Genomic DNA, 144,179 nt, shown 5'->3' on the forward strand with positions numbered 1-144,179 from the left:
AATGAATTTTTTATTAGGATGCAGCCTCCTCCAGAGCAGGCGGCCCAGACCTCTTCTTCACAGAACTTTATCTCAAACCCAATCTTGCGGATCCCTGGAGTACCTAGGGGCTTCTTTACACTGGACATTCTTAATCTTAGCCGTTTGACATTTAAACTGATCCTAATAAGGGTTCGACTTGCTCACTTCAGTACCAAGAGCTGCTGCTGAGTTACCATACAAGGGAAGAGCCTCAGAAGGAGCAGGAGGGAGCAGGCTCCAGCCGAGAGGTTATATAACCACCCGGGGAATGCTGCAAAGCAAAAGGCTCCCTGCCTCCCTTATGAAACTCTAAGAATGTCTAAAAGACACCTAACCCGCGCATCTGAACTGCTTGAGTTAGTAGCTTAAATATAATTGGACCCAGAAATATCCATTCAATCTGATGCGCTTATGTGGCTGTTACTTTAAATAACTTTAGATACTAGGTGTCCTGAGAAACAGCTATGAAAACACACGTGCAGCATGTTTCAGTAATAGCAAAATAAATGTCATTTCCCCTTTCAGTGACAATGAGTTATGAATGTTGACCTACACGCTGTCCCCAGACAAGCTGCATTCCAGTGGTTCATTTCTAAGTCAGTTGTTGGAACATAATTTCCCATAGAAACACTTTTAGACCTGGTTTGGATTTCCAGATGGGGCAAAAGAAGCCCATTTACCCAGTGGAGATATTCTGAAGCCCCTAACCACCAGGCACAAGGATGCTTTTTTTTAAAATAAGGAAATGTTTCCTGACTTCCAAATTGGGATTCTTGTAACTTGCCTTCTTGTCCTGGACGGAGTAGAGGATGGCCTGAGTGTGAGGCTGCCTGGAAGGGGTGCTGAAGGGAGGGAGGGGCTGGAGGGGTTCCTTGGACCAGTGGATTGTTGTGTCCATGGCCCATGACTTGCCACTGTAAGTGACCGAGGACAGTGTCCCTGAATTACAAAATACTGAGCTCGTCTGCTTTGCTGGAGCACAGCTTCATGTTTCACTTAATTCTTCAAACAAACTCAGCTGGGGGGACAGGTCATTGTAAGATGATTGCATCAAAGAAAGAGGACATGGAAGCTTAGGGAAATTAAGAAATCTGCTGAAGTTCACAGTGAGAGCCAGCTTCTGAATGCAAGCCTGCTTGACTCCAGATCCATGATTCCAGTTTTCCAGGGATTTAAGAGACAATCCCAATCACTTGTTTAGTTCTCTTTTTAATGGTCTTAATTAAGACAGTAATTATCCTCAGTGAAGGCACTAGATTAATCAATTCAAGAAATATTAAGTGCCATCTATGTGGATGATGCAAGAAGGAAAATGCTGGAAATCTAGGGGATATGACAAGAGGTATCCAAACATGAACACTCAGGTAACCCTACCAAGCAACAGGTGACCGTGCCACGTGGATGGACGTACCACATCACATAGGGCGGTCATCCCAGAACAGCGCGGTCATCCCAGATCAGGGCAGTCATCCCAGAAGGCCTCACGACAGACGCTGAACTTGAGCAGGGCCTTGAAGAAATGAGTTAGGTTAGAAAGCATGCCTGGTAAAGAGCTCAGAGGAACAAAATTTCATGCTGATAATTCCTTAATTAAGAGACAAAACTGGCTTGATTTGTCTCACATGGAAGAAGTAGAAAATGGCCATAAGGTACACAGACCTCCAGGATTTATGTTATAAACTCTGAACAAGTGAGACAAACAAAAAATACAATTTATGAAAAGGAACAGAAGAAAGCCCCCTCCCCACCTCCTCACACGGGTAACCTCTATTAATAAGCTTCCTACACATTCTTTCAGGTGTTTTTTGAGCACACACAGCAACAATAAACAAGCATATAGATGGGGAATACTTATTTTCTCCCTTTATTTATTAAAACATAACACCTGACCTATTGAAATGTTGAACAGCAATATTTTTTTTTTCAAAGATTGATTTTTATTTATTTATTTGTTTGTTTATACATACAAGCACTGGGTACAGTCAGAAGTGCAGGAGGGTGAGAGAATTCACCAGAGCCAGAGCGGGGAGCAGAGCAGGCAGAAGGACCGAAGTACACTGCTGAGGGGAGCAGCGGGCGGCAGGAGAGGTCTGCGCGCCTTGTGGGACCCTCCTCCGGTGGCCGGGGAGCAGCCGGGGATCGAACCGGCGTCGCAGAGGCTGCCGGCAGCTTCGCAACCCAGCGCTCAACCGCTGCGTCACCGGGGAGGCCCTGAACAGCAATAATTTTTACATATACATTTTACTATTTATATTAACTGTATTAACAGTAATAATGAAAGTACAATGGCATTTTACCATGTAGATGAAAGAAAATTAAAAAACTGGGATCCAGAATAGACAGTAAGTTCGAGGTGAACTCACTCACCTTTGGGTTGGTGAGGGGGTATGTTTGTCTGCAGCGCTACTTAACACCTGTCCACACCTCACCTTGACGTTCTTCAGTTCTTTAATTGCTCATTTCTGTGTCTGCCCCACTCACTTGATTGGAATTCTTTGAGACCAGGACTAGAGAACTCTTTCATCCTTTCCAGGGGACTGGAGGGGGCGGCCTGGAGCTGGGAGGCAGCCCTGGGGCAGCGGGACCACCATCTTGTCCTGGGTGGGGTGTGGCCCCAGCAGGAAGCTGGTGCCAGCTCTGAGGTCTCCAGCTCCAAGAGGACAGCCTCCCTGACCTGCCCTATGATGGTGGCGTCCTGGAGCGGCACGCTCACACCCAGGTCACGCAGCCCCACCAAGGCAAGCACCACCCAGATCCACTGAGAGTGGCATTGAGGCAGGTAGCTTTCTGCCTGCACAAAGTTCCCTGGTGGAGGTCAAACAATCACACCACTTTTTGGACAACCTGAGACCTAAAGGAGGTAGAGAAGCCAAATGGCTGGAAGTCATCAAACGGGATTTTGACTCCTTCGAAAATTCAAGAAGTTGATCTCTGTAACTGTGTGTGACCAAGGCTCAGGTTGGGGTTGGCTTGGTTTCAGAACAGGGCCGCTTACAGACGCTGCCTGTCCTAGCCAGGATCCTTGCAAGGAGCCACAGGTTTTAGTCCACGCGGGGGCTGATGTGGGGAGCATGTCTGTTACCTGCAGAGAGGACATGTCAGACCTGACTATCTGAAAGCCATTTGCAATGTAATCCACTAGGATGATGTGACTGAGATACAAGGTTTACAGAAGGTAAAACACTGCCACACTGAGAACAATAGGCTTCTTAGGACAAATGGAGACATTTGTGTAGAATACTGCAGTGCACCAGTAAGCTATTCCACTGGATTACTTTTTTTCTTAAAGATTTATTTATTTATGCATACAAAAGCTGGGGCACAGGCCAGAGGTGTGGGGGGTGAGAGGATTCACCAGAGACAGAGTGGGGAACAGAACAGGCAGATTGACTGAAGTACACTGCTGAGGGGAGCAGCAGGCGAGCCAGGAGAGGTCTGCCGTGCCATGTGGGTTGCTCCCTGGCCGGCAGGGGATCGAACTCGTGCTTCAGAGGCTGTGGACAGCTTCATAGGTTGTGTCTTAACCCTTTGCACCACCAGGGAGGCCCTGGATTACTTCTTAATGTGGCTAATCTAATATTTGATAAATATCATTTATAATACTATGTGTAACTTGGACTAAAATTTTGTTATTGGGCAAAAAAGAACTCATTTCTTTTTGTGTCAGTATTTCATGCAGCTGAAAAATCTGAAGTTAAGTGAATGTTCAGATGATAAATAAAGAGTATTTTCACTGTAACATTTTCAAGGATCATTGAACAGTTTAGGGGATCCCCAGAGTATCAAATAGAAGGGGAAGGAATGGTGTTTGATTGTGACTGTCAACATAGTTCTGTGCAACACTGTGGAGCTGTGTTAAGAAAGATGAGGCAGCAGGGAGGAAGAGTGAAGACAACAGGGGAAGGAAGAAGAGAAAAATGAGGCAAGGCCTTGGAGCAATCAAGAGGGAGGTGGGTCCCCAGCAGTGGCGGTGAGGTTGGCCTGCACCGGAAGCACTGGTGTGAGCATCAGCATGTGCAGGATGATTAGGAAGTGAGATTATGCTTAAAGTGCTCATAAAAACTTTTTTTTTTTTTCCCCCGGGCAGCTCTTCTGCCCACTTGTGACTGTACAGGTGCCTTTTTCTTTCTCCTTTTCCTAATGAATCTGTCCTTTTAAGATGTAAAAAAAAGCCTTCTTGGTGGAGGGGTTATGTCTCACCACGATCACCACGACTACAACCTGAATTTGAATCCCAGCCAGGGAGCTGACCCATATGGCACAGCAGACCTCTCCTGTCTCCCCAGCAGTGTATTTCAGTAGATCTGCCTATTTTGCTCCCCACTCGGTCTCTGGTGAATCCTCTCACCTCCCCCTCCTACACCTCTGGCCTACATCCCAGTTCTTCCATGCAAAAATAAATTTAAAAAAATTTAAAAACAAACAAACAAACAAAATTTAAAAACAATAAAATGTAAAAATAAAAAATAAAAAATAATTAGAGAAAATTGAGAAAAGTTGGGTTGAATAGAGAGGCCTGCACGGCAAATGTTTGAAATAGTTGTAGGGACTGAGAGGAAAAGCTGATTGAAAGCAACAGCTGTCTTACAGACTTTCTGGAATAAGGCCAATTACAACTTTAAGTAAAAGTTTTGATAAGAAATGTTGAGACTGTTTTATGCAGGAGATGATGAAGGTGTAATTCTTTTGTGTCAAATATTGTGTACAGTGGAAAAATCAGTGTCCCCTTAAGGCACTTTTTGTCTAATAAGGGGGTCATTTGAGTCTTCAAAATATATTTAATTCCAATATTTCACCTTATTCATAAAATCCTTTTTTAAAGATTTATTTTTATTTATTTTTATTTATACTGTACAGTCAGAGGCATGGGGGATGACAGAATTCACCAGAGACAAAGCAGGGAGCAGAACAGTTAGATGGAACAAAAACACTGCTGAGGGGAGCAGCATGGGAGACAGGAGAGGTCTGCCACACCATGTGGGTTTCTCCCTGGCCAGCTGGGAATTGAACCTGCAGCTGCAGAGGCTACAGACAGTGTCACAGTGTGGCGCTCAACCCACTGCACCACTGGGGAGGCCCTATTCCTAAAATCCTATAACATAGTTAAGGGCCTCCCCTTAACTATGGTGGTGCGGCGGTTGAGCGCTGGGCTGCGAAGCTGCCCGCAGCCTCTGCAGTGCGAGTTTGATCCCTGGCAGCCAGCGAGGGTCCTACATGGCGCGCAGACCTCTCCTGCCGTGCCCACTGCTCCCCTCAGCAGTGTGTTTCGTCAGTCTGCCTGTTCTGTTCCCAGCTCTGGCTCTGGTGAATTCTCTCACCCTCCGTGCTTCTGACTATACCCAGTGCTTATATAAATAAATCTTTAAAAAAAAAAAAAACATAGTTAACACTGTGATACAATGCAGCTTTTGTGCTACTAAACATCCTGCCCAGGTATGAGAAAAGTGAAGCAACCTCTGAAACATCATGCAAAATAATTTTGATATCTAGGGACTTTAGTCCCTAAAGTGGTACTTTGTCAAATGTTGACACCAGTCCAAAAAAGAAGTTCTTTTTCTGTATCCACTCAGGAAATTGTTATAGACAGTATATTTTTATTTGTTAAGGACAATCCCTGGAGTCACAACAGATTTTAATAGGGTACTTAAAGCAAAATGTTTGTTTCAGTTGACCTAAGAGTCAAATCAAATCTCTTTGGTTGGAAACTTCCTAAGTTAGCTGTACCAGTCAGGTGTGGGTCCCCAGAGTCCACGTGACCAAGGAAGCATCTAGAAGCAAGAAGGACCCAAACATGGGAAAAACTACAACTGGACAGGAAAAAATTATACATCTGTTCAACTTAAATGTGTAAAAAGTTCCCATAGTTACTTTTCAAAATGTTATGAGAAACATGAAGCCTTCCAAGTTCAGGCTTCTTGCCAAATACCTCACCCTTTCTGTATCGAATCCCATCTCCAAATCGGAAAGGTATATTTTAGAGAGGTTTTCCAGAAACCATTTGAGCTTTAATTTTTGAAAGCTAATCTTTAACCTAAAGACACATGAACGTTAATTACAAATTGTCTTTATCATTAATAAATTCTAACTTAGGCAGTGTTTTTTTTACAAATCTGTTTTGATAAGATTCTCACTTTATAATAAATCTTTTTAATAAAAAATAACTTAGAATTCATTTCTGAAAACCCACGGAAAAGGTAATTTAAAAATCCTTGGGGAGAAGGGAAAAAAAGAATCATCTGTCATTACTGTTCTACAAAATTCAGTTCTGTCTTATATTTCCATGTTCTTCTCAGAGGATCAGTTCTTCAGAGCAACTCCTTTTGGGTAGCGATACATCCTCAGAACTCCCACAAATGTGCAAACAGGTAAATCTGAAAATGTCCTTTGAAAATATCGTCTAAAATAGCATGAAAGTGAAAACAAACAAAAATGTCCATCAATCTTGGTCAAATAAACTATGGTATGTCTTTAAGACAGCCAAGTAAAACAAACATTTTGAACAAAACAAACTTTTCAAACTTTAAAATAAAAGACGAAAGTGCTGATCCATGTGAACGGAATCATTTTTGTTGGTTTAGAGTTAAGTTGCTCTAGAGACCAGGGAGTCCCAATGTTACGTAACTGAATGAGTGGAAGGGAAACTTCTGTGTCTTTTTCAAAAGGCAAGTATTAACAATAAAATCCAAATCTGTAAAGAGAGGACATAAAATAAAAATAGACCAATACCACTTGTGAATATTAATGCAAAAATTCTAAACAAAATACTGGTAAAAAGACTACTATTACATGAAAAAAATAATTCACCACGACCATGTAGGTTTTGTGCCCAGAATGTGTAGGTGGTTGAGATTAGGAAACATATTAAATAAATATATTCACCTTATTAGTAGATTTAAATAGAAAGATCACATGCTTATCTTCATAGATGGGGAAAAAACCTTTGACAATTTTTTATTCTTTTTTTAAGATTTATTTTATTTATACAAGAACAGGGGTACAGGCCAGATGCGCAGGTGGGTGAGAGGATTCACCAGAGACAGAGTGGGGAACAGAACAGGCAGACTGACTGAAATACACTGCTGAGGGGAGCAGCAGGCGAGGCAGGAGAGGTCTGCTGAGCCATATGGGTAGCTGGCCGGGGATGGAACTCAGGGCACAGTGGCTGGCCATAGCTTCATAGTGCTGAGACTTTAACCCCTGCGCCACCGGGAAGGCCCCACCTTTGACACTAGATGAATACTTCTTTGACATTAGAAATTATATAAGAACCAGGGGCCTCCCCGGTAGCGCAGCGGTTGAGCACTGGGTTGCAAAGCTGCCTGCAGCCTCTGCAGCGCTGGTTTGATCCTCGGCCGCCAGCGAGGGTCCCACATGGTGCGACAGACCTCTCCTGCTGCACCCGCTGCTCCCCTCAGCAGTGTATTTCAGTCAGTCTGCCTGTTCTGTTCCCCGCTCTGGCTCTGGTGAATTCTCTCACCCTCCTGTGCTTCTGACCGTACCCAGTGCTTGTATAAATAAATAAATAAATCTTTAAAAAAAAAAAAAGAAATTATATAAGAACCAGCATATTATATAACATGGAAATACTGCAGGCATTCCTATGGAGGCCAGAGACAAGGCAAGGATGCTGTGTCCATTACTGTTTTATTGGTGGCATTAGCCAAAGTAATTAGATAAAACAAGTAGAAGCCTAAGATTTAGAAAAGAATTAAAACTCTCTATTTGAAGATGATTTGATAGGAGACCTGGAAAACTTCAGAGAACTAATGATGAAACAAACTCAAAGAATTTAGCAAGATAGCAGGATGTGAAATTAAGATGCACAACCAATAACCTTCAGCTACATAGATAAATGCCAGATAGAAAAGGCAATGGAAGAGAAACCCCCTTTACCAGTGGAACATAAAAAAAAAAATACTTAAGAATACACTGATGAAATGTAGAAAACCTATGTAAAGAAAATCATAAAAATAGGAAAAACAAATACATGTGTGAGCCAATGGAGCGCCATTCCCGACTCCTGACTGAAATGCTTCATCATCATTAAGATGTCGATTCTCCCCAAGTTACTTTATATATTTAATATAGTCTCAGTTAAAAAATAGGGCCAAGGGCCTCCCCGGTGGCGCAGCGGTTGAGCGCTGGGTTGCGAAGCTGCCTGCAGCCTCTGCAGCCGGTTCGATCCCCGGCTGCTCCCCGGCCACTGGAGGAGGGTCCCACATGGCGGGCAGACCTCTCCTGCCGCCCGCTGCTCCCCTCAGCAGTGTACTTCGGTCCTTCTGCCTGCTCTGCTCCCCGCTCTGGCTCTGGTGAATTCTCTCACCCTCCCACGCTTCTGACTGTACCCAGTGCTTGTGTAAATAAATAAATAAAAATTTAAAAAATTATTTTTTAAAACATAAAAAGGCATGCTTAGCTCAATGCCCGATAAAAAAACAGGCCTTGCATTGGCTCTCAGGGTGGTAGCTAGTCAGTCTTGGTTAACAAATTATTAGAAATTTGTAACAAATCATTAGAGATCATTTGAGATTTAATGAGCATTTTTAATGATAGCCACAAGACCTGGTCTCCTCTCACACAAATAATTAAAAAAAAAGTCAAACTGGGATAAGTATGAAATATGTAAATTCACCATAATGAACCATTTCAAAACACAGTATATTTTCCTAATGACATGAGCAATAATCAGGAAGCACATCCTGAAATGGAGTTTATACATAATTTTAAGACACTTTCTACCATCGGTCACATTTTAACTGCTTTTACAAATGATGTTAATATTAGGGCCTCCCTGGTTGCAAAAGCACAAGTTCAATCTCCTGCCAGGGAGCTATCCACATGGCACAGCAGACCTCTCCTGTCTCGCCTGCTGCTCCTCTCAGCAGTGTATTTTTCTTTTTTAAGATTTTATTTTTTATTTATTTATACAAGCACTAGGTACAGTCAGAAGTGCGGGAGAGTGAGAGAATTTACCAGAGCCAGAGCGGAGAGCAGAACAGGTAGACTGACAAAGTACACTGCTGAGGGCAGCAGCGGGTGGCAGGAGAGGTCTGTGCGCCATGTGGGACCCTCACCCGGTGGCCGGGGATCGAACCGGTGTTGCAGAAGTTGCAAGCAGCTTCGCAACTCAGCGCTCAACCACTGCGCCACTGGGGAGGCCCTCAGCAGTGCATTTCAATACATCTGCCTGTTCCGCTCCCCACTCTGTCTCTGGTGAATCTTCTCACCCCCACACCTCTGGCCTGTACCCCAGTTCCTGTATGCATAAATCAATCAATTTTTAAAAACAAAGACAAATGATGCCGTATTAGTTGAAAAATGTTTTCTATTTTACTCCAGTCATGTTCTCAAAAACCCCAGCATTATCATATTATTCAGATTTTTCTGCTCAAGAGTTATCAGGGTGGTTCTTGCTTCTTGGCTGCCAGCTACACTCATATCCTTTCCTAATCCCTTAAAGAGAATCATGCTTGAAAATGCTAAGGATAATAGCATCTATTTCTGAGACTGGCCAAGAACTCTGTAATCCCTTTAGACAAATGACGTGGCAAACATCACAGGAAAAATCACATCCAATTCATCCTTGTGGATACTCTGGTCACAGCCCAACCGCAGAAGGGACATTGGAGGGGCTTGATCCAAACAACTGTGAAACTTATTAGAAGACTGTACAATCTTCCTCCTAGAACTCTCTAAAAACAGGATGGTGAGATTTAAAAAATTACTACCTGTGGAGAAATGCCTTTCATACTTTAAAATTCATCAAAAAAGATACTGGGAGTATCAATTATAGCATTATTTGCTGAATGGAATTTGATCTGGATCACATGTAATTTGACTCTGTCTATATAAGCTTTACTGTGCTAGGCTCAGTAACAAAACCAATCCAGGACTTAGGATTACCAGAGCTCAGTTGGGCCAAGTTCCTGTGGTTCTTAATCAGTGTCTTTAATTTTAGACAAGAGCAAATTCAAATGTAGCTCTTAAAGGTTCAGAGCAGTGATGTGCTAGAGTAGGTGAGCCTCGAGCTGTTTGGTAGGGAGCCCAGTGGACACAGCCATCATTAAAGATTAAATAAACTCTGACAGTACTGTATAAAAACAAAGTTGTAAAAACTCAAAACTCATCACTCCCCAATTATTTTACATTTTATCATTATCTCTGCTCTTGAGATTATTTACTTAGTCTGTTTTCTGTGGTGGAAAAACCAAGTGATGGCATGCTGTGCGCCTATCCGCAGCTCTGCGTTGTCATTAAGGTGCTAATCTGAAATAGGTTTAGCGTATTTGCACCTGAAGAGGCAATTACTATAACCAGGCCCTGCACCCACTTCCTGAGTCCATGTAGACATTTAACCAGCACACTTCTGGCTACGGAGGGCACTACCAGCTCTTGCTAGATCAGTCATTCTCATAGCTCTGCAAAAAATTTTCAAAGTTGCCTACATACCTAAAAAACCCAGAATTTTCTAGGGATCATTAGAAATGGCTTCCTTTCTGAGTACATATACTACTTCTTTCTAAACAAGGAAGCACTTTTTTTCCTTGACTAACAGCAAAGTCTGAGAAATTTTGGAATTCCCACAATTAATGTTTAAGAGAAAGGCTTCAGATGAATTATTTTTATTATTTGTCCTTTGTCTCTGACATCAAATACTTCTCCAGTAGAAGAGCTGCTGCCTACCCTAAGGCAATATAAACTGGCCCCAAGAACAAAGATGGACCAATTTGCTCCCCGCCCACCTCCAGGAAGTGATTAAGTAGGACCCGGGGCCACACCTCCTGCAATACAAAGGCCAGATTCACTAACAAATGGTTTGGATGCCATTTGGGTCATTCCAGATACATGGACTATCTCATTCAAGTTACTTAAAAGAATATAAATATTGGACAGTGTGGGGAAAAAAACCAAAGGCATGTATGGAAAAAGCATCCCACACCTTTGTTTTGGTTTTCTTTACGTTTGTCTTGGAGGGCTTGCAAATATTCTAAATGCCTAAGCTGAACTGGAAAGAGAAATACACACTGGATATGAGCTATTTTTAACCTACTCTTTATTTTTTAGGTGGTTGAAAAGAAACCCCTGGCCTCTGGTGGGCAGTGTGGCCTTCTACCGCCAGGGGCCACCTTATGGAAGCGCAGATGTCAGGACAAAGGGGCCGGGGCTTGTTCTCTGGAAAGGCATCAGTTCATCATAAATAGTCCTGTCTGAGGAATGCCCATGCCATACTCTAAATTTGAGAAAGCCTCTTTTAGTATTTTTCTGTGGGAAATTTGCAAACATGATGTAGAACATTGCACTAAGTCCTGACATTATAGGAAAGCAGCCATTAGGGCATTAAAGGTTATTTCCAAGCATTTATGTGCAGGTTTACATGTAGAATGGGGTCTCCCAGCACACCCTTAGCGCTTAACATTTGATGTCTGGATGCAACGGAAATGTGCTATGATGGCGCTGGCCTCTGGGACTCCCACAGACCTCACTCATGGGTGCCTCCGCTCGCACTGTCCTGCCTGTGGGTGCTGTGAGAAAAGCCAACTTCCTTCTTGTGAACCAGCAAACAAGTCTAAAACATCTACACTTTATACTTTACTAAAGATAAACAAAATGATCAACACAGTTACAGGTCAATGTGAAAGCAGTGAAAAGTAGAAAAGTGCATATTTCAGCAGACAGCTCCATCACCAACACGGAATAGTTCAGTCTATGTAGTCAAAGTCTTCTGGAATTCCAAAATTTTTATCAATTTTATTTTCTTCAAATCCAAATTTTCTTTTCGCCCAAGATTTTATTGCAAATATGTTATCTATAAAGAAAATCAAGAAATAATTTTTTAAGTTTACAATCAGAAAACATTTCAAATGTAATTAGACTGTCTCTTTTTACTTTTCTGTATTACTGTCAGAAGCCTCGCGATAAGAGCATTTTGAATCAATAAATCTCATATTAAAAATCCAGCAAAATGGTTGCCACTAGAGAATACGTGACTTGAGAACAGTCCAAAGTCAGGCAAGGTTAGCGGTGCTGCTTCTGGTTGTCCAGAGGGGTGGGGGTGGGGGGAAGCAGCGCGTGCGCGCGCGTGTGTGTGTGTGTGTGTGTGTGTGTGTGTGTGTCAGGACTGTGACCTGACCTCGAGAATCAGAGCTGCTCTTTTCCTAGACGGAGCACATTCCCCGCAGCCTCTTCTTCCTCCCTGCAGAGAGTAATGACTTCCAGACAATCTGGTCAGTGTGAGGGAGAAGGGGTGAGGCGGGAAGGGGAAGGGGGTTCTCCTATCTTAAGACCAAGATAGGAACAGATGCAGCCTCAGTGCCCTCTCGGAGGAATTTAAAATGCATTTCACCACTGAAAATAAGTGTTATCTACTTAAAGGAAATGAACCCAATGAAATAAAAGCACTTGTTTATAAAGATTTATAGTCAAAGATCTTCACACGGTGTAATGAAAGAAAAAGCCCTCTTGTGTCTAATGGCCTGGAAGTGCCTCCATGAACAGGCAGTGAGGGAAGCGGGGCAGTGCCAGCAAGCTCCCAGTGGCTGCTCTTGGGGCAAGAGAATGACATTCTCTTTTTAAAATATCTTAGACATTTGTCTTAATATACATATACAGCCTTTGTAATAAAAAATGTGTTACAGGGCCTCCCCGGTTGGCGCAGCGGTTGAGCACTGGGTTGCGAAGCTGCCCGCGGCCTCTGCGGCGCCGGTTCAATCCCCGGCTGCTCCCCGGCCACCGGAGGAGGGTCCCACATGGCGCGCAGACCTCTCCTGCCGCCCGCTGCTCCCCTCAGCAGTGTACTTCGGTCCTTCTGCCTGCTCTGCTCCCCGCTCTGGCTCTGGTGAATTCTCTCACCCTCCCGTGCTTCTGACTGTACCCACTGCATGTATAAACAAAACAAATAAATAAATAAATAAATAAATAAAACATGCCTCTATTAAAAAAAAAAAATGTGTTACAAACAGAAAAATGGTAGGTTTTTCTGGTTCAGATGTTTCTATACAATGTGAACTACCAGATTAGTGGTGGTGATGAAATAAAGGGTTAAAAGAGGTTCTTTAGGACTGCTGTTAGTTATCTCTACCCCCCCCCATTCATCTGCTGTAGTCCTAACTCACAGTACCTAAGTAAGAATGAGACTATATTTTTTGAGATTTTGAAGTGACTAAGGTAAAATGAGGCCATTTAGGGTGGGCCTTCATCCAGTCTGACTGATGTCTTTTTTAGAAAAAGAAAAGCAGGGCATTCTGAGATGCCAGGGTGCCCAGGAAAGACCCTGTGAGGACACCCTGAGGAAGCAGTCACCTTAAATCAAGGAGAGAGGAGAGAGGCCTACAAAGGAACCAAACCTGCCGCTCCTTAGACCTCGGATTGCCAGCCTCAGAATTAGAAGAATATAAATTTGGGTTGTTTAAGTCCCCCAGTATGAAGTATTTTGTTATGACATCCTTGGCAAGTTAAAAACATTGTTCCAGGAAATTTAATTTGAATTATCAAATAATAATTAAATGCTGGAAATGATGTTCACTTCTAAGGTGACTACTGCATCAAATGGAGTAATGTTAACAAAATATCCTCATTTCATTCAATTCAAGATGTACTCTCAAAGATATTAAAATGAATCTTTGAGGGCCTCCTTAGGCGGTCAAGGGTTAAGATGCAACCTAACCCCTCAACCAAGGGGTTAAGATGCAACCTATGAAGCTGTCCTCAGCCTCTGTAGCACGAGTTCGATCCCTGGCCAGCCAGGGAGCTACCCACATGGCACAGCAGACCTCTCCTGACTCGCCCGCTGCTCCCCCTTAGCAGTGTATTTTGGTCAATCTGCCTGTTCTGTTCCCCACTCTGTCTCTGGTGAATCCTCTCACTCCCCACACCTCTGGGCTGTACCCCAGTTCTTGAACGCATAAATAAATACATCTTTAAAAAGTGCTGTTTTTAAAAAAAATTTAAAAAATGAATTTTTGGATAACAATCTGAAACAAATTTTTACTTTTATAAGGACCTAGAAGAGGATACTAATAGTATGAAAAACTCCAGAATGATGTTTGATTTACTCAAAACCCACAGACATTCACAACAATTGTAGACAAATATATTTAGAGGGCCCACTGCTACCTAAGATAAGCATTAAGTTTATTATAAGTATTCTAAAATGTAGAGATTAATGCCTTCAAGCCAACAGAAGGGCAGAGAAAGACAAGTCAATAATTTATTACTAGTCAATAATTTATTACTAAATATTACTAAATATTCCAAAGTGATATGTCTGTCAGAGAGAAAAGATCAAGAATTATGGGCAGATCTTCCAGAACAGTCTCCATGAGCACAGAAAAATCCCAGGAAATGCGAGAACAGATACTACACTGTAGGAACCTTGGAGGTGATCGACTCCAACCTGGATCAGGGAGAAGAGGGTGCACCCCCAGGAGGCAGCCTGTGCAGGAAAGAGTTTCCAGTCCACACATCCTCATTTTATTATTTTACAAACCTTTCAATTTTATGAAAAACTTTCAATGATTAAAAACAAAAGGACAGAAGCTCCTCCACAACAACGCTTAATGAATCAATTAAGGAAGAATAAAATTTCCCTGGGCTATTGGATGTTGCCTCCAAGATAAGTTTCCTAACAACCATGGCAGTTTGTTGATTCCTGTCAAATAATTTTGCTACTATATGGACACTGCTGTAAGTAAAAAAAAAATTTTTTTTTTTTTAAATAAACCGCCTCAAGACTAGAAGAATGTCAGTTAATTTATATGATGGTGGACCCAAGATGCATATATAGGGAGAGGATGGGCAATGTCACATGGCCTCAGACGTCTGAGGCCATGTGAGGACCCCTACTGGCATCAAATAGATGATTATATTACATAATTATGTGTGCTTAATATATTTTGTAATTATTTTAAATAACAATAAGATACATGTTTTAAAATATATAAAAGCAGTTATATATTATATGCCTATTAAGCAAGGTTTTATATCACATTCAAAGTGATTTGTTAAATCACATTCAAAGTATATTTAATGTCACAAAACACTTATATGTGATATTTATAGTTATATTTACACCCTGAGGTAATCTCTCATTCCATAAAACTAAAATACTGAATTACTGAACAATAAATAGTCTAATTGCAGATAGAATTTAGGGTGCTTTTTTTTAAGTAAAAAGAAACCAAATTACATTAATAATAACGACACAATAAATCTTTAGTTACAATTATTACTGATGCTTTCTTTCTGTTTGCTTTGAAGGGAGGTTTTCTGAGGTATAGTTTGTTTTATCTACACAATCTTTTCATAACACTCATGTTGGAAGGGGTTAGTTGTAACATCAGATGGAAATATGGTTCTTAACAGCTTTTCTTCCTACCTGAATTTAAGTTTCAGTTTCTTTTTTTTTTTTAACATGATTTTTTTTTCTTTTTTTTTTTTTTTTATAGAGGCATGCTTTATTTATTTGTTTGCTGGTTTGTTTGTTTGTTTTGTTTATACATGCACTGGGTACAGTCAGAAGCGCGGGAGGGTGAGAGAATTCACCAGAGCCAGAGCGGGGAGCAGAGCAGGCAGAAGGACCGAAGGACACTGCTGAGGGGAGCAGCGGGCGGCAGGAGAGGTCTGCACGCCATGTGGGACCCTCCTCTGGTGGCCGGGGAGCAGCCGGGGATCGAACCGGCGCCGCAGAGGCCGCGCGCAGTTTCGCAACCCAGCGCTCAACCGCTGCGCCACCGGGGAGGCCCTAAGTTTCAGTTTCTTACTCACCTAATACCATAAGGAAAAAGGTTTTTCAAATTTTTTTAAAACTGTAACTTTGGAAGCTTATGATCAACTAGAAAAACAAAGGATTTTTAAGAGAAAACTGAAAGGGGAGTGCTTGATTATCGATGTGCCTAACAGATAAAAAGCTTACAAAACTATCTTACTGAACTCTCCCCAACATGAGGTAGGTCATGTACACTGAATGGTGAGATGCAGCTCACCAGGTCACAAGGCTAATCACAGCTCAGTCTAGATGCCTTTCAAAGTCACACACACACACACACACACACACACACACACACACACACCCTACCTTTGCTGAGCTGCTTTGCTGAGACTGCTGGGGGAAATCTCTTTGTGACTCTTATTTTTAAAATAAATATCCACTTGCTGGGCCTCCCAGGTGGCGCAATAGGTTGAGCGCAGCACTGTGAAGCTGTCCACAGCCTCTGCAGTGCAGGTTCAATTCCCAGACGGCCAGGGAGATGCCCACATGGCAGGGCAGACCTCTCCTGTCTCGCCCGCTGCTCCCCTCAGCAGTGCTCTCAGTCCATCTGCCTGTTCTGCTCCCCGCTCTATCTATGGTGAATCCTCTCATTCTCCCGCGCCTCTGGCCTGTACCCCAGCTCTTATATAAATAAAAAATAAAATCTTTTAAAAAATAAATAAAATAAAATAAATATCCACTTGCTTTTGCGTCCTACTAAAAATTTTGCATCTCTTAAGCCCATACAGTATCACTTTATTTATATGTTGTCAGACACATTTCACTCTCTTTAATGTTAGTTTGTTCTTTTTAATCCTCCTGTTCTTATCACTAAGGCATATTTTAAAGAAATAACATTGTAATAAATGATTATACTTGTATAAGGCACCAAAGGCCAATGATACCGATTTCATCAATCTACTGAATTCTAAAACAAACAAGGAAAAATGATTAACCTTTTGGTGAAATACAGAGGCCTGGACATGGAGCTAGGAAAACCTGGCCCAAATCTGTTTTTCTGCTGACTAATCACCTTTGACTTTAGACGGCTCTCTGCATCAATGCAGTCTCTTCATGCTCTCCCACGGAAACAAAATGAGGATGAGTAATACATGTAAAGACATTATAAATACTTACCAAAAGTTCAACTACTATTATTTTATAATTAAATACTGGAAAAACATGAGTATAATTTTGAGACAGGTTTTAACAATACTAATCACACATACATGTAATTCATAGCAACCATTACTAACTTTTGTATAAACTTTAAGACACACATACAGTGCTTTATTAATTCCCTTTTTTGAATATCTGAGTTGGCCAGAGCATGTATCCATTGGCAACGAATGAATAAGGCATTAACATGAAAGCAGGAAGACAGACAGAAAAGATAGCATCATATAGCAGCAAAGAATTTGGAATCTGAAATCAGAAAAGTTGGATTCTAATTCTTTTATCTGCCTGGGACCTAGCTGATCATGTGCTACTGATGGACTCAGTTACATCTTTCAAGGTATGACTAATCCTGTCTGCCTCACAAGACTGTAGGGATAAAAGGAGAATGCATCAGGGCCTCCCCTGGTGGCGCAGTGGTTGAGTGCTCCTAGCCTCTGTGGCGCCGGTTCGTTCCCCGTTCACCGGGGAGGTTCCCACAAAAAAAAAAAAAAAAAAAGGAGAATGCACCACAGATACCCTTTACCATACTGGGCATGAGGTCAGTCCTCAAAAGCTGTCAGCTATCAGTACCACTAACAAGAAGATGAATCTTTAGGAGTCCATGGAACTCTTAAATTTTGTCTTTTAGTACTATATATGAAGGTTAACTGATTAGTTCAAGTGTCTAATTTGAGAAAAGTCGCACAAAATTAAACAGGAAGCAATCATTCATTTTACAAAAATAATCTTATACAGCTGACCCTTGAACAATATGGGTATAAACTAAGCAGGCGAACTTAAACATGGACATTTCTCAGGAAATATAAATGCATGAATCATTATACTGCAGATATATGATTTTCTTTTTCACATTATCTCCTCATCTTTGATGTCTAGTGTTATACATAAAACATTTACAGTGTTTCGTATCATGTAAGAAAATACTGATATAGGTGTACTGCCAGACAATTCATCTTATAAACAGCTGATGTAAACTTAAGGTATCAGTAAACACAGTATAATGTTATAAATGTATATTCTCATATGATTTTCTTAAATAACATTTATTTTCTCTACTGTATATATTACCTACAACACAAAATATATGTTACTTGACTGTTTACATTGTTGGTAAGGAAACAGTATAAAAGAAGAAATAAGAAGATGTACTGTATACACAAAATGGGATACTACTCAATTATGAAAAAGATGAAGCTTGCCATTTGGAACAACACGGATAGAACTGAAGGGGGCTATACTAAGTGAACTAAGTCAGAAGGAGAAAGACAAATACCAAGTGATTTCATTTATATGTGCACTATAAAGAAACAAAACAAAGGAACAGACAAAACTAATCAAAACCACCATTGGAATGTGACTGCAGAACTGAGGTGACCATAGGTAAAGGAGGGTAGGGGCGAGCAAGTGGTGGAGGGGAGGGGGGCCTGAAGAGGATCATTGGTGCTTTGGGTGGTAACATACACGTGAACAGGTGTGAACCTGTATGTACACACAGTTGCGTAAATCAATGTTGTATCAATAAAATTATTTTTCTTTTCTTTTCTTTCTTAAAGCCTTTACTTTGAGACATGATGGAAGAAAACAGTGTTATCAAAATTATTTTTAAAAGTATCAACAAGCTTAAAAGAAGTTTTACACCATTTTTTGATCATAAGGGGCAGCTGGTACCCCAAAACCCTGTGATGTTCAAGGGTCAAATATATATTACAAAATGAATTATAAGATTTGAAAATTAACCCTAGGTAACTGAAATAATGTATAAAAACTTCATCAATACATATATTTTCAGAAATGTCTTTTCCTGAACAAATCCAGGCACCAGGCACTGAGATTTTATATCCTAGTGAGTGTGGGAGAAGTGTAACCACAGCTTACCAGTGCCATTATAATACCTACCAGTCCATCTGTTAGCTGCTTCTTTGGCTACTTTATTTGCTTGACCTTAACAAAAAAAAAGAGAAAAAAAATACATATATAGAAACACACATACATATATACATAATTATCTTCAGCTATCTATAGATTTTTTATGTGAACAAAAGATTAAATAAAATATGGAAAAAAAGCTCAAATAGGGACATAATATTGTATAACACAAACCAGCTCAACTTTCCAAGGAAATTTTAGAGAGTTGCAATTATACTAGTCTTGGGAGCCTTTCCCCACCCCACAGATACCAAATTTCATTTTTTATATTGTGTGCCCTACATCATAGGCTTCTCATTATTTTTTATGCCACTTATTGTGAATGACATAGGAGAACAAGTAGGGCACAAACAAAAATGCTCGAACACTAATCTCTAGGCTTACCTACGTAGAAACTTTTACAAGTGTATTTTATTTCTTCATATTAATCAAATTACTAGCTAAAGTCCTTTCTTCAACGGGAAGGACTCCCCCCCTTTTTTAGGGCAGGTCTGCTAGTGACAAACTCTCCATTGTTTACATGGGAATCTTATTTTATCCTTTATTTTGAAGGAAAATATTTCTAGATGAAGAAGTTTTGGTTACTGAAGATCACTTATATATGATGAATTGTTTCTTTCTTGTAGCTTTAGGGTTTTCTGCTCTTTTTTGATAGATTAGGTTATTTCAATCAAAATATCTTACTATATTCAAGCTTATGGATTCCTTCTGCCTGCTCAAATCTGCTGTTAGTCCCACTAGAGAATTTTTTATTTTAGTTATTGCAGTTTTCAACTGTAGAATAACTGTTTGGTTCTTTTTTTTCCCCCCAGTAATTTCTATCTCCTTATTGATATTCTCTATTTGGTAAGATATTACTCTCAGATTTTCCTTCAGTTCCATAGGCATGCTTTTCTTTAGCTTAAAAAAAAAAAGATTTATTTATTTATGCATACAAAAGCTGGGGTGTAAGCCAGAGGCATGATGGGTGAGAGGATTTGCCAGAGACAGAGTGGGGAACAGAACAGGCAGACTGACTGAAATACACTGCTGAGGGGAGCAGCGGGCAAGACAGGAGAGGTCTACTGTGCCATGTGGGTAGCTCCTTGGCCAGGGGTGGAATTCGTGCTGCAGTGGCTGCTGACAAAGTCTGCATGTTTTGGTGCATGAGTCATATCTGCTTCTTTGCATGTCTAGCAAATCTTTTGGTGCAAAATGAACACTTTAAAGTAATGTAATCTGGCCATTCTGGAAATCAGATCTTTCCTTCCTTTCCAGCGTGATGGTTGTTACTCATTGTAGTTTTGTTGTTTGCTTAATGATTATCCTGTAAAGTATATATTCTTCGCTATGTGTAGCCAATGAAGCCTCTAGTCTTCAGTTTGGTTATTGTTCAGTTAATGACTGAACACAAATTTCCTTAGCCACCTGGACAAAATCACTAAATCTCCAAGTCCTTGCTAAGGGTGTGTGTGTGTGGTGTGTGTGTGTGTAAGTGCATGTTTTAACACTCAGCTAGGAAGTTTACAACTCTACTTTGTCTTCACTTCCTGCTTGCACTGAATGTCAAGGTCAGCTGGATGGAGAGCAGGACCGTCGCAGTTCCTTCCTAAGAATGTACACAGCCATTTGCATGCATGTGGCTTCTAGATTTCCAGGAATATGTTGCTTTTCAAGGCACCTATGAACATCATTTTTAAGTTTCTCCTTTTAATTTGTTCGATTAGTCTACTTACTGCTTGCCTAAAACAGATGTGAAGTTACAACTCTTGCCTGTAATTATCTTAGACAAATGCTCCCTAAGGAGAGGCTTCTGGCACTGGGCATACACCAAGCCAGGTAAAACAAGACAATCCTTTCTAGTGGTGTCTTTCAGGAAATACTCAAAATATCAAATAATGAGAATTCTTTAGGAATGAGGGTCCTAAGGCATTGGAACTCCATGCTATCTCCTCTCCTCTGAAAGCAGTAACGCGGGGCAGCTATTTTTCAAGGTTACTACTGAGCCAGAAAGAGTAGAAGTCAAAACACTACAAAGCTTGCTGTTCCCACTGAGATTCAGTCATTTTTCTTGAAAAGGCTCGGTAAGCCTTTGCTAAGTTACTAATTGTGGAAAAGCTGTGACAATTTTTGCAAGCTTTCACAGAAGAGTGTATTTTCAGAGGTCTTTACTATTTTCACTGTCATCCTGGCATTGTTTCTAATTTCTTTCTTTTTTTTTTAAGATTTGTCTTATTTTATTTATACATATAAGAACTGGGATGTAAGCCAGAGATGCAGTGTGTGCATGTGTATGTGTGTGTGTGTGTGTGTGTGAGAGAGAGAGAGAGAGAGAGAGAGAGAGAGAGGGTTCACCAGAGATAAGTGGGGAGCAGAGCAGAACAGGTGGATCCACTGAAATACATTGCTGAGGGAAGCAGCAGGTGAGATAGGAGAGGTCTGCTGCACCACGTGGGTGGGGCTGGGAATCGAACTCGTGCTGCAGTGGCAGCTGAAAGCTTCATAGTGCTGAGACTTAACCCCTTGGGCCATCAGGGAGGCCCATATTTCTTTTTTTTATTTTTTAAAGATTTATTTTTATTTATTTATTTATACAAGCACTGGGTACAGTCAGAAGCACGGGAGGGTGAGAGAATTCACCAGAGCCTGAGCAGAACAGTCAGACTGATGAAGTACACTGCTGAGGGAAGTAGCGGGTGGCAGGAGAGGTCTGAACACCATGTGGGACCCTCGCCGGAGGCCGGGTATCGAACTGGTGCTACAGAGGCTGCGGGCAGCTTCGCAGCCCAGTGCTCAACCACTGTGCCACCAGGGAGGTCCAGAGGCCCATATTTCTAAGAAAATTTCTTAAGTAGTTCTACGACTTCCTTTTAAGTATTTCTATGGAAATTTAACTTATACCACAGCTTATTTTATCACTTTTTACTTAAGTAATGATTAGAGTACATAAAATTACAATCTTAATAACTTATGCTTTTGCTTCTCACTTATGGGAACTTTGCATGCAATCTTGCTAATACTTAATGATATCAATAACTAAACTGGCATGATGGAACACAAATATTTCCTGCAGGAATTATTGAGCAATAAGAGATAATACACAGCCAAGTCCACATGAACATAAAGGTTACAGCTATTATTGGCAGAAAAACTGCTTTAAAATAAACCATGACAGACTTAGAGATAAGCTGATTGTCCTAAAGTGTGCTATAGTCAAGCTATCAAGAATTAAATCCTATTAAAATTAATTTTTGGCATTTATAATCCTTTAATCCAGTATAATCTATACTTCAATACTATGATAGCTGAAATCCAATGAGATCCCTCACTATCAAAGGGAACATTTTAAAAACAGTAATTTTATTGGGGAAGGAGGTTGGGGTGAGGAGAGGTTAAAGTTTAAACTTATGTGGCCTCCCTGGTGGCGCAGCGGTTGAGCGCTGGGTTGCAAAGCTGCCCGCGTCCTCTGCAGCGCCGGTTCGATCCCCGTCTGCTCCCCGGCCACCAGAGGAGGGTCCCACATGGTGAGCAGACCTCTCCTGCCGCCCGCTGCTCCCCTCAGCAGTGTACTTCGGTCCTTCTGCCTGCTCTGCTCCCCGCTCTGGCTCTGGTGAATTCTCTCACCCTCCTGCGCTTCTGACTGTACCCCGTGCTTGTATAAATAAATAAATAAATAAATAAATCTTTAAAAAAAAAAAAGTTTAAACTTACGTTCCCTACACTTAGTGATAAGGAGATCACTCCCATGTGCTACTTAAATATTTAAATTTCTTGGCTTTACAAATTATAATTTTCATTAATTTGGAAAAAAATTTAGACTTTCTTCAAACATTTTTCTGGCCTAGATAACCCCCCTCTTCCTCTCAACACACATTTCTCTTGGCACTCTAATCACACGTGTATTAGGTTGCTGGAAGTTGTCCTAGGTCTCAAAAAAGCTATTTTCATATTAAAATGTTTTTATTTCTCTTTGAGTTTCACCTTGGAGAGTTTCAATTGCTAGGTCTTCAAACACACTAATCCTTTCTTCTGCAAGTTTTGGTCCACTGTTAATCCAAGCAAATGTACTTTTCATCCCAGACACTGCAGGTTTCTAGGGCTTAGCGGGAGCGGGGAGGAAGGGATGGTCAAAGGGGTATAATGGATGGTGATGGGAAAAAATAAAAATGAAATGGCTAATTTAAAGGGGGAAAAAGCTATTTAAAATGACCAAACTGGGGAAATTTTAGTGGAGGGATCATTCTTTTCATTATCAAAACAGCAAATATCTGTGCTTTTCCTAGTCTGTCTTGTGATCAACCTGGCCTCCTCCACCACTGGTCTTTGCTATGAACACCAAGAAGTCATGTCCTTATAAGACAGACAAACAGAAAAACAGTTTGTTTCCTTTTCAAGATGAGTCGTGAGCAGGCCTTGCTTCCTACAGTACCCCCTACCCCACGCCTTGACTCCTTTGATGTGCTCATCTTTAGCGCTTCATTGGCAATAATTAAAACTTAAAGATAGGTTAAAATGGTTATTTTTAAGCAGTAGATGTGGTTCTTGCTTTCTTCTGGAGGATGTAAATGAAATGAATCTGTGGGCAGTGTGAAAGATCTAACACATCTTTCCAAGTACTTAATTCGCGGGAAATGACCAGCTCAAAGGATCCTTTTGCCTCCTGAAAATCAGCCTGGGTGACCAGCTCAATGGCTGCATGTTACCTGCATGAGAGCAGTCCCTCCCATCATTTGCAAGGGGGGACCTGTCTGTACAATTAAGTTTAACCTCAGATTTACACTAACTGAACTGTTAAAAATTGAAGAAAGTTATGCATCTGAGAGCAATTAAGTGTAATGTCTTTCTAATAGTCTTTAATTTCTTCAACTCTTCAAATGTATATCTTTATACAAATATATAAAATTATGCAAAATGAAGCTTTGGGAACTCTGGTTTAAAAGTAGGTAAAACATCATTGGTATATTCAAAAGGCAAGTCAATAGTCAGAATGATTTTCTGCAATTTGCAAACACTTGTATTTTTGGAATCAGTTTTCCTAGAAGATAATGGTGGATGGATTTCTTTCTAGAGTTAAGGTACATGGGGCCAACTTAGATCCATATCCAGCTCCTCAGCTTCCTAAGATTTTATGTCTTTACCCTTTCACCTACCTTCCTTACTCTTTAAATGCTTAAAATGTCAAAGCTGTCATGCTTTGTGATGCTTTAACATTAAGATTCCTTAATGGAAATATTAATGCAACATTAATACTATTAAAGGTTTTATTTTCTCAGATGCACACAGAATGGTTACCAGACAACTACGAGCATAAAGTCTCTCTCACTAAAAATTTTAGCAAAGGTGTGATCAAAAAAAATGTTTAGCAAAGATGTGACAAAACTTACGTATTTCTTCCACAACCTGTGGGTCACATTCTTTATATTTTTCTACTTCTGCCTTTAGCTGCTCCCTTTGGTCTCGCAGTGAAGAAAGCTCCTTTGTAAGCATGGCTCGCTCTTCCTGCATCCAAAAAAAGTTATGTAACATTGTAACAAATCAAATGACTATTGTTCTCATAAATAATGTACATTAGGCTTTTGATATCAATATATATAACACATAGTTACAGTATAAGAACAAACTCACCTTTCTTTGAAATCTCAAGCATCTTTTATACAGACTGAATAACTAAGTGGAATTTATATGTAGAATGGATTACTCATAAATAAAGGAAAGATTACCAATTACATATGGATCAACCCAAAAACAACGTCATTATAAGTTGGAAAAAAATGCTACTGGGTAGTTTTATAAGATTATGTCTGTTGTGACCTCTCCTGACTTGCCGGCTGCTCCCTTCAGCAGTGTATTTCATTCAGTCCGCCTGTTCTGTTCCCCACTCTGGCTCTGGTAAAACCTCTCACCCCCCCGCACCTCTGGCCTATACCCCAGCTCTTGTGTGCATAAATAAATAAATATTAAAAAAAATGTCTATTGTGTATATATATATCTTATGGCAGTGTTTTAGACAATTTTCAACTTTTAAGGATGACTCATCTTTAAAATAGTAAAGATAATCAGAAACTAGAAAGTAAATGGACTTTAAAAACACCCTAACATAGAAAACACTGCACCTTTTAAAATAAAATAAGCCACTATACATTTAACTAATTTAGAACTATTATAAGGCCACAATATCACTATACTGCTAGTTTTCGATTTGCTTTGTGGCAACACTTTCAAAAACACAACACTAAAAATTTACATGTTTATATACAGGGCTTACCTTTGGCCAGGTTCTCTTCTAAGTACTGTGCAAATATCAGCTAACTTAATCCACACAATAAACCAATGAGGTAGATTTTATTATTCCCCATTGTACAACTAAGAAAACTAAGGACGAATTGTTTAGGAGACTCAGAAACCCAGCAGGGCGGCTCTAGGGTTTGTGTCTCAGCTATGCTGCCATAAGAATACCACAATAATTTAAAAACTAATCACAATTAGTGAGTCCCACCAGGCACCACCTCCCAGCCCTCTCCTGTGTGGCTGGCAGCAGAGCAGTCTCCTCATAGAAAGCTCCAGAGTCCTCGCTTTTCAGTCAGCTCTGACTCCATTGCAGACTCAGACTTACCGTTTCCTGTCGGCCAATCTTAGCTTTCTCAATGCTTTTCTGTAGGGTTGCATGCTTTTGGTTTCCCTCAGATAACTAAAGAATTAAAAAAACAAGCAAAATGGCCTGGTAAGAGAAACTTGCTATGAAGTTTATAAGAAGACAAAATGAAATTTGCTTTTGGCCAAGTCAATGTAACAAACAAACACAAAAATCAAAAATTACTGAAACTAATGTCTCCAATGTGAAGAAAACCAAGTACCGGGAATCATTAGTGCAGACTAAAAAAAGTTTAACAATTATTTCTTCTCCTGTACAGGAAATTAATACATGCTTTCAATCCTTCCTACACAGTCTTCATTTATTATGTTCCCCACCTTCTCTCAAATAACTTGAGGTGCAAGATTCGGTCAAAAATTGAATTGAAAATTTAAAAACATCTGTTTTTTATATATTTTCCCTTCAAATTACATTTCACTTTTGACTAGTCTTTTCAACACACCTATACTGTCCCCAGACCAGCAGTATCGCGAGCTGCTTCACTAACAGTCAAAAGTGAACGCACCACTTCTTATCCTTGAAGTATTTTATGAGGAACTGCAATGCTTTATATACTAAGTCTGCAGAAAAGAAAAAAATCTATTAGTCTGTTGAATTTATCCATGTTTAGGAACCTTAAGTTGATCAGTATAATCATTTTATTAAGCTTTAACATATGTTATAAGGAGATGGATAAAATAATTAACAGCATAAAGAGATTACAGATGTAGAATATTCACTAGAGGGGGCCCCACATCAAAAAAAGATTGGTTCATTCCAGAACACTGCCTTTGTTCTGTCTCAATTTTACTAATCTTACCTGGGGCCATAACTAAATAATCAGAGCAAATTCCCAGAATTCAATTCTCCAGCACATCTTTTGCTATAAATTAGTTAGAAATTTCAGACTCATCTGACTGGGTAAGGAACTTACTTAAAATGTATTCCACTCCATCCTCACTCTTGAATTATAAATGTTTAGGAAATAATAATTGGATGAATTCTCTGTTTTGGTTGTGATAAGACACTGACCTTTTACAATATGACCTATTATATGCAGAGAGTGAATAATATTTAGACACCCTTTTTTGCTTAAAAATCACAGTGTCTTTTGAAAGTTGGTAGCTTTACTGGGTCTTTTGTAAATCTTCCTCTCCTCAGTACGCATAAAGGAGCACTGTAAGCACTCTTTCAATGCTTCCCAAGTCATTATTCTAATCCTGTGCGAACAAGATCCATCTGTGATGCCAATGAGACACCACCACCACCAAGTCATACCTCTTCTGGAGAGTAATTATCTTTTGTTAAAAACCAAAAATCTGCTGCAAACTTATGAGCCAAAATAAGCTTAAAAGTCCTAAATTTAGCAAGGAGATCAAGTTCTTTAAAACAAGGGTTCCCATTTATAAAATAATGCCATGTTTAGAAAGTTAAAACTCCACCCTGAAGGAACCACCTGAAATAATTAATAAATGCATACAACATTAAATTCAGGAGATTTTCCAATGAGAAAATACATATTAATGAATAGTTTTTAAAAAAATAACCAGACAGTTAAGTGTTATCCAAAAAGTTAATACTTACATAGAAATAAGCCAAAAATTTATGGATACATCTTAACCATGTTAATGATGGTCTTCTAGAATGTTAAATAAGTTACAGGTCTAGATGTAATTATTCACAACTTAAAAGCATTGGAAGGAGAGCTAGTTTAGGAATTCCTTAACTCTGCAAATAATCTGTATTTTAAATGTGATTTCATAATTTGTCATTTTAAGTGAGGGAGGCATCATCTGAATGATATCATCACTGAGAAGCTTCTGTTAAGTACTGAAACAACTTGGCTCAGCTCAATAGTGAAGGATTCTGTTTTCTGTTTAGATCTTAAAATTGCAACCAGTGGAAACAATGAGAGCAACTCTTGTTAAGCAGGTCTTTCTTTTTTTAATCAATTTTTTACTCTCTCTCTCTATTTTAGAAGCAATAGTGCCATAGATCCTATATATGCTTAAAGAAGCCAAGTCCAGGCCTTAGTCACAGAGATGAGCTGTAGAGCCAGGCATAGACATTACCTACAGCAGCAGTTCACAAACTTGAGCGGACATCAGAGGCAGTGAAGAGCCTGGTGGCACACAGACTGCTGGGTCCCCAACTCCCCATTTCTAAAAAGTGGGTCTGGGGGTGGAACCTAAGAATTTCCATTTCCACATGCTGCCTGGTGATGGTGATGCTTGTGGTTTGGGGCACCACACTTTTGGGAAGTACTGAGACAAATAAAAGCCTGTTTTCTCACAATTAAAATACATAAGATATGGGCCTCCTCTGGTGGCGCAGGCAGTTGAGCGCCGCACTGTGAAGCTGTCCTCAGCCTCTGCAGTGCTGGTTTGATGCCGGCTGGCCGGGCGAGGGTCCCACATGTCAAAGCAGACCTCTGCTTTGTCGCGCCCGCTGCTCCCCTCAGCAGTGTATTTCGTCAGACTGCCTATTCTGTTTCCCGCTCTGTCTCTGGTGAATCTTCTCACCCTCCCACACATCTGGCCTATACCCTGGTTCTTGTATAAATAAATAAATAAATCTTAAAAAAAAAAATACACAAAATATTAATAAGGAAGAGTATTGCCTAGTCCATCAGTAAAAACAAATTACTGTTGAATACTGTAGTCTGAACTAGAAACATGGTATTTTAAATTTTCTGTCATAAAAAAACAAAGTTTTACATATTATCAACAAAAAAAGGAGTAATAACTATATTCTCAGTAAAGGTATTCACCATAGGATTCCTTTAAAAAGCAAAAGCTGATACATTTCTGTAGTAGAACTGTAATACTTTTACAAACCCATTTCTGAATTTCGATAAAGCAAATAATTTTTAAAAACCCAGTAATGCAGACCAAAACAATAGCAGCAGTCACAACAAAACTGCCTATAATTGGTAAGAACAGGATTTCATCTTTAGATTTGAGAGCTGACACAATGCATCTCTTCAATGCATTCCAGCCCACCTATACAGACACTCAAGGCTGAGAACCAGAATGCAAATGTTTTCTAAAGGGCTAATTTAATACCTAGAGGAACTGCCTATTTGTGAGAAACAGAAAGATTGATTCAAGCTGCCTACACTGGAATTCTGATTTTCTCCTTTTCAGAAATAAAAAAAATTGAAAGCATTATGGAAGGAATATAAACAGAGGTTTTCACAGATGGGAAAGGATTTTAAGGAATAGTGATTGGGGAGCAACAAAATTAGTCCACTGTTTCATCAAAATTCACATAAAATATGTTATGGGCAAGAACATTTTGTCTTGTTTTTTGCTTTTCCTTTAAAAAATCATTTACTTAAAAATTTTATATATTTAAAGTCTTGTTAGTGTATCCATAACTTAAAAAATTATCTTTTAAGGTGATAGGAATTGATTAGGAATTGATCACAGGGAAACAATGAACACTATAAAGATATATATAAAGACAGGAGTCACATAATTATCTTTAACATAGAGAAATGTTAAATATTTCACAATTATGCAGCCAAAAGAAATGTTTTAGGAGACTTTTTAATGACACTAATATAGAGAATATAATTGTAAAAAATTAGGAACAAAACTGTCATTACATTTGAAAGCCTATGTGTGACCAAAAAAATAGCAAGAAAATGCATAAAATTCAAATAATGGTTATCTTTGTATTGCTGTACCTCCTTTAACTTTCTAGAAAATGAATATATATAACAATTATTTAAAAAATTATTTCCGGGGCCTCCCTGGTGGAACAAGGGGTTAAAATGCAGCACTATGGAGCTATCAGCAACCACTGTAGCATGAGTTCGATCCCCAGCCAGGGAGGTGATCCACATGGCACAGCAGACCTCTCCTGACTTGCCCACTGCTCCCCTCAGCCGTGTATTTCAGTTAGTCCACCTGTTCTGTTCCCCGCTCTGTCTCTGGTGAATCCTCTCTGTACCCTGGCCTGTACCCCAGTTCTTGTATGCATAAATACATCTTTAAAAAAATTATTTGCATTATAAGCAATATATGAACACATTCAATATATGAGAATTAAATGAGATTAAAGAGTATTAAAATGAATACTGAAAGTCCCTTTTGGCCTCTCTACCTTTGTACCACCATCTCCTCCCCAGAGGTGACCCCTGTAAAGTCTAAAGGACATCCCCATCCCACTCCTTTGCTTTAGATTTTAATAAATGGATATAGAGAACATCATGAAACACTCATGGGATGATTCTCTAAGTAATGCTCCACAACTTGCATTTCCAGAGAAATATCCAGTGACAAAACACACGGGCATAGCTACTTCGTTTTTTAAAGAATAGACTTTAATTTTTAGAACAGCTTTAGGTGCACAGCAAAATTGAATGGAAAGTACAGAGATGTCCCCTTTAACCTCTGCCTCCTCTCCCGCCACCCAGCTCCCCTTACTATCTGCCCCAGATCGGTACACTTGTTACAACAGATCAGCCTACATTCACAAATCATCATCACCCGAGGCCCACAGTTTATATTAGGGCTTACTCTCAGGGCTGTCTATTTCATGGGCTGTGACGAACATAGAACGATATGCACCCAGCATTATGGTATCTCGGAGTATTCATGCCCAGACATCCTCTGCGCTCTGCCTAGTCATCTCCCCCAATCTGTGGAGACCACTAATCCCTGCATTGCTTTATAGTTTTGTCTTTTCAAGAAAGTCATATAGCTGGGCTCATGTATCTTGTAACCTTTTACCATCCCCTTTGATCAAGTCAGAACCATACTTTGAACAATAACACAAAAGTACCCAACAATGGGGCTATCTTTGTGAAACTCTAAATGCATAAAGTAGTCAGTGACATTATGAATACTGAAATATTAAAATGCATAATTTTGATATTCTTTCTGAGGGCAAAACAGGCCAAAAAGTGAAATTGGGTTATTCCAGGAAACCAAGGACACACATGGCTTTGAAACTGTCACCACCTGTGGCAAGGACATCAAAATTGTAGATTCAGCTTTTCGTGAAGCAAATCTTTTCCCAGCTGGTTGATTTGGGAAGAAAATAGTTAAGAAGAATGGCCATCACAAACCCTGAACTCATGTGAAGCACAGAAGAGTGTTTTGGGGATGTACTGGGAATTCTACAGTTCTAGAGTCAGGCTTTTCAAACACACCCAGCAAGAGGCTCCAACAGCAAAATAGAGTAACTCCTGTGGGGAGGTTTAGAAGTCTGGTGCAAAGCTACCTACAAAAGCAAAATGAACAAATTTAAAAAATAAATCTCTAAAACCTTAGGCCTTATAGTAAAAATTCATACAAATTTCACTATTGCAATATTAACTACCATGAGTCACCCAATCTCAACAAATATATATTTAATTCCTGATTCTCTGAGATGCAGAGAATAAGAATATTCAATAAAAGGAAACTCAATTCAAGGAATGCATACAGATAAAAGTCTGTATGCATCAGGTGCCTCTCCCAAGCTTTCCTTCCCCTTCCGTTCTGATTTGGGTGGCAAGGTGTTCAGAGAGAAAGGGTGCCTTCCCAGCCTAGGGGAAGAACACGACAGGGTAGATGCTTCCAGTGTAACCATGAAGCTCACCTGGCCAATGAGACAGAAAAAGAAGCCCACTTGGAAAGAGGGTCTTCAGGCATTTTCCTTTCAGATAAAAAGGAAGAGACAGAGAAGAAAGTCCATTTTTCTTCCTGTTTTGGACACTGTCATGGGGAGACAAAGTAGCTATAGTAGCTAGTGTGGAAAAGGAAATAAAAAGTTTCAAACTAAAAAAAAAAAGTCAGGGACACCATTTCAGATCTCAGCTATTAAGGGGGTGACCACACTGTGACATCAGTGTAGTATTTCCCGCAAAGAGGTATCAAAGTGGTAAGATGAACTGATCATGACAAAGTCCATCCCAAACCTCTTACATAAATTAACAAACATCTCTTATTTAAGCCAATTTAGATCTACTTTTCTGACATTTGAGACTGCAAATATCCTGATGCATACATATAAAAACTATATGCATCAAAATGTCAATAGCAATTACCTTTGAATTGATAGAATTACAATTTAATTTTCTTTTTTTCTACAATGAATAAATTTATTATAGAAAAACATGAATGTCAGTATTTTAAAAAGCCAGACTATGTAGGGTTGTGGCTTTCAAAGTTCTTACTTGCTAGAAATAACAATTCAAAGTATGCTAAATGGGTGGAGAGAACAGATGTATATTCCACAACACAGACTGGCGCACATGCTAATAGGGAGCTGACTACTCTCCCTAAGTGCCTGGTATGGGGGAGTTGTTAATGTTAAGGAATTATGGGCCGGGCTCTTTGAGAGACTCCACATGGGTATATTTAATCACGCATATTTAATCAGCACGGCTTTGAACAAGTTAGAATATGTTTTACCAACTGGCAAGATTGTTTCAGGCATCACAGAATACACACCAGCTCTGGGGATAAGAAGGTAGTTAAAAGATAGTAAATAGCCTTATTTACTGAAAGAAGTCTGTAAGCTTGGGCACCATTTCCAAAAGCGTGTTTCATGGAACATGAATCCCTCATAAAAATGGGTCAAGTATGTTGCAATGCATACCAGCCTATGCTCTGAGAACTCAAACTAGACTATCTTTGTTAATCCAGGATCTCTCAATTCCTTTGACCTTCTTTTAAGTAACACCTTTTATATAACCATTTCTCAGAATTAATTTGGGTAAAGCTGAGCTAGTGTCCAGTAAAACATAATTCAGGTAAAGGGGTGGAAAAAGGAAATCAAAGTTTAAAATTTGTCCTTGATTATTCCTATATATTATTCATATACATATATTTATTGCTGAGGCTGAATTTTAAAAAACATTGAGATTACTGTGTCTACTTCTGGAAAACATCTTTACTGTTCTATGTAGTGGGCTGGCCAGCAAGGAAAAGCTATGGGCCAGGGAGGAAGGCTCCTAGACCAAATACACACTAATTGGGACAGAAATTAGGCAATGCCTTTGATTTATGCTTTTATTCAACATTTATTATGTCTCTACGCGTCTCAACAACTACATTCCATGCTGAGGATAAAACATGATTAAGATATTCCTGCCCTCAAGAATGTCTACCATGGAAATCAGGCACATAAAAACTTCACTCTGTAAAAGAAATATACTTAAGATAATCATAGCACGAAGAAGTACTAAACTCTGCTGAGGAGAAGATGCAGTCTTCCCAGAGGAAAAGATTTTTGAGATGCATCTTAATGGCTATTTGTCTCTGGCTAATGGAAGGTTGTAGTTTACTACATAAATAAAGAGAAGCAGCCAGGCATAGTATGTAAAGACACAAAGAAATAAATGTATTCAGGAAGCTATAAACAGTCTGGTATAACTCGTGTGCAAGGTTAGAGAAGGGCCAGCGGCATGAGCTCCATCACAGAGAGTCTTCAAGTCAGGCTGAGGAATTTGCATTTTATTATTCAAGATTGGGAAACCACCTAAAGGGCATTAAAGATAACTACTATAGCCGACAGGAGAAAACAGACTGCACTGGGAGACCGGTGAAGACACTAATTCAGAATTCTGAAGCAGCGATAACGAGCCCAGACGGTGGCAGTGAGGGTGGAGTGGGAGGGAGAGGCCTGCGAGGCAGCAGCGTGTGGACTCAGCAGCCATGTGGAACCAATGGGATGTGGGAAAAGGAGAGAAAAAAGCCCAAAATAACTACCAGGTAGAGACTGAGTGGATAGTAGTTTCAGGATCTGGAAGACACAGAGGCGCAGGTCTGGGTAACTAGCTGAGTTGTGCACATAACAAACACCCGCTGCCTGTGGCCACTCGAGGTGATGTTGAAAGCTGTATGTCCAGGAGCTGAGTCCCTGAGTGTGGAGCTCAGTTCAGAAGTACAGGCGAGAAAGCCGGGGAATCACGAGTGTGCAGGAGCGGCAGGAGCTACACGGGAGATAAAAGATAAGATGGAATGTCCCGGGCAGAATGTGCAGGGCAGGACGGGAAGGGACCGGTCCTAGGGACCCTCATAGGACAAAGGTGGTTGCCTGGGTTTGAGGTATTTTTCTCTACTACAAAAATCTTTACAGAAAAACATACACTTATTTAAAAAAGAACAGGGAAAAGTAATTTAAAATGTAACAAGAATAAAGTCAGAGACATGAATCTAAAACAAGGCCTAGTTAGTATTTTAGAAAAGACCACAGTGAAATAGTGCAAGTTTAGAAAATCTAAGTAAGGATAACTGACAGCAGGGGATGAGTTACATGTACTGGGAACAGAGCTAATGTTCATCTTTCAATGAGAAGATGGTGAACTAAGGAAGTGACAGCGTCAACTTTTTTATTTACTTAGACATATTCAGATCAAGATGGAGATCTGGAAAGCATATAAAATTACTTTGGAGATACAGACCTGTCCCCTCTTCCAGGCCATTCTATAGATGATAAGGGCCTGACCCATCCACTGTGGTGGAGTAGGATCAGTTCCAACTGCAGGAGGAGGAGCTAAGCTACAAAATCCCTAGAAAATCTGAAGGATAGAGGGAGAGAGAAAACTTAGGACTTCACGTCTGGAACCCGGAGAGGAGGCAGCCTTGCAGCTACTGTGCACACCACTGAAAGAGGGGTACAAAGCAGGCCCTTTGACATATCTGAGCACCAGATAGAAGACGGTGTAAATCTCATTAGACCCAGCCCACACAAACACTAACCCCGGGATCCTTGCCAACACCATTCCTGGCTAGCCAGGCTTGAGAGGCTCACCCTGAAGAGAAGGTGGGCCACTGAGGAGGGAGGAATGAAAAACTGGTTGAGTTTACCTTAATTTATCGAGAAATCTCTGAGCGACTGACGTTTTTACTACCAGTGAATGAGCTCAAATTTGAAATTACATTTAATTTTTGCATATGTGAACTTGTGACCTGAGTATCTGTATTGTCTCTGTAAGGATCTTACAAATATGTCAAAGAACATTATCACTTGCATCCATGCTATCCTGACCTTGACCTTCAGACTATAGACTGAAAGCATGTGTCCCATCCACACAGACAGGCAACAAAGAGAAAAATCTCTATTTCAATAAAAATTAGTGTTTAATTTAAAATCTGAGTTTGGTAGAGTCAATGTGTGCACTACCGATGATAACAGACTCTACCTTCTAAACTTCTCCCCAGTCTGTATCTTCTCCAACCCGAGGGCCAGAATCTTAGCTCAGTCTTCACCATCCAGCTGAACAATTTCACAGCACACACTCGAGAATCCTCCACACTGTCAACAGAGCCTCTTCCTAAAACAAGGCTCTGATTGTCTCACGTCCCTACTCAAAATTCTTCAACAGAGGTACATAGAGTCCTTTCTTATCAGCACCTGCTAACAATCAAGTTATAGCCAGCTGTCCCTTGTACAACCGAGTGTTACAAAACAACTAGAATTCTCTCTCACACATTACGTACTTTACACACACTGCTCTCTGCATATAATCCATAGTGCCAAAAGCTAAATTACTCACAATGTACTAGTCACTGGTGTCAGCAGTCATAGGAAACACATTCAATTTCCATAACTATGCTATGCAGTAGGAATATTAAAACCATCTGATAAGAGGTTTCTACTAAATGGGAGAGGTTGGGCTTGAGCCTGGAGCCCACCTGCTGTCCTGCACAGGCATGTGGGGCACTGCACCCAGAGGCCCTTCCATCACAACTCCCTCATGAACTCCCAACCTTTCCAGAACTTGCTTCGCTGTCTCCTTCCTTAACTGTAAAGGCTTCCCTCAGCAGATTTACTCCTTTCAGCCTCTCTGTGCCTGTCTTCGCCAACACTGCGCAGGGAGCATATCACCATGATGCATGGACGCATGTCTCACGGGTCTGTGCCGTCCTTGAGAACAGGAACTACATGATCGATCTCTAAGTTTTCCTCATGAGCCACAAGGCTGCCGCAGCAAGCATTCCTGAGCAGTACGGAACTGAATGAGTTTCAGTAAGGGGAATGTCTATCTTCATTCAGAAACATTTCAAATTGTTCATACAACCCAGTAAGGGGTCTTATTCACGTAGTTTTCATGGTAAAGAACTCAATACACTCATTTCTAAAAACTTGGCAAAAACATAAATTTTTTAACAATCCTAAAAGAATCTATAAGCATCTCCCAAAACTAATCCACTACGTCTAAAAGCCAGCTGTGTGGATTTCAAAGTGTAACGCTTATCATTAGCTGCTAGAAAATCCATCTCCCAAACTACCTTTCACAAGTAAAATGGCCTGCAAACAGAACTTGGATGAAGAACTATGGAAGATCTCAGCAGAACAAGAAAACAAGATAAAGTAATTTCCATAATTCTGACCCTTTCACTAAATAAAAGGCAGTTGAAAACTACTACAGAGATTGGCTAATAAAATTCTCTGAATCAGTGAAAGGCTTCATTAAGACTAGTGACTAAAATCATTATCATACGGGAAAAATCATCAAGTTTCAGCCAAAACTCTTGAAATAGTTATGAAGAAGAAAAAAACCATCTCTTCACCTTCAATGAGTTCTAAACACTCTTCAGGATTTAGAAAAGTGCCATTTCACCTGGGAGATCCCAGAGATAATTTATTTTTAGGTTATATAAAAATTCATGACAAAGACCTATGAGAAAAAGATGTGGACATTTCTGTTCCCTGTTGAGGCAAAATGGCCACTTCTAGTATCCTCCAAATGCCCCAGAGTATTTACATGTATTTCAGAAGAACTAGCAGATTTAAACATGCCCTACCACTTTTATCATCTCCACATAAAGCTTTCTTGCTCATTAAAGTTATTAATTTATGTGAAAAGGCCTCAGGAATGCATCTGTGTCACAACTATTTAGACAAGCTAGTTTAACAACTATTTCTTCTACCCAACCCAAATATTTATTTCAGTCTTGCAGAAATAAGTTACTACACCTTAAATAATTCTCAGCAACATTAACAAGCTCTTAAACAAAGAGAGGGGAGAAAACATTTTTGCTTAATACCAAAATGTAACGATACTATTTAAGTGTATCACCTAATTTTAAAAAAAAACAGTTCACATCAGCAAAAATAATAAAAATGTTCTAAAGGAAAATTTCAACTTCCCCTGCTCGGTGTACATGATGAAATCCAATCAACCACTGACACATCTCAGAATATGGTCTTAATGTAACTTTCAACCTTATTTTCCCATTGCTAGACAACAAAATATTGCATATTCTTTCCAAGCTGGTCATCAACTACCCAATGAATGTAATCTGCTTTAACATCTTGTTTATCTGTGCTTATGAGCAAGGACTATAGAGACAGAATGTCTGGACTTGTATCCCACTTTACCAACATAGTCACCATAGGCAAGTTATTTAACCTCTTGGTGCCTCTGTGTTCTTATATATAAAATGGAGTTAGTAACAATATCTACCCCATGAAGTTGTTAAGAATCAAATGTTAGAAAACATGCAAAAGTGCTGTGGTGGTCTGAATGCTTTTGTCTCTCCAAAATTCATGTTGCAATCCTAACCCCCCAAAGGTAATGGTATTAGCAAGTGGGCCATTTGGGAGGTGCTTAGGTCACGAGGGCAAAGCCCTCAAGAATAGACTCAGGCTCGATAAACGAGACTCCAGAGATGCCAGACCCTTCCACCATGAGAGCAAACAGCAAAAATGGAACCCGGAGAGGCGCCGCCCATCAGTCTCCAGAACTGTGAGAAACAAATATGGTTTCTAATAAGCTCCAAGCTTGTGATATTTTCTAACAGCAGTCCACAAGTTCTTCAAACTGCACCTGATGAAGGCACTCAGTAAGCTCTGGCTGTTATGATCAGTGTCGGTAGCTGCGGCTCCCTCTCTCCCCTTTGGGGATCTCCTCTAAATTCAACAAGATCTGCTCAACTTTCGGCTCAAAGTAAGTGTTTCTAAGAAGTCTTCCTTACAAAAAACTATGAACCAGAGACACTTTTGGGGGGGTGGGGGGCGGAAGGGGAGGGATTGGGATCAAAATGGGGGGGTTGCAATTGTATGGGGAATATAAAAATAAAATTTATTATTTAAAAAAAAAAAGAAGTCTTCCTTAATTGCATAGATTTATAAAAATCTTGCCATCCTCTAAACTCGTGACAATTAGCACCCACAACAAAGACAGTATTTGGTACTGATCTTACATAAATTAAATCTTACATAGCTAACTTTTCATAAAGTTAATTAACTGTGTCTTCTAAAAAAATCAATTAACTGGGCCTCCCTGGTGACACAGTGGGTTGAGCACCATGCTGTGAAGCTGTCCGCAGCCTCTGCAACGCCGGTTCGATTCCCGGCTGGCCAGGGAGATACCCACGTGGCGCGGCAGACCTCTTCTGTCTCACCTGGTGCTCCCCTCAGCAGTGTCTTCTTTGGTCCATCTGCCTGTTCTGCTCCCTGCTCTGTCTCTGGTGAATTCTTTCACCCTCCTGCGCCTCTGACCTGTACCCTGGTTCTTGTATAAATAAATAAATCTTAAAAAAAAAATCAATTAACTGTGTAAGGTATTTATCTTGCCTTAGGAAGGAAAGTGTAAATTATCACTACATGAAACACACATTCTATTAATTTTATACTGCCCAAAGAACTCAGCACGGTGCATGCACAGAGCAGGCACACAGTAAATATCTGCAGAAGCAGTTAATGCAACCCACACACAGTGGATGGCTTGTTTGCTATCTGAGAAAATGTTAAAGAGAAACATAAGTTATAGCCATGAGATCTTTAGACTGTCTTTAATAATGATCAACACATACAACCTAAAGGCAAGGAGTGGGGGAAAAAATGTTTCCTGATTCAATTTTCTGATCTACTATAAGAATGTCCATTCTCAACAGACAAGTACATTCCTGCACCTAATTGGAATCACTGGCAGAACCAAATCAGAACAGAATGATGAACAAAAAAAAGAAAATTAAGTGTTCTCTCTCTCTCGACTCTGGAAGTAATTAACATGAACCTCAAAGGAAGTTAACATTTACTTTGGTAGTATGTTGAATAAACTCATTCCTCAGAGGAATCTTGAAGTTAGAATATGGTTCAAATTCAACACTAGCTGAATGTGTTCTTTCTTCATATAAATCTCTTACAATATCTTTATTCTCCACCATTCATTCAGGCTATTAGCCACTCACACTTTTCTCTCTTCATTTCACTCTTGTGTGTGTGTATCTTAATATTGATGTATGCTTCCAGTTCTTTCCCATGAAGCATGAACCTTGACTTCTCCACTTTCAAACTACCTCCAGTGTCTGATAAATGCACATAGTATTCCCTCAAATATTTGTTCTGACTGAACAAATAAGATTACACTATAGACTCCAGGGTGAATACTAACATGGCTGGGTCCGTGGCTACCATCTGTTGAACACCTATGTGCACCAGGCACTTCACACCAATCACTTAATCTACACCACACCCTGTGAAGTAAGTATAATCTCTCTTAGAAATTAGGAGATTGAGGTTTTAAGGATTAAAAAAAAATTTTTTTTTTGGTCTCCCCCGTGGTGCAGAGGGTTGAGCGCCTTGCTGTGAAGCTGTCTGCAGCCTCTGCAGCATCGGTTCAATTCCCGACCGGCCAGGGAGATTCCCACATGGCACAGCAGACCTCTCCTGTCTCATCCACTGCTCCCCTCAGTAGTGTTCTTCGATCCTTCTGCCTGTTCTGCATTCCGCTCTGTCTCTGGTGAATCCTCTCATCTTCCCACACCTCTGGCCTATACCCCAGTTCTTGTATAAATAAATCTTTAAAAAAAATATTTCCCCAAGATCCTACTGCTAGAAGAAAGTGAAGATGTGATCCCAATCCATGTGTGAGTTCTAACTACTTCTTTTCCCATTAACTCATGTTGCTTCAAATTGTGATGCTCGATGCAGAACCATGGGGAAGAGTATCATGATGACATTGAGATTAAAATTTCAGCAAAAATAAAGCAGGGTTAGATCAGTGAAGTAGCACTAAATTGGCTTTTCTTTCACTTGAATCCCTTGAAGATAATTATCAAGTGCCAAGAGTTAACAACCTTTTATATATGACATATCAAATCTCACTCTTCATTTATTTCTGGGAGAAAGTATTTAGACATTTATCTGACATAGGATGTATATCCAGAACTGTCTAAATTCAACAAAACAATAATCCAATCAAAGGCAAAAGATTATAAAGACACCTCATCAGTGAAGATATATGAGTGATGAGCATATTCAAGGATGTTCATTGTGATTAGTCACTGGGGACATGGAAATGAAAACACAATGAGCTGTCACCCTGTCACTCTATAGTTCTTAGAATGGGCATTGCACCCAGTACTCATGAAGCTGCGGAGGGGCTGGAACCTTCATGAGCCACTGGTGGGAATGTAAAATGGCACAGGCACTTTCAAAAACAGTTTGGTGACCTCTTAAAAAGCCAAAGATATCCTTACCATTGATCCAGCCATCCATTCCTAGGTACTTACCCCATATAAATGAAACCATATGTCCATCCACAGACTCATACACAAATATTCATAGCAGCTTTATTTCTAATAGTCCCAAAATAAAACAAACAAAAAATCCAAATGTCCATCAACAAACGAACTGTCCTATACCCATGCTATGGAATACCACTCAGCAATAAAAACAAAAACAAATGAACACAGACCGAATATGGCTAAATCTTAAAATCATGATGCTAAGAAAAAAAGAAAAAAAGTACATACTGTATGATTTCATTTATATGAAATTCTAGGCAACATGAACTAATATGTAGTGACAGAAATCAGCAGTTGCCTCAGGATGGGGTCAGGGAGCAGAAATGGACAGGAGAGAGACATGAAACACTTTTAGGGTTGAAAGGTATGCTCAAAGTCTTGATTGTAATGATGACTTGATGAATGTATACATGTCAAAACTTATAAAATTATACAGCTTAAAAATGAGCAATTTTTATATGCTAATTATTCCTCAATAAAGTTATTTAAAAATTAATTGAAAAGAAAGAACATAACACAAAAAGTGAAAGGAGTAAAAAATTGTATGTATTGTCTACAAAGGCCCTCATGACCCTATTTCTTGGTACTTACACCCATGCACAATCTCTTCTTGAGTACATGCTGGATTTAATGACTTGTCTCTAGGGAACAAAACGCAGCAGAGGTGATGCAAGAGCACCTCAAAATTAAATTGCAAAATACCCATGGCTTCTGTCTTGGACTCTTCACATATACTTGTTCTGAGGTAAGGCAGCTGCTATATTGTGAGCTGTGGAGAAACCCGTAAGAGAAGGAACAAGGAGGCCTCTTCTAAAAGCTATCAAGGAATTAAGGCCCTGAGTTTGACAGGCTTCAAGGAACTGAAGACCTTAGCCTAGTAGCCTGCAAGGAACTAAATCCAATAATCAAAGGACTTAGTTCAGAAGTAAACCCTCCCCCAGATGAGCCTTCTGATGAGAATGCAGCCCTGATCAGCAGTCTGACTACAACCTCATGTGAGACTGAGCGAGAGGCACCCAAAAAGCCACGCCTAGATCACTGATGCTAGAAACTGTGAGCTGTCAATATTTCTTCTTTAGCCATGACATTTTGGGGTACACAGTTTTGTTATACAGCAATAGACAACTAATGCAAGATCAAACTCACATGTGTATAAAAGAAAGTCTGCAAGGCAATTTTATCTACGCAGAATATATTCAGCTCAAGTGACAGACATCTGACTAAAACTTGATTGAACCGGGACTTTATTTCCTTATGTAATATGAAATCCACAGGTAAGACAGTCCTTTTGAGACCAGAGAGAACCCAGGTCTTCATCATAATGCTTGTTACAGCAGGGCATCATATGTTATGTTCACATCAGAGAAAAGAAGAAGGGGCTTTGTCTCTTAAGAAAGTGAAAACTAGGGGCCTCCCTGGTGGAGTAGGGGTTATATACTCTCATCACAGCCAAGCTATCACCAGCCACTGCAGCCTGACTTCAATCCTTGGCCAGGGAGCTAACCCACATGATGGAGCAGACCTCCCCTGTCTTGCCTGCTGCTCCCCTCAGCAGTGTGTTTCAGTCAGTCTGCCTGTTTGGCTCCCCACTCTGTCTCTGGGGAATCCTCTCACCACTCCCCCATACCTCTGGCCTGCACCCCAGTTCTTGTATGCATAAATAAAAATAAATCTTAAAAAAAAAAGTAAAAACTTTCCCCAAAGCCTTGAAGTCTGTATTTTACTTACATTTCATTCATCAGAACTGTTTCCCTTCACCCTTCTTAGTTGCAAAGGAGTCTGGGAAGAGGAGCATTTTTGAGTAAGACACACTATTCTCTCAACAAAGTGTCTGGTTAGTAAAGAAGGGGGCAATATTTATTTGATACCCAACCAGCAGTATGTGTCAAAGCATTACATTTCTGTTATGGTGAAACCAAAATTATTACAGGAGGTTAAAGAAGGGCAAGAATACAAAAATCTATGGCAGCTTGAGAAGGATGCTTGATGTATTTTGTGGATATCAATCAACCACAGGAGGGAAGGGAGTGCCACTCAGCAGAGAAGCCCCCTTCCTATTTTGAGGACTGCTGGTGCCAAGAGCTGTCTCCCACCATAGAAACTGGATCCCTCAATTATTTACTCCCAGCTTCCCTGGCAACTAGGATGCAGGCTCATGACTCAGCGTTGGCCAATCAAATGCACTCCCAGAATTGTGGCTGGTAGTTGAGACAGAAGTTTTTTGTTTGTCTGTTATTCTTTTTGGTGGCAGCAACATCTGGTTGTTAAGCCAGGGCCAGGAATGTCAGTGGAACCATTTCAGGTCAGCAATGCCAGAGCAGCAGGCAGCCGTGTCCAGGGCCCTGGGCAGCAGTGTCTGCGCCAGCCAGTGTGATTCAGGCTATGGTCTGGCTGCTTCCCACCTTCCCCCAGTTGTTGCCCACTTTTAGAACCAGATGTCTAGCCTTATCAGGGATTTTACAATTCTACTCTATACCTTTCAGTAAATCCCTTTTCGGCTAATGTCAGTCTGTTAGAAGCAAATTACAGTTGCTTGTAATTTAAGAACACTGACTGAAAGAAGCCTCCGTACAAACTTGATCCTTCTTAAACCCATTTAAAAAAGTGCTGTTTGAAGATTTTCTTGTGAAGAGATGCCATCTCACATAACTTCCAAGCAGAAAGAAATTCACTTATTTTACTATTTTTGAGGACCTTTTCCAATTTGTTATCTTCCAGAGAAATTTCCTCCCCGCACCCCAAAACAAGTCCATAGCCCCTTCCCCTGAAGTTCCATTTCCTGCTTATTTGTTAAACTGCATGTGATAATTCACTCTATCAGTCTTACAAAAGGATAAAACATAGTTGATAGACATTTGATGCATATTTCTTGGAAGCAATGAAGATTTTCTTCATAGCTGATTAAGTTAATAAAGAGTGGTGCAACTACAGAATGGAATATGATTCAACAATAAAAATAAATAAGCTATTAAATCACAAAATGACATGGAGGAAACTTAAATGCATATTGTTAAATCAAAGAAGCCAACCTGAAAGTTTGATTCCAACCATAATTCTGGAAAAGGAAAAACGATGGAGACAATAAAAAAGTCAGTAGTAGCCAGAAGCTGGGGGAGAGGGAAGGGGTAAGTGGAGCCCGGGGATGTTTAGGGCAGTCAAGCTACACTGTGTGCCACTGGAATGGTGGACGCAGGACACTGCTGGATTTGTCAAAATCCACAGAATGTACAAAAGAAAGGTGAACCCTCATGTAAACTATGCGGTTTAGTTAATAATAAGTTATCTATATTACTGCATCAATTGTAACAAACCATCCACACTACTACAAGACAAAATAAATAATGGGGAAAATTGTGTTTGTGGAGAAGTATTGCCTTGCGGTATTTCTGCAAGCCTAAAATTAGTGCCCAGAGGAAACAAACATCTATTAATAATATTAAAAAAGGAAATAAAAAACAATATCATGGCATATAGGGAGATGAAAGTGAAAATATTCTAAGGTCCTGGCATTGTTTGGGAGAAGGATAGAGGTGTTGATTATCTTTAGACTTTGAATCAAATAATACATGTTAAAATTTTAACAGAAACCATTAAATGAAAATAGGATTAAGTAAAACACATTTACTTAATCCTAACTGTGGTTGTTTACCTGAGATTCCAGAACTTCCAACTTCCTCTTCCGTGCGTGAAGAGCTTTACTTGGGAAAGCCCAGTAGTAATTGGATGTTCCGATCCTTTCACAGTCCACCATGCTGTCGTCGACCAGGCTCTGGAGGACTTCTTTGACTGACATAGCAGCTAGGAGAGATCATTTTTAAAACTATTAAAACATCATAAATAAACTAAAAGGGGAGTAACTGGGGACACATTTCCAGCTCAAGAGTTAAAAAGTTAATAAACAGTTTTTTAAAAATAATAACCAAGAAAGGACAAATAGTCTGACAGAGAAATAGTAAGTCTACCAACAGCTTCTACAAAATGTGCATGCTCAATAAACAAGATGATATTCAATCCCACAAATAGCTGGAGAAATGCAAAATAAAGCAATGATATATGATTTCTTGACTACGAAATTAAAAGCACTAACAGATATAATAAAGAATTCAGGGAAATGGGTTCTCTCAACATGGGTGGAAAAAAATGGCAACATGTATCTACTACTTTAGATTCATGCATGACTTTTATGTAGAAACTCCACTTTTGTAAATTCAACCAAGGAAAATGATGGGTATGCTTGAGGAGGCTTGTTGTAACATGGCTTTCAATAGCAGACTGAAAAGCAGTGTATGACTGTACTTTTAGAAGAATTTTACTGTGATGGGATATTATACAACTGCTAAATTTGTGTTATAAAATATTTAATGGCATAGATATATGTTCATTCAAAATGGATTATACAGAGTGTGTCATACACAAAAATAAACTATAGTATTCACTAAGAAATGGTGGTTATCTTTGGATGGTAGGTAAAAGGCGATTTTTATCTCCTGTTTTCTGTTCATTTTCCTTTTTTCCAACAATGAGCATGTGTTACCTTTTTTGCTAAGAATAGGTTTAAAACGACTAGGAGAAATTAAACTATAAAGTTAAATGTTATGATTAAGAGTATAATTAAAAATTAGTCAAAAAGTTTTTTATCCCCAGATATAACCTATTGCAAAATTAAAGATTTAATGAAAAAGGAATCTTGACACTAAGTATGCAAAACATTCAACCTAAACTTGTAAAGAAGTACAATCTTTCATGAAAAGTACAATCTTTAATAAAATGTAATTTTAAAAACAAAAATACAGTCCTGAGAAATGAATGTGAGTATAATTTGGTACAGTCTTTTCCAAAGGCAATTTGAGAACACATATAAAGAGCTTAATAACTGCATAGGTCTGTTTTACATTCTACCTCTAGAGACAATTCCTAATGAAGTAATATGAGATGCAGAAGAAAATTCACGAGGGGGTGAGGTAGGAATGACAGGTGGAGTACAGAGGATTTTTTTGGCAGTGAAAATCCTGTCTGATATTGCAGTGATGGGCCCATGTTACTACACACTTGTCTGAGGCTGTAAGAGGAAGCCACAATGTGGACCACGGACTTGGGCAATGATGATGGTGTACCCAGGAGTGTAGGTCACAACCTGTGACAGACATGCACTGGTGCATGGAGATGGGCAAACTGCGCATGTGTGGGGGCAGAGAGCATGGAAGAAATCTGTCATTCCTCTCAACTCTGCTGGGGACCTAAAATTGTTCTAAAAATGAGTCTTTTAGGGAAAAAATTATGAATAGAATGCTAATTATATATTAAATTTAGCAGCAAAATTTAGAAACAAGCTAGCTGTTCAACAATAAGTAATGAGCTAAGCAAATTGTGGTATCGTGGGTGGTCACAGAATTAATCATTAAGAGAGGCAATGTTGCACATCAATTTTTAAAAGCAAATGACATGAGTGAATGTGGAAGATATAATTTTACAAAAAAATACATGAACACAAAACACCGCATGCAACAACAGTTCCTCTCAGAGGGATGAACAGACTGTTAACAGTGGTGCTCTCAGAATACAGGGTTATGCACAACTTTGATTTTCCTTGTATTCTTTATAATTTCCAAATCTGGTAAGAAATTTTCTTGTGTCTCTCTCTCTCTCTCTCTCTCTCTCTCTATATATATATATATATATATATATGTATGTATGTAAATATATATGTATGTATATATATATATGTATGTGTATATATATGTATGTATATATATTTCACAATCAGAAAGAGAGCCCCGAGAACTTGTGAATGTGAGTTTATTTGGAAAAAAAGGCTTATACACTGGTAATCAAGGATCGCACTAGGAAATCATGCTGAATTTAGGGTGGGTCCCAAATCCAATGGTGGGTGTCATTGACAGAGGGGAGAAAACAAAGGGCAGGGCCATGTGGAGACAGAGGCAGACATCAGAATGATGTGTCTACAAGCCAGGCACTGCTGGCCATCACCAGAGGCGAGGAGAAGAGGAAGGAATGGATTTTCCTTTAGAGCCTCTGGAAACAAACAACTCTGCCAACAACTGGATGTCAAACTTTTGGCCACTATGAGAGAATGCATCTCTATTGTGTTAAACCACCAAGTATAAGGTAAATAACTAAAACAATCTTAAAAAACTAATATACTATGTAAAGACACGAGATCATATTTAACAAATACTAGACCAAGCATAAACAGTTTTTACTCCTTTTGATGTAAATTATACTCACAAATAAACTTGGGCACAATGTGTGTGTGTACGTGCGTGTACGCAGATGCATGCATATTCCACTTTAGTTTTTTCAGAGCAGATTCTCCAAACAGAAGAATTGTGTCTGTGACACAAAGAAATTACATAGGGACTGTTGCAACCATTACTCATCTCTAGAAATTTCTGTTTCTCTAAAGTGAGAGGCTGTTACAGGGGAATGTTACAGGCTGTTAATGGTGAATGATTTCCCATTTCCCGAGATATCCCAGCACATCTTTGATACTTACTAATGCCTTTCTCTTTGGGAGCAATCTTCTCTATGTCTTTTAATTGGAATACATCTTTCTGTTTGAAAGGTTAAAAAAAAAGGTATAAGAAACTTGTACTTACTTTCTACTATATATGTATATTACCATAATTAAGATGTTAAAGTATACTAAAAAAACCATGCCTGAAACTAACAATAGGGTCCAGCACATGGAACTAGAGAAACATCACAGTTACCTTGTTCAATACCCTCAATAGAACTTAAAATGGATCAATTTTGCATGAACATTCTATTTTATAGTAATCAGAGAGAATATCTTCCCACTGAAGTATGAAAGCTTGTTTATGATTAATCAATTGTTAACTTGAATTAGTTTCTCTCACGCTCTGATTTCAAGAAAACACAATAGCGCTCTGACACACATTGTATGTCACAGATGGAGGAGTTTGAATTAAAAGTAAAAAAGACAACTGTGGAGATTTGTTTATGTTCAATGTTTCATAGAAGAGTTAAACCTAAACAAAGGAAAAATTACATATTTGTCTTTGTCTATCAATTGCTCATCTAATTGGTACATGTCCACCACATGCAAATCTAAATGGGAAGAAAGACATGGAGAACATTTCATCCTAATTATTGGGGGCAAATTCTGTGCAGAACACTCCTTTCTTTTTGTAGTAAGTCTTGGTTGAAGTGGAGAAAAGAACTTGGATAAAAAAAGTGACGTGAAAATACTGAAGTATTCAGTAAGTAGAACAGAATTATTGTGATTGTTTTAGAAATCTGGGATTTATTTCTCCTAAAATAAACTTGAAAAGTCAACTTCAATAGGATGGAAATTAGACTTCACAAAAATTAAAAACTTCTGCTCATCTAAGGCCCTGGTAAGAAATTGAAATGACAAATACTGACTAGAAGACAGTATTCACAAAACATACCTGACAAAGACGGCTACCCAGATATATAAAGAACTCCTTTGAAGTATACTCTACCCCATCCCCCAAAGATGAACTGACGGAAGAACAAAACAGTGGTAGGTGATACATACACACACACACACACACACACACACACACACACACACACATATATGAAAATATAAATGAATATATATAACGAGTAAAATGCTGAAGTAGAATCTAGGTGTTGGGCATATGGACAGTCACTATAAAATTCTTTCATCTTCCATAATAAAATGTTGGAAAAGTAACTATATCATTACACTTAAGATTTAGTAAATTAGGGGCCTCCCTGGTGGTGCAAGGGGTTAAGATGCAACCTATGAAGCTGTGCACAGCCTCTGCAGCACAAGTTCCACTCCCCGCTGGCCAGGGGCAGAGCAACCCACATGGCGCAGCAGGCCTCTCCTGACTGGTCCGCTGCTCCCCTTCAGTCAATCTGCCTGCTCTGTTCCCCACTCTGTGTCTCTGGTGAATCCTCTCACCGCCCCACACCTCTGGACTGTACTCCCACTCTTGTATGCATAAACAAACAAACAAACAAACAAACAAACAAACAAACAAATAAATAAATATTTTTTAAAGAAAGATTCAGCAAATTAAGTAAAGTACTAAGTCACTGATCTTAGAGTGTGAAAACAATTTTTGTACATGTGGGAATAAACTTTAAAGATAGTATCTTGGGATTGCAGAGACTATGCAATAAATCACTGACTAGAAAAATCAACTAATCAGACCTATTTGCAAGTAGTTTAGATTCCCTGGAAAAAGAACATGAACTTATTGAGACATCATCCTATATGTGGCCACCAAGGAAGTCCCAACACAGTGGCTGCCCCAGCAGGTTTGCTGTGTAAACAAATGAGTTAGCAAAGAACAAAACCTTATAACTAAATTGAGATCATTTAAGTGGACAGAGAAAACAGTAAATATCATTATCCAGGCAATAAACAGTGATAACAAAGGAGATATAAATACAATGGCTTTGACTCTTAAATAACAATGCAAGCTAAGTGTAAGGTCTCCTGGAAGACACAGTCACACAACCAGACAACTTTCAACTGGGCTCTTATGATCTGGGCACTGGAATGTTTTACACGGATTGCCTCATTTAATCCTTACACCAATACTGTGAGCTGGATACAATTATTAGATCAGAAATACATTAGAAAACTGACACTTTGGTCAAGTGACTTGTTTAAGGTTACAGAGCTATTAGATAAAACAGAGGTCAGGTTCACTATCACTGAGCTCCGCTGCTCCCATGTTCTTCCTAGTGTAAAAAGCAAAGAAGTCTATTTCTATTATGTTAGCAACTTTAAATATATATGTGAGTATACAATGAATGAATACATAAACTGAAATCAATCAACTAATTAATACAACCAATTCCTGGCTTTACATGACAGCTCACTAACTACTGAACTTCTTAAAACTGCTAATACTCTTTAGTATTATATTCATTAGTGCCTTCCTGCTATTATCCAAAAGAGGTGGAAAATTTCTAATCAAAAACAGCCAATTTTGATATTTGAGGGAGTTAACAATATCCTAAAGCACAAAATAATCCCCTCCCCCACCACTCTCCCCAGTTTTCCACTGTCTGATAGAAATTATATCTATTTTTCTTGTTCTGAGAACATAGGAAAAATAGTTCAATGAACAGAACAGTAACCACACAAACTTCATCATTCCACCTTCCTAATCTTGTCATCATTACTACTATGATACTCTGCTGAATTGCCAATGACTATCTGTAAGTCACTCTAAGTGAGATTAGGGAGATTAATCAGAGGGCAAACAGTTAACACACAAGTTCCCAGAACATTTCACTTGTCTTACTTAGACTCTGTACTATCAAAATGAAAATCAAATACTACCATTGCTTATCTTATTAATTTCCTATTCCATTTTACCATTTCCCCCCATCTTCTTCACATTTGTATACAATGAAAATAGCTAGTAGATTGGGGCCAAACTAGATTTTGAAGGACCTGTGTACTAATATATAGGAGGTTAATATTTTTTGTAGGTCAAAGGTTTGGACTTTAACTAGGGGGCGAAGAAAAGTCACTGAATAGCAACTTGGTGTAGAAAACAGGCTCAAGAGCCGACAGCCTGGGCTTGAATCCTGGCTCTGCCACTTAGGAGCCAAAACTTGAACATATTCCTGTTAGTGACGGGCACAAATTTCTGGAATAAATTAAGGAGGCCTACGTACTACCAAATATGTCTTATGCACAGACAGATTAAGAATGTCTTCAGACAGAGAGGCAGGATTAAAGCCCTGTCTCTGAAATCAGGTGAGCTGTCCTCCCTGGGTTTGAATCCTAGTATTGTCACTTCTATTTTGTTAGATCCAGAGTTGGTATCTTAGGCTGTGCCTCACATGTTTCATCTGAGAAAAGTGGATGATACTTTGTCAGTATCAAATAAGTGGATGAGCTCTTGTTAGTAAAAAGGACAAAATCAGACAATCCACACCAAGTGCCCAGGGCAGTGACTGGTCCCTGCCAATGATACTGTGAGCCATTATTACTATTTTCAGGCAGAAGGGGGAGCAGTCTAGTATATGCTTCAGAAAGAGGGTGTGTACAATAGTCTGAATGAAGAGATTTCACCAAGTGACAAGTCCTTTCCTATGCCACAGCTCACAAGCACCACAAATGTTTGCAGAATTTTATCCCTTCTCACAAATGGTCAGTATTGATCTCTCACAAAAAGGCGGTTAACACAGACCTAAGGAGACAACTATGCAACATACTAAAAATCTTAGGAAGATGACTTACAGTTTCAAAAAATATTTCCATCATGCGGACTCTCTTTTCCTCTGCACTCAGTCCTTTTTTCTTCGACTAAAGCACAAACACAAAAGTTAAATGGTAAACACTGTGTTTGAAACAAAACACTGCATTGTAAAACAAGCTGATCTAAAACATTATCAGAAATTCTGTGTACGGTTTTGTCTGATAACAACATTTGACAACTCTTAGTGTCAGGCCAGAGGACCCATCATACCTACCCTACCATGCCCTTCCAAGCCTGGGGCGGGGTTGGCCAGCACAGTAAGGATGGTGGGCAAGATGGGCGTCTTGTCATTTTGTAGAAATTCATCATTTATTGAATGAGTTAATGGTAAGGCACTTCACTTGCCTTCAAGACTTACAATCTCCCAAAGAAAATACAGACATAGCTACTATTAAATAAAAAGGTACATGTACAGACAGGACAGAAAGGATTAATTCCACCCTGAGGAAGGAGGAGGTGATCTAGACTAGAGATGAAAAGGATTTTAGGAAGTTGAGAAATGGTGAGACAGGAGACCTGGGCACCCAGGATTGTTCCAGAGAGATAAGCATTCTGAGAGGACTGGAGTATGCAGAGGCAGATGAGGTAAGCAAGGTGGTCTCTGGCCAGATGATGGGAGACAGGAGGAGGAGGTGTGATTTCTACAGCAGGCAGTGACAAATTAGAGTAACCGCGGCGGGCAGGCGAGAGAAAGGGAAAAACCTGTAACGTGGGAAGTGGAAGTCACTTCAGGTTACAGTTTCTCTGCAGACCCCTTAGCCAATGTGAAACTGAGGTCACTCACATGTAATTGAAATGTACGTTAATAATAATTTTTACTATATAATGGCTATAGACTATATAAAAAATTAAAAAAAAAAAGCCACATTTCTTCACTGCAAAGATTCACAGGGAAAAAAAAAACAAACCAACAAAACACCTGTTCAACTCACACGCCCCATTGGAGGAGCAAACAAAGTGACATGTGAGTTTTGAGAACTTCCTTCTGAAAAAAAAAAAAAAGAAGAAAAAGAGAGTTACTCAGGACATTTAGGAAGAACTTTAACACTCACACTACTTAAAAGTAGACATAAATGAAACAAAGATCGTCCCTATCCAACTAAAAACACCAGGACAGGAGCTGAGGACAGCAGGAAAGCGTGCAGCACTTCATCTGACCCACAGAACAGAAACCCACTGCCTGGCTGCACAGCAGTGAGCTCAGTGGCTCCCTGGCGAGCGGCAGGTGTCCACAGTAGTAGGCTGACATTCACGTTCTCCGGCCTCTGCCCCCTCCCACACACTGCAGCTCTAGGTTCTCCATTGAGGTCACCTTTTCTCACCCTGCGACCTCAGATCTTTAAGTCAGCTCCCAGCCCCTTAGTGTGCTCCTGAGCATCCCTGTCCAGTACCTACTTGCCTGCTGGACAGGCCTCAAACTCAGGAGGCCTACGCTGACCTCTGCTCTCCCCACCTATGCCCCAATCTGCTGTTCTGAAGCTCAAGTTCAAGTAGCTACTAGTTTGCTACCCAGGTCAGAGGCCTGGCAGTCACGCGGGGATCCCTTATCTCTTAACATTCAACCTACCACCAACCTGTGGGCTCAGCTGTCTCTGCTCCATCTCTGCTACACACCTCAATTCAGGCCTTGCATGGTCTCTGCAGCACACTGCAGTGCCCAGCCCACACCAGCACAGCCTCCATCCACACTCCACACGCCAAAGAGCAAAGAGAACCAGGCCTCTCTTTTGCTTAAAATCGCAGAGTGGCTCCCAATATGCAGAAGCAGTCAATCACTACAGAATGAGCTACAGGTGCCTCCATCAGCTGCCCCTAATGTACCCCTCTGGGCAGCCCCCCCCCTCAGTTTACCCTAACAACTTGGAGAGCTAAACAAATTGAGCTGTAACACAAGTTACTGACTGCGAGCTTTTCCCCATTTCTGTGCTGTTTTAAAAATGCTCTTATTGGGGCCTCCCCGATGGCGCAGCGGGCTGAGCGCCACGCTGTGAAGCTGTCCACAGCCTCTGCAGCGCCGGTTCGATTCCCGGCCGGCCAGGGAGATTCCCACATGGCGCGCAGACCTCTCCTGCCGCCCGCTGCTACCCTCAGCAGTGCACTTTGGTCCTTCTGCCTGTTCTGCTCCCCGCTCTGGCTCTGGTGAATTCTCTCACCCTCCCGTGCTTCTGGCCTGCACCCCAGTGCTTATATAAATAAATAAAAATCTTATAAAAAAATATAAAAATGCCCTTGCAGGGCCTCCCTGGTGGCAAAAGGGGTTAGGATGCAACCTATGAGGCTGTCTGCAGCCACTGCAGCATGGGTTCTATCCCCAGCCAGCCAGGGAGCAACCCACATGGCGCAGCAGACCTCTCCTCACTCCCCTGCTGCTCCCCTCAGTGGTGTAGTTCAGTCAATCTGCCTGTTCTGGGGACTCCCTGGTGGTGCAAGGGGTTAAGACACAACCTATGAGGCTGTCCACAGCCACTGCAGCATGAGTTTGATCCCTGGCAGGGGAGGTGACCCACATGGCACAGCAGACCTCTGCTGGCTCGCCTGCTGCTCCCCTCAGTAGTGTATTTCAGTCTGTCTGCCTGTTCTGTTCCCCACTCTGTCTCTGGTGAGTCCTTTCACTCCCCACACCTCTGGCCTGTACCCCAGCTCTTGTATACATAAAATAAATAAATCTTTAAAAAAAATGCTCTTGCAAGCTTCTCCTCTACCTTCTATTCGCAACTCCAGTGGAGTCTCCCAAGGCTGAGTTTCACCTTTCTCACTCTAGGAGAACTTTCCGAGCCCCCAGACCAGGTTGAGTCACTGTGGATGTCCCCAGCACACACCACCAACTCACGTAGTACAAATGAAAAGCTGTGCTTGCTGGACTCTCAGGCGATGTACATGAACTGCCTTTGCCTTCCCAGAGCTTAGTGCCAGGTCGGGTGACAAGCCCCCTAGTCCAGAACCCTGTATCTAAAAGCTTGCAACCTTAAAATGCGAGGCTCTTCAGGCTCCCAAACCTCACAATCCCCACTTCACCCCCACAATATGATACCAGGTGAATTAATACTAAGGAATCTGGTGGCAGCCATTTATTGCTTTGCTTGGATAGAGAAATCCCAGATGAGCAAGTGCCAAGAAGCCACGGAGGCCTGGTCACAGAACCTGGGGGCCAGAGGCAGAGTTCAACAATGTTTGACAAGCCTCCCTTTGCACTGGCCTCCAGGGTCTCTCCCACGAATGAAAACTCACACTCAGAAGGTGCCTTCGGCCCATTTCAGTCCTGCGGGTCTCAAACAGACATACCTTAGAATCATCTCAGTTTTAAAAAAATGCTGATGGCCAGGTAGGTCCCTCCAAACCCTCATCACATCTCTGGGAGGGGCCTTCAGCCTTGGCATGAATATTTAAAATGATTCCTCACGGGGTTTAACTGTGCCTCAGGATTGCTTTTTTCAGCCCAGAATCTGGAGGCTGAGTTTCAGGGCACAGTCACAGGGCACTGTGTGGGCCCTGAGAATTCTAAGCTTTAGGTAGGAAAGACTCCTGACATTTTGGTATAAATGCTGGAGAGACCCACGGCCTCCATAAGAAACTGTCACCTGGAGGTAGGCAATAAGGAAAAAAGTGTGTGTGTGTGTGTGTGTGTGTGTGTGTGTGTTACACAGTTTTAGGAAAGCCATGAATCACTCAGTTCAGCAGCTATGACATTTAAGAAACACCATGAGCTGCAGCATCCACTTACATTGCTCTTTTATGGCAGATAAGGCTTATAATCAACCACAGTAGGAGTCTTATGGACAGAAATAAAATAATTAATGCGAAAAGATGCTATGTTAATTCATATTTAGAAATCCACCCCCCCCCAAAATAAATCAGTAAGGGTTCATTTACTGCTTAAGATAGAAGAAAATCTCCTGATAGTATAAAGTTAGAAATACATTCAAGCTTTAAGGGGACTCAAAACTTGACCTGAGGACAAGAGAGTTTTCTGGTTGACCAATATACTTCAAACCACTTAAAAATCATCTACCCAAGTAATGATCTTCAAGTGGGAGTCACAGAATTCCTAAAATCAGGAATTGATTAATTACAATAGCCTTTTGAAAGAGTAAAAGTAGACGCTATCTGCTATCCTCGGAAGAAGGAGACTTCCATTCAATTTCTCCAATTCCAAAAAAGATAACTGGATTATAAATGTCACCCTACAAACTCAACCATAACAAACTATTAATTCCCAATCCTGAAAGAGAACAGTTTGTCTTTGGTTAACAAAACATTAAGCTAACTTCTTGATCCTACATAAACAATAGGAAGCACCGATGTCATAAAAAGTTTTATTCTAACTTGTTTCATCTTTCTTCATTATTATAGGGAAGCATCTGAAGAGTTAATAGCTCATCAGGCCATGTAGTAGCTGAAGGTGATTCAGGTGTAGAGAGAATAGGCAAGAAGACAAAGTTAAAGCATTTGTGTTGCAAAATTCTCACTAGTCAGATTAGCTAAAGAAAAAAACGACACCAGAGCCAGTTAACAGATGCTAACAGATTTAAGTGTAGTCCTGTTTGGCTTCTTCAAATCCTTTCACGCCCAGATGGCTAGGTTGTTAGTTTAACCACAAAAAGCCGTTATCAGCTATAATTATATCTGGACAAGTAGCTTCAAATAAACACCGAACAACCTGGATCCTTGTCCAGCAGAAGCTCGGCAAAATAACGGCCATTAGCTAAATTAAGATATTAAAATCTTAGATCCACTTAATGAATGTTGATTTTCTGCCAAGAGAAGCAGACAAAAATGGCATGAAACTTTGAAGGCTTACGAAAACGACTTGACGAGCAATAAAACATTAAGTTCACAGAGAGACGGTGGGTCATCGTCCCAGACCTAACCCTTTATGGTACGCAGGGAAGTCTCCGCGCCAGTTTCTCTAACGGGTCGACTTCGGGCTCCGAAGTCCCGCATTTCTCGCCCTTTGGGGAAAAGGACTCTGTTTACAGCCATGGTGTAACTGGCATCAAATGAGGCTTGGTTAGGCCGCCTTTGAAATTGTGAGCAGTTCAGGGGCCTCCCCTGGTGGCGCAGGCGGCTGAAGCAGGGCTGTGAAGCTGCCTCTGCAGCGCGGGTTCGAGTCCCGGGCCCCAGTGAGATACCCACATGGCGCGGCAGACCTCTCCTGTCTCCCCTCTGCTCCCCTCAGCAGTGTTTTGCAGTCAGTCTGCCTGTTCTGTTCCCTGCTCTGTCTCTGGTGAACCCTCTCACCCTCCCGCACCTCTGGCCTGTACCCCAGCTCTTGTATGCATGAATAAATCTTAAAAAAAAGAAAAAAAGAAATTGCGAGCAGTTCATAACGTGCTCCACTGTCCCGATTCACAAAACCACCCCGGGTCGGCACTCAGGCCCTGGGGTCTCCGGTCCCGGAGCAGCCCGCAGGGGGTTCCAAATGCCGGGGTGGCCCTGGGGCCGAGCCCCGGGCCTCTGGGCTCAGCTCTCGCCCAGGCGCGTTCCAACAGACCCCGGAGCGCTCGAGAACATTTCGCGGCCCCGCCTCAGCCGCCCGTGGCGGGTGGGAGGGGGGCGGGGGGGGTTGGGGGGCGGGGGGGTTGGGGGGCTGGGGGGGCGGCTCCCTCCCCGGGACTGCCGCGGGGTGCAGGGCGGCGGGGGGGGGGTCGCAACTGCGGGGCTGCCCCCCCGGAAGTGCAGCGGGGGCAGCGCGACCCCTCGGCGTCCCCCTCGGCTCTGCGCCCTCACACCGGGGCACGGGCGCCGGCCGGACCCCAGCTCTTACCATGGCGCGGCCGCGGGTCTTCCGGTGGCGCGGGCGGCGCTCGAGGCGGGGGCGGGGCGCAGAGCGGGTTTGATTTTGGCGCCGACACCGCCCCGGGGGCGGAGCAGCGAGGGGAGGAGGCGGGAGAGAGAGAGGCCGAGCCTCGTCCCCGCGGCGCGCAGCGACCCCTGGCGGCGGCGCCGAGCGGGCGGGCGGCCGGGGCGGGGCCTGCTCGGGGGCGGGGCCTGCTCGGGGGCGGGGCCTGTCCCAGCTGTCAGCGCTGAGTGGCTCCAGGGTCTGCAGTGTCGGGGAACCCCCATGCTTCCTCCACTTTCTCTTCGGGGTAGAATTTAACTCCTTTTTATTTTTTATTTTTTTAATTAATTAATTTATTTATTTATTTACTTATTTATTTATTTATACAAGCACTGGGTACAGTCAGAAGTGCTGGACGGTGAGAGAATTCACCGGAGCCAGAGCGGAGAACAGAACAGGCAGACCTACGAAGTACACTGCTGAGGGGAGCAGCGGGCGGCAGGAGAGGTCTGGGCGCCATGTGGGATCCTCCTCTGGTGGCCGGGGAGCAGCCGGGAATCAAAGCAGCGCTGCAGAGGCTGAGGGCAGCTTCGCAACCCAGCGCTCAACTGCTGCGCCACAGGGGAGGCCCTAGCCCCTTTTTAAAGAAAGTTTTTTTTTTTTTTTTTTTTATAGAGGCATGGTTTTTTATTTATTTATTTATTTGTTTGTTCTGTTTACACATGCACTGGGTACAGTCAGAAGCGCGGGAGGGTGAGAGAATTCACCAGAGCCAGAACAGGGAGCAGAGCAGGCAGAAGGACCGAAGTACACTGCTGAGGGGAGCAGCGGGCGGCAGGAGAGGTCTGCGCGCCATGTGGGACCCTCCTCCGGTGGCCGGGGAGCAGCCGGGGATCGAACCGGCGCCGCAGAGGCCGCGGGCAGCTTCGCAACCCAGCGCTCAACCGCTGCGCCACCGGGGAGGCCCAAGAAAGTTTTTTTTAAAAGATTTTATTTATGCATACAAGAGCTGGGGTACAGGCCAGAGGTGCGGGGTGTGGGGTAGGGGGGATGGGAAGGGTGTGAGGGACGCACCAGAGCCAGAGCGGGGCACAGAACAGGCAGACTGACCAAAGTACACTGCTGAGGGGAGCAGCGGGTGAGGCAGGAGGGGTCTGCCGCACCATGTGGGTAGCTCCCTGGCCGGGGCTCGACCACGTGCTGCAGTGGCTGCAGATAGCTTCATAGGTTTCGTCTTAACCCCTTGCGCCAGAAAGTCTTGAGCTCTTGTGTTTACATTTTCTTAGCGCAGCAGAAATCCAACCTGAGTTTGTCTTGTAAAATAGAGGTTTGGCTGCTGGCGATGAAGACACTACCTCTGTCCATCCGGATTTGCCCAATCTGGGGCGCCCTTTTTTTGTTTTCTCACTTTGCCGCTCATCTCTTCCCCAGTTAGTCACTATTTTTCTAGCTTTAAAAAATCCCCCCCTTGGGCCTCCCCGGTGGCGCAGCGGTTGAGCGCTGGGTTGCGAAGCTGCCCACAGCCTCTGCAGCGCCGGTTCGATCCCCGGCTGCTCCCCGGCCACCAGAGGAGGGTCCCCCGTGGCGCGCAGACCTCTCCTGCCGCCCGCTGCTCCCCTCAGCAGTGTACTTCGGTCCTTCTGCCTGCGCTGCTCCCCGCTCTGGCTCTGGTGAATTCTCTCACCCTCCCGCGCTTCTGACTGTACCCAGTGCTTGTATAAATAAACAAATAAATAAATCTTAAAAAAAAAATCCCCCCTTTTTTTTTGTTTTTATTTTTTAAAAAACAAGGAATGAATTTCAAGTCAAAATGTTCAAAACTACGTTACCACCTGACGACAGTAGATGGTGATTCCAAGCAAAAGTTTGGATCCCTTCGTTTGCAGGTGCTGCAAAATGAAGACTTAATTGTATACACTACTGAAAACATAAAAAGAGCATCTGAAATAGGAATTTGTACCTCCTGTTGCTTGTTAGGGAAGCATAGCATTCCATTGATTTAGTTTCTCCTAGTGTTTTACTCTGCAACATTATTAAACTTATGCCAAAGGTCTCTTTGTTCTGTAGTATGAGGATAGTGATTTTGATCTACTACACCATGTAAATACATGTGCTGTGCATATCCCATGATTTTCCAAATACCTGTTGAAGTTACATCCTAAATGCTAATAGATTATTAGCACGACTAAGAAAATTTTATTAAGCTTCTCATAAGCGTAAACAGTTTGGTTGACGTAATGATCTCTTGCACATATTCTACAACATTCCTTCACTTCCCTTCACTGAAAAAAGAAACAAACATTCACCCTGGAAATGGAGAAAACAAGCTTTATTATAATGATTGGAGATTTTGTGCATGATAAAGATATACACATGAAACTTGTTTCTCCTATGTTTCAAGACAGAATTAATTTAAAGTTTTATTGTAGACTAAAGCATCCAAAATACTGTGGTACGTATGCAGCTATGAACGTACAAACACTTGGATACACAGCGCTCACTCTTTTCTTTAAATAAGCAGTCAGCATTTTGATTCATAAAAGAACAAACCATGAGAAAGTACCAATGTCAGGGCAAGACTTAGTGTTCTATACACAGGAAAAGTATGAAACAGATCTATAAAGATGGAATGTACAAAATTGAAAAAGAAAGGAAGCAAAAAACTTTCATAATCATACGTAGGATTGAAAGGCTATAGACTTGAGGATGATAAAAAGGGTTCTATGATAAGGATACACTCTGTGGATGACAAAACATTCCCATGTCATAAAGCAAAAGCATTGAGTTTAAGGCTGTGCTGCTTTCCAAAGTTAATGGAAGTGCTGTACATTCACTGGAACAACATAGCCAATTAACCTATTTTAGACTATTAATAGCTTTCATACATTCTCCACAAACAGACCACACAATCACTGCCACACAATTCATCTTCAGAAATTTTTTTTTAAAGATTAACATCATGATTTGTAGCTTACTGTCATTTAAAGCAAAAAAAAAATTATTTATTTATACCAAACAAATCTTTAATGGGCACTTAGTTTCCTTTATGGCAATTCTAGATTCCTAGTTATCAAAAATATTAAAATAATTGTAAAGTTTAAAACCCTGCAACATTTATAGAATGCAACAGTATTAGGACTTTCGGTTTTAAGCAAACAGCTTCAATTTTATCCTTCCTGGAAATGTCTTGTTTTCACATGGTTAAACTACAAATACTCCTCCCTTTTCAGAAGCTGGTGAATAGAGAGGATACTATAGAGTCCAAATGTACAAAAAGATTTTTCCCATTTGAAGTCATCTGCCAATTACCTGATATTTGCAATTTCTTCCAATTTAACTCAGTAGGCATTACCAACGTAATGACCTTCACATAAGGACCCATATACACTTGCTCATGTACAGCTATTCCAGTTAACTCCACATTAGGACATACCCTGTATACTTAGCAGAAGCAAGTGTGTTCCAGTTGCATGGACCTGTGACATTTATTTGTCTCAACTCTAGTGAGAGCAAATTGAAATAAGGAAACTTGACTTGTTTAGTTACTGGAGACTAAAGTTAGATCAAGACACTAATTACTATTCAAAACAAAGGATGAACAGTCATAAAGGTTTTTTTATTGATGTGGTTCTGGACGGACCGGTGACTTTTCCACCTCCCGTGTCCAGCAGGGGAGGGCTCCCTGGGAGGGAATGCAGTCACGGACCTTCATGTACTAACTGGCAACATTTTGCCATAAGTGCCCAGGGGAAATTTGAATGAGTAATTTTTCAGTGCTACTTATCATGAAGGTATGACAGGTTCTGTACACTTAACAAAGAGAAATCAAACAATAATGGTAGCCCAGAAAAAAAGTCACTTATTTTAATATCCTTCTCAGTTTACCAGAAACCATTTTCCATAGAATGTGACAAAATTGCATTTAAATCTTGTCTATTCCTCTATTATCAGCAGCACTTTCTTCCCTAAAATATGCTTACCAAGAAATACAGTAAATGCACGTCTGTATTCAAATGTGAAATGTTATGTATACTTTAATCTAGATGATCATATTTTTTTGGGGAAAAAATGGTGATTTCTGGGGTGCCCATAGCAACTGTTTCAGATAGTGGAACAGGTCTGAATCAAAATATCTATTCTTTCATTCCAGTTTGTGCAAATTTGAAATGCAAAATTTTTTGCCTTGTATTCAATCTACTATTAAGATATGGGATGGCTAATCTTTATGGACCTAATATAGTCCCATAATATAGGACCCAACCTAATATGGGATGGCTGATTAAATTTTTCAATTCAAAAATATAATTTAAATGTTGCACCAAAAAAAAAAAAAAACCTTTTCCGTAAACTAAGTCTTAAGATCAATAGCCTGGAAAGGGATCCATCACTTCCTGGCCCTTTGGCTAAATGAAGTGTAGAAAGAGGTCCAAATAGGAAAGCATTTTTACTTGTGAAAATAAATTAAAATGAATTTAACCATTTTAAAAGTTTTCTCTTAAACAGTATAGTAACTATTATCTTTTATGCAGAATGTTAATAAACAGCAGAATGAAATTCCCTCCCTGGGATGTAAACTCCAAGGGGGCTGGGATTCTTGTCTTCACTTTACCCCTGGTGTCTGGCATAGTTTGGGGCACCTCGTGATCACTCATCAAACATGAATGTGTGAATTCAAAGACTTTTCACTGATGTCAGGAAACCATGTCTTAGTTTAATATTCTAAAAATGTTATTGAATTTTACAGACAGGCTCAAGTACTTTGAAAACTCTACCTAACTTAAAAAAATACTAAACCTAGATGTAAATCTCCCTGAAAAAAATTCTTCCAGGTGTTGATTTAGGCATAATAAATTTGACAGACAATTGGAAGTAGCTGGGTTTCCCTTCAAAATTTTAAAAAGTCCTATATAAGAGTGTGATTGCATTATAAATTAATAAGCAGTAAACATCACATTCATATAGTTACACATAAGGGAATTATTTTCTTATGGTACAGTTCTAAGGTGCTTTCAGTGAAAAAGATCCCAAAGTCATTATCGAAAATGCCGAGTTTGGCATCCTATTTGGTAGAACTGAGTAGAAAGTTCAACTGTGGAAATAGACCACATCTTATTTTACAGTTATCAATGACAGATTGGCTAAATTACTCTTAGCATTTCTTAAAACACATTTATACTTAGGTTTGATTTCCTTGGAACTCAAATTCAACTTTTCTTTTGACCTGTTTCTGTTCTCTTTTGTTTGAAAGCATAGAAGGCCATTTTCTGACTCAAGGTCAGTCACCACCACCATTTCTGGAAAGTGGCAAGAATCACGTTTGTTTGAGGGCGTGTTCTCCTGGGGCAGCTTCACTGCGCAATGAAGGGCGTGCTGAAGAAGGCTGGGCAATGCTTTGCTTTTCAGAGTGCTGCCTATTTCAATACACCAAAGGTTCAGCTATATATATATGTATATATATATGATACATTCTACCTTACCCTAATCATGTATACATAGTCCTTTAATGCCTCTACTATTCATTAGACAATGATAAATAACCATAACATGCCCTTACCTGTAAGGTTTTTGAGATAACACAACTTTGGTAACACTTGCTTTCTAAGGGAAAACCATTCATCAATCGCATGCCTTTGGTTGACACCACAGTCCTCCAAAGGGCTACTTATGGCTCTCTGTCCTAGGATACTGGTGTCCTACTACATGTGCTGACGTTTTGCAGGAGGTAAAGCTTTCGCTTTCATGAAGTGGAAGAAGAGAGACATGTGAGAACATGGCACATAAAACATCACTCATTCTTTTCTTGATTACATTCCAGTGCACGAATCTGGAGTGGAAGGGCTGTCTGCCAAAGGTAGCATTACTATTGGAAGATGCTTTGCAAAGCATTGGGTATTTCAGGTTGCCCTGAAAATGTACTTTGTTTTTTGATATAATGAGAGCAGGTGAAAGGAATATATCCAAAGGATCTGTGATCGAATCCAGAATGGATGGGAAATTTGCATTGATTGTTAAGTGCTAAACTCATAGACCTGCTAATCAGACTTGCATGACAGTCTCTTTTTTTTCTCCTAAAGTCATTTCTATGTCACTGTTGATAACCAAAAAAAGTGACCAAAGTAATACCTACTGTAAAAGGTGAGGTTAAAAGATTCCCCAGGTCTTGTGACTGAGGTTAAATAAAGTATATAACTACAATAGATTTTGTTTTTGTTTTGTTTTAATTTTGGAAGCTCTGCGCAAAAGCTATCATTCACAGGATTAACGAATAACCTTTAAATATTCTAGATTTTTTAAATGCTTGTTTGATTTGCAAAATTAGTTCAACTACATAAATCCCTGTCCTACAGGCCATAGTTCACAGGAGTAAAACTTTGCAGTTTTTATAGATTCAGTAGAAGAAATTTCCTTTTTTTAAACCCTAAAGGTGAATTACAGAAATCAGATATGCAGTTTTTAAGGAAACTGTTACATTCAGAAACAACCTTGGAAAGTTCACCAATGATTCCATTTAGCATGAAAAGTCTAGTATAATCTGGTCCCGCGCCGAGAAATTCATTCCAGTTTATAGTGCAAGACCTTTGTAAAAGGGGTGTCCAGCGGCCAACGGTCAAGGTCACTGCAAGTACCGATAGACCTTGAAGCAGTGGTTTCCAGAGTCTGCCACCACTACGTGGCCGTCTGAAGTCAGGGCCAGGCCTTGGGGGCCATAGAGTGGGTCAGCAGATGTATTAATATAGGACAAAAACGATCCACTTCCATCAAACACCTGTCGAAAATATAAAACCAGAGGGTTATACAGGAAAAGATTGAATGGTATGATGAAATAAAAGTGAGAAAGTGCTTGATATGAGTGTTTTTTATATAAAACATGTATACTCCCGAGGTTTGTTTAGGACATTAACATATCTACTCTTTCTCTCTCTCTCCCTTTATTTTATTTTTTCTTCTCTCCCTCTCTCCTTGTCCCAGAGTTACAGACAGTGAACATGCCCTCGGCCAGTATATTCTTAAGGTGGTCATATTTGATGGAAATGGTTTGATAGAGCGTGAAAAATGTGTGACCGGCATCTCTCGCTCAAAGCCTTCACTTTTCCCTTCCAGCTTCACGTCTCTCTTTTATCCCCAATCATTAGAGAGAAAAATGAGCAACTAGACCACAGAAGAACCGTCTTGAGTGATCATGAGAATGAGAAAATAGATTATATTTTCTTTTTTAGAGAAAAGCTACAAGGGTGGTGCAGGGATTAAAGTCTCTGCGCTATCAAGCAATTGCCAGCCACTATGGCATGAGTTTGATCCCCCGCCACGGAGCTACCCACATGGTGCACCAGACCTCTTCTGTCTCGCTCACTGCTCCCCTCAGCAGTGTATATCAGTAGATCTGCCTGTTCTGCTCCCCACTTTGTCTCTGGTGAATCCTCTTATCCCCCGCACTTCTGGCCTACACCCCAGTTCTTATGTGCATAAATAAATAAAAATAAGTCTTTAAGTAAAAAGAAAAGAGTTACAAGAAGTCACTGGGGCAACATGCACTGGATATGAAGTGGTCGTCTTTGGTCTGGAAGCTTCTGCTGTGATGAAATTAAAAAAAAACTTCTTTTCAAGGGCTAAGCTGGTTCCTCTGGACAATTTGTTTGCCCTGTGGAGTGCTTTAAAAGGCAGTGGAAGCTAACAGGTGTATGAGCACAAACAGCTTAGCATCGGTGGTCCCACATGGAAATGCTTTGTGGACTTGGCTCCCTGTCTGGCTTCTGACTTCCCGTCAGATACAGAATGCCTCTTTCAAATGTAGTTGCCTGCTGGGGTAATTAAACAAGATAAATACACTGGAGAAATAAAGGCATTTAGTGTTGTCTCAGTTCTTTATCCGAGACGTAGGTATACACACTGGATACAAAGTTCTGATGGCTGTCCTCACAGAGACCCCTGGGAGCTATGAGATTTAAAGAGCACTGTGGGTGTTCAGGTGCATGGCAGGATGAAGAACCCTGCCTGTTAATGCATGTTTAGATTATGCAGGTGTCTACACAGACAATTGAGAAAATAGAGTGGTCTTCCTTCCTTGGGGATTTGACAGTTTTGTTGTTGACTTATAGAAAAATCAACGTTTTTGTGCTGGGGCCCCTTTGCAAAGACTATAGACTCCACTTCAAAATAGTGTTTCAATGTGCTTTTTCCAGAATGCTACCATTTTTATCATTTTTTAATATGCAGTCAAAATATCAAAATGCCATTTACAATACCATTGTTCCTAAACCACAGATGCATACTCAAATGTATTCTTCTTTCAGATTTGCTTTTGGTAACTTCTGATTTTGAAATAATAACAGATTAATGGGAAGTTGCCATGATAGTGCCCAGAAATCCTGTGTACCCTTCAACCAGTTCCCCCCCAAAGTCTCCATCTTATAAAAGGGATGCTGGGATGTGGATGTGTAGCTGTACATTTTATCCCAAGTGTAGATTCCTGTAACTACCATCACATCAGAATATTCTACAATATCAGAATATTCTATCGAACAGGTCTTCCTGGCTGCCTCTGGGTGGTCATGTCCACCCCCACCCCCAGTTACTCCCATTGTCCCTAACGGATCTGTTTTCTTTCTCAATAATTATTTTTGTTTTGCAAATGGCACATACATGGAATCAAATGGTATATGATCTTTTTGAAGTGCCTCTTTCCACACAGCATGAGTGATGGTTCCAAGTTCATCTGCTCCTTTTCACTCCATAGCATAGGGTATAATAGTAATATGACAAGGTCTGTGATTTCTCTTGGTGGTAATATTACAGGTGTTACTAAAGCTACTGTGATTGCCCCCTCTATTCATAATGAAAGGCGGTGAAACTCTTCAGTTAGAAGTTACTAGAAATAATGGTATAATATATCTGTCATCTTAAATTCAGTGCCAGGCCCTTTGGTAGTATGTGGGTGCATGTGAAGATGCCTTAAGGTTGGGGTGTGGTCTGGTAACATGCTGACGCTTTCTCTACCCCATCTTGCTTAGCTGGGAAGTCTGGTGAAGTCACCTATGGCCTTATGACCTAACCCATGAAGAATGAGAAGCAGGCCATTTTGGAGGACAGTCGCTTCCTCACTACTAACAAAAGCCCAGCACTGAAATGCCCCAGAGTGCGTCTGCCTACCTGGATCCTGCTGTTGCCCCAGTCAGCCACAATGATGTTGCCGTTGGAGTCCACGGCCACGCCTGTCGGGGCATTGAACTGCCCGTTTCCTTCTCCGTTGGAGCCAAACTTCAACATGAATTCTCCTTCTTGATTAAACACCTGCATGAAATATTTTTGAATTACTGTAAATTAAAATAGTTGAGCCAATATCATGGATTTTAAAAATATCTATCTGAGCAGGTTATTTATAGCATAACCTATGCTTTAAGACATTCTTTTTTTTTTTCTTTAAAGATTTATTTATTTAGGCATACAAGAACTGGGGTACAGGTCAGAGGTGCAGGGGATAAGAGGATTCACCAGAGACAGAGTGGGGAACAGAACAGGCAGATTGACTGAAATACTGCTGAGGGGAGTAGTGGGCGAGATAGGAGATGTCTGCTGCGCCATGTGGGTAGCTCCCTGGCCGGGGATTGAACTCGTACCGCAGTGGCTGCAGATAGCTTGATAATGCTGAGACTTAACCCCTTGCACCACCAGGGAGGCCCCTAAACTTGATATTGTTTTTTTTTTTTTGCACTACATTTTTAAAATTTTTTTATTATAAATTTTATTTTTATATTCCCCATACAATTGCTACCCCTTTATTTTGACCCCAATCCCTTCCCTCCCTGCCCCCTACTCCCCATAGAGTGTCTCTGGTTCATAGTTTGTTCTTAAAAAAAGGAAAATGATCACAAACTCAATCTCCCTGTCACCTGTGGGGTGGAGCGCTGCCACGGGGTGGCGACTCTGTGGAAACAAAAGGGCACTGCCAGGGAGCACCCCCTCCCCTCCTCCTGCACCCTCACCACTGTGCTGCACTGTGCTCGTGAACTGATACCCAGGGAAAAAGTGCAAGGTCTCCCCTTTCACTCAGGCGAGAGGTATCTTTAAGGAAACTTCTGAGAGAGCGCTCTTGGTTGTTAAAGTCCCTATCCCTCATCTCTTCCAGGTAAGGGATAGGGATCAACTGATTAGATCAACTGATTCTAGCTTTGGTTTATCCATGGCTGACCCTGTGGAAACTTGAGCTACTGACTTATCACCTGTGTTGCTGCCTTATTAACTTTTCTTTAAAATGCCTCTCTTTAAAAAATTTCCATGAACTTACAAGGAAAACTGCATCACTTCTGAAAGTGCAAACTATTATCACTTAATGGAACAAAAGGCAAATCTAAAATGAAATATGTAACTCTTAAAATAAGGGAAGGGGGTGAGGGTGGCTAGGTTGGGGCAGGTCGTGGTCAGTTTTGCATGGCGAAGGATGGAAACTCGACCTGGAGGCTAATGTGATATAGTGCACATACCGATGCTGATTTAAAGTGCTGGCCACCCGAAATCTATGTAATGGCATAAGCCAATGTACTGCAATTAAAAATTAAAAAAATAAACAAACACATTTCAAGGATTCTCTGTCCCAAACTGTTTTTATGGTGCTAAGCAAGGACTGCGGCCAGAATTCTTGATGAAAATAAAATAAAGTATGTCATTGCCTAAAAAAACAGTAGGTACCAGCACCTGGCCCAGGACTGCAGGCCTTCCTGCAGCCGGACACCAGGTGCTTGCTCTGGGAGGGGACAAACATCTTTTGGCTTCAATATATGAGATATTTGCCTTGAACCACTTATTGTTTTCTAATTTGCTCATAATAAAGTTCACATATTCCCTCTATACCCAGTTGGAAAGATGTAAGGAGGGGGTGGGAGGCTGCATTGTTTTTCAAGAAACACCAAGTGGGTGAAAGTACCCTGAGAAGCATCAGATATGCTACATGAACGTACACTGGGGTGAACCCCCCCATCTACCCCATATCTGTTGTTGCAGCAGAATATTAATTTTTAAGTTTATTTGAAAGGCTTTATGATGCAGAAAATTGAAAAAGCACTCTGTTCAGTTTATTGGATAGACACAAAGTATTAAACTGCTTTCACGAGCTAATTTTTCAAGTCGTCTCTATTTACACCCATTTCAAATTAAAAAACTTATTGTCATATTTTTTTGACTTCTCTGACTCTCCAAGGTCTGTCTGTCCAAATTGATACCTGCATTTTTTTTTTTTAACATTTTAAAAGGGCAGGTTTATCAGGAAGAGGAAAAGGAGGCACCTGCACAGCCAGTCACAGATGGGCAGGAGCCTGTATCTTTAAGGAGAAGCCAAATCTAGTCGTTGAGGTTAACACATTTAGGCCCTGTATTGTTATTTTTCCCCAGACTGATTTCTCAATAAATGCATTTAAAAGTTAACAACAATTGATGTGTTTTTAGTACCTTGACAGAGTGATTATGGAAATCTGTAATGATAATCTCATTATTGCTATTTACAGCTGCAAAATGGGGACCTGCAATAAAGATGGAAAAAATTAGGTGGTGACCACAGCAAACCAAGTGGCAGCAATAACACAGCAGTTACTACCAGACGTAGTACATTAACTTAGTTTACTTCAGCAAGAACAAAGAATTTGAGACTCAGTCCGGGAAAGTTCACCCAACCAGACCTCTGGCTCCAGATAACCTGGCGCCTCTGTCACGCTATGCCTGTCACTATCTACTCTGAATTCTTTCAGCTCAAGCTAAGCGCTCCCGCCGGCCTGGTGAAGCAGAATGAGCAACAGCGGCAGAAGTTATTCTCCGCACCACCGTCTGAAAGTCCCCTCTGCCAGTTCCCTGAGTACATGTGATCATTTCAGGATCCCCAGCTTCCGACTGAGAAAAAACACAGTGATTCTGCACTGGGAAGAAGACTCTGACAGGTCATGCTTTTGAAAAAAAATCGAGCAGAAAACCCACTTTATAATTTGAGTTGACATTCAGAACCTGGCAGAACTGGAGACAAAGCATAAAGAAAGATTAAGCAAATGAATATTCACTGCCCAAAGCATCCTTTCAAAAAGAGAATTTAATAAAAATGTTCATTAAATAAAAATTTAATAAATTCAGCCTCTTGCAGATGTGAAAATCTAAGGAAGCTTGCAATTGCAAGCTCGGTATGGTATACCATAAAAGAGAAGGGAGTCTATCCTTGCTGTACACAGTAAATGTATTGAAATCATGATATCTTACAATTACTAAGGAAGGTAAAAAAAACCTCTCATTCAGAAGATCCATAAAGCTGCAGCTGGGAAACAAGAGTCACTCCCCTGAACATTTTTTTTTTTTTAATGGAAGGATTTTTTTTTAAGATTTTTATTTTTATTTATACAAGAACTGGGGTACAGGCCAGAGGCACGGGAGGGTGAGAGAGTTCACCAGAGACGGAATGGGGACAGAACAGGCAGATGGACAGAAGACACTGCTGAGGGGAGTAAGTAGTGGGCGAGACAGGAGAGGTCTGTCGCACCAGACCTCTGAGGGTATCTCCCTGGCTGGCTGGGAATCGAACTGGTGCTGCAGTGGCTGCGGACAGCTTCACAGCATGGTGCTCACCCCACTGAGCCACCGGGGAGATCCCATTTTTATTTTTTAAATAATTTATTTTAAAATTTTTATTTTACTTAATATTTGAATGTGAGGCTTCTGAGTTATAAACCGCCACTGACAAAGCCCACACATGGACTTCAGATAACCTGACTGCAGCGGAGCAACTGAGCAGCACCCAGCCAAGCTCTGGCTTAGATGCCACCCCCAGTACCTTGCCCCAAGCCAGCAAGCATTGGTGGTGAGGTGCCTCCACATGCTCCGATATCATGCAAGTGTGAGCAGAAGAACATGAAAAAGGGGGTTTACATATTACCATCGAGTGTACCTGCAAACTGCCTGTCCCCATTTCCTCGGCTACCAAACCTGGTGACTATCTTCCCATTGGGCTGGAAGATAAACACGCAGCACGCCTTGTTATCCACCACGATGATGTGGCCGTTGCGGTCCACAGAGACACCTTTGGGCCCCATCAGTTTTCCCGATCCAATTTTTGTCTGTTAGAAACAAGCACAGAAATGAAGTTGAAAGCACCACAGCACCCACAGGATCTGTCTTAGTAAACATTGGCTTGAATGTGCAAATAGGCATGCATTGCTACTCCTCTGTCACAAAAATTGCTACTCTTCTGTCTTAGAAAATTGTTTTTACCACATTTGTTATCTACTGAGATTTCTATGAAACCCTTATTTTTTTAAGATTTATTTATTTATGCATACAAGAGTTGGGGTACAGGCCAGAGATGTGGGAGGGTGAGAGGATTCACCAGAGACAGAGTGGGAAACAGAACAGGCAGACTGACTGAAGTACACTGCTGAGGGGAGCAGCGGGCAAGTCGAGAGGTCTGCTGCGCCATGTTACTCCCTGGCCAGCCGGGGATTGAACTCGTGCTGCAGAGGCTGTGGATTGCTTCATAGTGCGGTGCTTAACCCCTTACGCCACTAGGGAGGTCCAAAACCCTTATTTTTTTTAAGGTTCCTCACCAAGAATCCCCTTAACTGGGATCACGGTTCTCTTCGAAGGAGGCAATGTGGTATATCAAAAGATCCCTGGATTAGGTATAGGATGACTGTCCTGTGTCTGTGATCTGCTTTGGACACAACTGGCATAACACAAATGTATTCGATCTCTTTAAACTGAAGATTCCTCACATATTCATCTTAATTAATAGTTTCCAACATTATTTTAGGATCATATATGCAATGAATAATGCAGGTAAGTGTTTGGAGCATAGCACCTATGAAGCAGTCATTAAAGGGAATCCATCATTGTCATTATTACATGTCATACTTAACACTGCAATTGCCAGGTGTCTGTCACTGAACTTCACTAGACTTAAACTCACTCAGGTGGGAGTCTGAATGTTTTATCCAGTGCCTTTTGCTCAGAGTATCATACACTTCTTAGTGTCTAATAAGTACCCAACAAATATTTGCTGAATAAACGTTATTAAAATCCAGAAACAACGTAATTATGGTCATTAAATGGCTCCAGTTTCCAGTATTTTAAAATGGGAGCAAAGCATCTGATTTCTATCAAGCATATACCATATGCATTTTAAATCTTACTCATTTTTCTGAGTGAACTACAGTGTGCTTATAAAGACCTGTTTGCCACAAGATGTAAGTTTGATATATTTACTTTTATAGCGCCACAGACAATCTACTTCTCCTTTATCATACTCAGCTGATAAATCTTATGCGTGGGATTATCTTCTATCTCAAAAGAGCCAGCAGATGTGTGTAGAGAGTCTGGAGAGAGAGATGGGGACTTTCCCATAGTGGGGGTTCAGCCTTTATATTTTTGTAAATTCATAAATAACTGAGATTCAGACTTGGTCTCGGTAGACAAAGAGGCGCATTCATTTAGGAAGGAAACAATAGCATTCTTGCAGGGAATCTGTTGCATAAATTTGATTCTGGTTCTTCCATGTAGCCCAGAGATCAAAGAGACTAAAACATAATGGCTTATAAAGGAACTATACGTTCTCTCGGGTCTGAATGGAAGATATGTCAGCAGAGATCAAAACGAAGGAAGTGCAAGCTTGATGGCTAATGAATATCATTACTGCCTCACAATGAAAGAACACCAGTTGTTATTTAGAATGACTCAGCCATATAATACCAAGCAGATGATAACTGTGTAGAATACAACAGAAAATAAATCACATAGTGAGAAACAGTGCAGGTCTCAGAGAAAAACCTTAAAAGTTGAACCAAAATCATCTTTACTTCCATTTCCTTTCTTCCAGTTAGGCTGCATTGGACTCTATCAAGGAAAATAAGGGCTACTGCTTTTGCCCTGACAATGTGTCTCTTATCTTAATCAGTATAGAAAGCAAAAAGATTAGAACCTGGCTTGGGAGAGTTAAGTGAAAGTATTCAGCTCAACAAGTAGGGTCTTCGATTGAAAGGGGAAGAGATGAGCTATTTTAGAATGAGGGGTGCCAGGGGCCTCTCTATTGGTTCTGGGGGGGTCACAGAAGATGGAATGGAAGATGTGAGTCTTACAGGGAAGATGGAAAGGAAAGAATCAGAGGAGGCAGAGGGAATGAAAATTAGGGCAAAGAAGCTGGTGAGTAAAAGAAAAAAGAGGTAAGATGTTCTATGTCTGCTACTATTACAAACAAATACAAAAATGAGCCTATATGATAAAAGTTTATCTTTCTGAGTATCTGTTTAACTTTTCTGAATTGCACCAAAGTAGAAAATAAGTACCTCTCTGTGTGTGGTCAGGGACATCACATTTGGATGAGCTCCTATTACATATCACAGTGCTTTTATTTGCATCCTTTTACTCTTGGGTCTTTATCAGCATTGACCTTAAAAAGGGGGGGGGGATTTTGGAACTATCACATATCCATTCCCCGGTCCTCTAGGAGCAGGAGTGTTCTCTAGTGCTTATTCCAATTATTACCAACAATATTCCGCTGTGAGAATTCAGTTCGCCTAAGAAGAGTGCCTACTACACGTAAAATTCTGAAGCACAAGATGAAAAGGCTTAATTTAGGAAACTCACCTCTTTCAGATATATAAACTCCTGTTTCAGTATGTTTTACTATATTAGCTTGAAAATATTTCAATATATTAGACATAAAATATTCCACTATCTTTGATATTAAATTACTGTTTCAATATCTATTTTACGAGTCATTCCTACATTTCAAAAGGCAGGGTATGGTTTTGCTAGAGTGTGAAACAAGAACCAAATGAACTGACCCCAAACTAGATGAATATTTTTAAGAGGTGACTCAATAATTTTCATCCTATTCGTGAGAAAGCTGTCATGGTTAGGCGTGCCTTACCATAAATACAATCACGAAAGCACAAAGAAGGGGAGGAAGTTAGAGGAGAAGCGACTTTGTGTGTATCTGACCATCACATGGAGTCATTAAATTTCAGTGGACCCAAGATATCTAGGGTGACTGGGGAATTGTGTGCATGACTGTGGAATCAAAACCAACAGATTTTCATTCTCCTGGATTGAAATGATGGGTGCTCCATACAAAACAGGCCCTGTTCTGAGGGTTAGTATCATGTCTTCCATGTGTCTCCATAAAAACAAGGTGACTGCAATGATGCAGAGACTTTTAAAAGGAAAATAAAAATCCCTCAAAAAAAAAAAAGACATCGATTAAGGTTTTTCATTCAATTGAGGTAACAGGAAGTTTCTCTCTAAATCTGATGGTATTAAAAAAAAAAAAGTGCCTGAGCAACACAATTGCTTTATAAAATAAAGTCACATTTAAGATACATCTAAGCAGACTTAGGACAATATCATTGTTCCTCTCACTTCATAAAATCAGTAACTTTGCAGCTCAAGAAAAACTAAACAAAACAACTTCCTCTTATGCTTCCTATCCCTTCTCCCTACTGTTTACTGGCCAGCTGGTCTTGTTATTCTTACCTTAAACTTCCCATCTGAAGAGAAAATGCTAACCCACTTATTATCATAATCTGCAATGATTATGTCCCCGCTGGGATGCACAGCCACTCCTGTGGGTCGCTGCAGCTGCCCAGGGGAACGCCCCCGAATGCCAAAGCGGCTTTTGAACTGCCCATCATTGGAGAATATCTGTAAAACAAATGACATTATGTGAACCAGCGCAGAAATGAATTAGGAAGAAACCATCAAAAATCTGGGCTTATGGAAGACAGGTCAGGACATGCAGGCCCATGCTGAGGTCCACAGGGGCACAGCATTAGCTTCCCTCTCCTTCCATATATCTCAAGTCTTAAGTAGGAAAAGATGCAACGGTATCTACCTCATCAATCTATGGGGGCCAAGGGGTACCCTGAGGGTCAATACCTGCACACATTGGTTGTTACTGTCTGCAATCAGTATCTTCCCACTAGTGGATGCAGCTACTCCTTGAAGATTTGTGAATTCTCCTTTATTTCTTCCTTTGGTACCTAAAAATAAATTATAAAAATGTAGAAGATTAGACTTCCAAGTTTCTGTAAGCGAATGATTCAGACATCTGCACTAAACTTGAGAATGCATTGTTTTACAATGATAATTAAATGAGAACACCGTCCTCCCCATGACTAATCCATAGACTACTAAACTTTCCTCCTATATCAATAAAGTCTTTGTAAAATCACATTTTTAGGCAAATGTCAAACTTCTCTTACTAAGTCAAAGCTGCATATTAACATGATTAAAATATACTTAGATTCCACCAGACATCATAATATAAACTAGTATTCTAATCAAGGATATGCAATAGGAGATGGCCTTACTTGAGAGTTTTGTCAAAATCCCAACTCTTAGAAGAAACCTGGGTACCGGGTTTTCACTGGATTAAAAAAAGCATCAGGGCACAAATGTTCTAAAAGTAGCAGATACTGGATTTCCTCCACACTGTGGAGGAAATGAGCCACATCGGATCTCTGAAACAGGCATGCCTCTGGTATGGAGACTTGGCATCTGCTGGCCAGGGGCCAGGGAAGGGGTGGGTGGACTCGGGGGAAGAAGGAACGGGTTTAGCCTTTGGTTCTCCCACTGATGTCTGAGTAACAGCCAGTTAAAAGGCACAGATCAGGAAAAGAAATAATTCTCAAATGCTCAGTTTATAAATTCTTTTTAAAAGGTGATGTGGGGGCTCCCGGGTGGCACAGCAGTTGAGCAATAGATTGCAAAGCTGCCGGCAGCCTCTGCAGTGCTGGTTCGATCCCCGGCCACCGGGGAAGGGTCCCACATGGCGCGCAGACCTCTCCTGCCGTGCCCGCTGCTCCCCTCAGCAATGTATTTCAGTCAATCTGCCTGCTCTGTTCCCCGCTCTGTCTCTGGTGAATTCTCATCCTCCCGCGCTTCTGACTGTACCCAGTGCTTATATAAATGAATAAATAAATACATCATTAAAAAGAGAGAAATATTAAAAAAAAAAAGTGATGGGGGTAAGGCCAAGGTCTCTCAAGAGGAAACTTTAATTCATTGAAAACATTTGATAAACAAAGTGCTGGAAGCGAGCAAGATAAGAAACTGAGGACCGGGCCTCCCAGGTGGCGCAGCGGTTGAGCACTGGGCTGCGAAGCTGCCCTCAGCCTCTGCAGCGCTGGTTCGATCCCCGGCTGCTCCCCGGCCACCGGAGGAGGGTCCCACATGGCGCGCAGACCTCTTCTGCCGCACCTACTGCTCCTGTCAGCAGTGTACTTCGGTCCTTCTGCCTGTTTTGCTCCGCACTCCGGCTCTGGTGAATTCTCTCACCCTCCCGCGCTTCTGACTGTACCCAGTGCTTGTATAAATAAATAAATCTTTAAAAAAAAAAAAAAAAGAAAAGAAAAGAAACTGAGGACCACGTAAAGACACATGCTAAAACAAGAGCCCCACAACTGAGATTGGGACAGAAAAAAAAGATGTGACTCTATAAAGCAAGCCCAGCTGTTCCGGATGGCAGCTTATGTAAAACTAGACGTGCATCTGGGGGCTAGAGGCACACGCGCAGAGGGAGCAGTACTAAAATAGGGAGGAGAATGAGAAGCACCCAGACAGAGTAGCTGAGTACTCAGCTGAGTAGCTGAGTACAGAGTAGCTGAGTACCAGTTGGCTGTCCTTCTGGTCCAGGCAGGGACAAAGACCTGGCGCTGCCTGTTTTTAATCTAACCTCTTGTCCATCTTGCTAAGGACAAAGTCTAATGTATTCAAAAAAGCCTCTGTAGGGAGCAGCACTGATGTTTGAGAGGAAGGAGGAAATGAGAAGAGTGCTTTAGCAGAAGCTAAGGGATGCCTTAGTCCATTCGAGATTGATCCATCTGAAAATCTAGAGGCAATGCTGAAGGAGGGAGAACACAGGAGCAAAGAACCACTAATGCTTTTTATTTTTGCTTTGCAGAACAAAGCACAGTAGAGAGTCAATGGAAGTGAAAAGCAATTGTATTTGGGGGCATCATCTTAAAACTTGGAAGACATATCATTGCCATTCAGACAGGAGAAGAAAAACTCCATGCCCAGGTAAAACCAATGGGAGATGCTCAGAGCCTGCCCTGCTGAGTCAGGAGAGCAAAGAAAGAGGGGGGATTGGGGGGTGGGGGTTGTACAAGCTGGAAATAGGCTCTGCACCTCCACTGAGCTCCAGAGTGATGTGATGGTCCAGTTTTCAGTCTCGGTCTCAAGTTAGCTAGAGCTTAAGTCCATCACCCTACATATAAATTCCAGGGGTGGAGGTACAGCTGTTAGTCCATGATTGTATTTTTGCTTATATGTGTGATACATACACACACACACACACACACACACATATGCAGTTTTGTGTATACATTTTTTTTTATTTTTTATTTTTATTTTTTTAAAGATTTTATTTATTTATACAAGAAATGGGGTACAGGCCAGAGGCACGGGAGGGTGAGAGAATTCACCAGAGACAGAGCAGGCAGCTGAACAGGCAGGCAGACCAAAGACACTGCTGAGGGGAGCAGCGGGCGAGTCAGGAGAAGTCTATCATGCCATGTGGGTTTCTCCCTGGCTGGCCAGGAATCGATCCCACACTGCAGAAGCTGTGGACAGTTTCACAGCGCTGCGCTCAACCTGCTGCGCCACTGGGGAGGCCCTTGTTTTTATATATTTTTAAAGCTCTACATGGGACAGGCACTGGCATTTTAATTTCATAATATTTGTTGATAAAAATAATCTTCACACCACATGGCTCAGTTGCCCATTAGCTGGAGTTGGCATTACTGGAAACACCCCAATTTTCATAAGCGTCTTTTGTCAGAGATAACTGATCATCAGTTTTTTTAAAAAAACTATTTTTTATTTTTAAGTGCAGCAGAATCAGAGTGTTAACTTCTGGAGACTAAAAGAAATCACCACCATATTCTTGAGGGACAACTGATGCTGCCTGGTTTTTATGAGCAGCTAAACTGGAAAAATTTTAATGTTGTGTAATGATACAGAACGACAGCACATTATCACCGGGCTCAACTGTCCACTATCCCAGTGTTTATCAAGTGTCTTGGGACCAAAATAAAATAAATAGAAATTCTAGAAGTTAGAAAGTAATTTGGGATCATATTTTACTCTTGAAGATTGTTAGCCAATTCGACTTGGCCTGTAGAAAAGTCCTCCCCCCAAGTATTCTTTATTTTTTTCTTTAAGCAAGGCAGATTTTTTTTCTAAAGATTTTATTAATTATACAAGCACTGGGATATAGGCCAGAGGCTCGGGAGGGTGAGAGAATTCACCAGAGACAGAGCAGGGAGCAGAACAGGCAGAAGGACCGAAGTACACTGCTGAGGGGAGCAGCAGATGAGGCAGGAGAGGTCTGCCCTGCCATGTGGGAATCTCCCTGGCTGGCCGGGAATCGAACCAGCGCTGCAGAGGCTGCGGACAGCTTCACAGCGCTGCACTCAACCCACTGCGCCACTGGGGAGACCCTCCACAAGTATTCTAAACATACAATGAAAACTAGTTCTGACATAAAAATATAAAAGTGACACAAAAAAGAGTACTTATAAAATATTTTCCTATCTAGTCTGATGTAAAATTTCATTTAATAGCTACATTTTTGACTAGTAAAATCGGCAAGATGGGTTTTTTTTTAATGATGGTCATGGAAATTTTTTAAAGATTTATTTATTTATGCATACAGGAACTGGGGTGCAGGCCAGAGGTGTGGGGTGGGAGGGGGTGGTGAGAGGATTCACCAGAGACAGAGTGGGGAGCAGAACAGGTGGATCTACTGAAATACACAGCTGAGGGGAGCAGAGGGTGAGACAGGCGAGGTCTGCTGGGTCATGTGGGTCAGCTCCCCAGCCAGGGATCAAACTTGTGCCATGATAGCTTGATTGTGCTGAGACTTAGCCCCTGTACCACCAGGGAGGCCCTGAGTTTTAAAAGGAATTATAAACGATTTGGCAACAATTCCGTAAGATAATTACTTGGTTTTCCCAGACGTTAAACTAGTCTATGAAACACCAAAGTATGTAGAAGCCAACAGTTCTCATGGACACTCTTCTACCTGTGCCTCCCTCCCAGGTGACTCCAGAAGTAAAGTGACCCCTGGACTGAACGAGGGGATAGAGGACTATCCTGAAGCAGGATAGTCCTAGCAGGAAAATTAAGTGCATCTAGAGACTCAGGATGCCACATTGCCAGAGGGTGGAACTGAGTCAAATACAGCACTTAACCCAGGATCTTAACAAATGTTTGCTGAATGAATACCTGAATGAATTATTAATGACTAAATAAATGCCAACCCACATTACATCATGGGAAAGTGAAGTAATATTCACAAAACCAACGGGTGAAGCTCAGTACCTGCCCTGCTGGGTCACTCGCTCCTGTCACTCCCGATAGGACCTCATGAGTTGGCAGGATAAATATTATCATCCCGTTTTATAGATAAGAAATGGAAGCTGACACATCACAAGGTGGTAGAGTCAGTAAAGAGTAAGCTAATTTTCCTGGCCCTTTACATACATGGTTTTTTCTATTACACATATTGTTTCTTTCTAAATGGACTTGAGAATATCAGGTTTCTGAGTGACCAAAATTCCACGGGGCTCACCTAGATCATGTTTTCTACACAAAATCCTTCAGGAAACTCCATTCTTTCTCATGTGGTATGTGAACTGTGTAATGGTCTCCCTCACTGACCTGGCGTCTTCCAGGGGGTGGGCACAGACTCTATCCAGCTCCCTGCTGGATTCATGACACCAACCAGCACTTGGGACTCAGCAGACTGGAGCGGAATCTTTTTCCATTTAAAATGCAAGAAGAGGGGCCTCCCTGGTGGCACAGGCGGTTGAGCACCACACTGTGAAGCTGTTCACAGCCTCTGCAGCGCGGGTTCAATCCCGGTCAGCAGGTGAGAATCCCACATGGCACAGCAGACCTCTCCTGTATCACCTGCTGCTCCCCTCAGCAGTGTGTTTTGTCAGTCTGCCTGTTCTGTTCCCCACTCTGTCTCTGGTAATCCTCTCACCCTCCTGCACATCTGGCCTGTACCCAGCTCTTGTATAAATAAAAATAAATAAATAAATCTTAAAAAAAAAAAGATTTATTAAAAAAAAATGCAAGAAGAGCTCCCAGGGAGGAGGTACTCCAGGGCAAGACAGGTTCCTATAATGGCATCAGATGCCAAATTAGCAGAATCTCCCTCCTCTGAGATTCTAGGAGGGAGGCGGTGGTTGGTAGACATGATGCAGGAGAGTGGGGTATAAAACGATATATTTCCTGGGCCTCCCCGGTGGCACAGTGCGTTGAGCACAGCACTGTGAAGCTGTCCGCAGCCTCTGCAGCATGGGTTTGATTCCTGGCCCAGCCAGGGAGATACCCACATGGCACAGCAGACCTCTCCTAACTCGCACACGGCTCCCCTCAGCAGTGTATTTCAGTAGATCTGCCTGTTCTGCTCCCCACTCTGTCTCTGGTGAATCCTCTCACCTCCCGCATCTCTGGCCTGTGCCCCAGCTCTTGTATAAATAAATAAATCTTTAAAAAAAACCCACACAATATATTTCCTGGATAGCCTATGAGCTCACACTCAGTAATTTCACATCTACTTTATAAAAGAAAACACACTGTTCTCGAGCATGAGTGTTCCATTCAAGACTTCCCATGGACTCATTAAGGTGTGAGGCCTGAGGTATGAATTACATAATTTGAAACAATTCAACTGTAATTCTTTCACTCCCTCTCACATCTTCTCGCTTCCCTTTTGTTCAACGACTTTCTTTAGTAGCTGACAAAACAGTGCAGGGAAAAATAATCTCCATGTTTCAAGGCATTATTATCAACAGATGGACTGTGTCCCAGCATCAGAGGAACACAAAAACTCATTCACAGTGGCACAGCATTAAGTGTTCGGGTGTGGGTGGTATCAGATATCTCAACTTTGGAAAACCACAAATACCTCAATTTAGCTGAAGCAGAACTTTGTGCTGTGTCAGAGGCACAGCCCATTTCTATGGTGTAAATGCTCCCCCTCTGGCTCATTTTAAGCTCCAGAACATGAAAACACTGAACACAGGGTTGGAGGAGGTGGAGAGCTAGTATGAGCTGTCTCCAGCCCACACTTATCCAGGTATACTAGATGGCGGGGACAGCAGGAACTCAAAGAATATTATATATACTAGGGATTTTAAGTAAGTAATGTGTCACGGAATGGGGGTGCATGCTGTGAAATGGGTTGTTAGGGGATTTTATTCAAGATTTATTTTTAGTTATTTATGCATACAAGAACTGGGGTGTAGGCCAGAGGTGTGGGAGGTGAGAGGATTCACCAGAGACAGAGTGGGAACAGAACAGGCAGATCCATTGAAATACACTGCTGAGGGGAGCAGTGGGTGAGACAGGAGAGGTCTGTTGCACCATGTGGGTCACCTCCCTCGCTCTGGATTGAACTCATGGACCGAGGTGGGTGGGGAATCTTACTCATCCCCAATAGCTTTATAGCGCTGAGATTTTAACTCCTGCACCACCAGGGAGGCCCCTACTTAGGGGATTTTGTTATGCAAATACCACAGAGTGTAACTACACAAACCTCTACCCACTGACTCTCTTCCAAAGGTCTAGATATTACCTCTAGGAACCTTAACTCCCCTTCACTTGCCAGCTGTGCCCAGCCCAGCTTCTGAGCCTGTACTCATACTGAAGTTACCAGAATTTTCATGTCTGTCCCCTTCCAAATTTGGCCTCCTCCTGGGGTCAGAGTCAGTCTCATCTCCCTCTTTATCCAAGACCTAGCCAAGTGTCTGGCACATAGTAGGTGCTCAAACAACAGAGTCCCATCGAATTAGAGCACTGGATATTCACTGAGGAATGAAAAAATTGGAATAAAATTTTCCCTGAAAATCCTTTACATCATCTAGAGAGCGATGATTCACTTTCACAAAGGTATGCAATATTAGCACGTTATTTGGGACTGTTGAATGAACCCTAATATGCATTCTGTGAATACAAGGTAGCTTTTAGCATCGGATCAGGGCCTTGGAAGCTCAGTGGGAGCAGAGGCAATGCTGCCACGTCCAGTGTGGCTGAATTTTAATGAATTCTTGATAACACGAAGCAGGCTCAACAGTACTGTTCCCATAACGAATGTTCCATGGCCATGCACCTAACAGCCTCACCACACAGCAAAGCTTAAAGTTCTGAAACAAAAACACAGCTATAAAAAAACCTGGACTTGTTGAAGTATTAACAGAAACTTTACTCATTTATAGCCAATGGTACAGACGCTGCGAAGACAAGGCCACATGCTTGTCTGATGTTGCCAAGCACAAGGCCACTCAGGGGATACACAGGCCCCGACGCCAGTCTAGGGCATTATTGCCTGTCTGTGTATCCCGGGCCTAAAACTGGGACCTAATGGTCATGAGAGGGAACTGACAGTCACGGGAGGGAATCAGGCAGTAAGTGAGGACTTAATTCTACTCCCACAGGCAAAGTACTTATGTGAAGTTTTCTTCTTGAATATCACTGGAGATTATAAATGAGTAAAGACAGCATCCTTGACCTAGTGGAATTTACAGTATTATGGGTAATAAGACCCACACATATTATTATAATAATCATGGTAGATTCGAGAAGAGAAAGTGGTACTTGGGAGAAGGATGAAATTGGGGAAATAATTCATGGTCAGAGGTGCCAGGTATGTTAAGCATGGAGGGCATCGAGGTAGGGGCTCCCACACCATCTGTCCAGGCTGCTCACCAGCCACTGCCCGCTTCCCCTCCAGTCCTCTGACCTGCTCACCCTGCATCTTCTCACAGGATGTGCCCCCCTGAAACAACAAGCATGGAGTTCATTCCTCTGCACCTGGTCCTTTTCTCTTCACCCCGGCCCCTCTGGCTGGAAAGCCATTTCAACTTGCCATCTTGGATAAGTTGCAATTATCATTAATGTCCTGATTTTTACTCCATCTCATTTCTACTGCCTTCTATCACCTAATCCGTGGTATCAGAGTCACTGATCGATATCACTGGTCAAACATCTGTCCCCCCAGACTGTAAGCTCCTTGGGGGAGGAGACTGCACTTCTTTGGTCTCTGTATTCCCATCTCTTCACACAGTGGGGCAGGCACAGATGTTCTGGAATGTTTCCTGACTGTATTGTTGCACAGTGAGCGCTGTTTTGTGGCTAGACTCTAGATGAGCATGTAAAGTCAAAGAGGAACAGACTAGTGACACTTGCTTTTCTTTCTGCCTCTATACATCTGTTATGGGCTATACTGTATACCCCCCAAAATTATATGTTCAAGTACCAACTCTAGAACCTCATACTGTACTGTATTTGGAGAGGTCTTTAAAGAGGCTACTGAATTAAAATGAGGCCACTAGGCTGCTGGGAATTGGGCTAATCCACTATGATTGGTGTCCCTATATGGGGAGGGGAAGACACAGAAGGGCCAAGCACAGAGGGCCAGCCACACGAGGACAAAATAGCCTAAAAACCAACAATACGACCAGGAGAGGGACCTCAGAGGAGACCCAGCTGCTGCAGACTTGACTGGACTTCCAGTCTCCAGAGCCGGTAGAAAATACATTCCTGTTGTTTAAGCCTTCCATGGGTGTTTTGTTATAGCAGCCCTAGCAAGACAAGCCAGCATCTTTACATCATCAATAAACGTGGACCTAGTGCTGTGTATGCCACTGCATATAGCTTCTTAGAAAGGTTTCAATATTTAAATGCCATCTTCCATCAGCGCCTATGAATCATTAAGACTGACTTTCTCAGTGGGTAGGAGAATGGGAGCCGGGAATTCAAAATCACTTTATTTGGGGGATCAGGACCTAAGTTTTTCCCCACCCTACATACAACCTGGAGAAGACTGGGGTCACTTGACTTGAGGGTGGGGGGCTGTGAATTCAAAACTTGAGTTTGTTCTTAATACAGGAGCTCAACAGGGAGCAGTGAGGTAAATTTTTTGAGAAGGAAAGGTCGCAGGGAGAGTCTACCGGCCCTCACTGCATGTGCAAAGACAACAGGTCTTGTTTAGCTCGTCGTACAACTCAGGTATTTAGCTTGGGACTTAGAACTAAGTTCTGAGAAGCAGATGTTTTTATATCTTCATTTATGGGTAGGGAAACTGAAGTCCTGGGAAGCTGATAGACCTGCCCGAGGTCCAAATAAGTGGCAGAACTGGAGACACAGACCTGGCCGCCTCCCAGTCTGCACCCGCCTGGCTCATGTGCTTGCTTTGGTGGGTGGATCAACATCTCTGGCACTCACCCTGCACGTTGGGCCAGGGAACGTGCCAGGGCCTCCAAGCTCTGACGGGACAAGTTAGATCTCATATCGTGTCCTTTACCAAGATTCAGTCTAAAGTACACAGAGCAGCTTTTGCCCTAGATTATTTCAAAGAGGCTTATTACCCCGAGATATCCCATGGAAATGGCTCTTGGGTCAGAAACATCTGTAAGTCCCCTCCCTGCCTTGGAGGTTATACTGCACACCAGCAGATGCTAAAAGTTCTGCAGTTGTGTTTTTAAATTTGTTTCCTTCACATAAACTAAGGTTTCCCCAATCTATTTGAAGCACAGAATTGTTCTCTACATGTTTCAGCGAATACAGCACAAAGAAATACTGCCAGTTGGGGCTGAAGAGGTGGAAAGGAGCAGGCTGAGCTACTTTTGGATACAATAACTGAAATGCAGACTTTCCCTCACCCCCCTTAATTATCAAATCATTTGTCATGTTTACTTTGGTGCTTATTGAGAAACTAAACAGTTAAAACAAATCAGAGGCTCCATCAAGAAGGGAAGGGCCATCTGTGCCCTCAAATCTCTTGGCTCATCCTCCACCTCCACCCAGCACCATTCTATTCTTTGGGTCCCCACCTACAGTCCCCTCTTGGGACTGCCCTCCCACCACTGCAGATGACCCCACTCCCAACTCCTGCAAGGCAGAAGCAAGACAGGGGGCACCAGACTCTGCCCAGCACAGTACAGCCAGAGCTGGCATTTCAGAGAAACGAGTTATTGGAGCCCCCTCTCTGCCTCTGGGTTTTCAGGTAGGAAAACGCTCAGTACATACATCCCCACGGGGGAGACAGATGGCCACATTTCCTCTAACATTTCCAGATGACGAATGCCACGATTCTCTAATTCTCTTTTTGCTTATTTTCAGCGTTTAGATCTCTACAACGAATATGCAGCACTTGTATGTTACAAAAGAGCAAAGTGGGGTGGGGTAGTCGGTAGAAGCAGGAAGGAGAGGCAGGAGGCAGGCTGAGGGGGAAATAAACCCTGAGCTCTCCAGGGAAGGCCACTGCATAAGCTCGCCGAGCAAAATACACCATCATCCCCCAGAGGCGCAGGTTCGGACCTGCCGCAGCACCTGTTTGCAGCATCACCCTCCCAGAGACCCCTTCATGGAGCTGAGCGACCAGATCTCGGGGGCCGGCAGACTCCTTACCCACTCGAAAGATCAGATCGTCCTCGATGGGATTCTCTTTTCGCTTCCCGGTGCTGTACATGCTCGCGGGCCTCTTCACCGCCTTCTGCTTGACATGCCCACTGCCCGGGGACTTCACGCGCCGCTTCACGCCCTCGGTGGTGGGGGACACGTCGGCGGAGCGGATGACCTTGAGCTTGAAGGGGCTGCCTCGGATGTGCTGGTCGTACAGTCGCAGGGACAGGGTGAAGTCCCCCTCCTTCTGCACGGTGTACAGAAACTCGTAGGTGCCGTTTTTGTTGTCCAGGATCTCCCCGTCGGCCACGCTGCCGTCGGGCGTGCTCAGCTCGGCCGTGAGGTAGGCGTTGCCGGTCTTGCAGAGCTCGCCGTCCTTGTCCTTGGTGGTGATGGTCACGGACATCGGCTGCCCGATGATGGTCTGCCGCAGCCCCTCGCCCGTTGCCACCGTCTCCGAGGCGACGGCGTTGGTGGTTAAAATCGTGCCCAGGTTGTGGATGGACTTCTTGAGCCCCTCGGTCTCCACGAGGAAATCCAGCTGGTCGTTCTCGCGCGGGTGCAGCGGGAAATCCTGGTCCGCCAGTTCGTTCAGCTTCTCGCTCATCTGCTTCTTGACCAGCAGCACCTCGGTCTCCGTGCCATGGTTCAGGGCCTGCGCCGTGAAGTTGCTGCAGCTCTTGATGCTCTCCTGTCCCTCCAGCAGCGTGTCCAGCTGCGACTGCAAGACCTGCGGGGAGATGCGGGAGGGTGAGGGCTCCCTGCGCCCCAGGCTGCACCCCCGCCCGCCCGCGCTGTGCTGCGGCTGCGACGCCCCGGCCTGCGCCCTAGCTGGGCGGAACGCAGCGTCTGCACCTGCGCGCGCCGGTGGCTGGAAGCAAGGGGTGTTTCACTCAACCCAGCGAACCCGGTTCTCATGCATAATCCTAAACCGAGGCAGGACCTTCTCTTTCCCACCCGCCTCTCCCACACGCATAATTCTGGGGTCAAGTGTTTTCCACTAGGGCGACAGAAGCGTCACCGCCAAGAGCTTGGCACCAGATCGCTATGCCTGACATCTGAAATATTCCTTGTTCTCTCTCCCGCTCTCATGGCCAAAGCGCCCCTGTCAACCCCTAAAGAAACAGAAACCAGACCAACCTACTCCCAGCAGCCGGATATCTGAAGCTTTTCATGCCTGGCTCTGTGATTGGACAAGCAAGTTAACAAAGGCTGCAGTCAGGGCTGGCTTGGAAGTTGACTAACAGGTTGGTGTGGGAGAGAGAGCAATTAAGAGATTATTAGACATTATAATTAAGGAAGGAAAACAAGCCAGCTTAACCCTAAATCCTGAAAGCACTACTTTACATTCAACTTCACCTTGTGTCAAATTATAAATTGGTACTTAAAGTTACAGAATCAGAGATTTTTTGCTGAAAATAGGAAGGAAAAAAGAGCTCGCAGTGCCATGAAAACTACTGTGCAGTGCACGACAGCGACATTCACGAATCCTCTGGAGGCCTCTCTGCTGCTGTTAAAATGAAATAGCAAGTCAGAGCCCCAAGGGCCCTGGGTGTGGCATCTCCTACCAATCTGGAGTCTTACTTTGTGTTTGAGACCATAGTTGACCTCCAGTTCCATTAGCAGCACGCTCTTGCGCACGTTTAGAGTCTTCTGGAGCTCATCGAAGGTGGAATGGATATCATCCACAATGCTGGCCTTCTGGTTGGTTAACTGATGGATGATTTCTGAGATGAACTGAAGAGCAGAATCTATTTCTGGGAGCCTGGAGGACAGTTGTCAGAGGTTATTATTTAACAATAATCCAAATATAGTCTTAAAAAATCTATCTGAACACTTAATTTTGTCCAAAACCCTTTTTTATACCTTTCATCATCCTGAAAGATAGCTGAAGAACAGAATGAATAAAACATAATTACTACCTATGAGAGAAGGGACTTGGAAGGTCTATGTCTATTTCAAATTATTTCAATCACCTGACTTTACTAATGGATGGTCCAAAGCCTTGAAGCTCTCTGGACCCTAACAGCTTCACCTTGCACTCTAAGTCAGACTTGTTCAAACTGGACACTAATATTTTGGGCCAGATTATTGTTTTGCTGCAGGGGACTATCTGTGTGTTGCAGGATGTACAACAGCATCCTGACCTCTACTGGATGCCCTCGGTACCACTCCCCCACACCCCTAGCCTCCCACCCCCTGCCTGCACACAGTTGTGATGCTAAAAATGTCTCCCGGCATTGCAAATGTTGGGGGGTGGGGTAATCACCCAGACCTGAGACACACTAGTCTAAATATAGGCTCTGTCTTTCCCCCCAATCACTTGAAAAACTTCCCCAGACTCAAGAGTTTCCTAGGAGCATCTTGCAAGTTTCCAAGTTCTTTTACTTAGTACACAATAACCACACTTTTCTCACTGTAATTATGGTGAAAAGGTTTATTTTCAGCTAGCTGTTTATTTCCTCTCTTTGATCTCTCTCATGCATCACACAACTGCTCTGCTCCTTCATTTCCATGCCAAAGAGAAAGTGTGGAAGCAGAGAAACACCGGGTAAGTTGAGCACTGCAGCTTGATACCATTTTGCTGGATTCAGAGAGAGAGAGAGAGAGAGACAGGAGCCAGGCATGGATTTCAGTGACCTCCGGAGAGCATTTCCCTTACTCATTTAGTCATGCGCATATACTAAAACAAAAAAGTCACTTATAACAGGAGGAGTTTGGAATTTTACCAAGGGCTGGGAGATGATGGTCCCTACTCATTAGTTTATGGCCACAGGCCTGTGAGAAAAGGAGACTTTATTGAAGGAGTGTATAGGGTGGCCCCCTAGAACAGAGGATAGCATGAACCAACCACCCCACTGAGACAGAGGGCAGAAGGCCACACCAGTGGGGAACCCGGGCAGGTGTGCACACCTTTTGTTGACGGCGTCCAGCTGCACCTGGAGCGAGGCCTTGTGCTGCTCCACCACGTCCTTGAGGGGGACAGTGGGGTGCTCTGCGTGCTCCCCCTCGGTGCACTCCCGACACATGGCCGTCTCACAGGACTGGCAGTAAAAGTCCATCACCTGCAGGGGACACAAGAACAACGCCAGGTTTGGCGCTGCTGACAGAGGCTGCTACCGGCTTTCTCTCATGGCCTCCCCAGGATGCCCATACCATGACGTGCAGTTTCACAGGAGAGGAAGGATTAACATTTGCTTATTTATTGAGGCATAATGGATATAAGACATTAGCTTCAGGTGACAACATAAGGATTTGATATTTGACTATATGGCAAGGACTAGTCAATGTCTATCCCCACACATAACCACAGAAAATTTTTTTCTAATGAGGACTTTTAGGATCTACTCTCAGCAACTTTCACATTTACAATGGTATCACTGGGTATGGTATTAAGTATAGTCACCACATACATAAGTCACCACGACTTATTTTATAACTGGAAGTTGGTGCCTTTTGATCTCCTTTTATGTCAAGGAGGATAAACCTTCTGGTGCCATGTAACAAGAGGAGCAGCTGGACCCCACAGCTGATGTTTGGTCACTCCCCTGTGGCTGTGGTCTCAGGCCTCTTTAGACACTTTATAAATCACTGAGGACGCCAAAGTGCTGTTGTTTAGCTGAGTTAAATGATAGATATTTATTATACTAAAAGAAAATGAATATATTTTAAAATATTTTGTCATTTATTAAAAGCAATAATAATAAGCCCATCTGATATCAACAGGAAGAAAATATATGGAAAATAACTATATTCTGCAAAACAGAAACTGAGATGGTGGCGTTTTCCATTTTGTAATCACTTCAGTGTTTGGCTTAATAGAAGGCAGCTGGATTCTCATATCCGCTTCGGCATTCAGTCTGCTGAGATAACACATGTCACATCATCTCTGGAAATTCCACTGCACATTCTTGAGAGAATGAGATTTTAGGTTCCTGAATACAATAACTCTCTCACCCAGAGTCTAGGTAATTTCTTGCACATAGTAGGTATCAATAACTCTGCTAAATGAGAGAATACTCTTAGCCACGATTTGGACAACCCCCAAAGATACCACAGGAGGCACAGAGGAGAAATTAGGTATTAGAAATTAGCTATTCCTAATTAGGAATAGCTATTTTATGTAATTCTTTCTGAAGCCGATGTTTCCAGGAATAAAAATTTAGTTTGGTGATATTATTTTGGAAGCAGTCTTCTCCAGTGAACCAAATCCAGATAGAAGTCCTTCAAACTATCACCAAGAAAATATTAAAATCTCACTTGACATTAGAATTTGAAATAGGTAGATAGTAGATAAGGGATTTGAAATACACTATTTTATTTTTGTCTTATAAGATTTGATACCGTATATTTTGTCCCACTGCAGACATTTTAGGAATATGCTTAGACCATCCATTGGAAGTTTCCGCTCTTTACCCATCGTTACTCAAAACATTTCTCCACACAGTCTATTAACAATGTATTTTAATAAACATACTCAAATAAAAATCCAAATACTACTACGTGGGAAGATTATTGAACTGGTCACCCATGACTCAGGGCAATTTGGATTCATTCAATCCTGCAGAGGACTGGCACATACAAGCAGGGGCTCAAATAATGTCACTTCCTTGCAAGGTTGATGAGAAAAAAATATCCTAGCTGACCTTGAATGAAATTACTTTATTCACAGACCTGGTCTCATATGTCTTTTCACTTAAAACCACAGTTTCCAAGAACCCATTCACAATTGTAAGTGAGGATTCCGCTTACATCAAGTGACAAGTGCAGAGACACAAAGCAGACTGGTGGCTGCCAGGGGTTGGTGGGGAGGATTGGGGGTACGGGGGTGGGGGTGCTGCTTAATAGGCATGGAGTTTCTTTGGGGGATGATGAAAGAATTAATCAATTAGGGTCCTCCCCTGGTGGAGCAGTGGTTGAGCACAGGGCTGTGAAGCTGCCCACAGCCTCTGCAGCACCGGTTTGATCCCTGGCCACCAGCCACCAGCCACCAGCGAGGGTCCCACATGGTGTGCAGACTTCTCCTGCTGTGCCCGCTGCTCCCCTCAGCAGTGTATTTCATTGGTCTGCCTGCTCTGTTCCCTGCTCTGGCTCTGGTGAATTTTCTCACCCTCCCATGCTTCTGACTGTGCCCAGTGCTTGTATAAATAAATAAATAAATCTTAAAAAAAAAAAAAGAATTCATCAATTAGATAGTGATGATGCTTGCATAAACTTTTGAATATGCCCAAAGTACTAAATTGGATACTTTAAAATGGTTAAAATATTGAATTTTATATTATGTGAATTTTAGCTCAATAAAAAAAAGAATGGATTGCTGCTTTGACGAGAGAGCAGCAGGCCTGAGGGATTGTCCCTGGTTCAGTATCCTAAGTGTTTCTTGGGACACAGAGACCCTGGGATCATTCAAATGCTTGTACCCAGATACTGACAGCTTTGACTCAAGCAGGGAGAACATTGCTCATTGTTCATTGGGTGTGCAACTGGCTCATCCATCTTGAGCAAGATGCTGCTGTGCTCCCAGGGCCAGGTGGTCAGAAGGCAAGTGAGCATGCTGTTGTGGACAGCAGTCCCCATCAGTGCTCACTAGACGAGAACGTCATGAGACCATATGCATCACTAACATCATGGTCAGGGCTTTGCTGGCAACGCTGAGGCTTCTGGAAGCGGGACTAGTTATAATGAGGATTTCTCCTCTGTGCCTCCTAACATCCTTGTTAGTAAGGTACCTAAGTGAGCAATCATAGGGTTTAATGATCATCTGTGTGCAGGGACTGCAGGACAGGAGCTCAAATGTCTGCTTTAAGTGCACAGAACGTCTTAAATCACTGGCGATTTTTCCCATTTTTCTTTGCATTTGGACAATGCAGCCATGGCAGTTTAATGAGAAGACAGTGTCATAGCACTTAAAGTAAATGACAGGGTTTCATCCACATGTGCTAATCAGCACCAGGCACTTTATGATGGCAACATCCTGCCTTATTGTTAATTACCCAATTTTATTAACCTTCAGATGCTTGAATTGTTTTTAAAGATGTACCCATAGCAATTACTGCAGCAATTTATCTGTAACATTGCATGCATTTGGCTGGAATATGCACTGAGGACTCCTGTTTCAAAGTGGGAGCAGTGAAATTCTATAATGGATGATGAGAGACTAGAATCATTCAAGACATATGCTGCTAATTTTCTACAACCTCTTGCTGGTTTATAAATTGTATGATTCCAAGGACTCATAACGAATGACCCAAGATAAAGACAATGCTCAGACTTTAGTTTCATTCAACCTCAAGAAAGAGCAAATATTTTCGATACATTTAATTTTCAGTGCGATTTGATGTGATGATACCTTTGGTAGAAAAATAAGGGAAAGTTTTAAACTCAGGAGTCTGACTTTGCTGGCGTTAGCATCTCTAAGAGCCTTTCTGCTTGACAGTCTATGGCATTCAAGAATCTCTGCTTGCTGGGGCACTCAGAAAATACACTTTTAAGAATTCTTTTTTATTTGTCCTTCAGACACTCCAGTAGATTTCTGTCTACAGTTTCAAGACTGACAGTCCTATTTTACCAAAAGTAACAGTAATCTTAAAGAGCTAATCTCTATCTCAGCTGATATTTCAGGGACCCAAGCCAGAGCTGGGAACCACCTTTTCCTTGCCAGCCCATCAATTCTTATACTGCCCACTTCCTCAGTCTTGCTTCTGCTGCTCAGGATCAGGCCCCCTCCATGGATTGTTCCAGCAAGCTCCCAGGTGACTTCAAGCCTCAGGTTCATTCCCTTTGCATCTACCTCTATCCCTTCATATCTCCAACTATTTGAAATGAGCTAAATGCAAATCTTACCTCAGCACGCCAATGCTTGACAATTTTAGTAAATGCTATGATGTAGAACACATTCAAGTTCCTTAAAACGCGTCTAGTGCCCTCCAGGACCTGGCCTGTTAACTCATCTGCCTGTCAGCCTCTCCTCCTGGCTCCCAGGACTCTGGGCTGATGCAGAGAATGACAGTCTCTCTGCTCTTATATTGTCTCTGCCACTGTGTCCCTTCTGGACAGAAGGACCCTTCTCTTTTCCATACAGTACGATACTGTGAACCTACTAATTAAGAAACAAGCATAACTCTCTCTATATAAACACACAAGCATAGACACATATATTGGCATAAGTGTCTTCTGTTTCTTAAAAAGCATCAGTTTTAATGGCCACTCAAAATCAGTTATATGGACTTGCCATAATCTAGTCATTTCTATAACATTGCACATTCAGATTATTTCTAATTTTTGCTACAATATAAAAAGTTCAGTTAATCTTCTTATATCAAATCTTTATCCTCATCTCCAGCTATTTCCTTAGAAATATTTCTGTTAGTGTAATTACTGGATTAAAAGGAGGAGTTATATAAATAACACCCATATTTTGCCAAACTGACATAACGTTTCTGAAGAGTAATTTACCCTCCCACCCACAGCATATGAACCTGTCTCACCATCAACTCTTGTTATTACCTTTTTATAGAAACTGCAGCTAGTTTAAGAAAATTTGACTATTTGTGAAGCTTATTTTTTTTCCTCCTATGATTATTAACCATTTATAATGCCCTGAGTTCTTTGCCCATTTTCTGGTGATGTTCTTATTTTTCAAAGTTTGCAAATACTCTTACATTATAAGAATTTGCTGGGAGTATTTTAATTAAGAATTTTACAGTGACTTTCACAAACTGAATGATTAATAGTTTTCTTCTTGTTCTGTCTTTACTAGACTTTGGTGTCAGAGGTATATCATGGATGCACTGGGAAATTTCTATCTTATTTTTTAAAAAGATTTATTTATTTATGCATACAAGAACTGGACTACAGGCCAGAGGTGTGGGGGTGAGAGGATTCACCAGAGACAGAGTGGGGAACAGAACAGGAAGATGGACTGAAATACACTGCTGAGGGGAGCAGCAGGAGAGTTAGGAGAGGTCTGCTGCACCATATGGGTAGCTCCCTGGTCGGAGATTGAACTCGTGCTGCAGTGGCTGCAGATAGCTTCATAGGTTGTGTCTTAACCCCCTGCACCACCAGGGAGATATGGAACTTTCTATTTTATGATCCAGAACTATACAATGAATGATCCAGAACTATATATGAATCACATCCATTTTTATGTAGGTTTGGAGGAATTCAGTTTTAAATGAACTTTTACTAGTTTATTTCAAGATTATCAGTCTACTCAGGTTTTCTTGATCACTTGTAACTTCCTAGATAACTATCTATTTGCTTAGACTTTCAGTGGTACAGCCTTTAATACATAGAAATGACAATTTATTTTGAAATCCTCTCATCTGTACTGATCTCCTTATTTGTCCTAAGTTGATATATTTATATTTCCCCTTTGTTGCTTTATCAGATGTCATAAATTTTTAATTTTTTAAAAAAATTTATTTATGCATACCAGAGCTGGGGTATAGGCCAGAGGTGTTGGGGGTGGTGGTGAGAGGATTCACCAGAGACAGAGTGGGGCACAGAACAGACAGACTAACTGAAATACACTGCTGAGGAGTGGGAGAGTGGTAGGTGAGTCAGGAGAGGTCTGCTGCGCCATGTGGGATTGAACTTGTGCTGTAGTGGCTGCGAATAACTTCTTAGGTTGCTTCTTAACCCCTTGCGCCACCAGGGAGGCCCTTATTTTAGTAATTTTTAAGAAAACATTTGACTTCTGGGTTTATTTATCCACTCCATTATTTTATTTGTTTCAAGCTTTCTACGTCTGCTTTCTTCTGCCTGGTCCAGCTCACGGGCCAGCACCTCCCAGCAGGGCACACCTGGAGCCTTGCCCTTCACCTACAAGAAAGCTTTCCTCACTGCCTGCCTGTGGGTCTCTGCCAAAACACAAGTGGTGTGTCTGACTTTCTATTAGAGGGTGCTAAAAAAAAAAACCCCGAAGCTTTTGTTTGTGCCCATTGGGTTGGTCTCCATTTCCACACTTTCATGTATAAGATACGGTGCCTAGTGCCCGGGTGTAATGGAGAACGTGGTCCCTGCCCTCTGGGAGCTCCCTTTCTAAAAGTAAAGCAAGATTATCCATAAATCAAGAAATACACAGAGAAATCAGGCTGAGTGAAGGGCATCAAGGAAATCAAGGAGGCCAGACGGCAGGTAACTTTGGGGTGTTGGAAGGGATGTCTTAGCAGGTATCGCCAGAGAGGACTGCTCCCTGGAGGAGACTGAGCTAAGCCACGAAGGGTGAGGATGAGCTAGACCCTTAGGAGCGAGCAAAGTGCACGCCAGGCAGAAGGAGCAGAGGAGAGTCAAGCCCAAGGTGGGAAACCACCTGGAAGTTCCAGGTCAGGGAGGCAGCAGCTTAGCGGGCACAGAGAGTATGGAAAGACAATGAGGGCAGGAGTGAAGGCTGCTAATACCTGCCTTGCTCTAACAATCTCTTGTTGCCTTGGTGGTTTTATTACATGTGGGCATTGCATCAACAGTAGTTTCAACTTTGAAGTGGCCATTATAGAAAGAAAAAAAGTGAATAAAGTCATCACTAGAAATAATCTTAATAGTAATAAGTCACTGAGAGCTTACCATCTGCTTTACATGACTTAAGCATTTAATTACCCCAATAATCCTATATGATAAATATTAGTATTACTTCCTTTTTTACAGACAAGGAAGCGAGACACAGAAAGTCTAATAAACTTGCTGATGCTGACCCAAAGAATAAACCAAAGAGTAGGGCTTGAATCAGACAGTGCAACTCCTGAGCCGCTGCGCAATGCTGCTGCTGAGGGGTACACAGCTGCTGTGAATCAGTTATTGGTGGAACACACAGGTCCTCCTAAGCCTATAACAGATGTTATGTTGTCAGTAGGAGAAACTGTTTGGAATTCATAATCTATAATCTATTCTCAATAGCTTCTAATTCTATTAAGGAAAAAACTAGAGCCTCCTGGAGCATGAGAAAAATTTCCTTCCCAAGAAAAATAAAGAACTCTAGTTAATTAACATTTTAATGATCCTTCTCAATTTACAGAACTTATCTATTATTAAATCTTTATCTATAATTTACTACACAGATGCTTATGTGGGTCAAAGAATGCCCAGCTTGCAACAGCGATTGCTTTGCTCTCCGGGGAAAACCAACAAAATGTGCTAAGCAGACACAATGAAGATTGATGCTATTATTTAAATAAATTTGGTCTGAGAAAGTAAGCAGGTAAAATAGTTGGAGAGGGCTAACATACATCATTTTTAATCCCTCATTTTTCAGAGTGCTGCCTTAGTGCAGTAACTTTTCATGTAGAACCAGGGCCTACTCAAATCAAAGCAGCCGGCCAGGCACTATCTGGTCTGCGCTCACTTACATTCCCATCGTGGTTTGGGCAAGAGAGAGGCTTCCCGGCAGCCACCGCGGTGACTGTCTCCAGGATGGAGGACTCCTCGACGTTGCTGCCAGGAGTTCGCTGCAGCACGTCCATCAGGTTCGTGATGAAGAAGTTGTTCTGGAGTGCGGCCACCCCCTTCTCGGGCAGGATGGAGGTCTGGCGGCACACTGGGCAGGACAGGGTTAAACTGTGGGCGGGAATGTAGTTCTGCAGGCACCTGGGGTAAGAACAGAGAGGGAGGGCTGTCAGCTGGGGCTAACAGGGGGGTTCAGGGAACAGAACCCCTGCTTCTGGATGGTCCCAGCATGTTCTTAGTGACCTTCTTGCAGGACTCCCTTCAGAGTCTGCTTTTGAGGAAAATGAGATTTGGAAACCAAGAGGTAATGGGTACTCCTCCTGACCCTCCAACGGATCAGCAGATGGCTGTGACAAGGCAAGGACAATGTCTCAATGCTGGTGGGGCTTTGCATCCTGGTCACACCTGTGGAAAGTGCTCCAGGAAAGAGCAGCCCCAGTTCCAGAGCCCAGGAGAAACGCCAGCTGGTAGGTGGTGCTCCTGCTGAATGCACACATCCTGGGCAGTTTGCACACAGGCTGAGATTAAGAAGCATTGGCCTAGAACATCTGGTGTGCTGCTCCCAGATTCATGGACATTTCCCATTGGGAGAGTGTATCACACTTTTCACCCTGAGTTTTGGCAAACATTCAACTTTTTACATACCAAACCACAAGCACATCTCAGATGTTAAAAATACATCAAAGTGGAATTTTCTTTTTAGAAGTTTGGGCAAGAAAGGCTTCTTTCTTATCCCCCAGTTAGCAATGTTTTGTTGGAAGCAGGGATGGGGCACCAGAGTCACACCAACGTGAACTCTTTTTGCTGCTCCTCTCCTGGCATCAACTGATATGATTTAGTTAGTGTGATGTATTGTCAATTACTAACGTGCGCACTGAATTCACAGGACTTCTAATGACCCTATGAAGTGGGTGCTATTGTGATCGGCTTTAGGCATATGGGGAAATATAGGCAAAGTTCCTCACCTGTTATAGGAAGCTGGTCAGAGGGGGAGCGGGGGTTCAGACCCAGGCCATTTGGCACCAGAAAATAAGTTTTAGAGATCTGCAGGCTACACTGTTCCCCAGTAGCTCAGCCAAAGAGAATTTGCAAATCTCCTATTTTTGCCAAGTCCCCCTTATTCTGCACATGAGGAAACTGACTGCAAGAAGTTCATGGGCCTCCCCCTCTGTCACAGAATCAAACCCAGAAATCAAACAGCTTTCGCTAAGGCCACTACTGACATCTAAACCCAACAGACACTTTCGACTCCTACCTTCCGACACTTCTCAGCAGCATTTCCAGTCTGGACCGCTGCCTCCAATTATCGCCTTTTGGGGAAAATTTCTCTTCCCTTGGTTGTGACATCACACTCACCTGGTTCTCCTTCTACCTTTTCTTGTGGCCCATAGAAAAGAGACTCCATTGTAAAAGCCCTCACGTCTCCCTGAGAGATGACATCAGTGAATGTGCTGGACATACTGCCCTCACATGTCGAAATTCACCCCCAGCGTCCCCTCTGAGACTTAAGGTCTGTACACCAACTGCTTTCTTGACATCTCCTCTCAGATGTCTTGTAGTCCTGAAGCTCAACATGTCCAAGGCCAAACCCATGATCTTCCTCCAAACTGAGTCCTCTTCCTAGCTCAGGGAATAGCATCTCCACCCAGTCATCTTACACAAACTAGAAACTAGGAGTTGTTCTGAAGATGGTAACTCCCTGCGTCCTTCATTTTCCATATTCAACCCGTCACCAAAGCCTGTCAAGTCCTATAGCCTGTCTGATATCCCCAGTTCTCTTCATCTGAACCGCACACACACTTTCCTTAGGTTTCTGCAACAGTTTTATACCTGGTATATTGTCATCCACTGGTACTCCTTTAGCCCTTCTCATATTGCAACCAGAGTGACCTCAAAACTTAAAACTTCTATTTCTAAGATGAACATCTTCTCACGACTTCCACTGTACTGACAACAGAGGGCAGAACTCATATGTGGAACATGGATTATGCACCATCCTGATCTGGCACTTTCTTCTTTCTGTCTCATTCCGTCATTTACTGTACAGCAGTCATGCAGGGCTTATTTAGGTTCTTCCAAGTGTCCTGTTCCCTCACACTCTACATACCTGAAATGATTTCTTCCTGCTCATGCCCCTTTGCTAAATTCAATTTCATTTATACTTGGGGCTTCTATTTCATCACCACTTCTGAAGCAAAGATTTCCCTGATTCAAGCCAATTCCTCTATTATGTGGTTGCTTCTGTCCTTCTGGGGTGAGACACTTGACACTGGTTAATGTCTCATGAGCCCTAGTGATCAGGTTAAAGACTGACTCTTCCACTGACCCTAAGCTGTCTGGTTTTACTCCCCTTCCAAGCCTCAGTGATGCCACGGACACTGAGAGTGACCGTGAGAAGATGTTTGCCAATAAGCTGGTGTGTGCCTAGCAGGGGCTGGTGGTCAGAGGTCCCAGGACCGAGTTTCCTGACAGTGAGCCCAGTCACGAAATAACATAAACAAAAATCATAAACATAACATAAACAAAAATCATCCCATTCTATGGAAAGTCCCCAGCACCTTCAGAAGACAATAATTTCAATTCAGCATATGATACTGAAACTATTTTAACATGTAACATTCCACAGAGCCTTGTGTGGCAGGAGCTGAAAAGTCTCTGCCACTAGTTATTGGATGGAAGATTGAAGTGGTTTAGGTGAGACTGGGGAGGGGCGGGGGGACAGCAGGCAGGGGGAAGACCCAGGGCAACCCAGAAGTGTTGCTTCTCACCTGCTGGAGCGAGAGAATGTGAGCCAAACTAACAGGCTGGGCACTGAACAGTGGGGAATGGGGCAGTTGCACACAGCTCAGACTGAGTGGCCTCCACACTGAATATAAAGAGCACCAGGCGGTGTCAACTGCTGCAAATCAAATAATGCCCTTATTGTGTGAGCCCTGGACACATGGACAGTTAGCGCGATTCATGTTTTAGCTATACCCATTGAGACATTTTGGAATACCGGTTATAAATTACTTATTATAAAGTACTTACAGCAAACTTTACAGTGAAGAAATATTGATGTCCTAAGGACAACTACTAAAACAAGCAAAAATCACACACACACACACACAAACACACACACACCCCAAACCCACAAAATAAAATAAAGCAGAACCCAACAAAGAATCATCACCATCAGTAACAAATTCACCTTCTGCTTCCAGCTGTCACCACCAAGATGTAGTTATTCTGTTGCAACTGAGACCTTCCAAAGTAAATCAATTTTAAGAACACTGAATTAAATAACAAATGCAAGTTAAATTGGATGGTAAAATGTAAATAGCATGGAGTTGAAGCAATTAGAAAAACCAATTTCCTGTTCTATAACAGGAAGTGAAGCATTGTAACAATGTGTAAAATAATAGAAAATGTATTTAATGAAAAACTATGAAACATAATTACTACATTTATATATTTTTAAAATATACCCCTACTAGGCAAATACTTAAATTGGGCCACAGTCTTTTTCTGCTTAATTACTTACATGTAAATTGAACAAGGAGGTAAATGTATATTTAGATATCTGATTAACTCAGTGGAAAAAACTATTTAAGAAGGTTCAATAAGGAATGTTATCACATATAGCAAATTGCATATTCAGGTAATTTATAATTATTTCAAATATATTGTTTTCCTTCATCTGAAACATCATGATGTTCAAATGTGTCATTAGTGTGTGTTTTTTGAAGTATTATAAGAAAATTCTGTCCTTTTAACTAACTCCCCAGATACACAGGTATTTTACCTTTCATATGGGAGGAGATAGTAGATTTTCAAAATTATTTGATTGAAGTAACACTGCATTATAACATTATATAAGTCAGGTGTGCATCATTATAAATCAACATCTGTATTTACTACATTAAGTTCACCTCTAAAAGCCCAATTCTGTCACCATATAAGTGACCCCTTTAACCCTAATTTCCCACCTTCCCTACCTTTCCTTTCTTGTAACCACTAATGGTACTCACCAAAGATCCTCTGTGAGGGTGATGTGGCTAACAAAAATTGTCTCACAAAGAACAAATATAAACTTTTTGGGAAATCTTTAAGTATTTAATGTTTCATCCCCTAAGGAACTGAATCAGTAGCTACTGAATGGCTTTCTCCCACTTAGAATGATTTGAAATAAAGTGATTTATTGACAACTCCTGACTATGCTTCTAGATGTCTATCAGATACACAAAAGATTTCCTGTTTCCCATAGGTAACTGGAAAGAACCCTTTCGAAGGTGGGAGGGGATCAGTGTCATCTTGAAGCAGAAGAAAGCTCACCTCTCGCAGAAAGTGTGCAGGCAGGGGAGAACCTTGGGGTTCTTGTACCGCTCCAGGCATATACTGCAAATCAGAAACTGCTTGTCGATCTGACGCACCACAGGACTTGGGATGTTGGTGGCTTCACTGGCCATCCTAGACCACTGACATGGGGGGCCGACTTTCCTTGACCCTGCACGCCGCTGCTGTTGGACAGAAACAGCAAGACAGAACCACATTTAATAAACTGAGGAGCAGCTCAACCTTCAACTCATTCACAATAGGCGCTGAGAGGCTCCAGACCTCAAAAGGAACATCCCCAACCCTCCCCACCCTCTAGAGGAAGCACAGTCAGCTGCTCGTTTGTTTTGTAAATCAACGGAACAGTCACGTGTTCACCATGCAAACAAAACAAATCAGAAGGTGTGTTAAACAAAGAGAGGCTTGCAGAGTTCAAAGCAGTGGCAGCCAGAGCATAAATATTCACATAATGTGGCTGTTCAGGCCGTCAGTTGTGACTATACTTGGCTATTTAGTCTAATTAAATATAGTCTCATTATAATTTATATCAAATAAAAGTCTTATTAAAATAGATCTCTTTCGCAACTATTGTACTTAAAGGGGATCATATTTAGGGCTACCCCTAAATATGCCACTTTGACTTCAGATTATTTTGAGTGGGAAGCAATTGAGAAACAGTACACGTGGGAGGAGTTTTCTGCCCTCTCCCATCTGTCGAAAAGTAGGGCACACATTTCCCATTTGTAAAGGAAATTCTCATTTGTAAAGGTGCCCTGCTTACTCATGCCAGGAAGGGAAGACTTAATCACTAGAGATGACACCTCGGGGAGTCCGCGTATACCCTAGGAAATCACCCTTCCTACCAGAGATTTCTTGGTCACTTGCTCATAGCTCACTGCCCCTAGGGATCCAGACTCCCCCTTCCTTTGTCTAGTCTGTGCTCCACAATGTGTCCCCCCTTGTTAAAATAGTATATAAGCTCCTGGTCTACCCACCTCTTCAGTTTTCACCACTTTTTGGTTATCCCTTTACCCATGCATGTAAAATTTAAAATAGTAAGTCAGTAAAATTCAAGAAAATGTAAGGTATATTTTATTTTAGAAAAAGAAAAACATCACAGACATTTTCTCTTGATTATCTTTTGTTAGTTTAATTCACAGACGTCAGTTAAGAATTAGGAATGTGAGGAAAGTATGAATATTATTGCGATGATGGTTTCTATTCTGCTTCACGATGGTTAGGTCAACCGCGGACCTGAGGTTGGAGATGGTCCCTGTCAGCTACACCATCTGTATTGGATGCACAGTAGGTGATACTATCTAGGCTCCTGTGATTACACTCCCTGATGGTCCCACAACAAAATCACCTAACAATGCATTTCTCAGCACATATCCTGCTGTTAGGCCACACGTGACTGTACTGTTATATGCAGACATGAAATAATTAGACTTTAATTAAAAACTTTGTATGTGGTTCAGAGCATTTTCTTTAAAACTAAAGGCTTGCAGATTTCATACTAAAATGTATTTGTCATGGAGGAGGGACAAAGGTTTCAGGTAGTGCCAATTATTTTAAGAAATATCTAATGGTATTTAGATGTGGTTATTTGAAGCATCTGCTGAAGTGAATTAGCTCAGAAAAGTTTTCAAAATACGAGGGAGCATACCAGAAAAGGAGAGTTAGAAGATCAGAGAAGAGAGTAGAGGGTGTATGAGAGAACAAGGGAGGAAAGTTACAACATAAAGCAGTTTCATTCACCTTAAAGAATTCCTGACTTATACAGCAAAGGGATAAACTGCAGCTGAGCTAAAATTCATTACCTAATTCTGTCAATAGTTAAGAGGCCCACAGTTCTCTAATTTCTAGTAAAAATGTTCTTTCCAAAAAACAAACAAACAAAAACCACAGTTAATTTTCAACATGGCCTGAGGCAGGATACCTTGGTCTCCTTCTATTAAAAACTAAGGCTCAGGCAAGAACTGTGCTGCAGGCCACACTCAGCTGTGGTTGTCTCTGAAACTCAGAGTCTTTTCACTCTGGAAACCACCATGCCTCCCTTGACCTTGTGTCTTAAGAAGGCTGTAAAGGGAAGCTTCATTTATCTATAACATTTTCATGTAGCCTGGACCTGTGTTTGAAGCTGGGAAATAGAAGATATTTACAAAATGAACATTTCCACCCACTCTAAAAGAAACTTTCTTCCAAACAGATGTGGTTGTTCTTCTTTCTCCCCACCAAATCACCAAGCTGTTCAAAGATTATATCAACTTTTATTAAATTCCTATAGTTTTCACATATTTGAGTGTGTTTACAAACACAAGATACCCATTTCCCCACACTTTACCTTCTAACAAGTTCATTAAAGAGCGTGACCATAGATAGAACTTTGTGAAGGCACCTGCTACACCAGAAGGTCATGTTCAAACAGAATTCTCTGCTGAGCTACACAATGTAGGTGTGATATATCCAATTAGTCAGCATTACCTCCTAGACTTTCATAGCCCCTTCCTAAAGAACTAGAGTAGAGGATGATTTCCAGTGACGAGATAAAAGTACCTCATGTCTCAGGACCTCAAAATGTTGGTACATTCCCTGTTTTTCTTCAGCTATTGATACATCCTTATGACTTCAGAATAGGTAAGGAATGGATTTGTCTACCTTTAAGATAAGGAAACCACATATGTGTTATAAACCAATGTTATCTCAATAAAAACAAATAGAGTCATATAAGACAGTAAATATGCAATCCTTTCTACGATGTAAGAATGTCTGTACATTTAAACAAACTCCCCACACCACTCAAAAAAAAAAAAAAAGATAAGGAAATCAAAGCTGAGGATTTAAATGATTTGCCCAAGGTCATCGAATAAAATCAGGGAATCAGAAAGCTTGAAACCTAAGCTTATTGAGAAAGTCAGTAAAACCTAATCTTATATTTAACACTTCACTGGTCTGTGTCTTAGAAAAATGCTAGGGTGCTTACTTCAGCAGTAGAAAACGTGATGCTGCAGAAGATGGCATGACCCCGAGTGAGGATTTGCCAAGTGTTTCATTTATTTTTTATTATATTAAACTTTCCATTGAAAACAGTTAAAAAATGTTATTTTGAATAGCTTTTGAAGCTGTTTAAATTGTTCTTTGAAATAATCATCAAGCGGGGTATTAAAAACAGCAGAGAAAACATCATATTGGATTTAACTCTTTTGAACCTTAATTTTGGAGTGTGGCAAGGAAAAGAAATATTGGTTTAATCAAATGACATATATTGACTAAATGAAATTTCCTCAGCAGACATTTTAATTCTACAAAGCTGAAATAAAAATACTTTAACAATCTTGTGATCATTATTGTAGCGGGTAAGAGCAAGTCTATGTTAGTATTGTTAATTTTTATGGGAAATTAAGCTCACTCATTAACACTAATTTAAAATTATGACAATAGTACAGATCTTTCACCAGTGACCAGTTGAAGACAGCTCAATTTTCAGCTCTCCCACAATGAACCCCAAAGGCCTCCAACTCCCAAAGGTCCCCAAACCGAGACTTTGCCAAGATAACAGTCATTTCCTGCATAACTGGATCCATACAATAGGAAGAGAATTTGACTTGTCCTAAAGGGACAATATGCTCAGAAAAATGGAGGCGCCAAATGTACTAATGGGTGCTGCGGGAACCCTTCCATCCCTATGATGATGCCGAGAGGAAAATACACAAGATACACGAGTTTTTAATCAAAGTGTTTGGGCCCTACCACTGTTTCTAGTCTTTTTTTTTCTTAAAGATTTATTTATTTATGCATTCAAGAACTGGGGTGTAAGCCAGAGGTGCAGGGGGTGAGAGGATTCACCAGAGACAGAGTGGGGAACAGGACAGGTGGATGTACTGAAATACACTGCTGAGAGGAGCAGTGGGTGAGTCAGGAGAGGTCTGCTGTGCCATGTGGGTAGCTCCCTGGCCGGGGATCAAACTCATGCTGCAGTGGTGGTGGACAGCTTCATAGGTTGTGTCTTAATCCCTTGTGCCACCAGAGATGCCCTGTTTCTGGGCTTGATTAGAAGCACAGTAAATACTTCCCTAGAGTCTTGACTGGTCTCCTTTCCCAATCTTGGCTCCTGAAGTGTCAAAGATCTTTCTTACTCACATACCCAGCAGTAACATGTGCAGGGCACTAACGTGGCTGAGGCTGGAGAATGCCTCTTCTGTTGGAGATTAGTGACATGCATGTCTGGAGAGACTCATGTGCCCAGACATGCTGGCACTAGGCTAACGGGAGCTGCCGAAGAAGCGTCATGAAAAGAGCTTTAAGCTCTTTAAATCTACATCACACCAACATGGGTATGACATTGACATGAACCAGCTATAGGTGCTTACATGTGGGGAGACTGAGGTTCCATGTTGCTGGAGAACCAAGAACAATACTGCTGGTGGGGGCTCTCTGCCACCCCAGCTCTTTGCTCACCATCACCTTCTCATTCTGACCATTCCAGTTTTTTTTTTAAAGGGTTTATTTTATTTTATATATTTTAAAAGATTTATTTATTTATGCAAGCACTGGGTACAGTCAGAAGCGCGGGAGGGTGAGCGAATTCACCAGAGCCAGAGGGGAGAGCAGAAAAGGCAGAAGGACCGAAGAACACTGCTGAGGGGAGCAGCGGGCACAGCAGGAGAGGTCTGGCTGCCATGTGGAACTCTCGCCCAGCAGCTGGGGATCGAACCAGCACTGCAGAGGCTGTGGGCAGCTTCACAACACAGCGCTCAACCGCTGTGCCACCGGGGAGGCCCTAAGGTTTATTTTTTATATTTATTTATGCATACAAGAACTGGAGTATAGGTCAGAGGTGAGAGGATTCGCCAGAGACAGAGTTGGGAGCAGAACAGGCAGCTATACTATAATACACTGCTGAGGGGAGCAGCATGCGGGCAAGACAGGAGAAGTCTGCTGCGCCATGTAGGTTAGGTCCCTGACTGGGGATCGAACTTCATGCCACAGTAGCTTCATTCACAGTAGTAGGTGAAAAGCTCGACAGCACTGAGACTTTAACCCCTTGCCTGGACCATTCCATTTTAAATTGAAATGTGCCCCCACTCCCCTAGCACTTGTGACCTGTTCTCCTGCAGCACTTTGTAATCAGTAGGTGATGCATTCATTTTGCATAATGTGTCTCCCTCCGCCCTGCCCCACTGGGATATAAGATTCACAGGATGTTTTTATCTGATTGCTCATTGCAGTTGTTCCAGCACCTAAAACTGTGCCTGGTACATCGTAGGACGCATTATTATTATTTGTTTTGAATGAACTATATAGCATATCCCAGTAGCAGAAAAGAGGGATATGGGCTGAATGACGTGACAGTCTGATGGCTGTTCTCACTTGCCATCAAACAGTCCCTGCCTCCCCATGTGGTAGTCTAATGCTCAGCAACATAAGTCATCACCCAGGGAGTAAATATTTAGTGACCTATTTTAACACCCAAATGCAGGAAAAGAAATTGAGCACCATTGTGGATGCTTGGAATATATACAGAAATAAAAAGTCTAAGAAGGTTGACATATAAATTCCTTACTAGTGGGAACTTGCCAATTGAACAGTTTGTTGTGGGTAAAAGCAAAGCAACAATAACATCACAAAATCCTTGGGGCAAGAAAATTCCCATTCCAGCACTGCTTCCTCATGTCATCGCTGCTGGTATTTTTACTGGCTCACTTTTTCAAATCTCTGGCAAGTTGGTGGAAATGACAACTACGTCAAACAGAATAACTTGATAGGAGAGGAAAATGTCTGTGTCTGCAATTCTAAGGTTGAGAGCATTGTTTCCACCCCAAATCACAGCATTTAGACCAGAAGATTATCAATTCTTTACTGCTGACACCAGAGGGAGCAGGAAGGAGGGCGGAGAAGTCAGACCCTGAACGCAGTCCCTAGAGGGGAAGGGAGTTGAAAAAGAGAATGGCCGGACCATGACACACAGGTGGGCAACAGGTCAAGATTCCGAGGGAAAATAAAACTTCAACATGTGATTGTGGATAGGAGGCAATAGGTTTGATCACAAAGCATTCTGAGGGCACTAGATCACATTTCTATAGATTAATTTTCTGGTATTCCCAGATTACTCTATCTGTTGCCACTCAGTTGAATTTATTCATTAATGTAGTTACATTTTTTATTATTCTTCAGTCAATGATATTGGCATGGAGGTGTTAAAGTCAGCTTTCCAAAGAGTTAAAAAAAATTCTGATACAACTGTAGAAAGGAAATCTTGAAGCATTAGGATCAGCTATAATAATGCACAACATGTCAACTTTTAGCTGTCAGGACAGATGGTACCTCAAGCTGTGAGTAAAGAAACAAGGTACTTTGGATTCTAAAATGTAGGCACATATTATCACTCACCTGCAACTGACTTTGCATTGTTACTGAGGACAACTGGAAGGAAGAAAAGAGGGCAATCTTTAATGAAATTAAAAACAGGATGACCTATTTCCAGTTATATCAAGTCTCTATCCCAAATGGGCCATTTTGTAAATTAGAAGGCCAGATGCAATATCTTTCCTGGTAGTAGGGGGTGTGTGTCTGCGTGTGTGTCTGTGTGTTTGTGTGTATGTGTGTGTGTGTGTGTGTGTGTGTGTGTGTGTTTGGGCTGGGCGTCATTCAGGGTGTCCTCCACTTAACTTCAGCCTCCAGGTTAGGATGTACCTAAGTTTTCCAAGGACTCTCCATTTGATCCCCAGGGTCAGATACATGGCAGCTTCCATAGATAGCTGGTTTTTACTATAGTAGTTGAATTTTAAGCCAATTGTCTTTATGATATTTAGATCTATTTCCTCTACCTCTTTCCTAAGCATAGGTATGGCTGCTTGCCATTCATTGCCTTCTTCATACAAGTCTTCACCTTGTGCAGTCAGTTCTTAAGATCTGCTTTGGGGTTCCTATGTTCCAGAAGGCTGGGTCTCTGTGTTGGCATGTTAACTGGACAAGCTAATTGGCATTCATCCACAGTACCCTTGGACAGTAAAAGTGAGTGGTGTCTCCACTCCCCATATCCATCACCTTGCCAAGTCTCCTCCCTTGCTGTCCTGGCTGATCACATATGGAGGCTAAATATTCTGGGGCCACATGAAAGGCAGAGGGTAGCCGGGGGCCCTAAGCTCAGTGGGAGGTTGATAGTAGCAAGAAAGGGGAAGAGAAATAATTCTACATCAGAAGTCCAAAAGACACAGGCCTAGGTAACAGTAAATCCATTTTGCCTCTGGTGTATAGGAAGCACATTATTTAATTCTGTTGATTAGAATAAATATTTAATTAATAAGGTTTCTAGTGGAATAATAAAAAATACTTAATGGAGGAATGACAGCTATTGAGAACCTGAAGGCAGAAGGTAGCAGAGGAGGGTAGAGAGCAGTAATTAATGTTCCTTCAAAGATGCTATTTGAATAATTACACTAGGCTCATTTTCCCCCTCAGTATCTAATTCAAACCTCCACATCTTAGGAGGAAACCTGATCTGTTAAATTCAGACAACATGCACAATAATAATATTCAGAGAACCCCATGGCAACCCTGTCATAAAGCAAGTTCTACTCTGATAGTAAAACTTGCATAAATAATAAATGGGCATAGGTGGCATCAAGGATTTTTAAAAAGCCTTACACACATGTGTGCAATTATAATCTGGCCATAATTAAAAGTAATTCCATGACAATTTTAAAGAAAAAAACTTACGGTAAATAACTTGGCAGACAATAAGTTTAAAAGTATTTCTCTTCTCTACATTTCAATAATACAAATATTTAGTAAAAGTCTTAATCAGGGATAATAAAGACAAAGGGGAGTGTTAAACATTCAATTTAGTTAAATTTTTAAAAATTGCTACATATTTAGGATTTTAAAAAATTACTTAATAAAGATAGGTATAATAAAGTCATACATTTGGAGCAATTAATGCCTAACAGTATCCAATGGAGAATATTTTCATTTCTTTGTGAGACAAAGAATGAGTATTTTTACTTCATTTTACAAGCATTAACACCCACTAAGATTTTATCATAAAAGTAAAAAAAATAAGCCATTTGAGGATCATAATAATAATAGTGAAAAATATGTATAGATGTTGGTTTCCATTTTAAAAATGTAAGGGTTATAAATGCTGCATTCATATTTTGGAGAAAGCACATTCTACCAGGGAGCATTTGTTACATGCAGCCCTAGTTTAACCTTTCTCATGCAAATCATTGTGTCTTTCTAGGAGAAAATTGGAAGGCAAGACTGAGAGGTTTATGAGGGGCCACGACTCACATCTGTGCAACAGAAAGCTGTTTTCTCAAACCATCGACATGAAACTTCTCATTGTGTGCTGGCTGGCTGGCTCACTTGCTCTGGAGGGGCGTGATTAGTTAACATCAGGGTGGGTTAGGAACGCTGCTGCTAAGACATCTGCCTGAAAACAGTGCAAAGCACCAGAAAATAGCTTCACACCACGCAGAATGGAATTCTAATACTCAAGAAATCAATTTAAGAATCTGGCAAAAAAAAAAAAAAAAAAGAAAAAGAAAAAGAAAAAGCCCTCCTTAAAAACAGAAAAAGTGCTAACAATTTATTCATTCATGCAGAACAAACTGCTGTAATACGATCTAAACCAAAGAACTAATCATTTTTAAATGCCTCATTGTGAATTTCAATCTGCTCCTTAAAGCTATGATGTTGAAACATCTTTTCTTAAGACAGGAAATATCACATTCTCATTTGGTTTAGAAATCCATTTAATTTTTCATAAATAGGCTTTAAAAAAGAAAACACTGTTCTTCTATCCACCCAAAATAAGGAATAATGAATGATAGGGTGGGGCATACTTGGAGGAAAATGGTCTCAGATAAAATATTATACACAGTTTCAGGAAGCAAACCCAAGGATTTTTTTTTTTTTCCTGTGTAATGCTACCATTGAACTCCACCCGGATTTCATATTTTACTTTTCAAAGGGCAGGGAAATAAAACGTTACAATAAACCCAAATCACCTGTATATTTGCTAATAATCATCAATGACATTCAGAACTCAGAGGGTCCAGTCATGCATTATGAATGAATGGGTTTCCAATGGTAACTGGGAACCGAGGCTCCCAACCCCAGGCTTCTCTATCAGGGGACATGGTGGGGGGAGGGTCGCGTCACACTTCCCTTTCCCTTTTACCCTGGGTGTTGAGGAAGGAATTCTGAAAATTAAACATCTTCTCCCCACCTTTGGACCCAACAGAGAAAAATTCTTTTACTTGCAAGGGGGAAACTTCTCTTTAAAATGAGCCAAAATACACATTAAAACAAAGACAGTAAAATTACAGATCTAGTCGGATCACATTAGGCACTTGACAAGAAACCCAGGCATGACTTTCCCCTATTCTTGTTACTTGGTGCCTTTGTTTAAGCAGAGTGGCTCTCCTCCGGTCTTGTAGTTACAAAGCCTGCAGCATCATCACGAGCGAGAAGAAGGAAAAACAGAAAGAAAACAGCAAGACAGAGCGAAACAACAGAACAGCGAGAGCAGAAGTGGTTCATCCACCTGCATCATACTAAGCAATTCAAATATTTCGGACCTACCCATTTCTGCAGAAAGACTAATCAACGAGGCAAAGAATCAAATCCTCCCAAGCCTGTCGCTGCAGCTCCGCGGCAATCCAAAAGAACAAAGCGCATTTCTGCTAACACCTCAAGTTTGGAAGCACCATGCAAAGAGACTAGTTAAAATTCCCTACCATGCAGTGCAGCCATCATCACACGCCCGGCATCTCTTCTGCTCTATGGAGGGATGTGCCCGTGGTTGCCCAGAACAGAAAAAGAGCAAAATGGAGGAAAATGAGAGGAGGCGCAGGAAAGTCGGTAGGAATGTTTCTGGGTCATTAACAAGTGGGAGACCCCTTTCGGTGTTCAAGCCAATCCATCTTTATCTTACAGGACATCTTTTTCTCACTCAGCGTCTGTTGAAAGACTGCAGCAAACCCAGCAAGGGATTGTGGGATGGGGATGCAGCAGCGAGCAGCGCTGAGATTCGTGGGTGGCTCGCTTGCCCCTCTGAGTCAGCAGTTAGCTGTTTGCAGGCTCTCGTGCTGGGCAGCGGGGTCCAGCAGCTCAGTGTGCTCGCAGGAGGCCCCCCGGAGAGGCTACCCGCCCGCGCAGCCAGCGCAGGCTCCCTGAAGTGGTACAGGCCAGAAAGGGGTGTGCTGATAAGCAAAATGGGGGTGCAGGGAGCCTCGACTCCAGAAAGAAAACCAGGTGTATGGGATCTCAGTATGAAAAGTTAAAATTTAAGAGTGTTTTGGGTGAGTGTGTGAGCACACACAGGAAAAAAAGGTGATCTATTTCCGTAGACATTTCAAGTAGTGGGAAATAGACATATAAATGAAACACAATGCAGAATAGCCCAGTTCAACAAGGCTTTATCACCTCTTCCCCTCTTGGTATTTACTCAGGAAATAAAATAGAGTTCCTCGATGTCAAATCATGCAAATGACATTTCTCTGCCTTTTTTATGGTTTGGATGGTTCAAAGAAAAATCATATATAAACAGAATCCCTCTCTCTGATGCAAAAGTTTCCAGGTAAAGGTTGAGAAACCTGAAGACGTTACATAGATGCATAACCAGAATTCCTATTGAATCATTAAACTTATTTTAAGGTGTTACTAACATAAAAATGATCAGCACGGGGCCATTTAAAAATGATTAGGTCCTTATAGTCAAAATGATGCTTTAGAATTAAAAAAAATCTTTCATATCACAATGGAATCACAATCATTCCCTTTTCTACAGCAATGGAGGTAGGGAGCCCTTTTGTTTTTTATTTCTTGGTTAGTGACTACTTTAGAAGTGAACACAAATAATTTTTACTCATAATAAAATCATAAATTTGCATATTTGATTACATTAATATTCATCACATTCCTTCTGATTGTCAGGCATTGCATTGAGCATTGAAGGGGTGCTCAGCTCTTCAGGGGTGACTTTCTTGGTGGTAGGGGAGAGAAAGTCATAGTGAACCCAGGGCAATGGACAGATCCTGAAAATGCACATATGCCAATTTTGACATATTATTCCAGGTGGTATGCAGTTCTCAAAATCTCAGGTGTACACTCCACTTTGGAAGTTTGTTTAACAGCTTTACTGAGAGTAATTCACACACCTCAATGCACCCATTAGAAATGTATGAGTCAATGGCTTTTATTATGGCCAAGGTTCTGGCCAACCACCACCACAGCTGATTTAGAACATTATCATGACCTCAAGAGAAACCCTGTACCATTTTGCTACCAACCCATCAACTCATGGTCTTCAACAATCACTTTCTGACACTAAATGTCCTTATTCTGAAGTGTCACATGCTGGGATCACGTCATAGGTGGTCTTAGATGTTTGTCTTTTTTTACTTAGTATATTCTCAAGATTTGTCTCTATTGTAGCACGTCACATTTCATTCCCTTTCATGACCAAACAATATTCTGTTGTAGGGACAGAGTGTTATTTGTTTGTCAGCTGAAGGACATTTAGGGTGTTTCTACTTTGGAGCTATTAAGATAATGCTACTAAAATACATTCATGTGCTGTGGACATTCATATTTTGTGCACATAATCATCTCTTTTAATTTTATGATTTAATTAGAAGCAACTCCCGAGACTAAGGCAGGCCAGCCCCTCCAGTGATGATGTGCCCCTCCTATGACAGGCCATCACAAGCTGCCTGACTCGCTATGACAGAAGTCCTCACTGCTCATAGTGCTGCTGAGCCATTCTGGAAGCCGAAGTCATGGGGTGCTGACCCCTTCTAAAATACCATCACCTCCACCCTAAGCATACCCTCTCTACTTCTCCTCCCTATTCAATCTAAGCTCTGGGGTGCACAACTGGAAGTGGGAGAGAACTACGGTCCTGTTGCTCAACTTGCTGTCAGAGAAGGTTCACTTGTTCACGCAATCGCGCATTCCCAGGAACACTTACCGAGTGTCTAGTGTGTGCCAGGGACTGAGCAGCACTGAGAAGACAGAGAAGAATGTAACTGTTTCTCAGCCTTAGGAAGCTCATAGCCTAGTGAGGTGGATGAGTAAGCAGGCAATTGTGAGACAAGTGGTAAATGCTTTGACTTGCATGAGGAAGTGGATGCTTTAGGAGCCCAAAGTGGGGACATGGCGGGCAGGGAGGATTTGGGCACCTTCCAGAACTGGAATGCAGCTCAGGCAAAGACTTAGAGGTTTGAGATGGCACACAGGATTGAGAGTAGCAGTTGGGCATAGTTGTCCAGCCTGGGGTGAAGGAAGAATAAATGAGGGTCATATGTGCTTCTGATGAGGATGAGGCTGCTGCACCGCCCCCTCCTGCTGCTTCCCCCAGTGAACAGACATTAGAGAGTTAACTGTCTTCAGCCAGCGGGACTGTGATGTACACTGCAGAAGACATATGCATTAGAACGGGAAATGGCTAACAACTGGGTTTGGCCCAATCCTAGGAGATGGGAACCCAAAGTTTACTGAACATGTCTTTTTTTTTTTAAGATTTATTTTATTTATTTATACATATAAGAGCTGGGTGTAGGCCAGAGGTGCAGGGAGGGGGTGAGAGGATCCAGAGACAGAGTGGGGAACAGAACAGGTGGATCCACTGAAATACACTGCTGAGGGGAGCAGTAGGTGAGACAGGAGAGGTCTGCTGCGCCAGGTGGGTCAGCTCCTTGGTTGGGGATCCAACTCATGCTGCAGTGGCTTGCGATAGCTTCATAGTGCTGAGACTAAACCCCTTACGCCATCAGGGAGGGCCCATTACTGAATATGTCTTATGTACTAGACTCAACCCCAAGTTCTTTATATAGTCAAAGAAATTTCTATTAGAAAATAGGTTCCTTAGGTTGGTGTACATGGCCATTTATGATCAGGTCTCTGCCTTCCTTATTTTTCTCCACCTCTGCCCTCCGCAGTCATAATCGAGTTACTAAGACACCATACCGTGTGTATGGGGGCATGGGGAAGCACCACTGACATGAGGTGCCCCAGGGGTAGGGGTACCAAACATCCCCCCATACATGTGACAGTCTCATACAGGTCCACTGGTCCCCTCAAATTGCCAACAGAACCCCCTTTGAGAAATACTCATTTCTAGACTCATATGCCACTGGTTCTGCCAGGAATGCTGGTATTTACTCCCGCCTTTCCCAGGGGAAGTCCTTTTGATCCTTCAGAACTCAGTGAAGCCGCCACTCACTTCAGGAAAGGTGCTCAGAGGCCTCCTCCAGCCCAGGCCTCCCGCCCCATTCAGGACAGGGTGTCACTCTCGTGAGTGACACAGCATTCTCTGCTAAAACTGTTGGCACTTCCATCTGTTGACCTCTAGCTCCCTAGTACCTGTCACATGGTAGGTGCCCAATAAGTAGAGGCAGAATGACAAACGTGCTTCTACAAATGAACAAGTGACATAACATGATGTAAAGGTAAATGTTCATCTCAGAATTGGAAAATAGTTGGACCACAGACCAAGAAGGAAAGGCAATTCTTTATAGCTGATTCTTTATAGTCCATAATTTAAAAAGCCTGCTGATTAGAGAGGTCATTTGTTTCAGTGAGAGATAAATACAAGCACCAAGAAGGGGGCAGCTTGAAATCAGGAGCCTATTCACTCTGGGAAATGCATCATCATTTACCTTTATCTTTGCTTCCAAAAAAAATTATGAAAATTATTGCCCAACAATCTTCTGAAAGAGGATAGTAAGGAACAATTATTTCCAGCTTTCAATTCAAGTATGAGTGAACTAGGGGAGAGCTACTGCTATGGTGGATTTCGTAAGCCAGCACCCTCCAAACCAGGGTCCTTCCAGCTAGTCAGACACTCTGCTGTCAATGTGGGTAACCTGGATCCCAGGAGTCTCTTTCCTCTCTATTGGCAGTGGCTCTGGGGTGCCCCATTTCCACATCAAGGTTTGGGGTTGTGTCTCTTCTTCAGTGGCTACAGAGAGGTCCTAGTCCAAACAGGACAGTCTGAAAATAATAGTGGATGAAGCAGAAAGGCTCTTTCATCTAAGTGTCCTTGAGAAGAGAGAAGGCCCAAGTTACCCTTAGATTGGTGGGGTTATATGGGTAGAAATGGATTATTAACCAGGAAATCAGATGACCCAGTTGTAACCCAAAAACTCACATACAACTAGTCTGGCCTTGGGATTATCATTTAATGTACATTTCACAAAAACAAAAACAGAAACAAAAAAAACCGGTGGTATAGTAGGCACTGATGATACCACAGTAAATGAGATAGGAACAGAGCCTCTCAAAATCACCTCTGGGTATGGATTTTCCTGCTTCCAATTCACTGTCATGTTGATTGGGTCTCACGGGTCAGGACCAGCCATGGGGAGGGATTTCCTGTGTGATCCCTACAATATGCTGCCCAATACGGAAGACATGACGCAAGCAGGCTCTGGCCAGCACAGAACAGAGTAAGACCGTGGCTGTCCTGGACGTGGGTCCAAACCTTTTACTGACAACTTCAAGTTCCCTTTACTTTTCTTGGCACTTCTGTCATATTGACTCACACTGCAGAGATAACTCAAATTTGTGTCCAGTAACCCTTTCAAAAGGAATTCTGATTGGTCTGCTCCTTCTTACGGAAGCCAGAGTGCTTCTTTTCTAGGTGCTTATAAACCATACACTTGATAGTTCTCCATAATATTATGTTTGAAAGAGCCTAAAATTAGCCTGCAATAATACATTTCATCTTTATAGATGAAAACTATATTTTCCTATGTCCAGTCTTTCCTAAGATCTCATAAAAATCAGGGGCCCTGATTCAGCAATCTTATCTGTGTATTCTTTCAAAAACCTAGATGTTGAAGTCAGGAGACTTAAAATTGATGTAGAACAACTAAGTTTTCTGTTAATTTTACTTCCTGCATTCATTTCCTAGGGCTGCAGGGAATCCCAGGCGGGATGTACTGTAACAATTGAAATTTATTCTCCACATTTTTGGAGGCTGGAAATACAAAAATCAAGGTGTCAGCATGGCGAAGCTTCCTCCAAAGACCCTAGAGGAAGAGCCTTCTTTGTCTCTCTGGTTTCTGGTCGCCCCCGGCAATCCTTGGCTTATAGGAGCTTCACTATAATCCTTTCCTTTGTCCTTATGTCACTGTCTTCCCCTGAGGGCCTCTGGGTCTTCACATGGTCCTCCTCTTCCCATGTCTCTGTTTTATTTTTTTTAAGATTTATTTATTTATGCATACAAGAGCTGGGGTACAGGCCAGAGTTGTGGGGGGTGAGAGGATTCACCAGATCATAGTGGGGAGCAGAACAGGCAGACTGACTGAAATACACTGCTGAGGGGAGCAGTGGGCAAGACAGGAGAGGTCTGCTGTGCCATGTGGGTTGCTCCCTGGCTGGCTGGGAATCGAACTTGTGCTGCAGAGGCTGCGGGTTGCTTCATAGGTTGCGTCCCAACCCTTGCACCACCAGGGAAGCCCCCCCCCTCCATGTCTCTGTTTTATCTTCTTATAAAGAAACTTGTTATACGGGATTAGGTTCCAGTTTCATAGAGTATGACCTCATATTAATTTGATTACATCTGCAAAGACCCTATTTCCTAATTAAGTTCCATCCATGAGTACTGGGGTTTGTGAAGTGAACATGTCTTCTCGAGAGACTCAATTCAACACACACCTCTGTAGGGAAGTGGTTAACACCAGCCATGGGCTGATGCAGACCTGCCTGAGGATGACTTGGTTTTTCCAAAGCACTGTTCCCGTGAAGACAATAGACTTAAGATAAATGGAGAATGTTGTGTCTGCCTTATTCTCCATGTGCATTAGTGGAGCTGTGAGGGAGCTTCCTAAGCAGGATGATTAAATGTTAGGTGGGGAAAGGAGCTAAGTTTGTGTCAAGGGGAACACCCCCCTACACACACACACCTTGGCTCTCATCCTTGGTACTTCTTGGTACTTCTCAACACTGGGTACATACTCCAAGTGGGTGAGGGTGACAAGGGAGCTGCTGGACTTGGCCATGAGCTGAAGGTGCTGTGTGTTGGCTTCACATCTTTGCTGATGTTTACTAACCATATCATAAGATGAAAGCAAATCTGTCTCTGGAGTCTGGCAGTTGAACCCACAACCACAGCTGTGTTGCTGGCCCACCCTTGTCCCTGTTCCTTCCCAGTAACCTTCAGAAGCCCCTTCTCACCCTGAAGATGTCCTTACAGCCAAGGCCCAAGCAAAAACACACTGTACCAAGGCACTCACAGGCCCAGCACCCAGCGGGTCTACCCCTCCCTTGGATATTTTTTGTGTTGTTCTAACTATAACACACAGAAAAAGCGAAAGCAAGCAAAACAAAACAAAACAAAACAAAACAAAACAAAAAAAACACACTCTATTTTTTTTTTTTTTGCCATGGCTGGGCCAGGATAACTCCAAGCTGACGCTATCAGTTCCGAGAACGTGGAAGAAAACCTTCCAAGCCTCACTGTGGATTCCGGGTCCCACTGGGTGCACCCTGGGGTCCACGTCAGCCGCCAACGCTTCTTTTCCAGCAGTTTCCTGGTCACACTTTCCATTTTGATAATTAAATCCAAGGCGGTGCCAAGTTCCTGCTTGTCCCAGTGGTTTGCCTGTTTAATGAATCGGAGGTGGGGGGGGGAGGGGGGGTTCTGATTCCCAGGCTGGGGCCGTCTGGGGCTCCCCACCGCACCCTCCGGGCGGCTGACCCCAGCCCTGGGCGAGCCCCGCGGGGCGGCGACGTGCGCGCGCAGCTGCTCAGGCCAGCCCGGCTCTCGCGGCCCCCCCAACCCCGGGGCCTGCGCCCCACACGGCGGGCGCGTTTATAGCCAGTGACGGCTCCCGGCGCCCAGGGGTGCCCCCGGGTCACCCCCGCGTCAGCATCTAGTCTAAGGCGACCAATGTAAAGCAGCAGCCGCAGCTTCCCAGGCCAGGCGGAGCCCCGAGAACATTCACCGCTCCCCACGACGCCCTGGAGGGTTTCTATGGCAACAGGCCCCGCCCCGAGGGCGCCCCGCTGGCCACCAGCCAAGAGAAAGGCAGCGGCCACTGCAAAGAGCTGCCCGGGGTGCAGCTCACGAACCCCTCCACCCGCCCTCCGCTCGGCGGTTTCTCTTCTGACCTTATTTCTCACCGGGAAACAGGAGCTCTCGGCAAAACAGCTGGTTCCAGCGGTGTCCACGGGGGCGCCCGGGAGGGAAGGGTCGGGCGGGGGTGACAGCGGCTGTGAGCCCCTGGGATGGCCTGGGGCGACCCCTCCCCCCCAAGGCGGCTGCTCCCCTCGTGGGATGACAGTTCTCCCCAGCCCTTTAGGGTTCCAGCACCTGTCACGGGGTGACTTTCTCCCCCAAGCACGCCGCGAGGGGTTCACAGAGACTTCTAGAACCCTGCGCCTTACTGGGAGGCGGGTATCACAGGAGCTGGGGCACCTGCAGAGCCGATGATCTGAAGATACGGGAGCAGGAGGGCCGCCTCCGCACAGGTAATCAGGGGGCCTTGTCTCCCTGGCAGCATAGGAGGCGCCAGGCCACACGGGCACTTTCATCCTAATATTAGAATCCACTAGCAGGAACCTGTAATTTAGGTACAGGCTCTGGAGACACATCCAGATTTGCTCGATCTGCAGGTTGTCATAGCCTCTGTGAACTCATTTGTAAAATGAGACTTCATGAAACTGTCCTGGTGATTAAGTGGGAGAGGGTGGAAGCCAGACTTGGGCCCAACTCAGCAAGTCTCACCTAACTGTGGCCAGAAGCTGTGTGTGCAGTGCTGGTGTGTGGGCCCAAGTTCCAGCCAGGGCTTCAATCCCAGGCCTGCACTTACAAGCTGCATGACTTTGGGTCAGTCATTTAATCTCTCTGTGCCTCAATTTCCTCACCCATATAATGGGGAGAATGAGAATTAAATGGCTTAGTCGGGGGCCTCCCTGGTGGTGCAAGGGGTTAAGCACCGCACTTTGAAGCAATCTGCAGCCTCTGCAGCAAGAGTTCGATCCCCGGCCTGCCAGGGAGCAATCCACATGGCGAGGCAGACCTCTCCTGCCTCATCTGCTGCTCCCCTCAGCAGTGCACTTCAGTCAATCTGTTTGTTCTGTTCCCCACTCTGTCTCTGGTGAATCCTCTCACCCCCTCCCCACCCCGGCATCTCTGGCCTGTACCCCAGCTCTTGTATGCATAAATAAATAAATCTTTACAAAAAATAAAATAAATGGTTAGTCTCTGAAGAGAACGTAGCCCAGTGCTGACCACTGCAAGCAGTCAGCATGGGGACTGGTGAGTCGTGGTCCCAGCATCACACTCCTAGATCTACGAGTCTTTGGGAATGTCTAACTCACTTCTGTAACGCTAGAGCCTGGTTCACGTGGGGATCGGCATTTCTTTTCAGAGGAATAAATAGATGAATAAGATAATACTCCCCATTATTATTTCCTTATGTCAAATATACTAGATCAATAAACGGGAGTGGGCAGAATCACGCCACATCATAAGAGACCCAAGTCTTCCCTTATTTCCCCTGTTGCGCACAAGGTTTTCCTCACCTGCCACCCACTTAGCTCTGTGCTCTCCTTGCTGGTTTTGACACAGTTAAGAGGCTGGAGCGATACTTTGTTCCTCTCATGGAAGCCTCCCACTGAGGCCTGATCTAAGCCAGTCTGAGGAAGGAGGAGGGTGTCTGCTCAAGGCCACTTTCCCCTCATTCTTGCGAGAGAGAGGTCTGGTCTTTTGCCCTGTTCTGTGGAAATGAGTCCTTATGGGTCACCGTGTCACATTTAGTCAATAACCTTCCTGGAAAGATAAGAGGAGAAATGACTCCTTTGCGGTCCTTTCCAGAGTCAAGTTCTCCCATGGAGGAAAGTCATTGTCTCTGGAGGTGAACTAGAAGCCTCACTGTCATCGTGAAGGACAGGCCTTCCCAAAACACACCTTGTGGGCAAATAGATTATTATATGCTGAGGTCAACCGAGACCCTGCAGACTCTGGAAAAACTTGTAATATTCCCTTAACTCCCTAGAAGAATGAAAATTGAGGGCCTTACCCAGAATCAGGGATTTTACTAGAAATAAATTTCCTATCAGAGAAAGTGATCTACATAGCAGGGCAAACAGCTAACAACAGAGCATCCTTGTCATGGGGTCCCCTTCCTGCTCCTTGAAGTCCAGGTGCCTGTTCTACTCTTGGCTCAGGAAATACTGTTATTTGGCCCTATTGGCCTTCGAATCCATACTTATGTGGATTCTCCATATGTATTTATTAAATTTTCTCTTTTCTCCTACTAAATGTATGCTAATTTGATTGCTGGACCAGGAATCTGAGAAGTCAGAGGGGTAGGAGGAAGTTCCCTCTCTATACCTATAATGTCTTCCTCTGAGTGGACACGCTCTAAAATAAAGCCACTACTGGGCCTCCCCAGTGGCGCAGTGGTTGAGAGCTGGGCTGCAAAGCTGCCTGCAGCCTCTGCAGCGCCGGTTCAATCCCCGGCTGCCAGGGAGGGTCCCACATGAAGCGACAGACCTCTCCTGCCACCTGCTGCTCCCCTCAGCAGTGTACTTCATCAGTCTGCCTGTTCTACTCCCTGCTCTGACTCTGATGAATTCTCTCACCCTTCCGCGCTTCTGACTATACCCAGTGCTTGTATAAATAAATAAATAAATCTTTAAAAATAAAATAAAATAAAGCCACTACTGACTCGCCTGGGTCTCTCTAGGGTTGGTGTGATAGGCGGGGAGCTGGGCAGTGATGCCACTAGAGGCAAGAGTTGCAGGGGCAGGAGAAAGGAGCAGAGGGGGAGCACACCCTAGTCAGGCCAGGTCTGCCTAACTCTGTGAGCCCCAGTGAGCTGCCATGCATGGACTGGGGGAGGGACAATGCTGGGGGCACCCTAGCTCTTCCAATGTCTTGCCTCTTCCTGCCTCTTCCTGCCTCACCCTCCCCCCAGCAAGCTGGGAATTCTGCTTCTGCTCTGTGCTGGGCACGGCACTTGGGTCCCCAGCAGGGTCACCATCCCTACAGGATGTTGGCTCTCTCAGGAGAAAAACAAAAAAAAAGATCTGAATTAAACAACACATTACATTAAAATAAACGTAAATCGAGTTACAAATCAAAAGTTTTTAACTGTGGTCTCCACCTCAGACCCATGAAGAATGAGCAGGATTATCACTCTGGTGGACCCGGACGATGTTCTGTGGGAGATGAGATTCTGGACTCTGGAATCAGACACATGTGGGTGCAGGTCCAGCTCTGATACTGACCACTGGTGTGATCTGGGGGCCCATCACACCACTTCTGTGGGACTCCTTGCCCTCCCTGTGAAGGGGCGGAGGGCTTGCTGGTGTATGGCCGCAGCCACGTGGCAATGTGCCGGGCACGGCAGATGGCACAGGAGGTATCGACGCTCATCGTTGTTTTCATCACTCAGGCCCAGGGCTCAGCCAGTTTTCTCTGCTGTGGACCCAGCAGGAAACCTTTCAGACTGAGGACCACACAGTCTCAGCTACCACCACACAACCATATTGTGTGAAAGCAGCCCCCGGCGACCTGTAAGCAAGTGAGTGTAACTGTGTGGGCATAAAACTATTTACGAACACTGAAATGTGCGATTTCAGATCATTTCACCTGCCTCAGCATACTGTTTCTCTTTTTTGCCCCTCCACCATTTAAAAACATCAAAAGCACTCTGAGTCCGTGGACCATCCACACCAGGCAGTGGGCTGGATTTGGCGTGCAGGCCACCCCGGCGCCAGCCTAATGAAGTGGTGCCCATTTCCATGGATTTGGCTTCAAAGGAAAATCCAGCGGATGGGCAGATAATATGCCGATGGATTCAGTCTGAATGTTAAGACACAAGCCCAACATACTTGAACAAGGTTACAAACCAGCCCCAGGGCAGCAAAAAGCTCATAAAAACGAATACCTACAACTGACTTGCGCAAAGCCGAGGTAAGTACATAAACAGTAACTGCAATGGCTCGCGTTCCGCCTATGAAACAGAAAATACCAGTCCCTCGCACACACAATCACCCTGAGCGTTCTAGAGGGAGGGGAGCCTGACCTGACTGGCTCCAGAAGTGGTGTGTATACTTCGCTTCTCGAGAAATCCAGCTGTAAGAAATGTCCCAGAGGGTCACAACGCCCCTAAATCTGATACACAGAGGAGGAGAGAAGAATGTCTGGCAGATGAAGAAAACAAGAAAAATGAGGGAGCGGTCAGAAGGACCCTAGCAGAAAACAGGCCAAGTCCCACCACTGTGGGATCAGACTGCAAATGACTGAGCTACAAGAACAGACACCCCAAGTCATGACCAAGCAAGCCCTCTGTTGCTCCTCTCCTCCCCTTCTCTCCTGCCCTCCTGAGTATCTGTGGATGGAAACAGGAGTCTGTGCTTCCCTTTCCTCTGCAATCTAAGAAGATATTTACTTGTCTACGTTCATTCAAGTTTCTCCCCAGCTAGAAATCCTTCCTTTAATGCTATACGAATGCCACATTCCAGACACATTGCAATGAATAATTAAACCCATTTCTCTTGGTCCAAGAAATTGTAAAGACTTTCTCTAAAGCCACCCGAAGGATCAAATCTGCGTTTGCACCACTTCTAAAACTGCATGTTACCCGCGTCTGAGCAGCCTGGTTGAAGTGCCGAGAGCTCTCCCCGCCCAGGGCCAGCGCCGTGCCCTCTAACTTGGCGGGGACACTCCTCTGGGAAGAGCATGAGACAGGCACAGACACATACACAGTTCGAGGGGTAGAGAACCTGCTGGCTCCCTGCAGAGCCGCCTCTTTGCTTTAAGTGCTCTCTGATGAAGAAAGCAAGGCTTCTAGAAAAGGAAAAGTGAGAACTCAGGATCGTGTGAGGAACGCTGGCCACAATGTGCCCAATGCACTCATGCCTTCCCCAACCCACCAGGAAGCACAGCCAAGGTCAGAGAACCTGACAGTTTTCCTCATCTGGGCCAGACCACGTGGTGTGACACTGGCGCACTAAAGGTATACGGTCACCCTCTCTCAAATGGATCTTCAGTTTTAGACCCAAAAGGCTGGATCGGGGGCATAAACACCACCACATTCTGGTCCCATGGGGCTCAGAGCACACGGTGATACTGACGTTCCCATCAGTATCAGGCCTGCCTCCAGTCAGTATCAGGCTCAGGCCTCCACCTCAGCCCCAGGTCTGGCGCCTTCCTAGCCCTGGCAGAGCCCTTCCTCCAGCAACCACAAGCAGGAAGACACGAGACTCATCCTTTCATAGAATCAGGGGTGTTTAAAGTTGGAAAGGGCCACAGAGATGATGTTTCTTCAAAACACTTTCTCTAAAGAACTGGTGCCAGTCCCGTGAGCCCTGCCAGCAAGCACACTCACATCTGGACCCTCAATGCCTCTCTCAGAACACCAGGACTCCGCTGCCATCCTGAAGGACAGGCTCACCTCCACCCCAAGATGTCAGAACAGGCCCTCCCAAGCCCTGTCATTATGGCAAGTATCATCATATGGAGGTCAGTCAAAGCCCTGCAGGCTCACTAGAAACTTTTTTTTTTTTGTGGGACCCTCGCCAGTGGGGGAACAAACCGGTGCTACAGAGGCTGCGGGTAGCCTCGCAGCCTGCTGCTCAACCACTGTGCCACCGGGGGAGGCCCTCACAAGAAACTTTTTACCAGTTCCTTAGCTACCTAGGAGAATGAAAATTGGGGTTCTTACCCAGAATTAGGGTTTTTACCAGAAATAAACTTTCTTTCTGAGAAATCTATCTAGTTGGCAGGGCAAGCATCTAATTAAGGTCATCACATGTGTCACCCTCTCCTATCCCAGGAGTCCCCTCCACCCTCTTTGAAGCCCCAGGTCCTTGAACCATCCCTTAGTTCAGGAGATGGACCTTCATTTTGCCCCATTTACTTGAGAATCTATATCTACATTGATTCTCCATATATACGTAATTTTTTTCATGTGTATGTAATTAAATGTTATTTTCTCCTAATCTGTCTGAAGCTATTTTTTTTTTATAGAGGCATGTTTTATTTATTTGTTTGTTTGTTTGTTTTGTTTGTACAAGCACTGGGTACAGTCAGAAGTGCGGGAGGGTGAGAGAATTCACCAGAGCCAGAGCAGGGAGCAGAGCAGGCAGAAGGACCGAAGTACACTGCTGAGGGGAGCAGCGGGCGGCAGGAGAGATCTGCGCGTCATGTGGGACCCTCCTCCGGTGGCCGGGGAGCAGCCGGGGATCGAACCGGCGCCGCAGAGGTCGCCGGCAGCTTGGCAACCCAGCGCTCAACCGCTGAAGCTAATTTGATTGCTCAACCAGTCTAAGAACCCAGAGGGCCAGGGGAGGAATTTCCCCTCCACCCCTACAGCATTCAGCCTGCTTAATACCATATCGACAAAGAAATAGGAATCTGGGGAGGTAATGTGACATCCCCTCTCCACAGTCACACAAGAAGCAAGTGACAAAGCCTCACACAGACTCAGGTCCGACTCCGTTGAGACCTGTCCATCTGCCCCACTGCCTCTGCCCCGCTGGGCCTGGGAAGGTCTCTGCAGACTGCCCGGGGTTCATCATGATTTTCTGAGTCTATGGAAACTATCAGAAAGGACTGAAAATGCTAGCACTGGTCTTGCTAAGAGAGAACAGAAAACCATGTTGAGGTGTAACATACATCTCTCCTACACAGCTGGAGTGCTGGAGAGTGAAAGGTTCAGAGGTTATGAATATGCAAACGCCACAATCAAACAGCAGAAGTTCCCAAGATAGCAGAGAAACAGGAACCCGCCCCAAAGGATGGGAGCCCTCAGAGGCTAAAATCCCAGCATCCACACAGCAAAGGGCAGGGAAAAATAAACTATGACATCCTGTTGGAGGGGGTTTCACAGAGAAGGCAGACTCCTGGGAATAGAAAGAAAAAAAAAAACACCAAAACATAATAGAGGCTAAATCCCAACTTTACAGAGTTAAGAAGCTGCCTATCTTCAGAACGACCTTGGCCATAAAAAGCTGACACTAAAACACGAAGAGTGGAGATGAGATCATTAGTTGTTGCACAGATTTCACAGGAAGCCTTGCGGTTCCCCTTGGAGAGCAGGGTAAAGTCACAGAGCGACTGACTTTTTACACAGACTTACCCAGCAGACCTGTCACGCCGGCGTCTGGCGGTGGCGTATTCAGGCCCTTCTCCTTCATCCTCCCTGAGAGACCTCAGCAGAATTTCCATTCTATTTTTGAAAGGCTATTAACACATGTCTGTTTGCCCCCAGGAGCGGAAATGTGGAAATGGAAGAACAGTCTTAGTTTAGACTTGCCCATAAAGTCTCTTTATTATAAAAACAAGCTTCATTTCTGTTTTTCTATTTATTTAAACTACTAAGGCTCCCCTAGGGGATCCTGGACACTTTACCCAACCTTTCTTGGCCTGTGCTTCTGCTCTTCCCTCTCCCTTTCTCTCTCTGATGTTTGTGACTTTCCAAGAACCAGTCAGCCTATTATCCTAAGTTCAAATTTTCTGAGATCTTAAGTCCTTAAAAAATTCACAAAATTACTGAGTCTTTGTGAGGATCGGGCCATTCTTCCAGGACACTTAATAGTTGAGGTTCCTGCGGCCCCTCCCCCCCTTTTTGCAAAGCTGCCCCCATAGCCTTAATGCTCCGCCTTAACGGGGCTGCTCCCTGAGGCCTTTCCTGACCCTCTTAAGTAGGCTTCTGCTTGGTTATTTAGCACTGAGAGCTGCTGCCCCCCACAACCTGCAACCTACAGGGACAGGGCCCTGCTCAAAGAAGAGGTAGCACATCCAGCCCTGACCCCACCCCCCACACTGGCTTCAGGCCACGTTACCCAGGGCTGGGCACCAAAGTCCCTCCAGATAATACAGTCTCGCCAGCCAGTCATCATGTGAAATGCCTTCAAAAATACTTGTTATGACTGAAGCTCAGCTATACTTTGTCTGTTATACATATGAAGTACTGAGCTACATCCGAGAGGATGTCTAAGGTAACTGGTATAAGCAAGATTATCAGGACTGTGCAACCAGCTGAAGAATTTCATGTTTTCCATATGTAAAGATTTTCATACTTCTTCCGGAAATGGTTTTCATTCACCTGTTAAGGTGTGCTTTATTGCACGTTTACATGGTTAGTGGGTGAGTATAAATACTGGTGAGGAATGAAGGCAAACAACTTTTTTGATATTCACTCTAATTCTGTACTTCTGGACAAGAAGCAAAGCAACTTGCAGAAGGGATGAAAGCCTGGTAATCACTCTGATTCCTTTTGCTCTTCCATGTTCTGACGGTGTGAGTGCTTACAACAGGCAGGAGCAGATGGAGGAAGCTCCAGATGATAGACGCAGCATAGAAAAGGACACCATTTATCCCAGGCCGTCTGTTCCCAGTGGACAAAGGTAAAAGAATTATTAAAATTTGATGCTCTTTCATTTTAAAAGAAATATACTGCTTATGTAAATATGTAGTTTTTAAAGAAGAGTTTATGACATAAAACCTCTTCCTTCACATTGGAAGTCTAAAAACATATCGAAAGGAAACACCATCAAATAGTAAGTTATATCTCATTATTCTTATTGCTTAGCCTTCTATATTTACTGTGTTATTAAAGGAAAACATTTCCAGAAATAGTCAAATAATCCTTATGCAGTTTGGCAGCAATAATCTACTGCATTTAAGCCAAATAAGGTTGTAGGAGTATAATAGTCAGCAGAAAGCTAAGGTGCAGTCACAAGAGGGCATTCTATGTTGCTTGGTAATGATGCTTCTAATCAGACACAGATGAACAAGGCAGACCTGATAAAAGTTGTGCTGTTTGTTGAAGGAAACAAAAGAAGGTAAAGAGAAGAGAAAAGGATAGAGAATGAGGTGCAGGTCACTTATTTGTTTCCCTCCCTCCTTCTTTGATGCAACAATGATGTTAATGCTTATCAGGATCAAGGCAGTTTTGTACTGAAGGGGATTCAAATCACTATTATGGCGACTGCATTCTCTGATAATTACAAATCGGGATACTTTCACTCTTAGTTAGAAGGTATAACAAAGAGATTAAGGCAACAGAAAGACAAAAAAGAAAGAGAGCTGTTTTTATGAAGAAATCTCCAAAACAATTCTAGCAAAGTCAGAGTTCCTTTCTAACGACAGAAAATGGGCACTAACCCCATCACAAAGGCCCCACCCTCATGGCCTAATCTAACCCTAATTTCTTTAGTGAGTTCCTTAACTACAAAGTTCCTCTCTTCTTGCTGGCATGATTCTGAGAAGGCAGATGTAGTTTTTATCTTTGTTCCTCCACAGGTAAGGTGTTTGGTGTTTTTTTTTAACTCTGGCTTGCTTCAGGATTTTAAATTTATCTTTGACTTTCTGTAGTTATGTGATTTTTGTCCTTGAGTGGCTTATACAATACTAGATTATATAACTTCTACACACTAGGCCATCTGGCATAGCCTATAAGGACCACAGTCATATATGTGGCCCATCACTGACCTAAGTGATCTTAAGTGATGCAAGACTATACCTCCCCAAGGCCTCATCTCTGAAGACTATCACACAGGTATTTAACACAAGAATTTTGGGAAAATGCAAACATTCAGTTACTACAGAAAGACTTTAGGTTTTTCCTCAATAGAGCCTGGCCATCTTCTACCTCTGTGACTGCATTTCTTTGCTGTGACAAAAGCATCCAAATCACATAGGGTCACAGGACACATGGAGAGCCCAGGATTCACAACCGGACACAAACCCAGACTCTAGAGCAAATGTCTCAGCTGGAAATGTTTCACTTGTTGGCTCTAGACTTATCCCCTGACAAGTCTTTATTGTATTTAAAATGTACTCATTCCAGGCTTCTCAAGAATCCTGAGTTATTCCTCTCCCTCTGGTTTTTAAATTTTATACTACATACTTTCCTTCTGCCTGGAAGGCCAGTCCTTTCTCCTCCTGCTAGAGATTCAGTAGGTCCACGAGGCAGGGTGACCGAGAGCAGCATCAGAGCTTGTTCTAGGGTGGGCTAGGCCGGGGCATGCGCAGACGGGCACACAGGGTCCATGCTAACTGCGCCTACTAGGCCTTCTCCCTCCAGGAAATTGTGAGATAATCATTAGCCAGGATCTAACGCTTTTTTGTCTTGCATGGTGCCTCCCGGTCAGTATGATGGGCCAAACTGTTTGGACAGGGCTTGTCCACCTGTTCAGACAGGCCTGGGACAACTCATCCTATCTGCTGGCAACTTCCTCTGTGTAGGCTGTCTTACAGGAAAGAAGTTCATCCTTCCCTTGAGTCACTGTCCATCTTGCCCACACTCCTTTTATTGTACTTTTCACTCTCTGCCGTAATTATTGGCTTACTTGTCTGCCTCCTACTACAGAATGAGCCCCTAGCCCAAGCTTTATTCATCTTTTTATCTCTGGATATATAGGAAGGGGTAGATAAAAAGTGCCTAGTAATTATCAGCCATTTATTCTATGAATATTACTTTTCTCCTAAACATGCTTTGGTTTGTGGCACATGAAAAGGAAAAGAATTCACATTTATTTAGCAGCACCTGCTGTATACCAGGTTCCATGGCTAAGCATCCCATTTTATTCTTAGACAACTTTGCAAGATAGGAACTATTGGTTTGAATAAAAGAGATTATAAGAGACGAGAGGAGGATTTTCCCAAAATACCTAGAGATCTACTTGATCTATTTTGAATCAGTAACACTTTGGAGGTTAACTATCTTAACTCTATAACTCCTCTCTTTTTTTTTTTAAGATTTATTTATTTATGCATACAAGAACTGGGGTACAGGCCAGAGATGCGGGGGGTGAGAGGATTCACCAAAGACAGAGTGGGGACCAGAACAGGCAGATTGACCAAAGTACACTGCTGAGGGGAGCAGCAGGCGATACAGGAGAGGTCTGCTGTGCCACGTGGGTTTCTCCCTGACTGACCGGGGATTGAACTCGTGCTACAGAGGCTGTGCATAGCTTCATAGTGCTGTGCTTAACCCCGTGTGCCACCAGGGAGGCCCTATAACTCCTCTCTTAACTCGATAATAAAGGTCTCTAGTGTTCTTTGAAAAGCAGAAACAAAAGAATACACTGAAGAGGTTGCTTAAACAAGTAGCATGTGTTGATGTATGTTTAAAATTCAACATGTTAGAATGACATGTACCTACTCAAACATGCAAATGTCCAGGAACCACCCAACTTGGCATTGATGGTAGGTTTGCCAAGAAGTTAGTGGCATGGTGATCCTGAGTCAGTTTATTCTGGTTTCAGTGGATGGTGCTGTTGCAACACCACCCACCAACCTTTTGCAGTTGGCACATCACAGCATCACCACTCATATTGTTCCTTAGAGCAAATGTTCTTCAGTTATTACATGGGCACAATTTTTTTAAAACTGGATGAAAAAAAAACCTTCAAAAATAATTCCATTGTGTGGATACTTTTGATTGTTTAGCTGTTGCTGTCCTGTTTATGGTCTTCCAGTTTCAATGTCAAAAGGACATAGAAGTCATTTTTGGGTTATCACCAATTTATTCCACATGTCTCCCCTGTTTCCAATAAGAGGAGATGTGACATTTCACAGCAGCCAATTCATTACCTTTTGCTCCATGAAATTTGCTTGGATACAAATTATGAAACTTGCTATGCTATGTGTCATGTCCTATTAATTTTGGAGATTAGTGCCCATCAAAATACATGAACAAGTGAGAACTGGCAAACTTTTCCCCACCCCATACTAATCTGGTTCGCCATCCTGTCTCTGAATGTTGTTTAGAGGGCAGACTCAGAAACACAGCAGTTACTGTCACTACAAAATTAAAGTTCACCTCACTCAGTGGTTGATGGGGTAAAAGAGAAATAGATGAGAAATCCCAACTGCCTGAACCCCTTTTCTTGAAGGAAGGGGAGGAAGGAGGTTTAGCTTCACGTGGACTAAAGACACTGAGACCCAGTCCACATGGAGCCAGGACCAGCTCTTAACCCTCCCTGCTCCCCTGCACCGCCCCTGCCATTCCCCACAATGGCAGGTTACCCACCACATACCCCGAGCCTTGTGAGACTACTAGGTCACAAAGTGGGACAAGAGGGAGAGCTGAACACAGGCTACCAATGGACTTTCTAGTCGTTGGAAAAGAGAGCGAGGAAGGAAACAAAGATCTGAGCTCTAGTGATCAAGTCAGGAAAGAAGACAATTAGAAGTATTGACAACTAGTCAGGGCAAAGTCCACAGTGCTCTATGCATATTCTCCTTAATCCTTTCAGCACCCAATCATACGTGATTGATGCTGTTATTCCTAATGACAGGCGATGTATCTAATTAAACACATGCATCCTGCCTAGGGTCACACGGTGAGTAGAGGGTCCCTACACTTCTCCACATGAATTTCCCCATATGATCCAGAGTAGAAGCACATTTGACGGCATGGTCCAGCACAGACATATATTTCACTGAAACAAGAGTTGTGTGATATCATACTTAGTCACACTTAGCCCTCTGCAGTTTTCTATTTTATTTCATTTTTTAAAATAGGCTGGTTGCAACCCAAAACACGATTTCCAACCTACTCCTGAAACCCACAGTTTGAGAACTCCTGTTCCACACCCTCCCACACCAGCAGGGGGTGTCAGCAGTGAGACTGCAGGCCGGAGGAGAGGTGCAAGCAACAAGCGAGACAGCAGGAGGGAGCTTCACTCCAGGTGATTTCAAGTCAAACGCACATGATGAGACGCAAATCTCTTCTGCTAAGCCACACCCGGAGGACATGTCTGTGGAAGCTGTAGCTCTTGGGCGTGAGTCATTCATGGCTGTCACACACATTTATGGGGATTGGAACCATTCTGGCTGCCAGGTTTCCACATGGTATGCCACAGGGAAAGATGCAGATCCATTTAACTTTGGAGGACGATGAGCTGTTACTTCTGAAACTGCAATGGAATCACATGGCAGCAGGATGTGGGCAAAGTGCCCAAAGAAAATCAACTGTGAGCCTGGACTCCACTTTGATGTGATTCCTGCAGACAGTCATTGCACCAGGAAATAATAGCTCCAAGGTGGAAGTTATGGAAAATGATATTTAGCATCTTGCTCAGTAGGAAATGGTTTTGCTGGCAGGACTATATAGATGGCCCCTGCACCCCCAAAATATCATAGACACTGGGTGGATGCGTGCGCTCATCCTCCCTCTACTTTGCAGGAAGAGGGAGATGGCTCCTCTTCACTAGAATTCACTTTTTCTGACGGGTCCCCCTGCCTCCTCACACCTCCTGGGCCTCTCTTTCAGTTAGCGCTTCCCAGCCACGTTGCTTTCCCCACACAAGCCCCTCAGCATGTAGGAGGAATGCAGGGGCTGGAACTTGCGTCTTGGTAGCCGTGGTGTTGGCACCAATGTGTACCCAGTGTCAAAACTCAAGAATGCAACCCCAGAAAGGGTGCATTTTACTGTATGTAAACTATAGCTCCAAAACCATGACTTTAAAATAAAATTTCCCTCCCCCTTTCTTAATCATATCGCCATTCTGTGACGAGCATGCTCTTCTCCGCCTTCCTTTCCTGGACACTTTCTCTTCCTGCTGTTTTCATTTGAGCTCAAACCAAAGTCTCCCCCAGCTGACCCAGCAGTTCTCTCCTTTTCAACTCCCATGATCCTTGGGCTCCTGGCACTGAAACTTCTTGAAACTCTCCTTGTTAAGCACTTGACTGTCATTCTAACTCTGTACATGCTGCTTTGACTCAGTAGCAATCCTCTAACTTTGGGAATTTGCCAAAATACCATCGGGCTGAGTGTCTACATTTGACAGGGGTGTTTCCCCTGCCTCATGCATGAAAGGGTTGCTTGAGTACCTCTGACTCCCAAATCTCTGTCTCAACAGAGGACAGTGGGCTCTGGTTTCTGGTGGTCCCGGGGACATCACCACTCGGCTCTGTCACCATTTCAAGTTCAGCGCATGTGGTGACCTCACTGAAGTGATGACCTCTCCATTGGTCTCCTCCCAGCCTGAAGTCCTGAAGACACCAGCAGCCCTCTGCGTCATCCTCGCTGTCAGCCGTCAACGTCAGAGGTGGCGGAAGTGCTCTGTAAACTGTCGTGGTCTACACTACGATGTAATGTGATTCCCACTACTCAAGTCTTTCCAGCTCTTCCTTTGAAATGTCTGTGGATTTACCTAGTCCCTGCACCCTCCACTCCAGCCTACAGCTCCGTTCTTTCCCTCCAGAGTGTTCTGCATCCCATTATCAGTCCACCTCCAGCTCAACAAACTTCTCCCTCACACTGTTGCTCACAACTCTTGAAAGTCTCCTGTTATGGACTAAATAGTGTTCCCTCCCACCAAAATGTTGAAGTCCCCTAGTCACTCAGAAAGTGACCAACTTGGAAGAAGGTTTTCAGAGGTAATCAAGCTAAAATGAGATGATAAGAGTAGGCCCTGATGCAGTAGGACTGATGTCCTGAGAAAGAGGGGTAATTTGGACATAGAGAGATGCATAGAAGGAAGACAATGTGGAGACATGGGGAGAACAGCAACCATAAGCCAAGAAACATCCAAAGCTACCAGAAGCTCAGGATATTCCCAACAGTCTACTCTGCCCTTCCCACTTCTCTCTTCCATCTAAATCTTGCACATTCTTGGGTCTTCCTGGTGGTGCAAGGGGTTAAGCACAGCACTATGAAGATATCTGCAGCCTCTACATCACAAGTTCAATCTCCAGCCGGCCAGGGAGCTACCCACATGGTGCGGCAGACCTCTTCTGTCTCGCCCGCTGCTCCCCTCAGCAGTGTATTTCGTCTGTCTGCCTGTTCTGTTCCCCACTCTGTCTCTGGTGAATCCTCTTACCCTCCTGCGCATCTGGCCTGTACCCCAGTTCTTGTATAAGATATATATATTATATATATATATATATATCTTGCACATTTTTTAAGATCTACTATATCCTACTTCCTCAATTATATTTCCTATGTTTTTTCTCTGAGTTGTCATTATTCTTAACATCCACATCCTATAATCTGACACTTGATTATGTCTCATTCACAGTTCCCTAATATTTTCTTGTATAATATTCTTGGCTTTAAAGTTTAATTTTAAGTGATTAATCTGTATTGGAAACTGCTTCCCCGGGCATCTTCCTAGATCTATTTTCTTAGTAAAGCATCCTTCAATCCTTCTAAAACTTCCCACAATTCTTGTATTTTTTTATATGTCACCCAATCATTTGGGTTTACTGAGAAGGATGTTCTCAGTATGACTCCTAAATCTGTTTTCTGGAAAAGTCACTGGACTTCTAGGAGCTTTAGTTTCCTTGTCTCATAAAAATGTTACCTCAGGCTCGTTGTAAAGATAAGATGGAATAATTTATGTGAAGGTGAATTTTAAAAGGCAAATATTTACTCAAACGTGAGATTAAATCATCATTATCATCAGCTCCATCTAGCAAGCAGCAATCCTGGTGGAATTACGGGATTGAACCAAATGGTTCTTCTAGATTTATGCCACAGGGGCCAATAAATTTCACTACTAAAGAAGAGTGTGTAGGAAACTGTAAAGCACAAGCTGGTGGGTCAGCAGTTATCTTCATAAATAAAAGATAGATGGCACACACAGCTGCCTCAATCTACCTATGGAGTGTAGTATCCCAGGCTCTTGAAAGAAATAGCTGACAGTTCCTGACATAATCGGTTTTGGTGCAATAAATCCATAAGGCAATACATTCTGCCCAAGTCAAGAGTTTAATATCTTGGGGCTTTTTTTCTAATTGAATTCTACCGGTTTTATGACTGAAAGTAAACCCAGAATCACTAAATATGCCTGAATACATAAAGCAAGCTGACTTGTGTCAATTCAGAATGTCAGGATGATTCATCCCATAAGCACCCTGAATCCAGGAAGAATTAAACCCTTGCCATTGATGTCCAAGGAAGACAAGCTTTCCTAGAAAACAGAGTTAGGATTCATACTGAGAGCATCCTCTTATTAAACCCAAATGCTCAGTAATACTTGATTAGATGACATATGATAAAATAATACAAGAACTGTGGGAGGTTCTAGATCGATGGGTGTTTTATTAAGAAAACAAATCTAGGAAGGTGCCCGGAAAGTTGTTACCAATACAGATTAATCGCTTAAAATTGAACTCTAGACCTGAGAATGAATACAAGGAGACATTAGGGGACTTTGAACGAGACACAGAGTCAGTGTGCTTGGCAGGTACTCATATCCCCAAACCATCAAACTTTCCCTATGAAACAAGTGATAGGAATTAAAAATACATTTAAATGTTTCTATTTTAAAGGGGTTAAATGAATTATTTTACAAACTTTCTACAGGGATCAATAATTTTGAATGCTCATATGATCATTCTTCAACTGTGGACACCAAACACGGCATATAAGAATATTAATGTTGCCAAAATCGCTGTGTAAAATTTAGAAAGGTGGGCCCTGGGTGTGTAGGGACTGGAAAATGGATCGAAGACACAAGGAAGAGGTCAGGCTTGCCTGGCATCGCTCCCCATTCTGGTCTGCACATGACCTCCCCTTGACCACATGAGCAGATCCACCAGAACAGATCTCAATTAGGGAGACCCGGGACTAAGCTACTCCTGCAGAGACCTGGCAGCACTTCAGTAAATGCATGTAACCCAGGGACCGGATATGGAGCAAACGGGTTAGGAAAGGAAATCTATGTAGTTCTGTGTAGATTTTATTTCAGCATTGGAGCATCCTGTGTGGATTAAGCCCCAGACCTGCCAAGAATATTTTGTACCGCATGACAAATGAAAACCAGCTCCCAATGCATACGGAATTCAGTTTCATAACCCAAAGAAATCTGTCCACCTCCTATTACAGGAATTGCTTTAACTATTCAAGATAACTTCTTAACTCCTTCCCATTCTTGATACATTAAAAACATTTGCAAAAGTAGGGAAAATTTGATCTGTGATAGATGCTTAATTAAAAATTCAAAACCTTTGTTTAAGCAAAACAATTTAAGGGAGAAGTAAAATGCTTACAGAGGAAATCCTGGAAAAATCCAATTTTTTTCCTTTTAATGAATTATGTTAATAATGAATAAAACATACCTTTTGTGGGGTCCGAAGCTGATGCAGAGATATTAGAGTAAATGTCACAAGGCAAAGGGGGATGGTTTGCCCAGGGACCCACACATGCTTCACCCCCTTCTCCCCTTTCAAGGCTTCCTAGATCATTCATGTTGTTCTGGTAGGTGGTTTGGCAGCTTAGAGCAGGTTTTAGTCTCAGCCATCAATTACTTTATACTTTAGGTTTTTGGATTATGGATGAGGACAATTGAAGGGTAATTGCTACTTGATGGCTGAAAACAGGGAAAATCAGCAAAAAGATTGCAGTTGGCCACTGGTCCTCTTTCCTCCAAGCAAAGGACACCCAATCCTGTCACTTCACTGACAGTGTGACTTCTGACGTGGGGTAAAAGCGCACACTGATTAGGTAAGCTCATTTGTTGCACAGTGTGCGCACTGCTTTTCTAAAATGGAAACAGCTTTTGGGCCCCCCTAGTGGTACAAGGGTTAAAGACACAGCGCTATCAAGTTATCATCATCCACTGCTGCACGAATTTGATCCCTGGGCAGGGAACTAACCCACACGGATGCAGCAGACCTCTCCTGTCTTGCCCGCTGTTCCCCTCAGCAGTGTATTTCAGTAGATCCGCCTGTCCTGCTCGCCACTCTGGTGAATTCTCTCACCTGTACCTCTGGCTTATACCCTAGTACTTATATGCATAAATAAATAATTCTTTTAAAAAATTAAATGGAAACAGCTTTAAAAAATATTTTTAGTGGTACTTGGTACCTCGAGAACATTCTATAATTTGGTTTTGATCAAAGACCTCATTATTGGTTAAGATTTAGAAGCAAAAGGCCTCCAGTCTCTGTCATTTGTTTTCTGCAGCCAGCAAGATGCAAATACTCAGCCTTTTGGAGTACCTGCGCATCTACGTTCTTGAGTCAATTCTGACTGGCCAATAAGGGGGGATCCAAAATAAGTGCTTGCATTTTGTAAGAGGCTCATCTTTGTAATTACTGTCTTTGACAAAGATGCCATTTATTTGCCTTCCATTTGGCAGAATCCAATGCATGGGTTAAGTTAAGTGGAGGACGCTTTGGACAGATGCTGAACACCAAAGCAGAGCCAGCTGCCCCAAATCTGCAAGGAGATAATTCACCCATCAGTACTGAGTCTACAACACATTGAGCTGGCAGGTGTGCTGCTGTGGCAAACTGTGCAGTTAATCTTGAATGACAGAAAAAAGAGGAGGAGTCAGACCTGACCCCATGCCTCCCTTCTTTTGAATATCCCGCATGTTCCTCTTTTCCCATCCCCCTCCTAAGCTTCTAGTTCACTATTTTAGTTCCCAGTAGAATCATAACCAAGGCAGCACGCCTAGCAAAAGACAGACGTGTCCCCTCCTGTGGTGTGCAGTGGTGAGGGAGACAGAAGCAAGCTAACAAGATGCAAATCCCATTCAATGTGGCTAATGCCTTTTTTATTCCTAAGTGAAGACCCAGAAAGCTCCCCCTTGAAGGCAGGTCTGTAATATAGGTTCACCATGGTCGCTGAATGTGCAGCACTCGTTTAAATAAATTGTATGTGGTCCACAAAAGAGATGGCTCTGTCTTTGTTTAGTCTGAGAGGCTGTTTCATGATTAAAGAGACCTGATCTCATCCTCTTAATTAAGGAGAAGTGCAAGAAGATCACTGACTCTCCAGCAACGCCCCCTTCTGAGTCATTCTGGTGCTGGCCAGGTCACTGCTGAACAGCTTGGTGGGGGGGGAAAGACATAAGATATGAACAGTCATAGGAGCCTGAGGGTTAGCAAGTGTCATTTTGCCTAAGCTGTGTTGAAAGAACCACAAACACACCTTTCACTGCTGAAGGGAGTAAACTTCAGGTCACTAGGCTATCTTGACCTCACGAAGTGGCTGGAGCTAAACTTTCTGAAAAGACACAATGGAATTTCCAGTGGAGGATTTAGTGCACACAGAAGAGGGTCCTGCCATAGACCTCATGAGGAAGGCAGTGGAAACAGGAGGGAGAAGGACGCATGCTAATATCCAGAGACTCCCTTTGAGGCTATGCGCTGCCTCTTACATTATTGTATTTTTCAGGTCACAAAGCCTGGGGCTTGAAAGATAATATTTGTTCAATATATCCTGTTGGCTGATAGACTGGGCTTGAAAAACATCTTTCCTTTCTTCTAGCTGATTAGACAGACTCCTCTAAAACAAAAGGGGGTCTGATCTTTCACATGTTTAGTTTAAATCACATCTTTCTTGGGCCTCCCCGGTGGCAAGCGGTTGAGCTCTGGGTTGCGAAGCTGCCTGCAACCTCTGCAGCACCGGTTGGATCCCTGGCTGCTGGGCGAGGGTCCCACATGGCGCGCAGACCTCTCCTTCCTCCCGCTGCTCCCCTCAGCAGTGTACTTCGTCAGTCTGCCTGCTCTGCTCTCCCCTCCGGCTCTGGTAAATTCTCTCACCCTCCCGCGCTTCTGACTGTACCCAGTGCTTGTATAAATAAATAAATAAATCTTTAAAAAAATAAAATTATTTAAAAAATTCAGATCTTTCGTTTCTGCAATCTGGAGACTTTGGATTTTGGTTTGTGCATCCAAATCATCATCCCTGAAAGTGGGCGGTTGAGAGTTCTAAAATGCTAATCCTGATCCTAATGGGAGATATGTAGGTCAGAAGACAGACTTTCTGCTTCTCTTAATACTGTTTTGGCTGAGATCAATGGCTACATTTAAACTAAAAAAAGATATCCTTCAAACAGCAGACAGACATTCTGAAACCTGGAAACATTTACAATGAAGAGATGGTGGTTTAAAGGGTTGATTATCACCCCCCAGAACTCCAACTGCTCTAGCAGATTTCTACAAATTGTTCTGCTTCATTCATTTGACTGCAAGTTAAGCCTGTATTTGCAGCTTCTAGCTGGGCACTACAAAAATGTCGTACACTAATACAGATGACGAGCTAAGGTATTTTAGTTTGACTCGGGAACACATCCTAATCCTCCTGGTCAGCCCTTCTGCTGAAATACATTTCATTGAGACATAGCAGAATGTTAAGCAAAAGAATGTGCTGAAAATTCTGGGGAGAACGTAATTCTTTTCAAGGATTCAGATGTGATTCAAAGGCAGGATACGCAAAAGTAATAGGTCCATAGAGGAAGGAATAAGTACTAGTAAGTCAAAATATTTGCCAACAAAAGCTTAGTTTCTGAGGTTGAATTTCCACTAAACTCTCAAAAAGTACATAAAAGCTAACCAACTAGTAAACAGTGGTTCTGTGAAACTAGTTTACCTCACTTCACTCCCTTCCACCTACTTCCACCTACTTGCACTCGTCTGTTCTTGTGACTCTAAGATCAAATTCTATCCACACCCAAAATCAGGCATTCTCTTCCAGAGAAAATAATAAACTAAACTCATGAAAAACTTGCAGGGTCTTTTTCAGACTTGCCATCTAGCTCTTGATTCTTAAGATCTAGTATACAAGATCATTAGCAATAATGTCAGTGATGGAGCATGACAGTCACTCCAGCCTTGACTCAAACAGACATCCTGGAATGTATTTTTTCATGAAATCCAAAAAGAAAACAGCCATTTCTGTGTGGGGCTGATCTCCCCAAAAGAGCCAGGCAGGCTTTTCTCAATGTGCCCAGAGTAGACCTCTCATGGGCTTTGGTGCGGGCACTAGAGGCCAATCAAGGCCCTGTGAACCTAGGAGGTCTACTACCATTGCTTAAAGGATGTGGATTGTTCTTGATGAAGAGCAGGAGGGCCCTGAAGGCTAGGAGAAGCTTCTGTCCTTGCCTAACTGCTTCAGCCCTCCCTAGTTGTGGAGGAGATACCTGGAAGAATGCAGCTTGGAGGTCTCATCCAGTTGTATATCAGTAAACATGTCTTTTCTATCAAAGAATCCCATCTTTACTCTCAGACTAAGGGCAAAGTAATGCCCCCCCCATATCCCCATCTGTCATGGGAAGTCTCCCCTCTCTTCTCTTGATACCCAGATCCCTAAACACTGAATAAATATTCCTGGTATGCTCCATTAGAATTTACACCATGTAAAATTGTCCATATTTGTGTTATTAAATTAATTGTTTCTTTGCTAACCTGTCTGATGCTGTTTTGATGACTCATCAGCATGAAAAGAACCCAGAGGGTTACAGGATGGTTTCTTTTTTGCCCTGACAGTTCCTGTCTCCTTCTTTGGCAACAGTATCTAAAGCATCTTGCCAACAGCTGCCAGCATAAACTTCAAGAGCCTATACAAATCAAATTCAAATTGCCTGTTGGGAGCTGATATGCCAAGATGAGTTTGGTGTAAACCAAGCAGTGTCATTTTTAGTGCAGTGGTGAGAGAAGAAAGTTCCGATAATGTTCTCACCCCAGATTTCACGGTGGCATTTTTCAAGGTTTCTCAGTCATTGCTTTGTTCCCTGATGAACCATCTCCTGTGGGCTGACCAGATTCTTAACAAGCAGTCCTTGGAGAGGTGGTGAGTTATTGCTGCTCAGAAAAGGTCAAATAAACAGCTCACGCCCAAGCTACTAGGGATGTAGCCAACCTCTCTGTAGAGTAGTCAGTGGGCAGAAATCAAAGAAGAGAATTCAAACCAAGGGCAACCAAAGGAAAGGTCAGAGTGTAAGCACTGAATTCTCAGTATTCTCCCTGAGCCAGTCACATCCAGTGTCTTATGAGAAGCTCCTTTGGGATGAAAAAGATGCGGTATATGTACATGATGGAATACTACTCAGTAATCAAAAAGATAAATCATACCATTTGCCGCAACATGGATGGAGCTGGAAGGGGTTATCCTAAGAGAAGTGAGCCAGAAGGAGAAAGAGAAATACCGGCTGGTTTCACTTAATATGTGGAATCTAGAGAAACCAAACAAAGGATCAGACAAACACAAATTGTAAAAGAGACACTTGAAAACAGACAATAGATCTGAGACACTCAGGAGGAGACAGGGAAAAAGGGAGAGTAGAAAACAGGGGAAAGAGCACAGTGGGCTATGGTGGAGGACTGTGGGGGCTTTGGTGGTGGGAAAACTATGGGGACCACCCCTGAGGGGAGAAATCCGTATTGCAAAAAAATAAAGAAGGATGTTTAAACAATTTTTTAAGTAATAATAAATTTTTTAAAAAGGAAAGTTCCTCTCATTTGTGTTTCAAGATGAAGCAGCAATAGCAAGCTGACTCATGAGGAAATCATGCAAGTTAATATTCAAATAATGTTGCAAAATAATTCAAGATGCATGTGCCATGTTTACTTTTGAAAGATACAGTGGGTTTTCCAATGAAGGAGTCAATAGCATTTCCCAGGAAAATGAAATGTTCTGAGAATACCAATAAGGCACCCTGTCATTTAAACAAATCTTGACATGAGAAGGTAATGATAGCCCAGATTCCATCATGCAAAATGAGTCATGGGAGGTACCTAAAAGGGACAGTAGAGAAAAGGGTAGAAAGGAAAGGGAGGTTGGGGGAAGAGAAGCTAACAAGTGGCGGGGAGGGAGCCCTATTACCCCTTCTATGCCCAGTCCAGAACACCACCCAATGACCTCTCCATAAAAACCTTTCTATAAAGGTAGGTGCCCCTGTCTGTATCAACCAAATTCATGTTAACGTTCAGGGAGGAGAGGGGCAGAGGTTTTGTTGTTTGTTTGATCCTTAATTGCTAGATGTACCTAAATTTGAAGAGGAAGGAAATGTCTTCTGCGTCACAAAGAATTCCATCAAACACTTTGCTTTAGTGGTGAAGTCTGCGGTAGTCAGAGGCCTCTGAATCATCCCTGCTCTTTGTTTCTTTCAGCTGAAGGGCAGGTACCAGGTCTGCCACGGATGAAATCTAGTGGTAATCCGAGGCTGGAGGCCAATAGAGCATGGAGGCAGTGTCCCAGCCTCCGGGGAACGAACAAGAAATATGAGTTGTCGTGCATCCAGCCCATAATTAAATTCCAAGCACATTGATGAAATTTAGTGTCTGTTTTAAAAAAGAAAATAGCCTAAAAGCTGTTGAGTGAAAAATGGCATGGGTGTGTGGACCTCCACAAGAACTGCATGCTCATCCCACCCTGGGGTGATCTGCTCTTTGGGTCTCTGGAACTAGGAATGCCTTATAATTAACTATTTAACAAGCATTTGCATCTAAAGCTGTCTGTTCTATAAATTAAGGTTGGTGATTTGGGGAGTGGAGAGAGAGATAGGGGAGCAAAGGGATGAGGACAGAACCAGCTGATGAGTTACATCACAGGTGGGGATGAATTTAGGTTCATAAAATGCTTGGGATCTGACAGACATTTCATGTGAAAAAAACCTACTTCCCCACCCCCTTTTTATTCAGCCTCTTATTCAGCGGCAAGTAATTTTCTACAAGGGACATGAATTTTTCAGAATAAATATATCTATCACAAACAGACCTGAAAACCCTCAAAAAGTAACCGCTCCCTTCTCTAATGAGCCAGAACTGCAGTAGAATTTAGGCAGAGGGTCAGCGTGGAGGCCAAAGGAAATGAAAACTATTTGAGTAGTTTAGTTTTAGGGAAATAGGCAAAATTTCAAAGAGAGGGGAACCCATCTTTTAACCAATTAAAGCTGCTGCTTTAAGACTGCAGAGAAACCTTAGTGCCAACAGACATTTAAAGCTTTATTCCGGGGCCTCCCCGGGGGCGCAGCGGTTGAGCGCTGGGTTGCGAAGCTGCCCGCAGCCTCTGCAGTGCTGGTTCGATCCCCGGCTGCTCCCCGGCCACCAGCGGAGGGTCCCACATGGCGCGCAGACCTCTCCTGCCGCCCGCTGCTCCCCTCAGCAGTGTCCTTCGGTCCTTCTGCCTGCTCTGCTCCCTGCTCTGGCTCTGGTGAATTCTCTCACCCTCCCATGCTTCTGACTGTACACAGTGCTTGTATAAATAAATAAAAATAAATCTTTAAAAAAAAAAAAAAAAGCTTTATTCCGAAGTCTCGCGCACACTTTGGGAACGCAGAGGGTCCCAGCGCGGGGAGCCCCTCCCTGGCCCGCGGGGCGGGGGGGAGATGCAAGGTCAGGGCTCGGCACGGCGCCCCGAGGCTGGCAGTGCCTGCAGCGGCGGCTCGGGGTCCGCGTCCAGGCGGGCTGGTAACCCGCGCAGCCAGGACCCGGGGGCGGACCCCACGCCGGCTTCCAGGCAGCCCCAGGCCTCCCGGACCTGGCCCCGGGGAAGGGTCCAGGTGCGCCGGGTCAGGCGCGCACGCGCAGCCCCCCGCGCCGCAGCCCGAACCCCGACTTACTGCGAGACAGCAGCGGCTCCGCGGAGAGGAGGTCGGCTGCTCCCCGCCGCCCAGATGGCGCCCCGCGCGCCGGGATCCGGGGGGGGCTCGGCCTCAGCCAGGGGGTGCTGCTCCCGCGGCGGGCGGGGGGCTCCGGGGGTCCACCCCGGAGGTCGCGCGGGTGCTCCCCGCCCGCGCTCCTGCACCCCGGGTGTTCTCCGAAGGCGAAGCTGCCGAGCCCCCGGCGCTGTCACAGCGCGGCTCGCCTGGGCGCAGACAGGCAGAGGAAACGCTCCTTCCTCTCCGGACTCTGAAGGGCCTTGACCCCGTGTCCTCGGCTCCGGAAGGTTCTCGGGTGGGTCATCCCCGCGCCGCGCTCAGCCCCCAGCACAGGGACATCTGCGTCCCATGGGCCGCGAGGAGAGGCCCAGCGGGATCCCGGCTGCAGCGCTCCAGCCCCGCGCGAAGCTAATCCCCGCACAAAGAGCTGGAAAACAACACACAACTTGGTGCCCAATTCCAGAAAGATTTCCCAGCGCGATGACTAAAGGTTCCTGTGCCCAGCCCTGCCCCCCTCCGCCAGGGCCAATCGCAGCACAGGGGGCCCCCAAAAAGGGGGTGGGACCGGTTTGCAGGTCTACTCCAGAAAACGCGTCCTCTGCCGTGCAAGCAGGGATGCAAACTGTCCCTGCGGGGGAAGCGACTGGTTTGATGGGGCTGGGCTGGAAAGGACCGGCCTCCACGACCCGACAGCGCAGGGTGGAAAGCAGCCTCGAGGCCCGAATGTGAGCGAGGGAAACCGCGTCTGCGTTTACTTTAAGTCGGTTCTGACAAACAAGGCAACTGTGACACAATCAGCCTGAAAACGACGAGGAATTACAGGATCTCGGATCTCGGGGTCTTATTGTTTTACTCTGTAAAATAAATGGGACGCGGAGTCTCTCCTGTCTTTCTAGAAGCACTGGTGAGCGGATGTGCCAGACACTAGACTGAGAATAGAAAACTGCCTCCCAGACTAGCGTGGGTGTGTTGCTGCACGGACCAGCATGTCAGTACATCCTCACATTGCTGTGATGGATGTGAATGCCAAGGCCTCCAGGACTGTAAACGCAGGGTTTACATCGTGTTGAAAACCAAGGAAGGCTTCCTGGGGAGGCTGCATTTGAGTCTGAAGACTGAGCAGGCGTCAGGTGCAATAAGGGGAGAGTCGGGAACCCTCCATAACTGCAGCAGGCCAGGGAGAGGCACAAAGGGAGAGATGAGGTTATCCAGGGTGGGAAGGGGTCAGATTTCCAAGCTCTCATCTGGGATCCGCCTTTGTTTGGAAGCAGAGGGTGACGATGAAAACTGTGTTTAGCAAAGACGGAGGGAATATGGAAGTAAGCCTGCATAAGAGGACAGTGGAAGTCGGGGCTGGGATGGAGGGGAAAGGCCCAAAGATGCGAGAGAGGTGAAAACTGCTCGTTGATGGCTGTTAACAAGGAGGGAATGGCGCTACAAATCACCCAGGTTTCTGATATGGGCAACAGATTGGATGGAGGACGCCATTCACCAAGAGAGAAAATGGAGGAGCGAGAGGGACAGGTGATGACAGTTAAATTCGTACCAGCCGAGTTTGTGGTTTCTGTGGGACATCCAAATGCCATATCCCAGCAGATAACACAGTGTTGTGGATCTGTAAATGATTTTGGAAGTTACAAAATCATTTACTAGTAATCAATACAAATTAGGCAATTGTCCACTCATAAATAGAAGGTAAATAGAAGTTGAGTTTGCTATAGTTGCCATAGCAAATCAAGTGGCTTAAACAATAGAAATGTATTGTCTTCCCGTTCTGGAGGCTAGATACCCCAGGTCAAGGTGTTGGGAAGGCCATGCTCCCTCTGTCTGCCCTACGGACTTATTCCAGGGCTCTCTCCCCACTCCTGGGAGTTTCCTGGCTTGAGACAGTATAACTCGGATCTTCTCACAGCATTCTCTCTATGGGAGTGGTTGTATTCAAATTTTTCCCACTGTAAGGACACCAGTCATTTTGGAGTAGGGTCCACCCTATTCTTCTACCATCACAACTACACTCATTACATTTGCCCTTCGTTATTTCTCCTATTGGGAAATCACCCTATTTCCATATAAGATCACTTTCTGATTTAGGGAATATTAAGACTTCAACATGTGAATATGCGGGAAGAGGACATGATTCAACCTGTAACATTCACAATAATGTGACCTGAGTTATCAATAACAGGATTGAATATAGAGATGAGAAGAAACACCAGCACTTTCAATGACCGAGAGAGCAACTCTGACCAGATACTAAGAAAAAATTATTAGAGAGATACAGAGGGGTAACCCTAAAACACAAAAGAGAAATGTTTCGGAAAGAGTGTTTGGTGTTGCCTAAAAAAGATGCTTAAAAAGTTAGATGAGATAAAGCTGGAAATCACCCATTGCCTTTGGCAATGTGACAGTCATTGGAGCAAAGAGACTAGAAGAACTTCAAAGGCCTGCTGAGATCCCACACGCTGACTTTACAACCACTATCCCGGGGAAACCCACCTAGTGAAATGTAAGATAGTGGAATTTGTTTGAGCGTTGCCTTTTGCAGGGGAGCAAAAATCTTTCACCCCCTATATGTCTTTTTGGCAGTTTGATTGCCTAGGAGGGGCTCTGAGGGCTGGGTGGAGGTTGTTTTTGTAAGATATTTGCATGTAAACTTCTCTCTGTAAGGCCTCTCCAGAAAGACCTACTCTCCTTATCTCTTTTCCATGTAGAAGGAACAACTTAAATCTACATACCTTTGCCCACAGTACCTTCCTTGGTAAACTCCCTAACTGTACTTCATCTTTCTTCTTCTAATCTCCCTTGTTTTAGCTAAGCTAGTTAAGCTGGCATCTGGAACAATATCCCTGATGAACATCTACGTAAAAATTTTCAATAAAATACTAGCAAATCAAATTCAACTTATATACCAAGATCAAATGGGATTCATTCCAGGGATGCAAGGATGGTTTAATAACACACAGATCAATTAAAGTAAAATATCAGCACAAGGAAAGATAAAAATCATCAGACTATCAATAGATGTAGAGAAAGCATCTGATAAGATTCAGCACCCATTAATGATAAAAACTCTGAATACAGAAGGAAGCTACCTCAATATAATAAAGGTCATATATCACAAACCAACAGCCGGTATAATATTCGATGGTGAAAACTGAAAGCTTTTTCTATAAGATCTGGATGGAAACAAGAATGCCCACTGTTGTCAATTCTTTTTTTTTTTTTTTAAGATTTATTTATTCATTTATACAAGCAGTGGGTACAATCACAAGTGTGGGAGGGTGAGAGAATTCACCAGAGCCAGACTGGGAAACAGAACAGGCAGACTGATGAAATATACAGCTGAGGGGAGCGGCAGGAGAGGTCTGTCGCACCATGAGGGACCTCACTGGCAGCCGGGATCAAACCGGAGCTGCAGAGGCTGCGGGCAGCTCTGCAGCCCAGCGCTCAACCACTTCGCCACCAGGGAAGGCCCCTGTTGTCACTTCTATTTAACTTAATATTAGAGGTTTTGGTCAGACCTATTAGACAAACAGGAAATAAAAAGAACCCAAGCAGGTAAAGTAGAAGAGTCACTGTCACTATTTGCCAACCATTTGATATTAGATATAGAAGATCCTAAAGATTCCATCAAAATGTTATTAGAAACAATAATGAATATAGCAAGGTGGCATGTTACAAAATCAAAGTACAAAATTCCACATACAATTTATATACAAACAACAAACAAGAAGCAAGAGAAATTAAGGAAATTCAAATTGTTTCAAAAAGAATTAAATACCAATGCAGTAATATCATTTACATGACCAGTAGCAACTACTGGCTGTGAAATAGTATTTCATTGTGGTTTTGATTTGTATTTCCTTAATGACTAATATAATAGTGAATATTTTTTGTGTGCTTATTGAACTTTTGCGTATCTTCCTTGAAGAAGTGTCTGTTAAACTTCTTCACCCATGGTTTAAATTATTTCTAAAACTGCGGTTAAACATACATAATATAAAACTTTAAGGATACACGGGCAGTAGTAGAAAGTGCATTCACCATGTACAATCACCATTGTCCATATTTTACTTGTTTTTAAATTTATCTTTTTTTTATTGTTAAATTTTTAGATTCTCGATACAAGTCCCTTGTCAGATACAGGCCTTGAGTATGTTATCTCTTATTCTGTAGATTGTCCTTTCACTTTCCTGCTGGTGCCATAAATTCTTTAACAGATTTTGGTGGGTTTTTTTGCTGAAATTAATTTCTGTTCTCAGTAGCTAAGAACACAGACAGATGCATTGGTTCTGTTAAATACCATCCTTTTCTAATTTTTCCCCCATAACAACCTGTTTTATATCATATCTCAGATTCCACTGTGCCCAAGACTTTGGCGACGTCTAAAGCTTTTCCTAGTCTCTCTGAAGCACACCCACACCTTACAGATCCTGGGTGCAGACCCAAAGTATCAATGAGCACCACTCTCACAACTATGAACAGAGCCAGCAGCAGCATACTGCCCACCGCTGTCTAGTCCTGATCCACACCCAGCAGTCAAGCCAGTTCTCTCCCCTCTCCAGAGGCCTCCCACCTCTGTTAAATTGCTACAGCCGTGTGGGAGACTATGAATGAGATCAATTTCCCATCTAATCTTTGGATTATTCTCAGTGCCAAGGACAAAGTT

At 42.8% G+C, this 144,179-nt stretch overlaps 2 protein-coding genes across 6 annotated transcripts; both read right to left on the reverse strand.

Annotated features, from left to right (window-relative positions):
• Positions 1-11,501: 11,501 nt before the first annotated feature.
• Positions 11,502-51,821, reverse strand: MND1 (meiotic nuclear divisions 1; the record flags this gene model as incomplete). The annotated part of the gene is made up of 8 exons (XM_084245590.1): positions 11,502-11,827; positions 18,842-18,886; positions 24,235-24,349; positions 25,464-25,538; positions 43,608-43,756; positions 46,473-46,530; positions 50,202-50,267; positions 51,795-51,821. 8 exons carry the CDS (start codon positions 51,819-51,821, stop codon positions 11,721-11,723), a joined length of 642 nt encoding a protein of 213 aa, XP_084101716.1. The 3' UTR covers positions 11,502-11,720.
• Positions 51,822-62,612: 10,791 nt separating this feature from the next.
• TRIM2 (tripartite motif containing 2) lies at positions 62,613-98,373 on the reverse strand (the record flags this gene model as incomplete). Of its 5 annotated transcripts, none has more annotated exons than XM_084245840.1 (11): positions 98,192-98,373; positions 93,781-94,018; positions 86,348-86,499; positions 85,019-85,199; positions 83,441-84,164; positions 72,893-72,996; positions 72,491-72,658; positions 68,913-69,081; positions 67,439-67,509; positions 65,147-65,287; positions 62,613-62,765 (listed from the first exon to the last, which is right to left on the reverse strand). In XM_084245840.1, the coding sequence occupies exons 1-11, from the start codon at positions 98,323-98,325 to the stop codon at positions 62,613-62,615; spliced, it is 2,235 nt and encodes a 744-aa protein (XP_084101966.1). In that variant the 5' UTR covers positions 98,326-98,373. The 5 variants fall into 5 exon arrangements, with proteins under 5 accessions (XP_084101966.1, XP_084101965.1, XP_084101967.1 ...); XM_084245839.1 differs by having other exon boundaries at positions 68,901-69,081; positions 98,192-98,364; XM_084245841.1 differs by having other exon boundaries at positions 85,076-85,199; positions 98,192-98,343.
• Positions 98,374-144,179: the final 45,806 nt, after the last annotated feature.

This window comes from Talpa europaea, assembly GCF_964194135.1.
Source record: "Talpa europaea genome assembly, chromosome: 10".
In the NCBI taxonomy this organism is placed as follows: domain Eukaryota; kingdom Metazoa; phylum Chordata; class Mammalia; order Eulipotyphla; family Talpidae; genus Talpa; species Talpa europaea.